Source organism: Eretmochelys imbricata, chromosome 13, assembly GCF_965152235.1.
Source record: "Eretmochelys imbricata isolate rEreImb1 chromosome 13, rEreImb1.hap1, whole genome shotgun sequence".
Lineage (NCBI taxonomy): Eukaryota > Metazoa > Chordata > Testudines > Cheloniidae > Eretmochelys > Eretmochelys imbricata.
In genome coordinates, this window is record NC_135584.1 from 3,521,042 (window position 1) to 3,660,933 (window position 139,892).

Here is a 139,892-nt window from a genome sequence, read left to right on the forward strand (position 1 = left end):
CAACTGTCAGGCCATAACTGCCCCCAGATTTTCTCTGCTGCTCTGATGTTGGGCACAAAATCGGGGGCAATAACACAGGTGCGGGGACCTGTTTGTTGTTTGGCAAGACCACCCCTTGTGTGCAAAGTCACCCTGACGCCCTCTGTGTGTATTAGACACCGGGAGTCAGTTCTCCAAAGGAATGCTGCCCTGCCGGCTCTGGGCCATCACTGCAGGAGGGGACCTCAGCCAGGGGAGGACAAATGGGGAGCAGGCTATTCTTAGCAGCAGCCGCGGGAAGGAGTGCCCCGGAAGAGCGTCACTGCCCCTGAAGCCCTGATAAGCTTTTTCCATAACACCCATGCTGTAACCTGGGCCTCTGTGAGAGTAACCCGTAGCTAGCTGCAGGGTGACGGGAGGGCCGGTGAGGCTGTGTTCCTCCACCCACAGTGCTCTTAGTCAGGGTCCCCCTGAGGGTCTTCTGGCTGGGCCAGAAAGGGCCCAGCTTGATTTCCAGATGCCAGGGCAGTTTTCAAGGCTGGCAGTGAGAGAAACCCGGACAGATTCATTCGTGTGGAGAATTTTATCGCTGTTTAAACTTGGCTTAGCGTGGCCTAGCTGGCCCAGATAAGCGTATCCGCACACAGACCTGCACAGGTTTCTCATCATCACACCTTGAGCAAAACCGGTGCAAGGTCAGCGTGTCGCCAACCCCCAAACTGCAGGGCTGAAGCCACAAAGAAATGCTGCAGGAATTCCCCTGGCCCTGTGCCAATGCGGCTCGCTATGACAGTGTTGTAGCAAAGGTTAAACTGCTGGGGATTAAAAATATCCAAAAGCCACACAGGGGAAAGGGGATACCCTGGCACAATGAGGAAAAGACCTTAACAAAGCAGGACCCCCCGGGATGCAGGGACTCAACCTGTCGCCAGTGGAAGAGAAGGGGAGGTTTTTTTAGGGCTCTCAATCGGTCCTGAGCCCCTAATTGCTCAAATTAAAACTGACACTGAAATTGATACTGCTGGAAGCAGCTGTGCCTGCCACACGGCTACTGCTGCCCCGACACATTCAAATCCAGCTCTGCCAGGCTCAAAGCTTGCTCCTGAATCTCCAGCCCCGCCAGTCCCACAGCGCACAAGGCCTAGAGCACTGCCAGGCAGCGGGTCGATTATGTCACAGCCTCCTGAAACTACATCGGGCGCACGCCCTGCTTCCAGCCACGGGGAGAGGCTAGCTACAGGTCAGTAGCTGAGCCCCCGGCTCGGTTTGTAAACCTCCAGAGAGGCTCAGCTTCTGCAGTGATACACTCAAGGGGATGCGCTGCAGATGCCCACCTGCCCTGCTTGAGGTAAGTGAAAGGGAAACCGTCCAGGTTGCATCATTCCTCTGCAGCCGAAACATTGCAGCCTCTTGCTGCGGCATGAGAGCCAGAAAGTGAACCTGGCTAGAAACCACAGCAACACTTGGCGAGGCAACACCCAGGGAAAGGTTACGTCATACCAGCTGCCTCTGAACAGCTGCTAGGCAACAGTGACCCACCCTGTGGATTACAGCACAACCAAGGAGCGCACGTCTGTGCCGTATCGTGTGTCTCATTGGCCCAGTGTATTGTCAGTCGCCACGGCACTGGGGGCATTTGTTGAGGTGGCGTCATTCCAGCTTGCGATGGGACTGTCTCCTGCTCAGAGCATGCACCAGCGGCTCTCCTGCTCATGCAGGTGCATTGATTTCTGTCAATTAAATAAGTGTTTGAACATTTTTCTGTTTCATAGATTTTAAGAGCAGAAGAGACTATCGTGATGATCTCATTTGATTTCAGGCATAACACAGGCCGAAGAACCTCACCCAGGAGTTTCTCTGTCTTTCATTCTGAGATTCTTGGCAGTGCTAAACGGGGCTACAGGGAAGAGGCTACTTTCATGCATTCGTTACTATCAGCACAGGGCTTTGACAGTGCGGCTGTGCTAGCCAGAGGGCAGGGACTGCCGCAGTTAAGGTTGCAACTGCCTCTTCTGGGTTGATCTTAACGTTCCCCAACTCGCACCTTTTGGACTGAAGTTGCCCGGGTTTGGGGTCCGGTAAAAAACAGAAAGAAAGAAACAGTTGAGCCATTTTGGAGAAGAAGGTTGGGGGTGGGGGGGGAAATGAACTTCTCCTATGACCAAAGAACCCCCCCAAAACATACAAAGTTGTTCTGATAAGTTTACAGCTAAAACTAGTGTGTGTAAGAAGCTAAAACAGGGCTAGGAAATAGCTGCTCTTGAGGAGAAAGGCCTTTGAGAGCTGCGGTGTAACTGAATTTGATTTGACTGAGTGCTGAGGCTTTGAAAAGTGCAGGCTGTTCACACACCAGCCAGTTTGCACAAGGGTTTTCACTAGCCGTGCCTCCACAGAGGGTGACCAGATTGCAAGTGTGAAAAATAGAGGCATGTCTTTTTTCGGGGGGAAGGGGGGGCATAGTTGCCTCTCTGAGACAAAGTCCCTAATATTGGGATGTCTGGTCACTCTACCTCTGCAGCTCACTTAGGCCCTGGCCCGACTCTGCAAAGACATCAAGGGACATGCAGCTTTATGCACTCTGGGTAGCCACGCTGGAGTCGGTGACACTACCAGTCCACAGCATCACCCCCTCCCCATAGAGTCGAATGAGACTTGGTATTTCTCTTAAATCCCAGCGCCTCAGTGAGAGTCCTGGGCGACTCTCAGCTTTCATTTTAGTTTTTAAAAAGTAAGACTGTTCTAGCTCTTGTTTCTGCAGAGAAAAGCTTGAAAAGGCGACCCCTAAAGGCTCAAAAACCAGCAGGCAAAACTCCACAAAAGCCACCGTTCTTCGTTTTAAAAAGCTCATTACTTTAGGGGGCTTGGCCCAGGATTTTTGAGCATTTTGAGCTGGCAGTAACTTGATCCCACAAGATGAGCATTGTACCCATGCAGACCCCAGTAGAAATACTCAGCAGGGTAACAGTAATAATACCCAGCTCTTACCGACCATGATCTTGCAAAGACTTCACAGGACCAGGGCCATACAGAATTTTTAATCCATGGATCTCAAAGCACTTTACAAAGTTGGTCAGTATCATCCTTGCTTCACAGATGGGGAAACTGAGGCACAGAGGGGTGACATGGTTTGTCCAAGGTCATCTGGCAGGCCACTACCAGAGCTGGGACTAGAACCCACCCTGAGTCCTTGACTCTTGCTCCATCCACTAGCCCTCACTGCCTCTCTAGCAGACAGTAATCTATCAGCATTACAATAGCTGTAGTAATAAAGACAATCCCATGCATTTCAGGCTTTTTCCCTTACTGGGCTTTTAAAAAAAATATAGACTCACTTTTTATTTATTGTCCAAACTTAGCAAAAAGTAAACACTCCACGTACATGGAGTGACAAATGCATCTGATGTCAGCATCTCACTAATCAGAGGTTCTGTTTGTAACATAATGAATTTTTTGTATCCATTATATATTCGTTTTAACCAGACAGTGTCCAGGTGACCCCGGCGGCATGGAACAATAACTAAGTGAGAAGAAGAGCAAGAAGTGCCAGGCAGGACACAGATATCTATTTCACGCTAAAGAAAGCAGGTTTTAAAAACCATCCCTACTTTGAAGGAGTCCCTCGGTCAGGTCCTTGCTGCTGCCTGTCACGTTGCGTGTGGGAATCTACGTGCCACATGCCAGAATGCAGCCAGGGCTCCCTCCACAAACCCTGCTGAGAGAAATGGGAACACACACAGTCCCTGCAGGCTGCATCCTGTCGCCAGGACCCGGCCCTGTCTGTTCAGAGAGGCCCAGCCCCGGAAAAAGCCACAACAATGGAGTTCAGACAGCTGGCCATTGTTCATCTCTCTCCTGGCAGCTGAGTGCCCTGACCTACTTTAGCAAGAGTAGAATAAGAGGCCTTGGGCACACTGAGTTTCCCGCTCTCGGCTTCCACCCTCCAGTGAGGACACTGCTTGGGATAACTGGCCAGACTCTGCAGGTGCCTCTTCCTCTCACCTTCTGGGATGGACTCGTACCCCCAAGAGAATTAGGAGGATTGCTTGTTAAGCACTGCCCCTGTGGTCAGCCCTGCACACAGACACAGAGCCCAATCCTGATCGTACTGACGCCAACAGAAAAAATCCTGTTGGCTTCTCCAGCAGCAGGATGGGGCCCACGAACGGTCCACGCCCCAGTGCACTAGCCATGGACGTGACATGCCAGAGGCCCTGGGATGTGCTGGAGGAGTCATCCGACCTGGGCTGTTTGTGGGTGTTGCAGAGAAATAGATGCTCTCCTCCTGCTAGTGCTAGGGCCCTGCACTCTGGAACGGGAACACAGAGCCCCTCACGCCTGGAGGAACAAGCTCTGTGGAGAGGTGGCTGGGTGGGAGCCGGGACTGCTGTCCAACCCACCCGGGGTGCATCAAGCGCCTGGCTTTTCCCACAGCCGAGATGCGGGGGCAGCGTGGAGAGATTGGCAGCTGCTGTCTGAGCCACACAGGGAAGAACAGCAGGGGGGCAGCTTCTGGCCTCCGAGCTCCTTCACTTACCCCCCCGGCCCAGGGCCAAATTCGCTCCATGCATACCTCCCAGTGTTGGGGATACACCAGGATGCGGGGGAGACAACAATCACTGAAGGGAACTGCGTGTATCCCTAGTGCATCAGCCTTTCCTCCCACACCCCAAATCACCCCCACACTCTCCCTTTGAGCACAGCCCCCCGAGGGGAACAGCCACATAGGACACCCGTTCTTTCCTGCTGCGGTGACCTTGCCCCGCTCTGCTCATGACATCAGCTCCCTGTTCAAGCCCCTCATCCGGCACCTGAGCTTCGGGGGTGTAAATGAACCATCCGAGGGCCAATGGGCTGAGAGACATGGCCCGGCCAGCGCTTGCTTAACGTTGCTACACTTGGCCTGTATGGCAACTGTTGCTAAGTAGCACAGGAATGGGGGCTGCGCACCAGAGGGGTCACTTACGAACCCCATAGAAAACAAGGACGCAGATTACTGTATTTTCACAGCCATGATAAATGGAGGCAGAACATGAGTGCAGCACCAAAAGGTCACACACGTGCCATTTAGATAGATTCACCACCCAGTGACTCATGCATTCGTTATATAAAAGGGGGGGCAGGCCAAAGAGGGAGGGAGGGAGGGAAGGGGAAACATAGACTGAAAAGCAGGAGGTGGATTCCTCTGTGGGCTCTGGCACGGACCGAAAACTCATCCCTTACTTCGCACATACACAAGCTGGGCTGGGGACGCACAGCGAGGAGCTATCCAGAACTGGCCATGTGTGGGGCTTGGGGCGCCCATGGGTGCCTCACTGAGGGCAGGATGCCAGGACTTGATGCAATCTACGGGAAAATACCTCAAAACTCCTTTTACTGCTAAAAATGAGCCATAGTTGGTCTCAGAATAACCCCCCAAAAAGCCAGAAACCAGACTCCACCTCTACAGCCAGACGGCCTTCGCTCAGCCCCCACGGACCCGCGCCCGCGGCCTTCGCTCAGCCCGATCTGCGGAACGCAGCGCTGCAGGTGCTGGTTAATAATTAAAGCCAAGAAACCTGCAGCCTGTTTTTTACTATGTGCCTCCAGCCCCCAGCTAGAGTCGCTCCCTCTGCAAGGAGCGCTGAGCAGCAGCCGGCAGCGTTTGCACCCAGGCGCCTGGAGGACAAAGGCACTGCCGTTCTGGGATCCGACAGCAGCACCGGGATGCACCCGGCCGCTGAGCCTGGATAGGAGCCTGGGGAGAAGTTTCAGGGCTACGGCCAATCCGGGCTGGGCAGCCGAGGGGTGCTGGAGCCACGCTGAGGCGTTCGTTGCCGCAGGCTCAGGCTAACCCGGCTCAGAGGAAGATGGAGCTGGCCACCGACGCTTTAGAAAACCCCACTCAATTTCCTCTACCCCCAGCTCAGGTCATGCCCTCGGGGGGGCGGCGACAGGTGTCAGTGACAGGCCAGAGCCTTTCCAGGCGAGGGCAGCAGGGCTCACAGGATCATTATCGCTGTTAGGAGCTGAGAGGCGAGGTGGTGACTCAGATGCTGTTATAAAGTGTGACACCCCCCGAGTTCTGAATCACTGGCACTCTAACTAGTGACAGAACGACAGTCTGACGCAGGGACTCAGGCGTGGGATAATTGGTGGATGGGCAAGGACGCTGGGATTCAGGAAAGCTTGATTCAGTGTGCTCAGCTGTGCCACTGCTTCCTCACATGGCCTTGAGCAAGTCACCCAACTTCTCCACCCCCCAATCTCCGCTGGGCCACGCCCCCGGTTAGCCACCTTCACAAGGCAGCGTGAGATCCACGCTCATAGTGCAGTTAATCAATGGCTCCTGGGGCCAGGTCCCTAAGCACCACCTCCACTCACTGCCCTGGCGAAGTCACAGGGCAATGGAGGACTCCCTGTGTGAGGGATCAAATCTGACTTCTGTCCAAGCGGCTTTATGTTTGCTGCTCTAGATCTCCATTCCCTCTCTCGGGGCAAAGCTCTTTAGAAGTTGTCTGCCCATTTCCCCCTTTGATAGAGCTTGAGAAGGGGTCAACTGCTATTTTCTTTCACCAGAAGAATCTGATAAGCTGAGCTGTTGCTATCTTTGAGGTCCACAAATGATAGCACTCCCGGCCCAGAGCCAGCCAGCTCTCCAGTAACAAACCCAAAGAGCACCCAGGCGGGGGTTTGGGGAAGGGGAAAAGCAGATTTAGCTCAGCTCAGTCAACTCTGCAACATAGGACCATCGCTTTCTGAGTGAAAATAAAGGGCCTTTACACGCACAATTCTATTTAGATGTGAACTACAGAGTGCTGCCATGCACAGCCCCAGCTCACAAGATAGACTTCCTGCTCATTTACACGAGCACCCTCAGGTCTCCCCTTCCTGCTCTGGCAAGCAGATCTTTGGAGGACCTGAACATTAAGGCCCCAGGAGGCTCAGCCTACTCATGCCAATCCTCAGCATCCTCCTTCTCCTCTTGTCCTAGCTCTGGGATGGAGAACAGTGCAGCATAAAGCCTGATGTGGCACCTCTAATTCAGCTCTTCTAAGGATCTTGCCCTGAACTTGCACCGGAGCACGACAGGCATTCTCAGAGAACCTGGGCAGAAAGCAGGAATGGTTTCATATTTAAAGCCAGGAAAAAATGTATTCATTAAATGAAGCATTTTAGGAATTACGACTATTCTGTCCTTTGCTGGATGAGTTACCCTCAAGATGGAAGCTTCTGCTTCTATCAAAAAAATCAACTCTGGATCATGTGCTTTGCCTGCTTTAAGCAATCAGTACGTTACTGAAACAGATAAATATCAGAGGTCTTTGGCAATTTCACGAGGAGCCAGGAGTGTGGCCTGGATCTAGTCACAAGGAGCCTGGAGCTGCGGCTGATCAGATTGCAGAATAGGGTACAGTCTTTTAGATAAGGGCTGGATTTTTTCCAGTAACAACTGAAAAATCCCCAAACCAAAACCAGTTGGTTTGTTTCAAACTAAAACTGAATTTTCAGATTTCCCCCCCAAAGCAAGATAATCAGTGATGTAACTTCATGGTGTGGATGTCCCTAAATCTCCAACTGCCAGAAGCTGGACTTAGATCATAAGAATGGCCATACTGGGTCAGACCAAAGGTCCATCCAGCCCAGTATCCTGTCTACCAACAGTGGCCAATGCCAGATTCCCCAGAGGGAGTGAACCTAACAGGTAATGATCTAGTGATCTCTCTCCTGCCATCCATCACTCAATGATTGCCCTGTTCTGTTCATTCCCTCTGAAGCATCTGGCACTGACCAGTCAGACACAGGATACTGGGCTAAATGGACCATTGGTCTGAGCCAATATGGCCGTTCTTAGGTAAACAAATCTCATTTTGGATCAAAACTACCTGGCCCACACACAGATTTTCCTCCCCAGGGTTTTGTTTATGGGCTGTTTTGTTCTGCATGAGGGTGCTGAAGACTAGACCATCTATAGCTCACTAGCAATCATCTCCCCCTCAACAAATTCAAGACTTAAAATTTCTCTCATGCCTTGGACAAAAAAAAATAAAATAAAATAAAGCCACCACCATGGACCAGGAGCTAAGTGAACTCAGCAATACGTGAACACAAGCACAGCTGTCATACAGAGGCTCGAGAGATGGCTTTTGATTAGGCAAATCTACTTGCAGGGAGAAAAGAGTGCTGCGCAACTTCTGCTACCGAACAGCCACTAAACCCGAGTCCAAGGCGTAACCTTGATCTCCTTCCCACAAACTGGCGTTGGTCTCTCTGATGTCCACAAATGTACCCCCTTATGGTCTCCTCTTATCTACCCCCCTCGCAGAATAAGCCCTCTGGACGGGTACAGCAGTGTCTCTGCTCCCGGCCCCCCACTCACCCTCCACTCTGACTTTCTTCTTTTATTTGGACAAGAAGCAATTTCAATTTCCTGCTGCTCTCACTTGGCGCTTTTAGTAAAAGTGACACAATCTGGCCGGATTCACCGTCCAGCACAGAGAAAAGTAATCAAGGATTAGGAAGAGCGTGCAGGCAAGCAGGACACAGAGGAGGGCGACGAGAAGGGAAAGGGGGGTGAGGGTCAGAGAGAAAGGAAAGAGACATGGCACTTGTTAGAGAGATGACAGAGGCGGGGAACTAGAAGGTCTTTGGGGTGTCAAACATTTTGCCTTTGTGACAATCGAACAGAAACTTCTCCACAGCTGGGGTTGCCAATCTCCTTCCCTACTCAGGACCCAATTCCTAGCATCTGGGCAGAGTCACCAGCAGCTCTCTGCTTTCCCAGCTTCAGGCTGAGCTTGTGGCTGCTTTGGAGAGCATCTGCTGTTCTCACTAATCAGCTAGGAATCAGAAAGGCCTCAGGAGTCCTGTGCTCTCTGCTGAAGGCTGTACTACAACCTTCCCCTCCATGCAGAAACAGGGCTCGCTCCCCATCCCACATCCAGGGGCCCTGAACAGTGTTGAGAACTGGAACGCTAGCCCTGGGCCCAATGCACTGAGCTGCGCTGACACCGAGGGATAAACCATTGCAGCCAGGGCATTAGAACGCTCCCTACCTGGAGCGGGGCTGGTGCTTAGGTGAAGGCAATTCGCCCTGCTAACGCCTGCAAGGTGATACTTTTAATAGCTTTACGGTAATGCAATTATGTGAACTTAGGCAGGCCGCCCTGTCACTGACACGCTCAAGGAGTCTAAGAGCCTGAAGGCAAGTTCTCAGCCTCTCTGAGCCTAAAGGGCCGAGATACCGAAGTCAAATGCCTTGCTCTGGAGAGAGCTGGCACACCTGTACAAGCCTTTGCACTCCTCAGACAACCAAGGTAGTTGTGTGTCCGCACAGATCTGCTGCCTCCTCCCTGCAGCTTCCGTGTCAGCACGCTGTCAGCCAGCCGGGCTAAGTGGCAGAGAGGCGAGCAAAAAACCTCCGACACAGGAGTTGAGAAAAGCCAGCATAAAGCATTTTATTGCAATAATAAAACGGGATACTTTAATGTGGTGGAGGAGGACGTGATGGTGGTGATTTCTCTTACCAAAAATCACTACACAGGGCAGAGGCAGGCGAGTGGGAATGACATCAGTGGAGCAGGAGCTGTGCATCATACGGGAGACTGCTGCAAGCTGTGATGACCAGCATCAAGTTTTGGTAGAGAACACTCAGGTCTAAGTCATAATGTCGGCGACTGGGGTTTGGGTTTTCTCTTGTGGGCTGGTTTCTTTTTGTATCTCCTCCCTCCCCCATAAACAGCACCTTCAATTTAAAGAGTTCAATTCAAGTTCTTGAATTTAGGTAGTTGCGGAGCTTTGATGGCTAAAGATAAAAAGGTCCTTGAAATCCAAGGGAAAATAACCAAGAGATGGAAAAGTCAACAGGTAGCGATGGGGGCAGCTGTAAGGGCAGCCCCAGCCACCCTGGAGTAAGAATACCGCGTTGGAACGGTCCTTCCACAAGGCAGACGGGAAGGGGGAAGCTAGTCGCTCCCAGGGGCCCAGTTTCAGCCAAGGGAACAAATACATTAGCCTAGAACTACTCTGCTTTCCAGAGTCAATCAGCCCTCGATAGCTCCTCGATAGCTATGGCTTTTGGAGCAGCCGCAATTTGTTTTTTTAATACACAATCGATATTTGCATCCAAAAAATTAACAGGTTTCTTTGTTCAAACAATTCCTATCTAAGGTTAACCCATCAGTGTACTTACTGGTAAATGCTTGATCATACACAACTGAATCTACACCCAGAACAAAAATAAGATTAGGAGTTTGACCCCCAAAAAGGTGAGGTTTACGGCGTATAGTTTAAAAGACATAAAACCACAATGCAAGGAGGAGTCAGAAGCAAAGCTGAGTGATCAGACACATTCAATCAGGGTATAGGGTTATACAATGAGTGTAGTGGAATATCAGGAAAAGCTCCATACAGAGTCATGTGCATTTTTCTTGAAGCTGAGATTCTGGATTCCTCCATGTGCCAAACCTGTTGGAGAGAGAAGAGGAGCCAATGCATCAAAGTAGGCTGCAGGGGGAGCCCAACTCTTAGTCCCAAGACCCCTGGAGGGAGCAACTGGGGTATGTGAGGGGACTTGAAGACAAAACCATCACAGCCTGGTTATTACCAGAGCTGGCGCATGCTGATGTATGTTCAGCTTTTGCAACTGCCTCCCACACCTGCAGCACAAAACCTCGGAATACGCCAAGCCACCCAAATCCCTACCCACAAGCCGGCGGAGTCTACTTTCCTTAAACCCTGTTACAGGCAACACCTTCCCCTCCTCCCCACACACTTCCGACTGATGCTACTTCCCCTCCTCGGAGATACGCAGAATCAGCTGTAGAACATGCCGCTCAAGTGGCTTTTCCCACTTGTGTCACCAGGCAGTTCCTGGCCTTCACCTACCCAAAAACAGGGAGTTGAGGAAGGGGCCTCCTGTCATTCCAATTTCATAAGCTCCACATCAAAAATTAGCGTGGCATTTGGGGGGATGATGCCGGGGTGGCCAGTAGAACCGTAGGCGTAATCTGGAGAGATGATCATCTTTGCTCTCTGCCCAACACTCATCTGTGGAAAGAGACAGAACAAAGTCAGATGAATGCAAAACCCCAAACCAGGCGAAGGCACCTCAACAGCGCAAAGCATGTTCTAGCCAGGGCAGCTACCCATGGGGCAGCACCTGATGATAGCACGCGGGCATTCTGCCCACCAGAGGAGACGTCATGCAGTGAACAGACAACAGAACAATGACCACGCTCAGGCTGCTCATGTGCTCAGACCGCTGCCCGTCACGCTGACGAAGTCTCATTGTTTCCTTGTATTCTCCTGTCTGTCTCTGTTATCTTGTCTTATTCTTTGGTTGCAAGCTCTATGGGGCAGAGGCTACCTTTTGTTTGGGGTTTGTACATCACCTAGTGCATGGACCAGCACCTGTTCATGACTACGGCTCCCAGGCACTAGGGTAACACAGATAATTAATAATAATTAGCCCTTGCAATGCAGCCCATAATCCTCCTCAGGTTATTCCTGAAGACAAAGGAGGAGAAGTCACTTGCCTTCGGTGAGTGCTCAGATTCCATCTTGCTCCTACTGATGGATCTAGGAGGTGACTGTGTGGGAACTAATTCCATTTAGACTAGATTACAGATGCACATGGGAATCTCCTCATTCAGAGTTAATGCACCCACGATTCTTGCAAGAAGGGAATACATTAGCTATGGGCATTAACCTTTCTGACCAAGGTACTTCAGCATCATGGCAGATGCTCCATTCTCCGGTTAGTCAAAGACCCATAGCCTCAGATAGCGCAAGTTGGATGCCAGGCTCCACAGTTCTGCAGAGGGTTGGCATAAACCATGGAGGAGATATGCACCTGTACCCAAGTGCCCGACTCAACCAGCATTACAGCCGACAACCGTTCTGCTCTGATCAGGGGCTGGGTTACAGGCATGCTGCGTGGGACATCAACCAAAGACACGGGGACTCGCACATGTGCTGTGTGGACAAAGGCAGCTAATGAAGCCTGCTGTGCCACCCACTCTGAGCTGAGATAGCTCAGTGTTCCACCCACAAGCACTCTGAAAAGCACAGCGGAAAGCCAGAAGTAAGAGAAGAATGAGACTGGGGGAAAACCTCTGACTTGACTTAGATTCCTCCTGTCACCCCTGCCTAGGCACGGACATGTTAGGACAACAGCCACAAAGGCACTCCTGTTTCACCTCCAAGCCACAGATGCCCTGGAAGCCCCACCCCAGCACACATTCCTGCTCATCACATCAGTGGAAGGTACTTGGGTGAGATTTTCCAGAGCACCCAAGCGAGTTAGGCACCCAGCTGCTAGTGAAAATCAATGGGAGTTTGGTGCCTAAATCTCTTTGGTGCTTTAGAAAATACCATCATTCTTCGGGCTACGTGTGCTGGCTCAGCTGGACGGGGAAAGGAGAGCAGTGCAGAGACTGTCAAACGTGGAGGAGATGACAAAAGCACAGACCATTACAGAAAGACAGAAGACTGACAGTGAAATGGATGCAAATCTGAGTTACACACCCTGGAACAGGAGCAAGACCCAAGGCCACGGACCCAGGGAATGCAACAGGAGGCGCAGGAAGTCGGAAGAGCATTTGAAAGAGGAAAGCAAAGGGCACACACTGAATATCGGCTAAACGGCCTATTTTTAGATCCCGGTTAAGGCAATGCACTCAGGAGAGGAAGCAGAATAGGAGATGCCCTTCATAGGAGCTGCGAGAAGGGGAGCTCACAGACTATTTCCTCAAGATACTGGCCCGCTCTGTCTTATGCAGGGACTGCTACACACAAGGTGAAGAGTGAGCCCTGCAGTCAGGATCAATGGGAAGTAAGTATCACGTTCTACTGAAACTGCAGGGTCTCAAAGGGGGCAGGGCAGAGCCCAGGAACCCAAACTGGAATTTGGCCAAGACAATACAGTTTGCATTCTCACGCCTACAGCGGGCCTTGGGCTCCAAGGGACACATTTATTGACTATCTAGCATCTAGGAGCCCTCATCACAGACCAGGACCCCACTGTCCTAGGTGCTGTACAAACAGAACCAACAGATGGCCCCTGCCCCACAGGGCTGACAATCTAAGCATACAATGAGATGCCAGATGGATACAGACATACAGGGGGAGCCCCAAGGAAAACAGTGAGGCACTTTAGATCAGTGTGACAGGCAGTGGTCTGAGCACACCAGCAGCCAGCCACTGTCCAGGTTTTGTAGGCACCATAGCAAAGAAGAGTTTTAAGGAGACATTTGATGGTGGACAATGATTTTGCAGATATTTAAAGGTAGCTCTTCCCAAGCATGAGGGATGGCATGGGAGATGGTAGCCCCACTTTGGGTCTGTCTCATCAGAGAGATAGAGGCCCCCAGCACTGTGCTGGGACATTAGTTCAGTGCAGAATCAGCAAAAGAGATGGCACCTATTGAGTCACTGATACTCTAGTGTCCCACTAAAGGGCTTGGCAGGCCCAACCCCACTGAGCTCATCAGATCCAGGAGGCGGTGAGGCAGAAGGTGACATTTACTCCCACACTTAAAATCCTGGATCGGGGGAAAAGAAGAGAACAGCACATGCTGCAAGCATGAGTCTCTCCCACGTCTCTGATCCTCAGCTGCTCATCTCCAAACAGCCCTCACAACAGACACGGAGGGATACAGCAACACACCTGTGCGACCCCTTCTTCCCAGCCGCGGATCACCTCCTGCTTGCCCATCACAAACTTGAATGGCTTGTTCCTGTCGCGGGAGGAATCAAACTTTTTCCCATCCTCCAGCATACCTGAAAAGAGAAGCAATACATCAAACACGCAGCCTGGGAAAAGACCCCACGCCCCGTCAGACCAATGTGCGGTCTGAACACCCATGTGGAACAGCAGGGTCCTGGCTACCAGACACCGATGCCAAACGTTGCAGTCATGGCATCAGGGAGGGCTCCCAGAAGAGGTCAGTTACTGGCCTCCAGGGGGGTGGCTTTTTAAGTACAGGTGCCACCATGGGATGTACAGCGCAGATTGCAGAGCTCCCAGAGGGAAGACGTCCCCACCAAACACCACTTGCAGCTGGACCCAAGGAATCGAGTGCAACTCCAGATGCTACGTCTTCTCTAGCTGGCAATGCCAGGGGAGAAGCTAAAGTCATGGAGAGAAGAAACGTTCAGATAAAACAGGTGAATTGATCACTCCCTCCTGTGTCAGGAACAGCTTTCTGACATGTCAGGCCACATGCAAGCCTCAGGAACCCAGAAGGAAGATGGGAACAACAATGATAGCGGGGAGAGAGAAGAGCCCTTCCATCTCCTGGGGCTTCTTGATGGGTCATGTCACACATCAGACCACATCATCGTTCTTGCTGGCCTGATTGCACCTTGCTCTTCACAAGGTCAAAATCCCCACTTATTCTGTAGGAGCACAGAGAAATCTCCCCTCTCGCTTATGCCCACAGATCTGCAACCACCAATTGCCATGCCAACCAGGCACGCAAAGCTGAAAGAAACTGTGCAGTGAACGACAGCTTTTCTGGCTCCTGCGCTACTAGCCCCACCCAGACAAGGGGGGAGACGGCAGGGCTTTTAACGAACCAACACTGAACAGCACACCCACGCTGGTCTGCTGCTAGAAGCTGTAACGGAGGCTCTCGCATCAAGGTGTTTCTCCTGGATCCCCAGGCTTGTTTTAGTTTGGATTTGAGTGCCAAAGAACCCACGAGTTGCAGCTAGAATCAGGGACATGTTATGCTAGGTGCAGAATAGGGACATCTTCGACGGGAGCCCTGTACCTAGCCCTTACTACAGTGAGCGCATTGGTACAGTGCATTGCATAAAGCAAGGTTAACATCCTCGGGGCTAAATATAGTTCCTGAACACAAGCAAAGGAGGAATTTCCTCCCTTCTAGCAGTTCCCTCCCTTGCTCCTTGGAGTTTCCGTGACCTTCTTAGGGAAACTTGGGAGCTTTCACTGCCTTATACAAGCAGCAGAGCTTGTCCATTGGCCAAATTTCTTACACAAACAGCCAACCCAGGGATAAGCCCTTTGGGGAATGCACACACGAGAGGAGCCTGGGGAACACAATGTATCAAAAGTGATCTCTGCGCCACCGGGTGTTCTCGTGGAGTCAGCATCGCATTTTATTGGCTTTGTCCTCATCCCACACATTCTTCTAACCCTCCACACGTGGCCGGAGGCAGCCAGATGACAGTCTAGCCAGTTCCAAGGGGAACTGAGCTGGGAACCCACCAACACAAGAAATCCAAGCCATGGGGCTTCCTAGAACAGCCACAGAACTATGGGCTCAAGGTGCACACGATTTCACTAACCCGAAGCAGGGCAATGGAGCGGGTCTGTAAGCAGAACTAAAGGGTCACACTAGCAGTTTGCTACAATGGATACCTGAGGCGCTTTAGCCCAGGGATGGGTCTCCTTCCTACAGAAGCCCTAGATCCGGCTAACAGCAGGTCACTGTGAAATCAACACCCAGAGGCACTAGACTGGAACAGGCTAGTTAGCTACTGCAAACAGGCTGAAGAGCAACCAGGAGTATAATGATTAACTACATTACCCACACTTCTCTTTTCCCCAGTTCTTCAAAAACAAGCATCTGTTTGCCCCAATGGAAGCCGTTTTACTCTTGGAAAAATAAATCTGTTGTCTCGTCCAGCAGGGAACGGTCCAGAGAGATTTCCCCTAATCAGGGCAGACCGTGAGTCACTGCCCACGGGCAAGAGGACAAAATGCACTGTGTGCATGGGGAGAACAACAAGTTACATCTTACTTCAGGATGTGTTATCACAGCAGCCAGAGTGTCTAGGGCCATAACCAAACAGGAAGTGGGTGGGAGGGCCAAGGATATGGGTCTGAGTAGATCCGATTCTAGAGGAGCAATAAAGGGGACAGACACATCCTCGTGCTGGGGGAGCAGTAACCACTGAAGTTCCTCGCATGTGTGAATACACCAGTGAAGGGAGATGCAAGCAGCCCAGGAAATCATCCTAAACAATGCTGACTAGATGAGCTGCTCCTTGATAGATCAATCCATGAATGATTTTTATGTGCAATCGCTCAAATCAGCTGTCACTGACTGGCTGTGTCAAAACAACAATGCGACAGAACGGCTAACACCACACTCACCGGGTGGGATCCCTGCTCGTCAGTCAGCCCTTGCTGCTATCCAACCAGCATTCCTGAGGGGTATAGATACTAAAACCCTCACTGCTCGCCAGCAATGCTCAGCCAGCACAGCCTGCCTTTCCGAGACTAAAGACTCGGCGCCAGCAGATCACATTTGAAAGGCAAAATAATTCCAAAGCCAGGTACACAAAGTGAAATCTGCCCTACAGCCATCCACACGCTTTATAACCCATGTGAGACGGCCAGCACCGCACTGCGTGGTGCAGATTTAACAACAGGCTGGAGCGCATTGCTGTGTGGAGACCATTATTGTAAATCCATTACAGAACATTCCCAGAGTACCTCCCAAAGTGCTGTAATTACCATTGCCTTACAATAGTGAAAAAACCAAAGCACTGAGCGCCCGGCCCCCGTTCTAGCTTGCAGCACCCCAGGATCCGTAATGGCACTCCCCTGTGGAGAGTGTAGGCGAGCCTGCCGATAACGGGGATTGTCTGCGAGTACAGAGAGCCAGCACTGAATGCTGCCAGGCTGAGGAGCTCAGTATCTCGCTGGGTGTCAGAGGAGAACTAACTGCAATAAGCAGAGTTATCACATGGTGCTGTCCATGTTCGGGTCACCCACTAACGCTCCAGCCTACCTCCAGGCAGGCATGTGTTTGCTGGACTTTTGTTCGTTTACAGGAATAAGCTTTCAAATATTGCTAATGTGCCCAATGCCTGGAAAGCAGCTCCATTGCACCAAAGAATTCAACTCTGAGGTCCCTGGCTCAGCGAGTCAGCACCAGCATAGCCCTGCCAAGCCAAACACTGTCCTAGCCCAGGGAACAACAAGCTAGTAGTTACTGCTTGCTTTTATCAGGGACACAATCCCTCTCAGTTCTCAGCCTTCTCCACCTGAGATCGACAAACCAGCCACTGGCTGCTGCGACTCGCCCAAATCCCACAATCCTCTGAGCCACACATTGGGTGCCGCTCCAACGCGGGGAGCAGAAGACTGGTAGTTTTACAGGGTCAGGCTGGACAGTGCTTCACTATCTTCCCCTCTCCCACCACCATGGTGTTCTCTTCCAGGGCTTCCTTCCCTGGAGCAGAACACAATGCTTGACAGGGAGGTGCTGAAACCGACTGACGGAGCGAAGAGGAGAGGGAGGGAACTTTCCCTCTCACTGATTAACACTCCCACCCCCAGGTCCTCTTTCCTCCCCCAATTATCATCATTCTATTAATGATGGGTGTAGTGCAGGGGCCCCTCATGCTATTCATTTCCTTTCCCCTGCAGCCTCATTTTAGCACCCGGCCCTGGTGGCGTGCATTCCTATAGCACGAGGGATGGCACTAAGGTCACTGATTTCCTCTCCCCTACACCTGTGACCTCGGTACAGAGCTGAGCATCACATGGCCTGGGTACGATGTTAGTGCTAGGGAGCAGATCAGCAGACGCTCCCACAAGCCAACTGAAAATTGTAGCCAAGTAAAGGGAGAAACTATTCCCTAACCTTGCCCCCCCCCCCCCCGTACATTCAGGTACAATGCACCACGGCCAGGCCAGCACTCGGAGTCCATGCACCAGTGAACAGCTTCCTGTCCTGCCTGGCCAATGTGTGGGGTGGGGGGGAAACAAAGGCATCCAATTTCCTGCAGAATTTAAACTATGTAAGAGGCCCCAGTCAGGTTCAGGGCATCGCTGTAACAGGCAGTGCCCAGGGAAATGTGGCCCCAGCCCTGAAGAGCTTAACTTTCCAAATATGACCCGATGAAGCATTTTCCTGAGTCTGCAAATGCATGGCTCCAGTGCCTCTGCTCACATTTGTGGCATGGGGCAGAGGGAAATGAACAGGATGCTAGTCAGTTTCACAGACGCTCTTTGGAAGCCTCTGGGCAGCTGTGAAACTGTCAAAAATCAAGTCACTTCCACACTGCAGCTGATTGGGAAAGCTCTAGCAGGTCCTGGAGTTATGCAGAGCGGAGGACCATCCAGAAAGAGAGGGGTAGACTAGCAAAGACAGCTACTCCTTTTCTTCAGATGCTCTGGGACCAGAGACCCTTCCCTTCCAGTGGCTAGAGGCAAAGCATCAAGACACCAACTAATCAGAGGCTAAAATGGAGCCCACAATCAGGAAAGCACCATGGTGGAAACCCCAGCCCCCTCCTTTGCTCACCAGCAGCTGAGATGGCCGGGGTGGGAGAGAGCCAGGCTGCCCACTGGGATGTTGCCTCCCAACCCCAGCGGGCAGAGCTCGGCTTCCTGTGCCTTTTGCGTTTGCTCCTGTAGTGGGTTTTTCTAGCTTTGGACTTGATGTTTCTCATTCGGTCCCTTGAGCAAGAGGATAATGTGCTGCATCTGGCATGTTACTGTTACTGCAAACCATGTTGCTAGCTGAGGTCTACACACCTTTAGAAACAACCACAGACCAAAATCAGCTGCAAGGGAGACAGGAGGATGAGTGTCCCACCCTCCCTTAGCATCGCCTCTCATGCAAGGTTCCCTTCTTCAAGAGCCCCTCCCCCTCAAAAAGAGATGAGCCCTGCAGAATGCCCTGCAATTCAACAGCTTTGGGCTATGTCAGAGAGGAGGGTGTAGTGAGCTCCAAAGGTGAGAGACCCCCACAGAGAACAGACCTGCCGGCAGCTCCAGCCCAGGCACCTCCATGGACCAAGTGTGGCTGCCTGGCCCAGGGCAAGAGGCATTCACTCAGGCTGGCAGTTCCCATGTCGTTAAGGATTTATAGATTAAGGATGTGGAGTCTCATACCAATTCCTCTTTGGAGGCCTGATCTCTGAGATAATGGCACAAATTGCTGACAGCAAAACCAAGCCAACAGGAAGTTTAAGGTTTGCCGACCGGGTTATGTTTGCGGTGCAATGCAAAAGAGAAGGCATTGTACTAGTACTGTGGGGCATCTAATCCAGAAAGCAATCTACCTCCAGCACCAGAGATCCCAGAGCACAGCCCGCTTTGAACAGCACTTGGCTCCGCTTCAAGAACGGCAGACAGCACACACTTGGCAGTTCCCTGCTACGCTTTGCTCAGGAGGCCCAAGATTCAATCTGCAAGTCAGCTACAGCTCCCCTGCACAGCACCCTGCCCTCTTGGTCAGTAGTGCTGGAAGAGGGATGGCCTGAAATCCGCCTGCCCCCTGGATGAACCAGCAGCTTCAGGCCCCTCCACCTCCTAAACGGAAAAGCAGGTAGACGGAGCCCTCAATGGAGAAGAGGCTGCGAGAAATGGCCTGGAAAACAAAGAACCTTCCTGCACTAGCATGGTTTATTGTGGGAGGTATGAACAGAATCATCCTAAAACCCTAAGACAGACACCTCGGCCAGGCCAGCTGCATTTCCTGATGACTGGTAAAGGGGCAGGAAACCTTCCAACTCTAGGTCAGCTAAAATAAATCTGGCTCAGCAGTGACCAACAGAGTAGCCTGTATATAACAGCAGCCATACCTGAGGTCAGAGAGTCCAGCATCCTGCCAGTGACCAATGCCAGATGCTAAAGGAAGGTGTTAAACCCCACAATCGACAGTTATGTAATAACATGCCTATGGGGGAAATCTCTTCCTAACTACAGGCAACAGTCATGCTTTGTATTTATGGCAGCACCTCAGGGACCCAATCATGGATCAGCGACCCACTGTGCCAGGCGCTGCCCCAAACACTTTACAGCCTACATGGACAGATTCTAACCTTCAAACCAATTCAAACGAACTCCTAAGGAGGTCAGTGGGGTGCTATTAATTAAGAGACACTATTTGATTAACCTCCCCTCTAAGTTAACCAGTGCTCATGTTTCTAGACTCTTCCTACAGAACCTTTTCCACATTCACTGCCCTTCCCTTGACCTTTTCTAATTTCTGCCACGTGCTGTAGAGATGGGGATGATCCAAACTGATCGTGGTATTCCAGCGAGGCTACCACCAACTTCCACAACAGCCTGGGGATATTGTCCTCTCCTCAGTGCCGTCCTTTCCTCACACCCGATTGCCTCTTTCTCAGTGCCACTGTGCAGCAAGTGTTTTCACTGAGCTGGCCACAGTGACACCTACATCTCCCTTCCCCCCCGCACTCTTCCTTCCAGTGTCCCACATCCTGCATTTGCCGCCACTGAACTTCACCTTCCAGCCCTCACCCAGCTGACCCTCAGCAAGCAGGAACTTCCTCCGCCTACCACTGCCAGCCAGAAGACTGGAGTGCAGACACCACAATGAGAAGCCCCATGTAAATGCTCCCATCACGTTACCCAATCTCCCACCTACATTAGCTCTTTCTGTGGCTCTTCAATACCCCTCGAGCCTCAACTGAACTAAATAACTGCAGCCTCGGTACGCTTTGCCATCCTACTCTTCCCCCAACTCCAGATCATTAGTAACCAGCCCTAGCATGGATCCTTTGGACTCCTCACAATTAACCTACTTCCCCGTTCAGAAGTGGCTATTCAATCCCACTATTTTCTCTTAACCAGTTTCTAATACATGAGAGAACTTTACCCTCGACTTAGTTTCCTTAATAGCCTTTTGTAACAGACTTTATCAAAGGCTTTTTTGAAAACCCAAATGTGTTCTATCCAGCAGAGCTCCTTAGCCACTGCATTACTAACCCCTCAAAGAATCCTCACAGGTTGGAGAGACAACTTCCCATTACACACACAGTACTGTTGGTCTAGCATGCTTTCCTAGCTTCAAGGTTGGTCTAATTGCCAGGATCACCCTGCCCCATTTTTAAGGACAGGCACAATACTGATTACCCCACAATAGAGTGGCTGATTTTGATCAATTACATATTTGAGTTGGCTCCAAGTCTACTTCCTGGTGGATGGGTGTCTATGGTGAAAGCCAAAATGGGCACTCAGCCAAGAACGTCCTCTTTTGGCTAGAGGTGGTCCCTGCGGAAGAGGGTCAAGGTACCACAGTAGGGAAGCTCAGGGGAACACGGCCGCTCTGGCCCACAAATACAGACTCTGCGGATTAGAGATACCAGGCTACCAGGATGTAAATCTTTCATGAACGCTCAGTTTGACTGATTTTATAAAATGAAACACTTTTGGATGTGCTGGGTCAGCCACCCTGGGGATCAGAGCCCTCTACCACCCCACCCACACATGCAATACACACATTCTATTGCTAAAAAACTGGTAGAGCAACATCCTGAACACATACTTACCAAGCGGCAGCCTAGAGAGACTCCTCCACAGACTGCTGGCAAATGCAATACGTGCTTTTTACCTAAGTTACCGTGTTCGAGAACCAAATGTGTTAAAATGAAACCAAATAGGACAGAGAAACAGGAGCGCTGTGGTTTACCTGCACCCAGCTAAGCTAAGCTGCTTTGCTCTTGCTAATCACATCCATGCAAGAGATCCTGAGCTTCTCTAGCTTTGAAACTTCAACATAATAGGTACATTGATACTATTAAAAGGACCATTCTCAAAGATCCCCATTTAATTATGTTGAAATAATGGCTTCAGAAGTAGATAATATTTGATAAAAAATAACTTTCTAATCAAATGACTCCAAAACTATAACTTAATGAAGCTGAATTAAATAAGACCTGCATTACCATATAGCAATTGTGAGCCATTACAGAAAGCTACATTTAAAGTATGCAGCCATGGGACCAGAAGTTCCTTCATTGAGAAGAGTAGAAGCTGTTTGCACCGCAGACAATTGTGATTTGGGGATTAATCCCATATCTGTGCCTTTAAGATACCTTTTGGGAATAGCATACAATGCACTCCAAATCAGTGCTCTCATTTATGCTGTTCTAGATTCCAGGATGTTACTAAATAGCCAGCGGGACAGGGGAGTTGAGCTGTGCATGCCTGAAACATTTATTTAGGACATAAATCCCCTCTCCAATCTGCACAACAGACCTTGACTCATCCTGCTCTTTGCATGCCCAACTCTCACATGTACTGGGGGGGGGGCGTGGTGTATTAGAGCCCACAGCCACTAGGCAGATTGGAGAGTTTTGCTGGCATGGTCCCAGGGTCTCTCACCACTGAGCTGCCGTTCTCTTAAGGAAGTTGGGGGATGCAACCTAAAAGGAACCACAAAATTCAGAGCAAACCCTCAGCCCCAACACTCACTCACTCACCAGCCCATCTCTAGGGCCAAGAGCCATTAGAATATAAGCGGGGGTGGGAGGTAGCACTGAAGACAGGCTGCTGCTTCGAAAGTAGCCTGAGATCTGTAGCGGGGATGGGATGGGAAGGAAACACTTGACAACTCCCCCTGAATGGATCTGTGGGGAGGAGTTAAGAATCTGTGCTGCCTCAAAGCCAGTAAAGGCTAGCAATAGGGATGGGAGAGGAGATGCTGCTGGGGAGTTCGGAGGGCTGGCACGCAGCAAAGCTGGCCCACCGAGAGCCACTTGACCGCCTGCCAGCCGTCCCTTTGTTCTTGCATTGGCAGAGGAAATGGGGCTGCCAGCAAAGCGGCAACCCCATTTCCTCTCCCCCATCCCTCCCCTAATTAAAAGGTTAGTGGGGAAGGAAGGAGAAGCAGATGGTCTGGTTGTGAGCCATCAGCCCTGCAGGAGCAAGCACAGAGATCTAGCCTCACCGTACCCTGGAACCTTCCCCTCCCCCTATCACCACCATGGGGCTGAGCTGTAAGGGGCAAGGCTCCACAGCTTGGGGGAGGGAGATGGAACCAGGCGTTCCTCACCCCATCCCAACAGTGGCTCTTCTTCAAACAGCGGCAGCCCCAGGAGACTGCTACCTCCCCTCCTTCCTCAGGACAGGAGGAAGAGCAGAGTTTGGAGCATTGGAGACAGGGGAGAACTATCTGGGATTATTTATCTTAAAAGTGACCAAGTTACTGAAGACAGTGCTAATAGGCTAAGCTATAGCAATATGTACCTTAGAAAGACCTTGAAATGACCACTATGAATGGCCATGAGCTGGGAGTCCTACACTTGGTGTGCCAGAACAGAGACAGGCAACCAAGTCATAAAACATCCATCACTCACCAAATGACAGCTGGCATCTCCCACTGCCCCTCTTTACAGCTACAGAGCTGATCCTAGAATTGAGAGCTGCAGGTTGACTGAGCTGGTGTGCCACTTTACATCACAGCCAATCCAGCTTCCAACCAGGAGGGCAAAGATATCTCCAAAGAGGGTAAAATAGGCTATTTGCTTGTCCCAGCAGAGGCACAATGTTACATCATGGAGAGTGTTAAAAGGTAACAGGCAAAGAATGAGGATTGGACAGGAACAAGAACATTCGTCACTACAGGGCGTGCGGATGTGGAGAAAGGTTAGTTGGCTCAGATATTTCTGAGCCAAAGAGCAGCAGGCCCAACCCTTCTATACAGTTTTAATTTTTTTAATTGCTTGTCAGGAAGACTTACAGCTAGGTTTAGTCAAGAATTTATGGGGAGAGAGATAATAACTTGAGCAGAGCACAGAATGAACAGAAAGGATTCTCCAAAACAAAGAACTACCTCTGAAGTCTTGTGCCAACCACTTCAGGGCACTTATATTCTACACTAATACAATTGTGTCTTGGGACCCAGTTAAAACACTGTTCCATGACCTTTCCCTTCTTCTGTGGCTGAATCTTTGGACAGCACCAAGACACTGACCGCATTATAGTCCTGCCTACACTGAAGTTGGAATCCTATTACAATCAGGTTCCTGACACTTGTAATATAGATGGACCCACAGCACACAGCATTTGGACTCCACACCACCATCCCACATGCTTATCCCTTTTCCACCACCAAAGGGAACAGACTTCTGGACTGAGAAGGGTAGAAGGGAAAGAGGATGAGGCAAGTTGCTCGCAAGGCCTCCTGCCAGACCACAGACCCAACCAAACAGCAGAACACCCAGAAATTTCACCAAAGTGCCTCCTATTTGACCTACACCCAAGCATGGAGCGGCTAAATGCGCTTGTCTCTAGAGAACAGACACAGCAAAGAACCAAGTGAGAAGATCCCTAGCAGAATATTGCATGCGAAAGAGCTTTCAAGTTACACAGCCTGCCAGGGACGGCCCGAACACAGGGCTACAAAGCAGATGCTCATTCACGTGCTACAGTGAACAGTTACCCCTTAAACATATATCCCAGTCGGGGGGGCGAGGGTGGACGTCTGCTCTCAGCTCTTGTGGGTTGGTCTCAGCACTTAGGGGGGCACGTACCCAAGGAAAGGCTTCTGTGCCAGGTCTCTTCGTTGCCTCGCATAAGCCAGTTGCGAGAGCTGAGCAACGAACTGCCCCCCCAGCCTATCCACAATAGTGACCTCCATGTCCCTTCCTGCCCCCCTTACTTTGGGGGGGCACAAAGGCCCATCCCATAGCCCCTCCCCCACAAGCCACACACCCTAGTGCCCCCCCCCCCCAGCTCCATCAAATGCTTGGAGCCCCTCCACCCCACAATGCAGAGCTGAGTCCCTACCCCACAGGGCACAGCCTGTACGGCACGACCCCCCACGGGGCACAGCCTATAGATCACCCCCCCCAGAACAGCCCCCCCAGCCTCCCAGGGCACAGCCTACAGGGCACTACCCCCCCCGACCCCCTCCCCCAGGGCACGGCCTATCGGGCACAGCCCCCATCCCACAGGGCACAGACTCCCACAGAAACCCCCCCCAGGGCACAGCCTACAGGGCACGGCCTCCCCCAGACCTGCCCCCCCCCAGACCACAGCCTACAGGGCACGGCCTCCCCCAGACCTGCCCCCCCCAGGGCACAGCCTACAGGGCACAGCCCCCCCCAGGCCCCCCCAGGGCACAGCCCCCCCCCGACCTCCAGCCCCCATCCCACAGGGCACTACCCCCCAGACCCCCCACCGGGGCACAGCCTACGGGGCACAGGCTCCCCCAGACCCCCCACCGGGGCACAGCCTACGGGGCACAGGCTCCCCCAGACCCCCCACCGGGGCACAGCCTACGGGGCACAGGCTCCCCCAGACCCCCCACCGGGGCACAGCCTACGGGGCACAGGCTCCCCCAGACCCCCCACCGGGGCACAGCCTACGGGGCACAGGCTCCCCCAGACCCCCCACCGGGGCACAGCCTACGGGGCACAGGCTCCCCCAGACCCCCCACCGGGGCACAGCCTACGGGGCACAGGCTCCCCCAGACCCCCCACCGGGGCACAACCCCCCACCCCGACCCCCAGCCCCCATGGCACTACCCCCCCGAACCCCCCCGGGAGCACAACCTCCATCCCACAGGGCACAGCCCACAGGGCACTACCCCCCGAACCCCCCCCCGGGCACAGCCTCCATCCCACAGGGCACGGCCCACAGGGCACGGCCCCCGGCCCCCATCCCGGAGGGCACTACCCCCCCGGGGCACAGCCTCCCCCCGGGGCACGGCCCCCGCGGCGGGACTCACCCGTGTAGTGCACCACGCAGGTCTGCCCGCGCTTGGGGAAGGTCCGCCCTGCGGGGAGAGACAGAGAGACCGTGAGCGCCGGGACAGGGCGGGGGGGGATGGGGCGAGGCAGGGGGATCCCCGGTGTTGGGGAGGGGGTGCGGCGGGCGCGGGCGCCCCTCACCGTCTCCGGGGGCGATGGTCTCCACGTGCACACCCATCCCGCTGCCCCAGCCGCCGCCGCCGCCCGATCCCGCAGCCGCCGCGCTCCGCTCAGGAGGAGACCGCGTGCGCATGCGCAGCCCCCTCGGCTCGGCCCGGCCCGCACGCCGCCGCCGCCATAGAGAGCTCGCCGCCTAGAGAGGCCCCGCCCTGCGCGGAGGCGGCGGCCATCTTGCGCGAAGTGCCCCTCCTCCAGCCCCCTGCGCGCGGAGCCGTGACGGGCCGCCGCACGGCGGCCATCTTGGCCCCACAGGGCGCGCCGGGATCGTTGCCATGGGAACCGGGCGCCCCCTGAGCGGAGCCTCTCCCGCGCCGGGCACGTGTCCCAGCGCGCTTCCCCTCCCCTTTCCCCCCCTTCAGGGGAAGAGGAAAGAGATCCTAGGCGAGAAGCCGGGGCGCTGCAGTCACATGACTCCAGGAGCTGGGGCTTGGGAAGCTCGAGGTAGCGCCCCGCGCCCCGATCGCCCCAGGCCGGGCTCGCTACGGAGTGCAGGCGGGTAAGACTGTCCATCGAGCCCCATGAGCTCGCCTCCCAGGGCTGGTCGGGGGCAGCGTCACTAAAGCGCTACAGGGCGCAGCCGCTGCATCAGGGCTGTAGCTCTGTACCTGGAGACGAGCCCTCAGGCTTTGAACGCTGCATTCAAGGGCGCTTTCCCCCCATTACATGAGCAACTGTTTTATCCAAGTTTCAGAGCAGCAGCCCTGTTCGTCTGTATTCGCAAAAAGAACAGGAGGACTTGTGGCACCTTAGAGACTAACCCATTTATTTGAGCAAAAGCTTTCGTGAGCTACAGCTCACTTCATCGGAAGTATTTTCCACTGAATGCATCCAATGAAGTGAGCTGTAGCTCACGAAAGCTCATGCTCAAATAAAGTTGTTAGTCTCTAAGGTGCCACAAGTCCTCCTTTGCTTTTTGTTTTATCCAAAAATCTCTTCGACACCCAGGAGTGGCTTTGCATTGGTGGCTTTGGATTATTTCTATTTAGAAGTCTTATTTCCTCATCTGAAGCGGAGGAATTTGACTTTTGCAAAGTGAGCAGGGATGCTTCATGGACAGGGAAGAGCATTCAAAAAGCAAACGCTGTCAGCAGGTGGCATTAAAATGCAAGACAAGTGGAGATGCATGGCATAATTGATAAGAGGCTGGGACACACGATTTTAATTGCACTTCATTGCTCAAATCTTTTAGAAAAAAAAGATATTCAAACTCCAGCATTCCTGGTTTGCTTTGCTCTTAACTGTAGAAATATTTCATTTCAATTCACACACACCCATTCTATTATTTGCCAGACTGATGTCTCCCCTACTTCCACCAGACTAGTGCCAGCAGAGGGAAGGTGGTAAGCCCAAATCCAAGATGGAACTAGGAAGGAGCGCTCGCATCTCACTGCTGATTATTATCTCTGTCTAAGGGGACAGCAGCGATCTGCTCTGGAAGTCTGTAGTATTCACCTTCCCCACATTGGTAAATGGGAGTGAGGATGCAGGAAGGGAAGACACAGCTCTGTTTATTTATAAGTATTTTCATGACACTCATCACTCAGATATATGAGCACCTTGCACACTTTAGTCATTTTAACTGCCCAGCTTCCCTATAAGGTAGGAAGTGTTACCATCTTTGTTGTCAGATGGTGAAACCATGCCACAGAGAGATCACATAAATAACCTGCAGAATAGCGATGGTCCAGATCTCCTGCTGTTTAATCACAGGAGGATCCTTTCTCCCTCGTGGAGCTGTAGTGGTGCTAACTCTCACAAACCCTTTAGACAGCAATTAAAAATTTACATATATTTTGCCCAGTCAGTTGCCCCTCTCAATGTAGCCCTAAGCCCCCAAGGTAGAAATGATCTATTACACAAGAAGTGATCACTAGTAGTAGGCGAGATTATATCTCATGTAATAGCATCATCAGTAGTGTGTTAATAAGTTCCCTGGTGAAGACTGGTGCCACCAATGTACCACAGAAATATTATCCTTAGAAAAGTAAAATGGCATATGCTCACACCCAGTTTCCACCACAGTGTACTGGCAGAAGTGAAGCTGAAAGCTTATCAATAACTCCAGCCAGTGATTACCCCATGCTGCTTCAGGCGCCTCTTGGAGCTCTCAGCACCACTCTGGCTTCACAGCAGACTGCTCAGTCACTTTTCTCAGGAGCTCTCCATGTCCCATCTACCCTGCTGGGACATAGCAAAGGTGTTTAGTGGCTCCTAGAAGTATCAGAACTGGCTTCTTCCAGTTCAAACAGTGAGCCCCAGGAAAATGGCTTTGCCCAGTTAACCTTCCCCATATACAGTCGAAGCTCTAACAAAGGGCCTCCTGTATTTTCTTGGATCCAGCTGCTCTTCTGGCCAAACACTTTGTCAGCATGTCTGCTGTGCTCTCCAGAGGAACATCTTACCCCTAACTAAAGCTCCTTCCAGCTGAGAGACAAGTCTCTTTATAGCTGTAGCCATTTTCAAGTATGCCCAGTCACCCTCCAGCCCTGCCTTAATCCCTTCCCTGTCAGACTGCATGTGAAGGCGTGTACATTCCACCACAAAGCTATGTTAGAAAATACTGGTTCAAGCTATAAAGCTCAGAAGGAAAATAAAGAGCCAAATTAGGTTCATTGTTCCCCGTTAACTGTTGTGGAAGGCATGGTGGGTTAGTTGGTCACCTCTGATGACCCAGATTCAGATCCCCCTTGAGCTTGGTGTTCTCATCTTACTCCTTACTGAACAGTGGACTGTACACCTGCAATGCCCACAGGATTACCAGGATCTTTTTAACGTAACTTTCTTAACGGGGAAGGGGGCATAGCAAGGGCAGCTTGAGACTGAGAGATGAGCTGGAAGATCTCAGTGGTCAGCCTTGGTGACACCACGGTGCAGTCTGCACTCACCAGGAAACAGAATGAGGTATCAGCTTCTATATCTCAGTTCATGGTGAAACTTTACAACCTGCGAAACAAGCTGATTCTCCTTGAGTGATTCCCCACCGTGCCCCACCACGCTGGCTGATCCGTAGGGAGAGCTGTGAACCAAGGCCTTCTCCTGCTTGCAAAGCAAGAAACGCCAAGGGGAGAAAACATTAATGTTTGCACTGATTTAATACTTTTAAAAATCTGCCTTTGAGTTTATAATTAAAAAAACAGTTGAAAAATACTGACATCAGAAAACACAAATTTACAAATACAAATCCACCTGGAAGGTTGGTGCAGCACACTACACATCCTTCCCAGCCCGGATGGTGTGATATAGCAATTGCAAATGCATCTTAACACAGTTCTTGCCAACCATATGACTTGTAGCTTGAGAACGAATCATGTTTCATTTCTTGGCACACAAAGGCCATCAAAATACATAGACAACAATGTTGAATGGGAAGCAACGGCCCATAGCCCACTAGGTTCAAAACACCCAGACCAGGCCTTCCTGAGTTACATTTCTGGCCCTCCTGACAAAGTAAATGTGATCTGTGTGTAACTGATATAATGTTGCTTTCCTGCCAGGCTATCTGCAGACATCCTGTTATAGCTCTGAGGTGGGATCTTCCCTATTCATCGGAAAGTGTGGTTAACTCTTAAGCCTCATGATGCCACTTTAAGGACCAGATTTTCAAATGAAGTAGGTGCAAAACTGGGGGCTAATTTGCACAAAAACTGCCATTATGTATGCAGATTGGGTAGCTGCAAGCTCAAATGTTTAAAGCAGTGGTTCTTAACCTATTCACCATTGGGGGCCTCATATGCAGCTCTCTGTGTGTTATGGGGCTGCATCCACACACACTATATATATATATAAAAATACTACCTGTATGGCCCTGAGGATGTCACATGGGCCGCAGCTGTGTGCTGATTGGGCCGCCTGTGGGTTGAGAGCCACTGGTTTAAAGAAAAGGCAGAAATAGCACTGGCCTGAAAAATAACAAGCTAATGCGTGGTGCCAAATGCAATTAAATTTTACTTACTGAAAGTTTAGTCACGACAGAAGGGCCAGACCCAAACCTTGATCTTTGTGCAGTGGGAGATCTGTGGTGTGCTGAAGGTTGTACAAGATGCTGAGTTTAGAACTGTTCTAGAAACTATCATTAAAAGTGCAATTCAGCCCTTTCCATTGAGTGAATTTGACACTCCTGTGGATGGCAGGCACAGGGCAGACCTTGTAATAAACCGCTAAGAAAGCAAGATCGCAGGTAGCTTAGTCTATTCCTGCGATCCCTTTCATCTGATTGCTAACTAGCTGAACTGCCTGCTAATGAACCCAAGGCAGGGAACCATGGTTGTTTTTTTAAATAGTGATACTAGAGGTTGTGTGGCGTGCATACTTCTCCTTTTGGGCATGTGCTTCTCTTTTAAATTTCTACACTTGAACTTTGGCATCTTTCCATAGAATAATAGATCCTGTCTTTAAAAATACAGGGGACCAGCCCTCTGGGAAACAAGGTGAACTAGGATCATCCTACTGGCCACTCTCCAGGAACAGCATCATGCCAGCAGGTGATCAAAATATTGTAGTAGATAATGAAGGCAGATAATGTACCATTATCTCTGTGGTAGATAATGAAGGCAGGTGTTTAGCCATTGACAACAGGCAGTGAACCACTTTTCCTTACCCCTTCCAAGCCCCACAGCCTACATCTACCATGTTCCTTCAGCCCTGTCAATAACTGGCAGTAATACTTCAGACCTGGTACCCATGAGGCACAATGCTGCTGTTACAGCGTGTCAGAGCAACTAGCTCAGTGACTCCCCAGCCCATCTCATATCACTACGCTGTATCCAACCCAGAGTTCCAAGTGGCTGAATTCAGCAGTTCTCTTTGGCTTGGCATTCTGGTTGGAGAACAGTGAGTCAGCTGCTCTGCATGGGGGAGGTTGTAATCCCAGGCCTGCTGGGCTACAAGGTAACCACCATCCCTACACTGTCTCCTGGGCCACTCTCTGTGACCTACAACCTGCAGAGGAAATTCCACCTCAGATGACCTAACTGACAGTGGTCTAGCGATCCCTGATTGATTCCAGAGTAGCAGCCGTGTTAGTCTGTATTCGCAAAAAGAAAAGGAGTACTTGTGGCACCTTAGGGACTAACAAATTTATTTGAGCATAAGCTTTATGCTCAAATAAATGTTAGTCTCTAAGGTGCCACAAGTACTCCTTTTCTTTTTGCGATCCCTGGTTGGCTCTTTGACCATAGAGATGCCCATGGGGTATACCAGGAAGTGTCCAGGCAACAACGTGGATTCCTAGCTAGCTACCATACTTCTGAACTCCTGGCACTGACCTTGCTCTGACTCGGATTCTGACTCCTAATCAACCCCTGGAAACCCAACACAGACCCTTATACCTGGTATTGACCCTGGACTGATTTCTGACTCTGGCTAGACCCTCGGCTTGATTCTGGTACTGGCTCTGATCCCTGGCTTCAGTTCTGGGATTCCAAGCTCTTGCCACTAGTCCTGCCTTCTTTTACCTAGGAACCTGACAGAAGTAAATCTTCGAGTTGCAAGGCAGGAACTGATCACCACATGGGGTCAAAAGGACCAATCCTCCCCCATCTCCTCACAGGTACAGTATTACTCAGTCAGGATCATTAAGAAGGTGTTTCACACCTTCCTCTGAAGCAGCCAGCATTGACCATTCCGCTATCAGAGGTAGGATCCTGGATGAGCTGGACCACCTGTCTGTTCTGGTGTGACAATTCCTTTGTTCCTAATGAGATGGGTGGGTTAGTACAGTCTAGGAGACTTCATCTTGCCAGTCTGATGACCTAGAAATATATTATGCATACAATACCCTTCCTAAAAATATTGTATTTTCCCCAAAACTTAGCTCTCAGTACTAATGATCGTGATCTTCCAAAGAGAAACTATCTCCCCCACCCTTTGGTCCTGTTTTGAGAGTCCCAGAGCAGCCAGAAAAGCAAAAGCTAAGCCATGCAGAATGCAGTGCTGTGGGTCCCATCAACTCTGCTGGCCTCCCTGCAGAAGCACTGCAGGGCTGGTCTCGCAGAGCTGTGTCCTTTGAGATGGGGAAAATCGGCAACAACAAGCAGCTGAGCCTTTAAATTACACTGATGTATCCTCATGGACATGTAGCAATACTGGATTCTTTCCAAGTGAATTTCCCGAGATTGGCGCAAGGTTTAGTTTATCCTGGGTTTTCATTCTTTACCCAATGACTGTTAAAAAGAATAGAAATTAATATGAAATCCAACTTAAAATCCACATTAAAAAGAGAGAGGGAGGATGCAATGCTTGGTCCCAGACCCAGTCCCACTGCATCAACATGGAGTGCCCTGGCTACAAATGGGGGTTTATTTCCTGGCAAATTCTCCTTTTCTCCCCAAATATCTAGGCATGGGGACAAAAGGGAGCGGGGGGACAATCACTCTGGCTCAGAGACACATTTCAGGACCCATATCTCCAATTGTTCCTGAGGTAGCACTGCCTGCTAGCAAATGGGGGGCTGTTGTTCTAGTCATCCCCATCTCAATGTACAGGGTGGAGAGAAGACATCTGATGGAGCCATCACTGCTGGCCAGCCATGTTATACCTCCTGAAGCTTCCCAATTCAGCCTTCTTCTGAAGCATTAGGAGGCCCCAAGCTGACGCCCTGCAGCAGACCCCTGGAACTGGTGGAATTGCATTGTATAAAGAACTTTAAAAACCCCAGTGTGCTGAATAAAAGTCTAAGGGCTAGTCGACACTAGAAGCACTACATCGGCACAGCTGCACCACTGTAGTTTGTCTGGTGAAGATGCTCTGTGCTGACAGGAGAGAGCTCTCCCATTGTCATAATAAATCTGCCTCCAGGTGAGGCGGTAGTTCTGTCAGTAGGAGAAGCTCTCCCACTGATATAGTCCTGTCCACACCAGCACTTAGGTCAGTGTAACTAACTGTTCGGGGGGTGGCTTATTCACACCCCATGAGCAACGTAAATTATACTGAAGTAATCGGTAGTGTCGACCTGGCCTTAATAAAGACAGTAATCCCGGCTCCAAGGCAGGAATCTCTACAGGGAGTGGAGACTATAGGGGACTTCCCAGCTCTTCCAGTCCCAGCCTCTCCTAACTAGGAAAAGGTGTAGAAGTATTTGCTGGCTGGTTGCCATTGAGTGTGGATTGAGATCTGAGTTGAATTCCACTGCAAGGTGGCTATAATATACCCATGCTGGGGAATCCCTCCAAGTCATGATGGAGACCTGTGCTAGGTGTATTAGGCAGTTCTAGTGTGGAGGCTTGAACCAAAGAAGACGTAAACGCTCCTCAGAGGGCACTGCACTTACCCAGCTGCCTCCATCTCCACCCTCATCTGTTTTCTCCTCTCCTCGTCGATGGGGTAGAAACAGAATATGGCCATGGCAATGAGCAGCAGGGTTATTGGGACAGGGGCCATGAGTATCCGCAGCGTGAGGATGACAGAGGGGTTGTGTGTGCAGTCACTGGCTCTGTAACCTGCAAAACTGAAGAGAAGCACAATGAAAAAAGCACCAGCTTTCTGCCATGGAAACACTGGCCTTTGTTTCCCCTAGAAACCGGAGCCCCTGGGCAGAGTGCTGGCAATGGAAAAGTTTGCACACACCACAGTCCCAGCAAGTCATGGCAGAGAATTGGAAAGGAGCAAACAGCGACTTCACTCACAGGTTTGCTGAGCAGGAAGTGCTGTAGGGAATGGCACAGGAGAGCTGGCCATGGGGCACTCCCAGCTAGTCTGGTTCCAGCCACCTCCAGCAGGAGGGGCTGTGGGGAATGGTATAGAACACTGACCATTGGGAGCTCCCAGCTGTTCCTGTTCCAGCCTCTCCCACAGGGTAGCCATGAACCCAGTGATAAATAGAAAGTAGAGTTTGAGGCCTACTGTAGGCTCATTGTTGATATCCCCAAGGAGAGTCCTCCTGCAAACTTGTTGAAGAAAACATAGAACGAGTAGAAAAAAGCTTCCAGGTTTAGACAGTTCGGATTCTTCAGCCTGAAATCATCCACTGCGTCCGGTAGCATGGACCTGGGGATAAACAGCCCGGTAAAGGTGCTAGTCAAACCCAACGCTACTGCCTGCCCTGGTTCTCTCCTGTTAGTCATTGCTGGACTTCTGACACTGCAGCCCTCCAGCACTGGTCAAAGCTTTGGACTGTGGTTTGGGGAAAAAACACAGTAGGACCCAGGTTTTCAAGACTGCATGTGCACTTATGTGCCTAAGCTGACCAACTGCTCCACTTGCATGTGCAAATTAGGTGTGCAAATGTATGCACATATTAGCATGAGTCTGGACATTGGGCCTTCGATGCTATTTTGCAGGGGGCAGTACAAGACAGAAGTTAAGTGTTTTGCATAATGAAAGCAGAGCCACATGCTTGCAGCTAACTCGGAGTTTACATTGTTCGCAGACTGATGCAATGCCAGTGCTGTACAATCACTCAGTGACACACAAACCTCCCTGTCTAATGCCACTCACAGTCACGACAAAGGTGCCCATCCCCCTTTGCTCTCTTATTTGGCCACACAGATGAATGCACCCACATCTAGGCCTTTATCAACCATGCTTCCCAACAAACTCTCCTTCCCCCCATTCAGTTTGTTCCTCCTAGTGACCTAGCCCTTTAACAGTCCAGGAATGAGCAGCCCCAGCCGTGGCTTGGAGAACCGCTCCACTCACCAGGGTAACAAGTAGAGGACAGCCAGGCTGCATCCCGCTAATACCACCATGAAGACGAAGACCAGGAAGTTGTGGCTCACTAGGGTGATAACGATGAGGGCAGGGATAATTAACTACAGCAGAGAGAGAGAGAGGGGCTTATGCTCCTTTTCTTCTGCATGCGTGTGGCCCTCACTCCCCAGGACCCCAAGACCATGCTCCCCGCTCTCTCCGCGCAAACCCCTCCTCTGCTCACAAATACCTACCATGGACTAAACCTCACTTCTCCCATCAGAGCTGCCTGCATCATAGAGACATGCAAGTTCAGTAGCAACTCTGCATCATTGCTTGGACATTAGACTATTTCTGATATTTCAGTGCCCCCTCTATGGTCTTAATTCTCAGTGGAAGCTCCTTGAGGCAGAGACTGCATCTCTCCTTCCTGTGTTCTGTGCAGCCCTGAGAGCATGGACGGAGCTCGACAGATGATAACATAATGCTGCATTAATGACTAGAAAACCTGAGTGCCATAGGAACCCCCACAGGAGCAGAACTCAAATACGATTCCAGTGTAGAAAGGAGTGTGGTGCAGTGGTTGAACTGGGAGTCTGGATTCCTGGGTTCTAGCTCTGCCATTCTTACTATGTGACCTTGGGTGAGTCACCTAGATCCAGATTTACAAAAGGATTTAGGTGCCTAAAGATGAAGATAGGCACCCCAGTGGAATTTTACAAAAGCACCTAAGCAGGTTGGCGCCTGACTCCCATGGCTGTCAGTGGGAGTTAGGCACCTGACAGCCATGACTGTCAATGGGAGTTAGGCACATAACCTGCCTAGGTGCTTTTATAAAATCTCATTAGGTGCCTATCTGCATCTTCAGGTACCTGAATCCCTTTGTAAACGTGGCCCCTAGTGGTGAGCACCCACAACGGGAGCCAGGTTTTGAGCAGGGCTCAGCACAGTGGATACAGCCCTAAGGGACTGTCCATGGTGCTGAGCACCCCAGCTCCCACTGACGCTGACCGCAGGTGTGAACACAGACCCTTGGGATGTCATCAGTAAACCCTGACATCACTGCAAAAACTCCCTGGACAGCCCCGCATCCATTCCTTAACCTCCCTGTGCCTTATCTGTCCCCATTGCATGGGCTATCAGGAGGCCAAGTTAATTAACCTGAGGGGTGGAAGGCTCTAGGGCAGTGGTGGGCAACCAGCGGCCAGTGGGCTGCACGTGGCCCAAGGGGGTAATCCGCTGGCGGGCTATGAGACAGTTTGTTTACACTGAACGCCTGCAAGCATGGCCGCCCGCAGCTCCCTGTGGCCGCGGTTCACCATTCCCGGCCTATGGGAGCTGTGGGCGGCCGTACCTGCAGATGGTCGGTGTAAACAAACTGTCTCGCGGCCCACCAGCAGATTGGCCCGCAGGCCGCAGGTTGCCCACCACTGCTCTAGGGGCATGCAAAGCATTAATCAACACTTCTTATTCTCCCTGGGTATTAAGGACACCCAACAAACAGTCATGTGAGACTCCAGGGCAGTATGGGAGAGGGGAAGGGAATTGGCTGCAGATGCTGCAGTCTCTATCCTGGTCACTGCCCAGGCCGTGGCTGATCGGTGTGACACAAAGCAGCCAGGTGGCACTGAGCAGTTGGCACTGCTGAGCGTGCGTGGCAGAGATCGCAGCAGAGCACGCTGCGCATCTACCTCCTGCACGTTCTCTGCCCTCCCTGCGCCTGTCTGATTAGCACAGGGGGCGTTTCAGCCCAGTGACACATCTTCAGCCAGCCCTTGGGGGCGGTGGTGATGCCAGCTGTTAGGGTATAGATATTCAGGCCTGTCGGTAAAGGCCTGTACTCTAAGAATGTAGGTGTATTCTTATCACTTGGCTAGTTCTAGTGCTATAAAAAAAAGAATCAAAATGACTGTCTGCCGGTGTAAGGCCCTTCTCTCACTGCAACCGTCTGAGGCCCTGTGCTTAGGCTAAGACCTTTGGCTAAGCAGCAGAGGCAGCCATCAGCTGGGAAGCGACCGGTCACCTCCTCACATCCCAAACTAGTCACACTGAATGAAGGTGCTATTGGGCTGTTAGGAATACAATCCTGTCCTGATGATGCCTATCGCCTCCACAGAAAGGGAATGTGCCTAGAAGATGTAAAAGGAAACTTAGTCTGATAGCATCCTGTCTGGCAAACACTCACTTATCAATAGCTGGGATGTGAAATCCTCATTTCTGTGTTGTTCTATCACTGTAGTCCCCATTTCCCCACTGTTTGTCTGTATAATCTCTGTCTGGTTCTGTGATTGTTTCTGTCTGCTGTATAATTAACTGCTGGGTGTAAACTAATTAAGATGGTGAGATATAATTGGTTAAATAATCATGTTACAATATGTTAGGATTGGTTAGTTAAATTTCAGTAAAATGATTGGTTACGGTATAGCTAAGCAGAACTCAAGTTTTATTATAGTCTGTAGTCAATCAGGAAGTGAGTGGGTAAGGGAGGAAATGGGAACAGAGAATGGAGGTGGGGAAATTGGAATCATGTTTTGCTAAGGGCAGGAATGGGAAAAGGGCCACAGGTAAGGCTCTGTGGTATGAGAGGTGGGAAGGGGGACACTAAGGAAGGAAACGGGAATCATGCTTGCTGGAAGTTCACCCCAATAAACACTGAATTGTTTGCACCTTTGGACTTCGGGTATTGTTGCTCTCTGTTCATGTGAGGAGGACCAGGGAAGTAAGTGGCTGAAGGAATAAGCCCCCTAACACCAGATGTCAGCGAGCCCTCTGTGGTCTGGAGGTGGCTGCACCGGTGTGTTTGCTGGGAAGTGTCATGTAAGGGTGCTGGGTCAGTTTCCGTTCGTGTCTGCACCGCCTTCCCCACGGGCACGTGTTCCACAGCGGGGGGGAGGGGGGGGCTGCTAAAGAGGAGGGGCTCACAGAGGCGCCAATGCCAGCTCTGTTCAGGGACACTCTCTAGGGAATGGGGCAGGAAACTGCCTATGGATGTGCTCGTCACTACTCCGGTGGGGGCCACCAGCCGCAGGAGTCACCGCAAGGACTGGTGCAGGTATAGCACAGGTGGGGCGGGGCTTTCGGTTACTCGAGTCCCAGCCTCTCCCAGCAGCAGGAGTTGTAGGGAGCAGGGTAGGAGGGCTGACCGGGGGCGGGGGTTCCCAGTCCCAGCCTCTTCCAGAAGGAGGCGGTGCAGGGTGCAGGGCAGAAGTGCTGTAGGAATTTCAGTTTAAATATCTATTTAAAGCCAGAGGAGAACGGAAACTCACTGGTAGGCCCACGAACACAGCTGGTTTTTTCCCAAAATGCACCAGAAACCACTGCCAGAAGGGAATGGAGAGGGAAGCCACGACCTGGGGGAGACAGAGCCACAGGGAGAGACTCAGCAAGGCCTTCCAGGACCCTCGGAGCATTCCCCCGGAGACATCCATGTTATGGCATGGGGGACACGGGCAGCAAAGATACTGAAATCCATCAGACCAGCCTTGGGCACCATTATCCCCTCTCCCTGCGCTGCCCACACTGTGTCAACCTCTGTCATGCTAGGTGAAAGAGCAGGGAGGGGCCCTGGATAGGTGGGGGGGTTGACCCCTCCTGTGAGTACACTCTGGGGGCACCACTGGCCTTGGAGAGGGGGGCTGTGAGGGGAGACCGGTTCCACTGTGTAGACGTACCAGCATGATGAGCACCAAGTGCTGGAACCTCCCAGCCAGCCCAGCAGCGTGTGTGCAGAAAAAGGCAAAGATCCCCTGAGCGATCTGGGAAGGGAACATACAGACGCTCAGCGCTTAGCTCCTGGGCCCGCTGTCCAGCCCCGAAGGAGCCTGCAGTGCAGCAAGCTGGGAGGTCAGATGGGTCTTTGCTGCTCCTCACCATCTGGCTGGAGATGCCTATTCCATCCGCCCCCCAATCTCTCACACACACGCTTCTGACTCCCCATCCATTTTTCCAGGGACCACTGAACCCACCTGTCTAATGCGGCACTCAGCCAGTGAGTCACTAGCTGGCTTCCCATGCCTGCACTTTGTCTCACCGGGCCTCCATCTCCCACCTGCCTCTCGGGGGCTGTTTCATTTTATTTCAATTTTAAAGCCATAAAAGCGCCTGTGAGTTCAGTGCTGGTGAAAAGAGTCTGATCAGCCGCCCTGGAAACACAAATTCTCTCTTTGCTCATGGAGCAGGTACATCATGGGCATCAATGGGGCAAACGCCCCCATACCGCCTGCCAATGTGCCCTGGGTAGACCCCCCCTCACAATAAGGGGGCATTCATTCTCTTTGCCCATTCACTCCTTGGTCTCTCTGCCGAGGCTGCCGGTTAGAGGTAGGTGAGGTGGTTTCTGGGAAACCGACACTCATCCCTGGGGAATCTGACTGAGAACACGGGACTCATGATGATCAAGAGGCCACCTAACACTGTATAGCAGGAACAACTTCCAATCACTGCAGACCTGAGATGGATTTGAACCTGCACCCTAGAGTTAAAGGCTCTGCACAGGATCTCTCCTGGCCTACTCACCCCCTCGGTGGTCTTATCACAACAGTCCCACAGCAGGGGCTGCTGCACCCAGCTGCCACAATCTCACTTTTATTAGCATGGCATGAAGGGGGATTGTATTGGTGGGTACGGATGGGAAAGGTAGAGCCAGGGGCTCGGTCTGGTGGGCTCCTAAACATGGGCTGGGCACAGCCTGGTGGAGAAAGCCCCTGGAGTCTGTGCAGGTCCCTCCTTGCCTCTTCTCCCACCCAGCTTGTGTGTTTCAAGCCGCCGCTCCCCACCATCCCGCTACACCTCGGGGACCTGCTTCTCCTCATTGTTCAGATACTTTTGCCCCAGGACTTTCTGAAAGCCCAGCCACTGCCCACACTGCAGTCACCCCTCTCTCCATGCCAGCCGTGGGTGTGATGGTACCTGGAAGGCCAGGGACATGAAGAGGAAGCCACAGAGCAGTTGGACATAGGGCTGGTGTCCCAGGATTATTCGCAGGCTGTGAAAGAAGGGCAGCTGGGTCTTTCCCAAGGGACTGAGGGGCCCTGCAGGGATGAGAAGGGAAGTGCAGCAGAGTCACCCCCAGCCCTACCCCCCAGGGACGGTGGTGATTACTGTACGCGTTGAAGCCGAGAGCCGCGAACACTATCCCAGGCCGCCTCACGCCTAGCGACTGATGAGGCCTTCGCCATGCTTGGCCCGGCCTCCCAGCCTGACCAGGACTCTGACCGGCCTTGCCCTACCGAGGCCCCATTTTTCCTTCTGCCCTCCCAGCCGAGGGGAGTGGCCTCCTCAGAGCTGACGTGAACTGGATGGTGCAGGAGGCTGGAAAGCAACAGGCCACCAACTCCCACGTCACAGGCTGGCGAAAGTCTTGAGACTGAAGCATGCACCATGTCCCCTGACAGCCCGCCCAGCCAGCAGATTCCCAGCTCCCTCCCCCGCAGGACTTGCACCCATCCCCCAGAGCCACGGCCACAGGGCACCCTCCAAACCATCGCAAGAGGAGCCAGAGAAGTGACCTAACCGGGCTGCTCCTTCACTCCAAGGAAGAGAATCAGGCAGGCCATGCAGTAGAGCGAGCCCAGGACCACGGAGGCGATCACGTACGCCCTGCGCTGGAAGACAAGAGCCGATGCAGCTGTCACAACCTAGGCACTAGTTGCAGGGAGCGCAGATAGTGCTCTCCCACCCAGAGCTCTGCAGAGGGGCAGGGAGCAGACCGCCAGGTGCTTACCGTGTTCTCCAAGGTGTCAGTGAGCCCCGGGGAGGTGCTGTTGTACAGAGTCCCATTGGGCATGCTGCAGCTTTTCATCATGCTGGCGTGGTACCCGCCGACTATCTGCCCCTGGATACCAGAGCCGACCAGCGTGCTGAACACCTCCACCCCCATTCCTGCCAAGAGCCAGGACAAATGGGAGAGGGGTCAGACAGTCTTGTGGCCTGAGCCTCAGAGCAGATCCCCTAGGGAAAGGGAGGCCAGCATGTGCCTTGCAAAGTAATGTATTGGCTTTGTGTGCCTGAAAGGGTGAGACTCCCCTCTGGTGGCTGCTCACAAAGCGGATAAGAGATCTACTATTTCTGCCTGCTCTAAAATTCCCCCCCTTCACTCCAGTGGTAGAGGCCTAAATTTTTGGAACTGAGGGGCCAGAGTCTAGTCCTGGTTCCCCATGGGAGTTGTTTGTCTAATAAATGCTTCTACACAGAGAGTTTTTACAGCAACCAGCCCAAGGCCTGTGTGAGTTCAGTATAACCATACCCCGTGCCGTGTGATATTGCCTGCACTGTGGATGGGCTGATTTAACAAAAGAAGAATTTCTAGGGATGCCACGTGCCCTGAGATTGAGATCCAAGCCGTTAGAGTGTCCCTGGTTAACGCTGCAGCCCAGTTATTGTTTAGCTGCAATAATATGTAGATCCCAAGTATGGGAGTTTTTTTGATATTTTATAATGTATCAGGTCAAATTCACGTCCGGTGTGACCCTATTACAAACCCAGATTCAGAGACAACACCCCCGCTGGCATGGAGTGAGGCACTGGAGAGAACTCACACAGGCCTGGGACTGTGAAGGAAACCCTGCATCCGGGCAGAGACACTTACTGTAGGCGGTGGCCGAGTCCCGGTCTCGCGGATTCCCTCCCAGGAACATGGTCAGGGAGGAATACGGCACATGATAGCACTGGGGAGAAAAACAGCTCAGATACCAAACAACTCAGCCGCTTCTCCTCTGATACTGGGATCCCCTGTCTCTCACCTCCCACCCTCTGGGGGCAGACACCGCCCTCCCCTCCCGGGAACACCTCTGGTGAGGTGAGCCCCTTGGAGGAGCTGCCACTACAGACAGCAGCCGTGAAAACGAAAACTACTGCCCTGTTTCACCACGTCACTATATAACCAACCAGATACCGTGCCCTACAGCGCCCCCTGCTGGGAAAGTCTGGAGCCAGAGCAGCTTCGAGCTCCCCTACAGGTTGCGTTCCTCTTCTAGAGGGGCCACTCCGGCACCCCCAGCATACCAGAGATTCTGGTGCTTGCAGGCAGCGGCAGGCCCCTGGCGTTCCTGGGTGACCCAGCCCCTGCTCGTGTGACCTGGCATGCATGGTGCGTGCGAGGTCACGCCCCACAGAACGTGAACGTGTCACCCCACCCCCGCTGGAATGACCTCGCGCACACACGGCGAGCTTCAGAATGGCATCCCTCATCCGTGACATGGCAAACAAACACACCCGGCCTTGTTTCAGTTCCAGGTAGGGGACGTTTGCATTTAGAAGCAGGAAGGTCCAGCTTAGAATGGGACCCACAGCCTGCCTAGCCTGTTCTCGGCAGCAAGGTGAAGACAGCTCCTAAAACACTTAGCCACAGATGTTGCAGTCCTTACACTCATGCTCGTCTGGAAGAAGCAGTACATGGCCAGGTACCAAAGGAACTTGAGGGAGACCGGCATGGCGTCGGAGGGGGTGGACCAGACCATGCAGTAGAAGACCACCCCGAACGGCGTGGAGCAGACAATCCTGCAGGGGCAAGCGGAGATGATTCGACACAAGCACCGAAGCAAAGTGAGAGTCAGGTTTATTACTGCCTCATGCACTGGCCTCCTTTCCTGCTCGCCATGCCACAGCTCATCCCCTGCAGGATTAGGGTCGCCAGGCGTCTGCTTTTCAACCAGAACGCCCAGTAGAAAAGGGACCCTGGCTGCTCTGGTTGGCACCACCGACCGGGCTGTTAAAAGTCCAGTTGGTGGTGCAGCGGGGCTAAGGCAGGCTCCCTGCCTGCCCTGGCTCTGCAAGGCTCCCAGAAGCAGCCACCTTGTGGCCCCATGGCGCATGGGTGGCCAGGGAGGCTCCGCACACTGCCCCTGCCCCTAGTGCCAGCTCCGCAGTTCCTATTGGTCGCGGTTCTCAGCCAATGGGAGTTGCAGGGGTGGCACCTCCAGACACTAGGGCAGTGCATCAAGCCTCCCTGGCTGCCCATGCACCTAGGGGCCATCTGGGGTCCTCACCCCAACACCCTGCCCCAGCCCGGAGCCTGCACCCCCAGCTGGAGCCCTCCCCGCACCACAACCCCCTGTCCCAGCCCGGTGAAAGTGAGTGAGGGTGGGGGAGAGCAAGCAAGAGATGAAGAGGGGATGGAGCGAGTGGGGACAGGACAGGGGTGTTCGGTTTTGTGCAATTAGAAAGTTGGCACCCCTCTCCAGGATCAGGGTGAGCAGGGGAGGGTAGTTTTGCTCAACGCAAGGAAAAAAACAGATGGGCAGCAGCAGAACTGTGCTGGCCCCAGATCCACTTATCTCAGCCCCTGCTCGAATATTCAAGGCCCTGATCCAGCAGTGGGATCCATGGGGACAGGGTCCAGGGTCTAAATATTAGAGCAGCGATCCGCTACATGTGTATTGTGCTGCTCACTTCATGGGAGAGCTTCTCCCCTGCCCACAGCTTAGCGGATTGTCTGGAGGGCTCCATGTAACACAGGTGAGAGCCACTGGGTATCAACCCTCCAGTCACTTTGAATATTTAGTGAATCTTGCAGGAACTGCAATTGTTACAAGGTGACTGAAAAGGGGGAGAACTAACAAGAATCAAACTGCCCATTGTAAGCGCACAGCCAGAGGCTTTTGGTCCCAGTCCCCAAAGAGGCTGCGCCTGACCTCCAAAGCCAAATCAACGCCCGCTCAGCCTCAGCCCCCAATGCTCACCAGGGGATCAGCTTGCCAAGCTTCCTTCTGGGGCTCTTGCTGACCAGGAAGCCGACAGCGGGGTCTGTAACTGCATCCCAGGCTCGCCCAAGGAAAAGGATCAGAGAGGAATGGAACGGTTCCAACTGGGAGAGACAAACAGTTGGATCAGGCCACAGCATGAAAGTGAACAAAGATCCCAGCCAAAGGCGGAAAGAGTCAGAATGACTCGGCCCTGGAGCAGCCAGCTCTGGGCAGAATTCCAGGCTATCATTCTGGGAACTGGAATGACATGGAAACCTCCCCCCACACACACACCTCCTCCTCCTGCAGCTCTTTGGATCTAAGGCTCCTGATGAAATTGTAGCACTTGACACTGTGGGGCACCATCAAGGTCTTTCCAAGAACACCATCCGGCACTATCAAGGTCTTCTCAAGAATAAGCTGCAAGACCCACTTTCACCTAGACTGCCCCCCACATCCACACTCCTGTACAGAGCCTCTCTGCTTCCGAGCCCCACCATCCAGCGAGAAAGCGGCTGCTCACTTGCACAACGTCCAGTAGGAAGATCTGGAGGAAGAACCCGAGGGCATTTCCTGTCAGCTGGTATGGAGCACCCCCTATGGCGTAACAGAGCTTCCTGCAGAACAACAGTGGTGCCGGCTGCGTCTGGAACCAAGACACAAATGAGCCCCGCTCACTGCAAACTGACACATGCGCCCAAGATGTTAGCGACCCTGCTCTCTGCCTTTGCTCTTCCCATCCCTGGATATCCTCCTAACCCCGCCCAGAGCCGGCCCACAACATTTTGACACCTGAGATGAGGAGCTCAAATGATGCCCCCTCGCTTGGGCCAAAACTTTGAAAGGTCTCATTTCTGCCTTCCTCCTGTTCTACTCCTCTCATGGTCCTGCTCTGCTGCCTACCCCAATAAAGGAGAACTAACCACTTCAAATGCCTTGTTCAAAAATTTTAAGGAACACTTCACTTTCAAACGCCTGAACAGCAAATGTAACATTTCTTGTCTGCATAGTAAACACTGGCATTTGTATCTGTTTGAATAATCAAAGTGGTGCTTTCCGTGGCTTCTTGCTTGCAAAGATTTGAACTGCTTCCTGAAGGTCCACAGTCTGGGCTAGCTCATGCTCTGTTGAGATGGTTGCAAGGCCGCCCAGCCTCTCCTGGGTCATTGTGGAGTGTAGATGTGTTTTTATTAACTTCAGCTTGGAGAAGCTGCGTTCTCCACTGGCAACTGTTACAGGAAGTGTTAGAAGTATGCACAGAGCAACAAAAGCATTTGGAAAGAGGGTGGCCATCTTATTTGTGCACATATATTCCAGAACAGCTTTTGGAATTGATCCTGCTGAAATTTAACTTGAAAGGGCTTTCAGTTCATCACCTAAATCAATCGCATCAATATCGCGCATGTCATCATGTGTCAACACTGTCTCTAGTGCCCTGCATTGCTGGTGTAGGTCTTCTTCAGGTATCGTGAGGAGTTTTGGAATATCCTACAACAACCCAAATATACTGCTGTGTTCCTTGAGCTGCATGAAATGTTCTTCAACTGACTGTATTGCACAATCTAGCACCTGGTTAAAGAATTCAACTTTGAATTGTTGTTTAGGGTCTCTTATGGGATTATCCCGTGCCTCGTAATCAAAATTTCTCCTTCGGTGACTCTTGTGTTCTTGAATGGGTGGGAAAATAGCTTCAGTGTGAAGTTCCTCTGCCAACTTCTGTGCACGCTTCAGAATGTTTTGAAATCCCTCATCTGACCGGTAAGACTGTAGGTATGACTTTGCTTTGTCCAGTTGTTCCATTGCTCCAGATATATCAAGGTCAACACCTTGGAGTCTCTTGCTTACAACATTTATTTCAACAGTATGTCAGGCCACAACACTAAGCCACACAGAAATTTGAAGTTATGTATGTTTCTGGTGATTCCATTTCCCTCTGCCACTGTTCTCCCATGAACAGTTCCTGTCATAGCCCTGTCCTCCATAATGGCAACTATGGCATCATCTATCTTCCCAATTTGGTGTTTGGTAGGCTTTATCGCCTCCACTTGACTTTCCCATCATGTGGCACTCAGTGGTTTCAGTGTCAGAGAGGATGTTCCCAGATGTTGCTTCAAAATTTGCCATCGATGAGTTGATGCAGAGAAAAATCCAGAGATGCTTTGAATTAGATTAAAAAATTCAGCAGCTTCACTGGAAGCTGATGCTGCATCACTGACCACCAAGTTCAATGAATAAGAACTGGATGGGACAAAAAAAACTCGAGATTTTAACTCTCGGATCTGTGTCTGCACTCCTCTGTTCTGTCCTCTCATGTTGGCACCATTATCGTAGCCCTGACCTCTCATGTCAGCTATCACAATTCCCATCTCTTCCAGCTTTTTAAGAAGCACATTTGTCATACCAGCTCCTGTAGTATCATCAATGTCAATAAATTCTAGAAAATGCTCTGACCGTCACCATTGCAGGGACATTTTCACTAGGTTCTGTTGTTGTTACAAAATGCACCATTAAAGTTATTTGTTCCATATGGCTGATGTCAGGCGTGCCGTCCAGAATAACAGAGTAATATCTTACTGACTTCAGATCTGCCACAATCTTCTGTTTAACTTTTATTGCCAGTAACTGTATGATCTCATTTTGAATTGTTTTTCCATGGTAGTGGTGTGTGTACATTTCTTGGGTGGTGACTCTTCTTAGATGATCCTGGAGAACAGCATCAAACTCAGCCATCAGCTCCACAATTTTAAGGAAGTTTCCATTGTTTGGCACGTACAGCTGATCTGAAGTGCCAAGCAGGGCTAAGTTTTGGGTAGCAAGCATTCTCACAATGCAGTGAGCCTTTTCAGAACATTTTGCCAGTAAACAGACGCTGATGCAATCTTCTCTTGATGCTGACCGTCTTATGGTGGCCTTTAAACCTTAGTCTCATCTCAAGCTCTTTCTACCTGTGGAATGCTCTCTGGTGACTTGCTGCCTTCTCGCCAGATTTTTCCAGTCCTTTGTTCCTGTAGAACCCAATGTGGCTGGGACATTAGAGTGGAAGAGTTTGCAACAAAAACAGTATGCAGCATTCTGGGTTTCTGAGTACATAAGCCATGGCCTCTCCATTTTGTCACCATTGAGGATTTCACGCCAGTAATGTGTTGGATGGAAGCTTCTGTTTTCATGGTCTTTGGGGAACATGAAGTTTTTCACTTGCTGTGGCCCATGCAGTACAAGGAAGTCCCTCAGGCTACTGCTCAAGTGGGTCCACAGTCCTGGATCATCTGGACTTAAGGAACTAAACTCAGCAGCAGCTGTTTCTTGCGCCTCCACCACACTCTCCTCTGATCTACACTTTTCTTCAGGACTGTGCATGGCTACATCCATTGGAGATGGAGATACGGATGCTGCAGTAGCTGCCAGGTCACCTGCCCTCTGACTGACTGGAAGATCAGGCATCTCCGCACCACTCACGTCCTCCCTGGGGCCGGAAGGCTCACCCTGAACATTTGTGTCTATGTATCTCAGGAGAGCTCCTTCCTGCTTAGATAGAAAAGCTTCCGTTGCTTGCTTTCTTTTTCTGAGTGCTGCCCCAGACGGGCGTTTTCTTCGTTCACGCATGGCTGCTGTTCTGTGCCAGCTAGAGTGTCTCTCAACACTCAGTTGAAAGGGACAAATAAGCAGGCTGGTAGCAGGGCCTGAGCGAGGGGAGACATCAGTGTCTTAAGGGCCTAACTGGCTCCTACTACTCCAGCTGACAGCCTGTTCTCCTCAAGTGGGTTCAGCGAAGCAGCAGGAAACAGAAAGCTCCTGGAGAGGCTGGGGTTAACAGGCCAGGCTCTTGGGGGTGCTAGAGAGGTACATAAGAGGCTCCTCCTCCTCTCTCTCCCTGCAGCTCCTGCTGCTTTCTGTTATTCCCTCTCCCCTTTTCTCCTGCCTGCCTGTTCTGTCTCTTGTGCCCTCCTCCCTCCAGCCCAGCGCTCCACCCTCTCTGTGCATCTCCAGCAGAGAGAATTCAGATGCACCAGCGGCAGACACCATCTTCTACGCTCTGGGTCCTAGTGCCCCCAGCCCCCGGTCTGGAACCTGAGGCAGCGGCCTCAGTTCGCCTCATGGTAAAGCCAGCCCTGCCAGAGCCTCAGCTTTACCCCAACCATGATCCCTGCCACTGCAACTGCCACTTGGGCCGAGGACTCCACAATCTGAAGCAGGCAGAGGAATTGGTGTCTGTGACGTGAGGCTCTCCTCTTTCTTCCTTCCAGGCCTGAGTATGTGACCCCAGCCCGCCCGCCATGCTCCAGCCTAGCAGGGAGCAAAGAGCCATGTGTGCACCTTGGGCTTGAATCCGTGGCCTGTGCAGCATCTGTGCACGTTCCTGCTAGAGGGACTTTTCTGTATCAGCATTTTAGTGGGCGAGATGCCCAACTCTGCTAGGAGTCTGAGACACTAATGCAACTTCCATTCCTGCTCTTCCCAGCCAGTATATTTTCAGTCCTTGTCCCCTGTGTACCCAGGTGGGACTATTGTTAGGTGGGCTTCTGCCTTGACTGCATGCTGTTGGGATCAGCTGCTTTGGTACTTTGTGGACATGAATCTAGTTACGGACACTAATGGCTTCGTTCTCCTCTCATGTACCCTGGTGTACGTCTGCAAAAACACCAAATTTCCACTGGCTTAACCACGCTCAGAATCTAGCCTGAAAGTGCCAGTGAATCACTGATCTGTTCAGATAACACTCCGTTTTGCTCTTCTTTTTCCACTGAGACTTCACGATAATAACACATAAGTGCGAATTTCACATAGCATCACCGCTGCTGATCCAGGGACAGAATAAAGTCCAGAGTCCACTGGGTTTTATAGATCGGGGACAAGGTGCAGGGGAACATTTTAGGGGACGGGAGACAGGCAGATGAGAGAGTCCATCATTCAGCTAGGTGCAAAGAAATTTATGGATGTGTCTGGCTGGCCAATTTTCAGAGCTTGCAGCAAAGATCTAGTGAAGTGGGATTCCCTTTTGTTGACAGACAGTTTCACTTTCCGGCTACCATGGTTGGCTTGCATGCATTGCAGGGGAATGCCTAGTTGTTTAAATAACAGTTTCCATTGCAGCTCCATTTTTAAAATCCCTCCCCCTCTTTTCAGGGCCCCCAGCAGACTGCAGAGGTGTTGACAGGTCACTCTTCCTTGAGTGTTGCCTTACAACAGGTGCTAACTATTTATGCTAAACCCTCTGCTCCACCTTGCAGTTTGCTGGGAGCACCTTTCCCAGCCCTGCAGAAGGGCTGCTGGGGGCAGGTCAAAAGCGTGTCTCTCACCAACAGAAGTTGAGCCAATAAAAGATATTCACACCCCCCACCACCACCACGTCTCGGGATATCGGAAGGTCCCCACATCTCCGTGCACTCGGGTCATTTGAGTGCCATCAGCAACCGAACATAAACGCCTCCCTTAGTCATAAAAACTACTGAAGCCCTAAAAATACCCCCTGGCTGCCTGCCCCAGCTAGATTGCATCGGTCTGAGAGAGGGGCCGACCCGCAGCCCGCTGTTCTTACCTCGCTGTGTCTCGAACTCGCTCCGGGCCGGTCTCCCGCACTCCCCGGGCTCTCTGGGAGCATGTTCACAAACACGCGGCCTCCCTTCCCGGCGCAGGGAGCAAGGCTCAACCCTACTGCGAGCCGAGCTCCCAGGCGGGGGAAACCAGCCCCGAGAAGCGCACCGGCCCCCAGGGGTGTAACACGACCCAGGGGCTGAGCGGCCTCACCGCCGCGGGCAGAGCCAGATCCGTAGCTGACCAACCAAACCTCGGGGCGGAGCCTAGTGAGGCGCAGGGGGAGACACGTTTGGTTAGGTCCCGAGCTGCCCTGTGCCCGCTTCCTAGGGAGAGAAAGAGGGTTCGCACGGACCCAAGCCAGTCCTGGAGCTGCCCTGAGACGCGGGCGGCTGGGGGTGCTGGAGCTCAGCGGTTCTCAACCTCTGGGGGCTCAGGACTCATTTGTAAAGTCAGGGCCCAGTAAATAGTCTGGGGGCCCTGGGGTGGTCCTGCGCCCGGGGAGGGGGTTGGGTCCTGCCCAGCACTCACCCCACAGGGGTCGCTCCTGCGCAGCGGGGGTGGCTGGACGTGGCTCTCCAGGCCAGGTGAGGCGCTGCTCAGGTTTGCCCCCCGGCCAGACCAAAGTTGCAGGAGTGGAGTCGTGATCTGGCTCCTGGGGTTGCAGCGGCTCACATTTGGCCTGTGGCTGGGCCAATTCTGAGTGGTGCTGGGACCCCAGGGGCTTCAGCTGGAGTGAGGAGGTGAGCTCAGCCCACCCTGGGGGACAGGAAACCCCCCAAGCCCCTTTGAAGCATTCTGGCGCCGCGGGGGTTGAGGTGAGGGATGGTCAGCTGCCCTTTCCGTCTGCTCCAGCTTAGGGTCATTTACAAAATCTTGAGATCCACGAACAACAGTGCAGTGACTGACTCAGTAGTGCATCTTTTCATCACCATTTTACTCAAGTCCTGGATCACCAGCATTACTCATAGGGTACCCTGCCGAAGCAGGTACAGCCCACTCCGTCTCCCACCAGCGTACCGAAGGAAACACGGATCCTTCTACACGCAATCTGCTTTATTGTACCTAGCAGCAGGGAGGGAAAGACTGAATCCCAAACAAAAATCCATGAGGGGCCAGATTTTTCAAACGTATCATTGTGCACCTGCCTGCAACCCATAACCTTCCTTCCCCCACCCCTGCACGAGCTGGAGAGGCGCAGAACAGCCGTTGGAGGTCTGGCCCTCAGTGCTTGTCCCCCGTGACTCTCGTGGGGTTTCTGGGTGCAGCAGGCTGCCTTTTCCGTACACATGATCAACATGGAGTTTGCGCAGATGCTATTAAGCCTGCAGCACAGCGATATCCATCACTGCCTGCCTAATTCCACACTATTCCCTTCAGCAGAGGAAAGCTTTTCCATTACTCCATTTAGGTCCTGCTAAGGCCTTTCATTGTATCCCCACTCATGCCGTATGCAAGACAGCCCCACGTTTCAAGCCCAGACACAGGAGGTTGTATTTGCAACCCGCTCAGGCTTGACGGGCTGTGCCAGGGTGAGCAATTTTAAGAAATGACACCAACCACCTTCTGCCATTACACCTTCATACCCTGGGCTACTGGGAGCTCTCAGGACTGCGGGCAACTAATGATGCCGGCGCTAAGGTCCAGAAGCTGCCCAAACCAGCTCTTGACACACAGAGCGTAAGAACAGCCAGACTGGGTCAGATCAGTGGTCCAGCTAGCCCAGTAGCCTGTCTTCCAACAGGCCAGTGCCACGTGCTTCAGAGGGAATTAATGAGTGATCCATCCCGTTGTCCAATCCCAGCAGCTGGCAGTCAGAGGCGTAGGGACACCCAGAGCATGGGGCTGTCTCTGTGAACATTCAAGGGTGAGGGTTCAAGGGAGAACTTACTGCAGCAAGAGAAAGGCTGCAGCGATCCCGTTTGCCTGGGTTTTGGTCTCAGTTGATTACAGAAACGTTTGGGGACGGGGAGGAAGGAAGCTGCACAACTGCTGCTATCTTTGTCATTGTGTATTCACTCAGATCAGACCAGACCCTCCAGCTTCAGAAGAAGCAGAAAGAAATTACCATGAATCCAGCCAGTGTGTTTCGGCCCTGGAGAGAAGTAGCCCTTGAACAAGTTTCAAGGCAGCTCGTGGCTCAGGAATGTGCTATTGAAGGAGTTCCAAACAGAGCTAATTAAGCAGCTTCTCTCAGGTTGCAGCGAAGTAGAGGGGCTGGTTACTGCGGAGGAATCCTGCCACTCGAAATGGATTGAGCCCAGGAACTGGAATTTCTTTGCAGCGAACCCAGTGACAGCCTTTGGATAAATTACATCTGCCAGCCCCAAGAAGGTAGATTTCTCCCTGCCCCACCAAAGATAGGCAGAAGCAAATATCTTCACAGAGCTGCAGCAGAATCCTTAACGGAGTTTGTGTGATGAATGTGTTAGTGGTCATGGCTGCGGGTGAGGAGAAAGGGGAATGAAATTGCAGGAGTTGTACGTGTCAGGCTCTGGGCAGCTGGTGTCAAGGATTATAGAAAGCACATTCCACCAGCTCCAAGAATGATTTAATGCTTTTCAGTCCCTGTAAATATATCTTTTACATAAATTATTTACTGCCATAAGCTTTGACATATGCATTATTTACCTGAGTGAGAACAAGAATCACAGCTCAACCCTTAGCATAAGCCAGTTAACTTCAGGGTTTTTTTTTCCTTCCTCATGTAAACTGAAGGGCTTAAACCAGTGTAAAAATAACAGTTTGAAATCCCTGCTCCTTCACCCAGAGGTGAAAATACAAAGGCCCAGCTCTTTACAATTGTACATGTGCTATTCCAGGTCTAATTTACATGCATAATTATTGCAACTGCACAAGTACATTCAATTGGACAGCTACCAGGGTGTTTGTATGGTTGCTGCAACGACAAGCAAAACAAACAAACACGTCTGTACCTGCACAGTGCTGAAAATCTGATTCCAGTCAGAAGAAGATGAAAAGCTTTTCAGTCACTCGGATCTCCATTCAGACATACAGAAACCTGTGTCTCGACAGCAGATCTTGAAAAGGGCCCGATCCTGCAGCCTTTACTCATGCAAGAACTCCTATTGACTAACATAGTTTTGCCCAGAATCATCATTTAAGTCCCTCCTTACATGACTTGAGTTGCTTATAAATGTAACCGTTCTGCCAGGCAGAGTTGGTAGGAAGAAGGGCTGGGTTCAGTATCTAGGGGTTCCTCTTAACAATACAAAACAGAACCAGCTTGAGCCCTCACTCAGTAACCTGCGAAAGTGAACCACCCCCCCGGTGCCTCTAAGAAGCAATACTTAATAAAAAGGAAAAAGGACCGGAGCATTCATTGGGAAAACACCACAACCATAACTCTCAAACATCACTAAGAGCAACCACCACCCCAGAGTTCACTGGGCGGTGTCCTTTGCCTCTGTTTCTCACCTTGCGGCCTGAAAGTCCAACAGATGTTCCTTGGACGGGCCACTGCCTTCTCCCTCCACTGCACCGCGCTCACAGTTGCTGTCCTTGGTCAGCGAAGACCCAGAGTTCAGGGGGGGTGAGGCATCAAGCAACACCTCAGCTGGTGCAGCCATTACATCCGGGCTGCCTCTCCCCTGTGACATCACGCTCTGAGGTTCCAGCACTTGCCCCAGCTCTCAGCAATTGCAGCTCGCAGTGATTTCAGCAGGTAGTGGGGAACCGCACAGCTAGTACAGGGCAGCAACGCTGTCCGGCACCAGGTCTCAGGCTCAGCACCCGGCTGTCACTGGTTGGGTCAGTGATCACTAGAGCTGAAAACAGGGACGCTCAGTGGAATCCAGTCAGCTCTGTCTTTACACAGTGGATAGGAGAGGATCAAATGGTACCTAGGCACAGCTCACACCACCATGCAGGAACACTTGGCCCCACCCTCTCCCCCTTTCATTGGGATTTGGCATGCCTGCCCCTTGCTTAGTGAGGATCAGTTTGGGGTGAGCCCCTCAATCGGGCAAGCTAAGTACAATTCTGCTGCCCTTTGCTCATACAATAAGGATAACATTTCATTACCTTTGCACTCAATACTGAAGTGATTTGTAACCTACTACCAGCCAAAATTGATCACTTTGGCAAAGTAGCTCCATCATGCTCTGCATCTAGGTAGAGGAGGAGTGTTCACGCAAATATGGTCTGTTCCTGAAACCTTCTTCCCCCAGCGCATCACTAGACATTAGGGGAGAGCTCATTCAGACCCTGCTTACATAAATGTCAGCCCAGACAGAAGAAGGGAAACCCAGAGTTCTGAACTCTGGTCTTTGCTAGAAAATAAAGGATACATTACTTTGTTTTAAAATTACTTTGTAGTTTAAGATGTTTAAGATTTGGGAGCTTGATTTTTAGGCATTTCACAGGCACCACTAGAAACAAAGCATATACATTTAGGGACAGGAGGGGAGCACTGTATTCCTTCAAATGTGCAACAGGCCTGTGAACATACATGCAGCTGCAGACGTCTATAAACATGCCTGCGCTTGTTTAAAGGGCCCAATCCAAAACCCACTGAAGTTAACAGGACACTTTCCACTGACTTCGGTGGACTTTGGATCAGGCCTTGTGTGTCCTAGTGTGACTTAGTATGTGCACGCACACCCCGAGCTGGTTTTCTACAGCACCTTAACTCCAAAGGTGGTGTGAATTCAACAGCAATTAGGTAAGGGAGGTGAAGCTTGTAAAGTGGCTCTATCTTATAAAAGCCAAAAGGTCACCAGCAATAGACTGAGCTTCAAAAGAGCATCCTGGGAGCAGGCTTTGTTTTTTTAGAGGTTCTATTTAAACATGTAATGCCATACAAGAATAAGGGCAGCAGCATGAAGGCCAGTTTCTAGTTCTTGGACATGGGTGTTATGATCAGTCACTTCCTAATGAGCAGGAGAGTTTCACAATCCGAAACTAAATATGGCTGATTACAGCCAAAGGTAACAATGCTGACCTGCTACTTTAAAATCAAATCCTTAAAAAGAGATTACAGGTCCATCCATGTTAAACAAAACAGAAAATATGCCCACTGAAAGGTAACCTTAGAGCATGTCACACTGGGGCAGTGATCAAGGAGACCCTCACTTGGAAACAACAGAGGTGGCGGCAGCATCCAGCACCGCAAAGGGGAAGCACAAGCTTCCTGAACACAGGGGAGGAGCAGAACCTGCTCAGAGAAGGGGGGAGGGAAGTATGCAGCAGAAGTATGTGAAAAATGTGCAGTTATTAGAAAGGGAGAGGAATAACAATGAACCAGATATGGAGGAGGAGCACAAGAGAAAGTCCTGTGATTTCTCACCTCTTGGAGGAGACTGCCACTGCAGTGAGAATGCTTGTCAGGGGAGTGGGAACACTTCTACAGCTAAGACTGCCAACCACAAACAGAACACTCTGAGTTATTAAACTCTGAGCAGTACTCTCTCTCTCTCTCTCTCTCTCACACACACACACACAGCTGTGTTTACTCCTTACAAATAAAGCTCAGCAGACCTATGAAGGGGTCTCACATAAACATACACAAAAAAACTAGGCAGAAATCAAGAGGTGTAAATTCTAACATGAGAAAGTGAGTTTTTGCCAGAGTGCATTATAAACCATGAGAAATGCAGGCAGAACTCTGCTTGGGAGGAGGGAGAGAGGAAATTGGCTGCTTTAATACTAAATAAATAAAAATCAAGTCTCTCAGGCACTGAAAAGGAAAAGGCATTTTAAAAAGGAAATGAGATAGCAGCATGAGTCTGACTCTCCATTGGTTTTATCAAATGTGGCACAGATTAGCTTCCCACACAGAAACATGGCAGAACATGAACAATCTCAGCCCACTGAATCTACCCAGGAGTGCAGGAAAAAGGCACTTTTGCCCTCAGAAAGCTGACTCTGTTAATGACCGGACCTCCCAGCAGTAGGAGTTGCAGAGGTGAGAATTCCCTCCCTCCCCTGCAGGGAGTAGCTCAGAGTGAAGCATACAAGGCCTGCAACAATAGGTTAAAAAAGGCAACTCGCCATCCCACTTGTGAGAACCGTTGTGCACTCTCCAGCCCAGTTTCACCTTCTACTTTCATCCCCTCTGGTGTATTTTGAACTTTTCTGTCTCCAGCAAGCCTCACTAATTTTCCTTTGTCTATCAAAGAAGACCAGCTTCAATCAGGCAGATGCCACGTACTGGATAGCCAGGCAACTCTACAAGCTCTGCCATGTCAACAGTAGTAGTTCTAGAAGATCTATAGCCAGGCTAACAATATTTTCACTTCTCTGCTCAGGCAAACTCTACATAGCCCCAGTGTGAGATGCTGCAGATATAACCAAAGCTACCACAAGATGAGGACTACACATTAATAGGAAAGCCTGAGAGAAGAAGGGAAGGAGAATTAGCAGAGCAAGGTGACAGGGGAGTGAGTACATTAAACTAGGCTTCACAAATGTGTGTGATAGAGAGTTAAGCCTTGCAAAGCTCCTCGGCTATTAAGAGCTGAAAGCTCGTGGGCAGTTCAAAGACAGAGATGCTTGGCAGCAGTAAAACCCTCTGTTTTGGAGAGGTAATACAGTCTTCATAATGGAAAAGCTGCTCAGGGAACATGGTCTGAAATCAAACCCCCTCTCCCTTCCCCTCCCACCCATCTGCCCCAAATAATGAAACCATCACAGCACATGGGATTTCAAAGGTTCTCGTAGAAACCAGGCTACAAATCTATTTCAGTTGTCCAGGAGAACCAGACTAATCACAACCCCAGTCTGAAGCAATCTAATCTGAATCACGCTGACTTGCTGACATCTATTTAATAACCCTGCATGCATTATGGCACACCCAGCCAGAGACAAAAATGACAGAGAGCCTCCTGCCTCAGTTTTCTTGGAAAACCACCACCAGTTAGAGGGGAAACGGAAGATTTATCTTCCCAGCCTCTTCCTTTACTAAACTCCTCTAGCTCCGCTCAGGAAGCTGCACCCTCTGCAGCACGTGGCTAATTACGTATGCCCTCTCCCCAAAGGGCAAGATGAGGTGAGCCCGCCATTTGGTGGCATTACATCACAAGAAGCCAGGCTCATTTGGGACAGACAATTGTGAGATCCGAGTTCTCCTCTGACAAATCGCTTTGAAACAAATGTCCTGGCATGAGGCAGCTATGGCTGTACTCTGGCTGTGGCGAAAAATCCACCTTCAAGCTCCTTTTAGTGCTGATCACGCAGACGCCTTATCCTGAAATATGGCACATCACCACTTCCGGCATTAAACAATCGGTGCAAAACCCCAACTCCATAACTCAGAGTGGCTCACCGTCAGTGGAACAGCAAATACTGCCAAGATGTTAATGCCAAATTAGCTGAAGATTGTTCTGCACAGAGCAAACCTGCTAGCAACACACCCCCAAAGCGCAAAAGCAGATGCCAGCTGTTCCTCAACAACATGGACAATTTCATGCATCATGTTAGAAAGGGTCAGAAGACATTTTCCTATTTTTTAATGGTCACTTTCACAATAATTTACAATGTTTGCCGTTACGTACATTATGTATCCATTTAATCATGAAAAATGCTAATTCATTCAACCCCCGGTAGAGTAAGTGCTATCCAAATGCCCTTGCTAAGGTCCGCTACTCACTCCTCTGTTGTGCTTGATGCACCTAGCTAAGCGAGTTTCTCATGCTGAGCTTGTGGAACCTGCTGAGCCCTCCCCCGCGTAGGCGTGCCTAGTGTTTGTTCTCTGCTCATTGCAAGTACCAAAACTGGGGAACAGGAAACCGTGAAGCATCAGGGGAGGTAGGGTTACAGTGCTTGAGCTCTACGCTCCAGCATGACTAAGCCTGGAAAATGGGACACATGTTCTAACAACTCACGGGGTCACAATTCAGATACTTGCATCACAGCGAGACTACTGGTCTCAGTGTAGCATCGAATTAGCTGGCGTCACAAAGCTGATGGTTCAGCACAGCTGCAGGCTCTGCACGGGATAAGTCCAGAACACGGAGTCAGACGAGAGATGCACTGGGACATGAGGTGCACTAGGTGGCAAACCTGCATGAGCTACACCTGGCTCAAGCTAATCCCATTAGTCCCTCATTTCTAGGAGCACCGAATTTACTCACGAGATTCTTAATAAAAGAAGAGACCTGAGCCCAAAATGCAAACAATAAAACAGACAAAGGTGTATAGCTAAACTGGTCCTCAACAAATGTGAGAAAGTAAATTTAAGGGTTAATCTCTTCCCCACAGCCTTAAATTACACCCTGGCCATTCCCAGTATCTCAACAATTCATTTTTAAAATTCCTTGCCAAAAACCTCTACTTTCCATTAAGTTAAAGTGTATTCATCTTTATCACTTTTCACTTCCATTCACTTCCACAGCAGATCCAGCATCCTGCCCTCTTGGGGCAGAAACCAAGGAGCAGGCTGTACTTCCCAAAGCCATGAAGCAGCCCAGCACGCAGCAAGGCAAAACTGCAGACAGCCAGTCTTGCTTAGTGGAGAGAGGGGAGAAAACAAGAGACCAGGCTGGGTGCTGTGAGGTAGAGCCCTACACAGGGCTGTTTTTTAATCCCGTTCCCGCTAGTATGGTGGTGGGTCCTGCAGGACCCCAGTCCTCCGCAGGGCTCTCCTGTGAGGAATGTCAGAACTTTGTAGCGGGGGCAGGGGGAAATCAGAACTTGAACTTTACTTCTGAAAAAGGATGAGAAAAGCATTAACCTTACGCCTCTGCATGCAAATCCAAGCTTTAACCCACATACAGTACAAGAGAACCGTGGCTTCCCAAGGATCTATCGGCTAGTGCTGGTGTTACACCAATGTCAGTGTCAGCCTGGCAATCAGATCACCCATTTATGGGATGGTTTTTATTTAACACACTGAAACAAAGGAAGCGTTTTGCATAAGGCCTGGGAGGAGCGAAGAGTAATGGGTTGCTATAAGTCGTTCTTCCCCAGCATGGACGGAAACTACTTCCTTTGAGCTCCCTTTCACCAGACTTCCCTCCCACTCTGCAGTCAGTAACGTGATCCATAAAGCACCTTTGACAACTCCAGTGGGAGAATTTCTGGCACAACAGGCTGCAGCCCCTTTCAAAATGGGTTTGTTTTGTTTATTTATTTTAAAGTCCACTGATCATCACAAAACCATGGGAAATGCAACTAATGAGAAAAAAGTCCAACCAAGATCTAGGAACCCAGAGCTACAGGTAGATGGGACACTGTGCTGCGTGGCACAGGTGCGCATACAGGACGAAACGACACATGCGCGCAGCAGGTAGACGCGTGAAGAGAGATGGGTTCTATTATATTAATCGCTGGACGATGACAGCGTTGAGCAGGTTGGCTTCCTTCAGGGTTTGGTCCTCGTCAGACAGCTCTTTATTCGGGAAGGTGGTCATGAGGACAAAGCTGGTAGCAGCCATCGCTGGCCGGGCATCTACTATGAAGAGCCGGATGTCACGGATGCTGTCCAAGGGGATCAAACACACAATGGTGACCCTGTTATTTCATTTACTGCACAAATGTGTGGGAAACAGACTAACCTTACCCCTCTTCCCGAAGGTGTAAGTGCCTGCAATGTCACAGCATCAACACTACCAGCAAACGGCAATAGCCACATTAAGCAGATTTCACATTTAAGCTACTTTTAAAGATGACTTTTCATTTTCTGTTGCACATCTATACAGACACACAAGTTCCCTGAAATAACACATGAAACTGCTTTCCACCTATTACAAGTGAGGCTAAAGCCTTTGAGCATAAGCTGTGATCACAACTAGATAGTCTTTGTAACTTCCTGCCTTAAACACATGCAGTGATTGGTGGCTATACTAGTAAGTTTTTAATACCTGCAGATCACCATGGTGTCTGGACACGTTGGTGGATCAAGAGATTCCTGCATGTATAGTTTGTAAAATGCTTTGGTATCCCTTCAGGATGAAAGGTGCAATGTAATTTATAAACTGCTGGATGGGCAGGAGAGCAGCATTCCGCATAAGTGAGGCAGATCCCAGATTATCTGATCTCTTAGGGGGCATGATACCATCGTGGATAACAAGGGGGCCTGGAAAAGAGATTTGTCTTCCAGTCTCCCCTGCTTGAGCAGAGATGTGGTTCAATTCTCCTATAAGAACTGGAGAAAAGTACGGGTGACCAGCTGTGTTCTCCAAGAATGGTTGGCTGAGCAGGACTCCAGCACAGAAGTCACATGCTTAAGTCCTACTGAGCAATGGACTCCATGGAATTAATTTTGCTCCTCCCGCTGAACCTGTTTTAAAGGGAACCTCCTCTCTCAAGCTATCTGCAGTGAAGAGAGTGGCTAAGCAAACAAGTTTTCAGAAGAAGTCAACTGAGCTAAGTTCCTTAATTATCTGAAGATGTCCAAAGACCTTGGGATAATTTAGTTGGCACTACAGACAGTTACACTGAGAATACTGAAGTGTTCAAATGAGAGATCACCAGTTCAACAGCTGTCACTGTTAGGAAAACAAATCCTATCCTACTAATATTTAACAATCACCAAACCCCGCAGTAATTCTGCTCCTATTCACCTATACAGAAGGATCCCCAGAGCTCCCTTTAGCTGGCTAGCCAGGATTTTAACATCTGCTCCAGCTGTGTACAGTTCACAGTGTCACTCAGGCCTTCCCAGTTAGTAACCTGTGTTTCCAGTTGCCCTTGTACCTGTGGCTGTGGTTAAATTTCTGGACCAATCGCCCGCCATCAGCGAGCCGGATTTGGATGTTGGTGGTGGGCTCTGACTCATCAATGGTGATAGAAGAACTGGCTTTGGCTTCGTTCTCTGCCTGCTGTGCTGGAGAGCTGGTGCCCATCACCTGGGGGGCAGTGCTAAGAGGAGGAAAACATAGAGGACAGGTTTTATAAACCACCTCTTTCCAGGCCCAGGAATCAGGATTCCCACTTAAAAAGAGGCACAGATGCAAACATATTAGCACTGAGAACAGGAACTCAGGAACCAACTGGTGACACATCAGGGGCCTTCAGACACTTATCTAAACTCCAAACCAACCTCTCAGAGCCAACAGATTATACAACCTCCAATGTCTTCCAATCCAACCCCCACTCAACCTGACTTAGACATTCCCACACTTCCAGACATCTAATCATGGTCCCTACTACCTCCCCATCTCCTCGCTTCGGATTGATCTCTTGACTAACTGCTAATGAGGGTGCATATCACACACAATATTTAGCATTTACAAACATTAAAATGATTAATCACCACCGTACCGCCGCTCTGCAGGGCAGATATGTTATCCTCTTTTTACATATAAGGAAACAAAGGTTAAGTGATTTGACGTAGGCCACAGAATCAGAGGCAGAGCCAGGAATCAAACTCATGTTCCTGGCTCAGAGACACGTGCTCAGACCTCTGCAACACACTTTATATCTGCCATCAATGCCGTTTTGCAATTGATTCACAGGGGTTTGCAATAGGGAACTAACAGCAAGGAGTTAAAGCCAGTCCTTTGTATTTGTTAAAAACACCTGCAACATTAAATGCTTATAAAATGTCAGCTATTCCGTCACCCTAACAAACAGCCAAATCAACTGCTATTTTGTTAAAGAAAGAAACCGTGTGAGCTCAGATGGGCTATGGCAGCAGATACCAAATCAGTATTGCTGTCTTCTCACCTGCCCAGTTTCTGCCCCTCTCCAGTGAAAGCCCTGAAGGCACCTTTGGATTTCACAAAATCCTCGTCACGGTGGTCCTCCATATCCAAGTTCACTTGTCCACCGCGTGCTAACCTGCGGAGCTCGGCTGGGACTTCCCTGGAAGCAAGAAGAATGTGCATTGTAATAAAATCCATAGATAAAGAGCTGAAAACTACCTTCTGTTGTGTCTTGACACACAGGTGGGCTCCTCTTCCGGAGCAGCTTCAAAATGGTGCCCTCCTCTTGCCAATGGCTACAAGAGAGACAGGCATGCAGAAGAGATTACAGAACATGCACCCAGATAATGCTTGCTTCCTATTTATGCTGCCCAGGGAACTGTCACCACAAATGCCAGTCCCATCACAGGCTATTAGAAACCTTCCCTCCTGTCCCCAGGAATCAAAGCATCCTTTAGTCATCATCTCATCAGCTAAGCAGGATTTGAGGAGGACTCACCTTCCCAGGGCATAACACACATGAAAGTTTTCTCGCACTAGTCTGTGTTTAGGATAACCTGCCTTTTGTAATCCTCAGGAGTCTGCATCCCACATATGGAAGAGACTGTTCCCTCACTTCTAATCCTCAAAGTCTCCTATCCCTTCATGGGATGGGGCTGCCTCAACAGCTAAATACCTGATATAAAGGCAACCACTCTATTTTACCCACCCCATTGCTACCACGTTAAGAAACTAATGAAAATGCTTCAGATTAAATGAGCTATTTATACTAAGCTCTGATTCCCAGCACCCTGGATTTCCTACATTTCTATATTTTAGCATACAGGCGCTTCCTTCTCAGACACATCCCATCAGAGGTCCCCCCAAGCCTCATGCTGCATACCCTCTGCGGATAGACTCCAGAAACTGGGCATTGGATGGGTCTTGGTAGCTCCTCAGCTCCCCATTGTCTAGGCTGAATCCACTCTTCCACAGCTTCAGTACGATATGTACCTGCAACCACCCCAAGCAGAAAAGTTAGCTCCTTGCCAGTGTCTTGATAAAACATAGCAACGACTGGCAGTGAAAAGCCTGCCCAGCGGGATAATTTCAGATAGAGGGTTGTGCCCCAGTGGGGACTTCCCTAAGCCAACACAGACAAAAGAAAGAAAAAATGTTGGCTGGCTGCTTGGTGGTGTCATTCCCCAATACAAAGCCACCATCACAGATCACCCTCTTTTTGGCAGGTCTGGATAAAAAGCCAAAGAGTGCATGGGACAGGTAGACTGAGCCACACACCCACCCCAGAGGTGGCCCCTCCAAGCTCACAGTGGAACACACTGGTCAGGTAGAGGAGAGAAGTCTGCACTGCTACTGCGCCTCCTCTGGGGATACAGGGAATTTCATTCTCCAGTGCTTTCTATATGCCACCTTTCAGGAGCATTAATTTCACAGCTAGAGATGTTGAGAAAAGGTCCTTGAGTTTATGAGGAGCTTCCAGGCTTCTAAGTAACACTTCAGCAGAACACTGCCTACAGAACACTTGATTATTCATTAAATCTACAAGTGGAGGAAAGAGCACTCTCCAGTCTAAGAATTTACCAAAGCTAGGCTTACTGCACCTCAGCCTTCTATGTCCATTTCCTTCTCTGGGCTCATCAAGAGGGAAAACAGAGCTTTGTAGCTAAATAAAATAATCCACTAAGGAAGATCTTTGCAAAGTTGAAGGGTGAGAGCTACTCACATCCTGACCAGAATGCTGCCTCCTCTCTCCTGACACATAGGCCGACTCCTCCTCTGGAGCAGCTCCAAGGCGGTACCCTCCCCCGGCAAATGGCTACAAGAGAGAGGCACGCAGAAGAGATTACAGAAGGATATGCACCCAGACAATGCTTGCTTCTCCTTCACGAGAATATTGCCATGAGTAAACATGGGCTTCACTGTACCAGCAATATGGTTATAAGCTATGTAACACATCTCAAAGCTGCAGTGGCCAACTTGTTAGCCAATGAATCATCTGACCCCCTGAATTAGCTTTTCTTGCCATTATGGCACATATGCTAGATCAGCGCTAATGGTGGGGCAGCTGTCCTTACAAGAGAATCCCAGCACTCACCAATATAGAACAGCTGTCACTGAGCTGGTGGAGGTGTTCTCCCTCCACTAAAAACAGATTTAAATAAGGAAAGGAAAGAAGACCCCAGCATTCCTCACTTTTGGTCTGCTGCTCTCGCCGGGGCTCTTAGCTGGCCGATCGACAGCCACCGCTCCATGCTCCTTAGCTCCTTTGAACAGATCCTCCACCAGCTCATTGGGGCTTTTCTTCCTTGGCGGGCCAACGATCTGCTGCCCACTTCTTTCCGAGCCCCCAGCATAGAACCTGAACAGAACAAACAATCATCATCTAGGGACTTGGGGTTAGTTACTTGGACAAATGATTTTCCAGGACGTGGACCTGAGAAGCCCCAAGAGGTTACAGGAGCAGACTGAGTTTCAGGTCCAGGATGTGGCTGCCCACACAAAGAGTTTTTGCTCTTGCACAGTTGATTATTCTCACTTTCTCTTCTATAGTCATACAGTTTACTGGGAAGTGTTCATCTACTCTGGCCAATCACTGTAACTGATGTGAACAGAAAACCATGAAATGAGGTCTCTGCCAGACTCAGCAGCTTCTTCTGTAACAGAGTTTGAAAAGCTGTGTATTAACTAGTGACAATCAAGTAATCTCCTAGCCTTAAAGCTCACAAATTTAACAAATGGGGGGAGGGAAAGAGGGAAAGGAGAGAACCTAGACTAATGGGACTGGTTATCTGCACTCCTGAATTCTACTGCCAGGTACACCACCAAGTTAAGGCACTGAACTGATCTGTGCCTTGATCTACCCATCAGTAAGATTGTTTATATACTTGGCCACCTCACAGTGATGGCTCCATTCAATTTGCTTTGCATGTCACCTATAAACTACTTATAGAATCTGAGACACATAGGGCTGGAAGAGCCCTTGAGAGATCATCCAGTCCAGCACCCTGCGCTGAGGCACAGTCAAATAAACTGAGACCATCTTTGACGGGGTGTTTGTCTAACTCGCTCTTAAAGTCCTGCAATGACAGGGATTCCACAACCTCCCTTGGAAGCCTATTCCAGTGCTTAACTATCCTTATAGTTAGAATTTTTTCCCTAATATCTCACCTAAATCTCCCTTGCTGCAGATTAAGTGGATTACTTCTTGTCCTACCTTCAGTGGACATGGAGAACAACGCATCAGTGTCCTCTTTATGACAGTCCTTAACATATTGGAAAATTTATCAAGTGCCCTTCAATCTTCTTTTCTCAAGACTAAACACGCCCAGTTTTTTAACCTTTCTTCATAGGTCAGGTGTTCGAAACCTTTCATCACTTTTGTTGCTCTCCTTTGGATTCTCTTCAATTTGTCCACATCTTTCCTAAAGTGCAGCGCCCAGAAATGGACACAGTACTCCAGCTGAGGCCTCCCCAGTGCTGTGTATAGGGGGACAATTATCTTGTGTCTTTTTAACATTCCTGTTAGTACACCCCAGAATATTAACCTTTTTAGCAACTGCAGACTCATATTTTTGACTCATTCAATTTCTGATTTACTACAACCCCCAGATTCCTTTTAGCAGCACTACTTCATAGCCAGTTATCTCCCATTTTGTAGTTGTTCATTTGATTTTCTCTAACTAAGTGCAGTATTTTGCACTTGTCTATTAAATTTAATCTTGTTGATCTCAGACCAATTCTCCAGTTTGTCAAGGTCATTTTGAATTCTAATCACGTCCTCCAAAGTGCTAGCAATCCCTTCCCCAGCTTGGTGCCATCTACAAATTTTATAAGCAAGTCATTAATGAAAATACTGACCAATATCAGACCCAGGACTGACCCTGCAGACCCCACTAGATATGCCCTCCCAGTTTGGCAGTGAACCACTGATAACTACCCTTTTGAGTACAGTCTTAACTAGCTGTTTACCCATCTTATAATAATTCAATCTAGACCACATTTCCTAATTTGCTTACCAGAACGTCATGTGGGTGACATATGGGTTTCAGAGTCCAGGCTCCACCCCAAGCCAGAACATATACACTGCTATTTTTAGCTCTACAGCCCAAGCCCTGTGAGCCTGCGTCAGTTGACCTGAACTCTGAGACTTGGTGCAGCAAGTGTTTCTTTACAGTGTAGACATACCCTTACTATTCTTCCTCTCACATCAGGATGGTTTGCTATTGAGCCCCTAATACTGTCTCTTTGAAAAACTGCCATCTTTCCTGAACTCCTTTTGGGACCTTACCTACCAGTTCTGAGTTTGTTACTGTCTGCTTTTTTAAGTCCATTGTTACTTTCACTTTCACTCCTTCCATTCCTGAAAATCATGAAATCTATCATTTCATGATCATTTTCACCCAAATTGCTCTGAACCTTCAGATTTTCAACTAATTCCTCCTTGCTAGCCAGAATCAAATCTAATATGGCTGTCCCACCGATTACTTCCTCTACTTTCTGAAACAAAAAATTGTCCTCTAATACATTCCAAGAACTTATTGGATATTTTGGGTTTTGCTGTATTATTTTTCCACCAAGTGACTGGGTAGTTACAGTCCCCCATTATTACTTGTGTTTTGCATATTTCTGTTATTTGTTCTCAAAATGCCTGATCCACCTCTTCCTCCTGATTTGTTAGTCTACAGTAGACCATGACATCACCCATTTTTTCCCCTCCTTTTATCTTCATCCAGAAACTTTCAACTGGTCTGACTCTCACCTCCTTCTGGACCTCAGAACAAGAGTACATATCGAGGTACAATGCAACACCTTCTCCCTGGCCTATCCTTCCTGAACAAGCCATAACCCCACTATACCACCAAGTCTCTGTGATGCCAATTAAGTCATAATTTAGTTTATGGAATACTTCACGTTCTTCCGGTTTACTCCCCATATTCCTTGCATTTCTGTATACGGACAGCTAAGCTATTGAGCAGCTTCCCCCATTGCTACCCCTCACGTAGCTCCAATGACCCCCGCCCCATATTTAGTCCTCTGTTAACATCACTTTTTTTTGTACCTACCTGTGGGCTTTTATCACCTGCCCCTTTTGAATCTAGTTTAAAGCTCTCCTCGCTAGCTGTCATTATAGCTGTCACTGCAGGAAATTTCCCACTAACATTTCCTAAATGATGCTCAAAAGAAGGGAAAAACCCAGATGAAAAGGGGAACTGCAACTGCATTCCCATACAGCAGCATCACAAACAAAGACATGGGAGTGCTGGGGCTCACTGCTCTAGCAAAAATGCAAACACTCATTTTGCAAGCCCTGGGATTAACTTCTCTCAACAATGGGGAGAAGGACATGCATTCAGAACTGTACTGATCACCACTGAATTTAACATCTCACAACTCTCAAACCAGTACAGAGAATTTCTACAAACAGCGCTAAGCCTGTCCTTGCAGACATCATTTTCATTGACTAGCCTTTCAGAATAAGACTCAGTGAGCATGAAAACCGGAGACTCGTCAGTAGCGATTAAAACACAGATTTAAAGAAGGTTCTGTACAGTTCCATACTCTCCCACAAGATAAAAGACCATGTGGTTTATATATTTAACCGGAGACTGACCGTTGTCCCTCTTCCTCTTCATCATCATCTTCTTGAGCATGAACAAGGTCTCTGAATGATGTCACCCGGTGGTCACTGTAAAAAGATAGCCAAATAAGCACACACATTCCCCAAAGAGATAGATAGATATCAGACATGTAACGTGAACTATAAAGCAGGAAAGTGGCTGTTATGTTGTGCTTCTGTCCTCTACTATGCATCTGGGTTAAACAGCATTTATTTCCACTGAACTTCAGTTCTTGCACTAATTAAACACCCTCTATATACTGATCAAATGGCAGCTCAGAGGGGACAGGTACTATTGCTGTCCTCATTAACCATTCAGCAAAGTCCATCTGCTTTTTCCCTCTTCGGGACTGTTGTCAAAATAAGGAAGACTATCCTAATATCCTACACCGGTGGTTCCCAAACTTGTTCCGCCGCTTATGCAGGGAAAGCCCCTGACAGGCCGGGCTGTTTACCTGCTGTGTCCACAGGTTCGGCCGATCACGGCTCCCAGTGGCCATGGTTCGCTGCTCTAGGCCAATGGGAGCTGCTGGAAGCAGCGCGGGCTGAGGGACGTACTGGCCCCTGCTTCCAGCAGCTCCCATTGGCCTGGAGCAAAGAACTGCGGCCACTGGGAGCCGCGATTGGCCGAACCTGCGGACGCGGCAGGTAAACAAACCAGCCCGGCCCACCAGGGGCTTTCCCTGCACAAGTAGCAGAACAAGTTTGGGAACCACTGCCCAACACTTAGCTCCCTCCCTGACTTCAATTAAAAACAACATACACTCTTAGAATAGTCTAAACATATCTAAGAGATCACTAGAAACAAACAGTTTTGTGCCTTTTGTGTCTTTATGATATATAAAGAAAGATCTGAAAGGTTTCTGTACAAGACAAAAAAAAGGAACCTGGATTGAAGAAAGCTGGAGTAGAAGAATTTCTGCATTTATACAGTGGGTTAATCTGGGTCCCTTCCAACCCTACGGACCTGATTCATCACTCCACTAGACCATCGAGTCACATTGGTGTAAGAATGGTGAATCAGTCTCCAAGTATCTCATCCTCTCCCCATTACATCGACAAATACCAGGTGAGTGTACGCACAATGCTTCATAAGGGGTCACGAACACAACAAACGTAACAAAGCTTCAGTCATTTCCCTGCAGATGTACTGGATTTAGGAACCTTTATTTATCCACAGAATAGTTATGGGATAATCCCCAAAAATGCAAGGTATCTAACGCGGCCCTGTTTACGGAGCCTCTGTTAAAGGTGAACGGAGTTCAGGTTACATGTCTGTTGATCCTCTGTGTTTCTGCGGAGCTACCTACTAGGGAGCTAACTGAAATGGCGATTTTTTGTGATGTGGACACTTACCCACTAGAATCTGCACTTAGACCATCAAATTCATTTTACACAGACAACTACCAATCAGATGAGAACTCTCTGTGCTTCAGATCCCTCATCTGTAAAATGGGGATAATATTTTCCTATTTCACAGGGACAAAATCAGGCCAAATTCATTCAAGCTTGTAAAGTGCCTTGACACCCTCAGATAGGCGGCGTATAGAATTGCAAACTATTCTAGAGAATTATAGTATTCTGTATTACAGAGAATGTTTATATCTGCTGAGTTCTCTTCTGGCCCCAAAGCAAACTAAAATAGAATAATCCATTCTTCTTGAGCAATGAGGTAAAATCATTCTACAAAATTCCTTGCATAAGATGTGCAATCACATCCAAGGTAGGGGAATACAACACTGCTGGGGTTTCACAAAGGCTAATGAAACTTACGAAATAAAGCTGAACAAAATTCATGGATGTCTTCTCTGATAAGGGTCATACAGCAATGTGATGGGCATAGTATAAGTACTTCGATAGGTGGCTTCCACTCCCACATGTATAACTGCTTAATGAGCAGACCCATATAATTTGCAAAGTTTCTCCTCACCTGGGTGCAGTGCCTCTGGACACAGAGCTGGCAGTTGGCTGAGGAAGCGTTACAATATCTTCATCACCCCCGTCCTCATAAAAACTAGCTAGAGCAATCTGAAAGGACAGAATTACAGCAGCTTTTAAGAAGACGACCAATCATCTCGTACATCATTGCTGTCAGAAAGATGTCAGAACTATATCCATTAAAAAGATTAAAATACTGCATTTACTTAGAACTTTTGTCACACCCAATCGCTTAAGCCACATCTACTCTAAGGAATTTTACAAAACAATTTCCACCTTCATGAGTCTTAAGCAGAGATAAGGCTCATCTAGCAGCTTCCAGTTTTTTTACTGCCATGTTAGGGGTTGCCTACACTCAGAAATGTACTGAAACATTTCTTCTGGAATAACTCCTTGTGTGGATACTCTTATTCCAGAATAAGACTGCTTGTTTCTGATTTAGCTTACTCTACTTCTAAAGTGGATTTAGCTAAATCTGAAAAAGGTAGCCTTATTCCAGAATAAGAGTATCTTCATGGGGGTTTATACACAAATAATTATTACAGAATAGCTATTTCAGTACATTTCCAAGCACACACAAGCCCTTAATTAAATGTGCTAGTGTAGACATGGCCAGAGGGTAAGTTTGCAGGGAAAAAGGCAATTGGTCAAATAGGTGATCATGCATTCACTTACAATTTTCAGGTCCTGTTCACACCATGGCTGAATCTGTGCTAGCAATAACTGGTTTTCACCCCTTCTGACCAAGTGGATAACTTTTACAGATCCTTCCACTCTACCTGACTGGCTAAATACAGGAGTCTATATCATACACAATCTTGATTAAGCATATTTCATAGACTTTGAATAGTTTCAGGTATCAGAAGAATTTTCAGTGCTCTTAATATATATAAGGGGAAGGAGGATGATCTTGGGAACTACAGGCCAGTCAGCCTCACCTCAGTCCCTGGAAAAATCATGGAGCAGGTCCTCAAGGAATCAATTCTGAAGCACTTAGAGAGGAAAGTGATCAGGAACAGTCAGCATGGATTCACCAAGGGCAAGTCATGCCTGACTAATCTAATTGCCTTCTATGACAAGATAACTGATTCTGAGGATGAAGGGAAAGCAGTGGACATGTTGTTCCTTGACTTTAGCAAAGCTTTTGACACTGTCTCCCACAGTATTCTTGCCAGCAAGTTAAAGAAGTATGGGCTGGATGAATGGACTATAAGGTGGATAGAAAGCTGGCTAGATTGTCGGGCTCAACGGGTAGTGATCAATGGCTCCATGTCTAGTTGGCAGCCGCTATCAAGCGGAGTGCCCCAAGGGTCGGTCCTGGGGCCGATTTTGTTCAATATCTTCATAAATGATCTGGAGGATGGTGTGGATTGCACCCTCAGCACGTTTGCAGATGACACTAAACTGGGAGGAGAGGTAGATACGCTGGAGGGTAGGGATAGGATACAGAGGGACCTAGACAAATTGGAGGATTGGGCCAAAAGAAATCTGATGAGGTTCAACAAGGACAAGTGCAGAGTCCTGCACTTAGGACGGAAGAATCCCATGAACCGCTACAGACTAGGGACCGAATGGCTAAGCAGCAGTTCTGCAGAAAAGGACCTAGGGGTTACAGTGGATGAGAAGCTGGATATGAGTCAAAAGTGTGCCCTTGTTGCCAAGAAGGCCAATGACATTTTGGGATGTATAAGTAAGGGCATTGCCAGCAGATCGAGGGACGTGATCATTCCCCTCTATTCGACACTGACGAGGCCTCATCTGGAGTACTGTGTCCAGTTTTGGGCCCCACACTACAAGAAGGATGTGGATAAACTGGAAAGCGTCCAGCGGAGGGCAACAAAAATGATTAGGGGGCTGGAACACATGACTTATGAGGAGAGGCTGAGGGAACTGGGGATGTTTAGTCTGCGGAAGAGAAGAATGAGGGGGGATTTGATAGCTGCTTTCAACTACCTGAAGGGCGGTTCCAAAGAGGATGGCTCTAGACTGTTCTCAGTGGTAGCAGATGATACATCAAGGAGTAATGGTCTCAAGTTGCAGTGGGGGAAGTTTAGGTTGGATATTAGGAAAAACTTTTTCACTAGGAGAGTGGTGAAATACTGGAATGTGTTACCTAGGAAGGTCGTGGAATCTCCTTCCTTAGAAGTTTTTAAGGTCAGGCTTGACAAAGCCCTGGCTGGGATGATTTAATTGGGGATCGGTCCTGCTTTGAGCAGGGGGTTGGACTAGATGACCTCCTGAGGTCCCTTCCAACCCTGATATTCTATGATTCTATGACCACACAGCCTGTTTGGGTTAATCACACTTCTATAAAATCTTATGCCTCAAGCTAACAAAACTCAGTGATAAATATTATTTACCTGAATAGGAGATTGCCTCAACTAGTTACACAGATATTTGTAAATTTCAAAATTACAAAATGGAAGTGATTTGTCACCCAGTTCTTGCGCTTGATGACTTAATCTGCCTCTAAAGAGTTTCAGTTCATATTAAAGTATAACAGGTATGGGGGGGGGGGCGGCATTACTGCACAATACTGTGAGTCAAGACTCTTGGCTCCATCGCTGTGTGGACCTGGCTGGACAAGTCACTTCACTACTGTGCCTCCCTTTCCCTATCTGGATAATACTTATGTCAATGGTTCTGTGAGGCCTAATTAATGCTAGTAAGGAGCTCTGAGATTTTTGGATGAAATGATGTGCCAGAGAAATGCGACGGGCAGGGATGCGAAGGGCATGCAACAGGCGCCTGCAGGGGTTTACAGGAGAGCTGGGAACTCACTGCAGCCACATCTTGAGAGAGGCGACCAGCTCCAGGGCGGCTCCTGAGTGACGGAGACCGAGTCTTCCGCAGGCTGGTGGGCGGGGGACGGGTTTGCACAGAGGAGCCAGCGGCCAGTTCAGGGCGTGCAGCGCCTGGGGGAACAGGCCTGGGGGGCCCTTTGCTCGCGCGGGCACCGGCTCTGCCCAGCGAGCCCCGCCCGGCCCGGCCCGGCCCGGCAGGAGGAGCGGCCTGATCCCGGGGAGGCGCCGGGGGGCGCTGGCCGGGGTAGGGAGCAAGGGGAGCGGGGCCGGGCCAGCAGTGAAGGCGGAGAAGTCGGGGCCGCGGGCGGGCGCCGGGGAGGGGAGGCCGGGATGGGGGGAGCGAGCCGGAGGGGGCGGGGAGGTCGGCCCGAGCCGGGCCCGGGGGAGGGGGGAGGCCGGGCCCCCCCATGCCGGGATGACGGTGCGGTTCCGCGGCGGCCCCTCCCCCGGCCCGGCCCGGCGCTACCTGCAGGTCCCAGCCCGCCGACTCCAGGAAGAAGCGGGCTCGCTCCTCCTCGGTCCCGGTCACGGCCACGAACTCCCTCAGCGCCTCCTGCCGATCCGCCATCTTCCCGGTGCAGCGGCCAATCCCCCCCGGCCCGCGCCGGAGGCCGCGCCTGGTTGGCCGGGCGTGCAGCACTCAAAGCCCTCCGTGCGGAAACGCGCGCCGCCCACAGCGCCACCTGCCGGCCCCCAGCGCGACGGGCAGCGGGAGGCTTCCGGCCGGGCGCAGAGGCGGACACACGCTGCCCTCTGCTGGGGGGAGATGGAAACGCAGGGGCCCCTGGGGTCCCCAGTTCAACCACCTGCCCCCGGTTCCCACGTGGGTCCCGTCCCACCAAGGTCCCTGCTGGGTGCTCAGCCCCCTCCTGCATCTGACCCCCAATCACACCCCCAGGAGCTGGGCCAAGGGAAGGAGAGACACGGACCGTTCCAGGGCCAGCCGGCGCCGGGGCTTAGGGCGCCTCTCCTGGGGTGCGTCAGGACCCCGGCTCCGCCGAGCTCGTGGGATGTGGGCTCAGTTCCCAGCCCTGTCACGGCCTCCACGGACAAACCACTTACCCTAAGAGCTTTAAAAACGGCCACTGGTTCTGGGTGCCCAACTTTCAGAACTGGGCCACTGGTTTCTGGGGCCCAGTTTTCAGAAACACTGAACATCTCACCGTCCCCCACTGGGAGCCGCCATGCGAATGGTGGCCTCTCTGGAGAGCAAGCCTCCAGGAGCGTGCCCCAAACCGGAGCCACTCCAAAATCACGGGGCTGCTTTTGAACATTTTGGTCCCGATCTCTCTGAGCCTGAGTTCTCCTTCCACACAATGGGGATAATAACCTCAGCCCACCTCACAGGGTGCCAAAAAGATAGAAGCCCAGACCCTCCAAGAGAGGGGAACTCAGGCATGGGCAACACTCAGTCGTTTGTGAGCTGCTCCGATACCACTGTGGCGGGGCCATAAAAGTACTAGGCAGATTAGACAGACGTGAAGGTTGTCGTTAAAACCATTCCCACAGTGGGGGAAACGCTTCCACCAGCAGAACCCAGACTTGCACACTCTCCCCGGCAGCATGCAACCAGCAGGGTCCCCGGAGATAACGGGCTGTAAGAGCAGGTCACACTGCAGTTCTGCTCTGCAATACGTCCTGTGACAATGGGATCGGTGGGCAGGCAAGTGAAGGACTCACGGCACATCTGGGGGTGAATTCAGGCATCTTCAGAGCAGCTTATCTTAATACAGAAGTAAATGCAAAAACTGTCCTGCCGTCTTAAGCCCCAGAGGCAGGAGGCTTCAGACCGAGGCTCAAAGCAGCAATTCCCTGTTCTCATCTCCCCCATGTCCCAGAGCACAGCCCCATATGGCCACCTCCAGGATCTGACGCTGCTTAAAGCAGAGGCTGGTTATTAACAGCCAGACCAGCACGTTGTTTCATTTTCACCTTATTTGGATTTTTATTTCTCACCAGATTTTTTTCCTCATCCCCCTTCTACCCACATCAGGCTGTGACACCGTTTTGGTTACCCAGGGTGTCTGCGGTGAATTATTAGTACTTTGATAAGTGGGTTCTCCAGTACTGAGGGGAGCTGTGGTACAGATTACACAGCCCCCCATCCCCAACCCTTTCCATACACAGAGCTCCAAACCTTTGGCAGATGCTCTCTGTGGCCAGGGGGATTGTGCTGCAGACAGCTGACATGGCCCTCCAGGCAAGCAAAGAGAGACCCATGAGCAGAGGGGACTCTTCTGTGCATGGACCAAGTGGGTTTCATTCCTCCAACCCCATATTTTCTACCCACAGTTGTTCCATCCTGGCCCATCTTGTGGATGGAGACCAGTCTGCTGCAAATTGAGCCAAACCCTGAGTCCATGAGGTACTGGGCTGGGCGCCTGGTTCTGGGCAGAGGTTGGTCCCTGATCCTAGCTCTGGGTCTCTCAGGTGCAGGCCCCATGGCTGACCCCCTTCTGAGGCAGTGGGACCCCACAGTCTGACTGCCTCAGACCCCAGACCCAGTGCTTCAGCCCTCCCAAGCTCCCAGTGTTTAAACACTCTCCCCTCAAGTCCACATGGCTGTGGGAGCTCTGGTGTCTAGCTAAACCCTTCAGCAGGGCAGGAACACACCTAACACAGGCTTAGCAAAGGAGATTCTCACCCACAGCTGCATGGGGGTCATTTGGGTGTGTGTTTGTTTTGAGCACAAGGAATGAGGAGGGTTGGCCGCCCATAACTCCCACGGGACTTGTCAAAGCAGCAGTCTTGCTAAGGCCCAACATTCAAAACAACCTGAGTCAGACCCCAAAAATCAGGAGACAGCCCCCCTCAAATTATGAGATTAAAAAAAAAGATGAATGGTTTTTGAGCTGTCTTCTGGTTTTTGACCCCACCCCACCCCATGTGTGTGTGTCGCGTTGTGTTGCCAGTTTATAGTGGGGGATACAATTTTGGCCACTGCATCCCGACAACAATTAATTCCATGCCCCAGCCCCCACATCAGCTCTGCACCCCCAGCCCCACCTCAGTTAATATCGTGCCCTCCAACCCTGACCTCTGCCCCAGCCCATCAACTCCGCCCAGCCAGCCACGCAACCCATTCTGCAGCGCCCGGTGCCCCCAGCTCCGCACCAGTTAGTTGAGTGGCCCACAGCACAGCAGGGGTGCTTTATAAGCAGTACAGACAGCAACACACGGATCAGCCATTGCATTAGCTCGTCACTCAGGGGGCGTTAAGGTCGCTGCTGCAGAGAAGGACTGCCAGCTCCCAGGGGCTTTCAGAACTGTGGGCATCAAACCCAGATCTCAAAACACTAGGAAATGCTCAGCCCAAGTCCCCACAACCTACGCCCACAGCAAATGCTTGATTTGGTCCTTGACTGACTACATGGGACAAGTTTGAGAGTAGCAGCCGTGTTAGTCTGTATCTGCAAAAAGGACAGGAGGACTTGTGGCACCTTAGAGACTAACCCATTTATTTGAGCATGAGCTTTCATGATAAATTTGTTAGTCTCTAAGGTGCCACAAGTCCTCCTGTCCTTTTTACATGGGACAATTAGCCCTGACTCCGTGGTAGGTCAGCCCGAGGACTCTGCATGTCCGGGTAAGTGCAGCCCCCTTCGATGTGGTCTATTTGCAAAGGGAAGTGATTACCGAATTACCCGCTGCCCTCTCACAAAGGCAGGAGGCTCCAGCCAGTCTGAAAGTAGCAGGAAAGGCGTAATAAAGCTCTATGGATTGTGAGCTCCCTGCTCGCATCAGCCCAGGGGGCCAGGGAGTCGTGCGCAGTGAGTTCGTTCTTCGGAGGTTGCCCAGAGCCGAGAGGCGGGTGATTAATGGGGTGGGGGGGAGCTTCCATTTATCACACTGTGTTGTGATCCCCACAGTCAGGCCCAATGGCCTCTTCCCGGAGAACGATATCGTTTAAAACCCCGCTCTCCAGGCTGCTCCCGTGATTGGTCAGGGCAGACCCAGCGGTAAGAGCACGTGACTAGCTCTTTCCAGTCAGGTCACCGGGTCACATCTGCAAAACACCCAGCTCCTGCCAGCCCAGGGAGCAAGAGTCTGGGCCTTAGGGTCGAACCCGCAGGACTCAGGGGCGCTGCTGCGGGGCCACACTATGTGTTAAACAGAAGTAAATTGCATTTCACCCCATCTTAAAGGAATAAAATCAATAATTAAATTTCTCAGATTTGAGCTTGCTCCCTGAAGTGAAGGTCAGTGCAGACAGCGCAGAGAGACAGGCGGAGTGGCCAGAAGCCAAGTCAGGAATTCCACGTCAGCTGCTCCATCAGGAGGTGGATGAGCTTGGTGGGTACATCCCATCAGGCCTGGGCTCCCTCTGTCCGACCAGCAGGGCTCACTGCAGGTGCATCCGTGGACCCATTTCCTGGCCTGCGGGGATGGAGGCGCGGACAGAGACGTTGGCAGGTGGCGACGGTGCAAGAAAACCAGGAAACAGCCCTGGGGCTGCAAAAGGAAAGAATCCAACTGATGAAGGAGAGTCAGTCAATGACCCTTCCCTGAGCATTAGCCCAGCCCAGCCAGGAGCCCCCCAGGGCAAAGTGTCACCAGCGCCTCACATCCCTGTGCTGGAGAACGCCCAGACGGTAAATCATCGTTAGTCTGGCAGCGGAGGTGTTAATTCTCCAAGGCCCATTGCTCCAGGGGACCCTGCCAACCCCACCGCAGCCCAGGGCTGGCTGCGTAGCAGGGGAAGAGTGCAGTGGGCCCAGTCCCCCAGCCCCTGCCACTGATACCCCCTGGCTGCTGGGACAAACACAGGGTGGAGGGCCCTGCTGCCACTTCTGCGTCTCCGGAGGATGAGGGGAGGACAGCCCTTCTGCTGGCCCTCAGGGGAAGAGGCCCCTGCTGCCACTCCTGAGCAGGGGAAGGGCCCTGCCACTGCTCCCAGGAAGAGGGTGGGGGGCCCTGTCATTGCTGGGGGGAGAAGGGGAGCCCCCATCTGCCCAGACACCCTCCAGCCTAGCCCAGACCACAGCTCTTGTATGCCCATGTGGCTAAAGCCTGGACTGCATAATCCAGCCCTGCCTGAGCCAGTTACTCTCATCTTCCCAGGAATCACCTTCTCCCAGCAAGTCGTGACCCCAGAGACATCCAGAGCATAACGCTCCCTTCCCCAGGGGGCTTTGTCCCTGGGCTGCCGCATTAATGCCGCTCATGCTAGTTCCTGTGCTCTGCCCAGCGCAAATTACAGAAAAGCGACAGGTACCCTTTGCTCATCGTGGAGAGGAAGGAGACAAGGAGGAAGGCGGCAATCAGCGCCTTCTTCAGGAAGAGCCCGATCCAGAGAGTGGGGCTGGCTAACGGCCCCCTACCTGTGGTAGAAAAGTATCAGATCAGCAAATGGACAGGAGCCCCCTGGGAGTGTCTGTGAAGTGTGTGAGCGTGACCTGCCCAGAGTGTGACCCACCCGGCATCTCCACCGAGGCACAGCACAGACAGAACTGCTGGTTCTTAGCCATCCCGCACATGCTGCCATGCCCCTGCACCAGGCTCAGATCAAGCTGAACCTTCACCTAGCCCAGCAGGGGATGCTGAGACCCTCACGGATCCATGTTTTGCTGGAGAGATTTGCAGAGAGAAATTAACAGTTCATTCCCGTACCTCTCCCCCGTGGGGAAACATGAGAAGGGAGGAAAAATAGCAAAAAGGGTCCCCACCCTGCTCTGCATGGCTTCTCTCTCACACACACATACACAAGCATTTGCTGCTCAGCTAGGTGTGGGGGAGGCAGGAAGGGGGAATCTCCAGAGCAAATCCAGAGCTAGAGCAGAAATTCCCCCTGGTCCTTCCTGTACTGCGGCCCCCTCTGAAGAGGCATAAATCTTCCCCTGGCCCTACTTTAACACCGGCTCAGTGAACTCCCTGGTGAGTGTCTGGGCTGAGCTGGGTTTGTTCCCCTCCCTGGTACCAGCCCCTCGTGGGGAGGGACGTGTGGCTGGGATGGGAACTCACACTCACCGCTCACAGACACGGCCGTGCCCGCGCCGGATCTGATCTCCTCAGCGGTTCCCAACACCTTCTTAAACTTCACACAGCGATAGGTCCCGGCGTCCGCGGGGCGGGTGTCACTGATGCGGATGGTGAAGTCTGTGTCAGAGCCACTCACAGCCCGTGTCACCCGGGGGAATGATCCCGCCTCTGCATAAACGAGCTGCCGGCCCCCGCCCGAGCCCTTGAACCACTTCACGGGTCCTGCTGGAGCGAGGCCGGTCACAGAGCAGGTCAGAGTGAGAGTCTCTCCCGCTGACACCCACACGATGCCCTGGGGCTGCAACAGCCGGAACTTCTGGGCCCCGGCACCTAACACAGACAACAGGCCAGGCGGAGAGAGGAGAGACAGACATTTTATCTGGACAGCCTGAACTGAGTATCAGGGATCAATGCTACTCTGCTGGATTCCTGAGTCTGAGCCCTGTTGTTTGAGAGACTTGTTCTCATGTCCACCTGGAGCTGGGAGCCCCACACAGGTGAGAGAATTACTGAGGGAGATGGAGAGGATGCTACAGCTCATGTTCAGGGGAGACGTCTGTGATGTTACCTCCCCCCCGCCCCAGGATGCCACTTGGAACTGGGGTACCACTGAGCCCACCTGACCCACCAGCCTAGGTGTTAGAAAAATGTGAAGTAAATGGGGTACCGACTAAACAATACTACAACAGCAAAATGAAAAACAGCCATCAATTGTAACGTGTGTAAATAGTAGTAAACCCACCCCATAGTGTGCCAGACAACCCGGACCCAGCCTGCCTGATCCCATTATAACAGGAAGCCTAAATCACTAGCGGCATATAGAGATAGCCCGACTGGTGTGAAGGGCTTCAGAATATGCTTGCTTGTTTAGCCCCAGTAAACCCATAGCATTGCCTGCAGCCTGGACTCTGGGCTGTTATTTTCCGCCGAACTGTGTCTGGGGACTAAGAGGGAGGAGAGAGATGGACCCCTGCCAACTCTGGGCTCTCTTTAATTGTATTGCTGTGACAAGCTGCAGACCCACTCCCAGTCTCACGCTTTCACCAGCACACATAGAGGTGGGAAACACCCAGCTGTTGTAACCTGCAAACAGGCTTTCTGCCTGGCCCCTGCATGGGCATGCTTCAGCTAAGGCCTGATGTTGGCATTCTGTCATCTGAGAGACAGTGGGAATTGCAGCCTAGGGTGTAGATGGTTTGCAATGTCTCATGGGACTGAATAGTCCAATCCGAGATTTGCATGATCTTTGACAGTCGTTGCAAATATCTGTGTCTTGGTTGGAAGCTGCTTGCTTCCTACTGGCTCTTTTCTCTTCAAGCTTTGGGGGGCCAGCTCCTGTCATGGACTTTGATAACCTGATGGAGACGATGGCTCCACTTGCTACGATCACTTACCAAGACTTCCCATTGGTCAGGATCAATTCCAAGTTCTTTCATATCTCGCTTGCATGTCTCTGTCAAGGTTCCTTCCCCACTCTGAACTCTAGGGTACAGATGTGAGGACTTGCATGAAAGACCCCCTAAGCTTATTCTTACTAGCTTAGGTTAAAAACTTCCTCAGGGTACAAACTTTGCCTTGACCTTGAACCCTATGCTGCCACCACCAAGCGTGTTAAACAAAGAACAGGGAAAGAGCCCACTTAGAGATGTCTTCCCCCCAAAATATCCCCCCAAGCCCTATACCCCCTTTCCTGGGGAAGGCTTGATAAAAATCCTCACCAATTTGCATAGGTGAACACAGACCCAAACCCTTGGATCTTAAGAACAATGAAAAAGCAATCAAGTTCTTAAAAGAAGAATTTTAATTAAAGAAAAAGTAAAAGAATCACCTCTGTAAAATCAGGATGGTAAATACCTTACAGGGTAATCAGATTCAAAACATAGAGAATCCCTCTAGGCAAAACCTTAAGTTACAAAAAGACACAAAAACAGGAATATACATTCCATTCAGCACAGCTATTTTACCAGCCATTAGACAAAAGGATATCTAATGCATTTCTAGATAGATTACTTACTAATTTAAGGAGTTCTGAAGAGCATTCCTGATCTGTTCCCAGCAAAAGCATCACACAGACAGACAGACCCTTTGTTTCCCCCCCCCCCCTCCAGCTTTGAAAGTATCTTGTCTCCTCATTGGTCATTTTGGTCAAGTGCCAGCAAGGTTATCTTAGCTTCTTAACCCTTTACAGGTGAAAGGGTTTTGCCTCTGGTCAGGAGGGATTTTATAGTTCTATATACAGAAAGGTGGTTACCCTTCCCTTTATATTTATGACGGTCTTTTTATAGTGAAGCTTGGGATGACCTGTTGTTCTTATTCCCTCTGATAGATCCCCATATAGCATGTCCTTGGGTATGCGTCCGTCTTCCCACCTACTCAGATGGCCCAGCCAGTGCAGTCATCTTTGCTTGAGCAGAGCTGTCACACTTGGTAAATTTGCCCTTTGAAGAACCTCTATGTTGCTGACGTTATCTTGCCATTTGGTGCTGAGTATGCAGCGTAAACAATGTAGGTGGAAAGCTAAGGAGCTACCCAGATACTCAGGTGCACACCCACTTCTAGAGGATAAATCCAAAATTGTATTGTCTTGCGCTGCACAAAAAATTATACAGTGTAAGCTCATGAAATTTGCCCCCTCCCTCAATGTGGAGGAACATATGCACAGCTTTTTACCCCCCAGTTATGAATTCCACAAACTGGTTTTAGAGAAAACAAAAAAAAGTTTATTAACTACAAATGATAGATTTTAAGTGATTATAAGAGATAGCAAACAGATCAAAGCAGATTACCAAGCAAATAAAACACTCAAGCTAATCTTAAAATACTAAAGAAACTGGTTACAAGAAGCAATTTCTCACCCTAAATGTTGTTTTAGACAGATTGCAGAGATTCTTGAAGGCCATCTGTCCTTGCCCACAGCTTAAAACTTCAGATATTTCATTCACAGACTAGTCCACCTACTAGCCTGGGCTCAGCTCTTCTCCCCTCTCCCCCTCAGGCTTTGTTTCTTAGCTGTTTGCAGCAGTCATCTTGGGCAGGGAGCTAGTGAAGAACAAACCATGATTATGACACTCCCCTGCCTTAAATAGGTTTTACATATGGCAGGAATCCTTTGTCTTCCAGTGTGATTCCCACCCCCGGTCAGTGGAAAAATACTCATATTATCATGGAGTCAGTATCAGGTATCAGGTGACTTGATCACATGACCCTGCAGCCATAACTCAGAGTTAGTTTGCTGCATCCCCAAGAAGACTTCTCTGTGAGTGATAAACATCTTCTGAGACCTACTGTTCTCTCTAATGGCTCTTCCTCACAGCCAGCCATCTAGACTGATTGCATTCTGTCTGGTGGGCGTTCCCGAGGTGTAAACACACATAGTCAATATTCCTAACTTCAGATACAGAAATGATACATGTATACAAATAGGATAATCATATTCAGTAAATCAGAACCTTTCCCATGATACCTCACATGACCCATCTCACCGAAAATACATCTTAGATCTGTTATAATCATATCATAAGCATATCTCTATGAAGAATATGGGGCATAGTGTCACAATGTCTCCTAGAAGAGCAGGGCTCGCAGGGCTGAGATGAAGCCAACCCTCCCAGACTCACACACACAGAGTCAGGCTCTTCGTTGGGGATTTGAAATTAAAATAAAGACATCCCTAGCTCACTGTGGAAATACAGGGAGGGATCTTCCTGTGACGAGGGCCTTCCTGGTGTGTCTCCAACACATCTAATCAATGGCGAGACAGCAGGATTGCCAGCCCCAAATATTAAAAAAAAAGATCACAAGTCAGGTCCCCAAAATCACAAGATTGGCTTAAAAATCAGGAGATTAAAATAGATATTGGGTTTTTTAATTTCTTTTCTGGGTTATCAGCCTGTAGGGCACATTCACCTCACATTCTCCAGCTTCTCTCCACAAGGAGGGTGAGAAACTTAGGTTAAAAATAAAATAAAATATTTTTTTTAAAAAATTAAAAATTAAAAACAATAAAAAAATACAAAATAAAAATATAAAAAATAAAATAAAAGCAAAGCTGGGAGGAGTTTGCTGATTCCAGCAGCTGGAACGCTAAGAAACACACCCAATATTTCGAGACTCGCGATAAAATCATAATAGTTGTCAACACTGAGACTTTCTGCCCTTTACCGTTCTAGCCCGACAGGTCAGATTCCCCAGTTACCTGTTAGTGTTCTTTAAGGAGTTAGCAAAGGGTGGCAAAGGGAATTCCTAACCTTTCTGACCATCCCCCCATCAGAAGAGGAATGCTTGGCAGCTCCAGGTTAAGGGATGAAGTGTTTCCCTGGGTTAGGGCACTATTTGGAAGCAAAGAGCAAATGGCCACAGCTCAGCGTGGAAAGAAGGTAAATGCTGGGCACCCAGGGCTCAGGGCTAGGACAGGGGCTGTGCCAGCTGGTTTTCGAAGGGCAGCTGAATAGCCACATGGCATCCTTGCCATTGGTCAGATTAATCAAGGCTATGGAGGAATGTGGTGAGCTGAATGAAGGCACTGTGCCCAACACCAGCCGATCAAACTCAGCACTGATCACTACTTACTCATTGTGTGTCTGCACTGGGGGAGCACGCTGGAGTCCCAGCCACAGACCAGGACCCCATAGCACGAGGTGCTGCATGAACACGGAGCAAAATGATGGTCATTGCGCCGAAGAGCGGACAGGCTAAGGGTCTGTCTACACTGGAGCTGGAGGGTAGGATTTCCAGCCTCAGGAGACATGCCTCCACTAGCTCTGATTGAGCAAGTGCACTAAAAATAGCAGTGTGGCCATGGCTGCAGTGGCAGCAGGATAGGCAAGCTGCCCCAGGACGTACCTAGGGTTCCTACGGCAACACAGCGTTAGTCATCTCGAAACGTAAACCGGAGGAACCGTTTAAACACTCCATGCTGGTGGGTTCCGAGCTAATTTGAAGGGCTAAGAGGAAAACAAACTGTCTGCAGCACTGTGGCTAGCCAAAGGAAGACATTGCTCTCTGTGCAGCAGCAGTCAGGAAAGAGAGAGGAACTCAGACTCCGTTAAGAAGGGATCAGACAATAACTCAGGGAATGCTGTGATGCCACTATGGGAAAAGGAGAAACAGAAAAGATCCATAGAAGGACAACAAACGTTAGGCGAGATGGTTAGTGCCCGTTGCTGGGTATCTTCTACATTTGTGGTTTTCAACCTTTTTTCATTTGCGGACCCCCCCGCCCCCGGGCAAAAAAATTTCGGCTGGAGGTGCAGACCTGCAGATCCTTTGGAAGCCTTAGACATAGTCTGTGGACCTACAGGGGTCCAGAGACCACAGGCGGAAACCTGCTGTTCTACACTCACCAGGGATTTCCAGGAGAAGAATCAGCAGCAGGTATGGAAGAGACAATCCAGACACTTGGGTTGATGTAGCCATTGTGCTGGCAGAGGGAAAACCTTTCAGCCTCGCTGCCTTTGCCAGCTCTGGTTCTCCGTTGTCTGTAGAGCTACCGAGAAGCTTTGGCTCCAGCTCAGACCACCTCCTACCGCAGAAGGAAGTAGATTGCGTTAGTGATGGCTCCAGCCACAAGATTTGTTCAGACTTAACTATTAACATACTTTGCTTCTCACGGCAAAGCGGCTGCTGTCCCATGTTCTTTCGTGAAGCTTCACTTTCTCCAGTCCTTTGCCCTTCTCGATATAATGGTCCAGTGGGGCCAAAACTGCAGAGGTCTCATGACATGAGCCCCTCTCCCAGATCAAAACCTGATCCATCAAATGGGCCTTTTCCAGTCTGGCTCAGACATGGAATTGAAACTGTAAGTTTGGATCTGGAGCTTCCAGCCTGAAACCCCCATTCCCAAGAAAAATAAAATAAAATAAAGCCTTTGGATTCAAAGTAGCCGTTTTGGCCCGTCTCTAATTGTCAGCGTGCACGAACACACGAGACATTATGTTTGAGATCCCACTTTATTTGTGCCCAACCAGCTCCGTCTTGAATGATGTTACCAGTAGGGCAGGTACTGAGAGGGTTAACTATCTGCGTTCTTTTTCTCTTGATTTCCTGTTGTGACTGCCCAGTTCCCTTTGCCTGAGCTCAGACCTAGAGCCCCACAAACCGCTCTTTGCACGCTAGGCCTGCATGGGGATTTGCCTGCCTACAGCCATCACTGGCATAGACAGGCCAAATTGCTCTGGGCACTGACGGAACTTCCCAGCATTGCCCGTCTAATCCCGTAGCTAACCCTGCATGGGGACAGGCTCCGGGAGCCCCCTGCCGCAGGGAGAGGCTTCGGGAGCAGGGAGGCAGCGGGAAACTTCACTGCTGAAAATAGCAAAGTAGACAGGGAGGCAGGGGCACTGACTTTTTACTGTGCTGGGGGGTGCTTGACCCCCATCTCCCGCTCTGCCCCAGACCCCACCCACACTCCATCCCTTCCCCAACGCCCCACCCCATCCCACCCTGCCTCTTCACGCCCTTGCCTGTTCCTGCCCCGCCCCACCTCTTTGTGCCCCATTCTGCCCCCTTCCCCAAGCATGCCCTGCCCTCGCTCCCCCCTCCCCGCCGCCCAGCACCTCCTGCACACTGTGGAACAGCTGATCCACGGCCGGCGGGAGGCGCTGGGGGGAGGGAGAGACACTGATCGGCAGAGCTACCAGCAGGCGGGAGGCGCTGGGGGGAGGGACTGGCGCTGATCTGGGGGGGTGCTGGTGAGTGCTCAACACCCCCCATTTTTTCCCTGTGGGTGCTCCAGCCCTGGAGCACCCATGGAATCGGCACCTATGCAGGGAGGTGCTGGTTGGGTGAGCAGAGAGCCCTGCAAGGTACATATCCGGGTACATACCCACTGGGTGCAGGGATGTCTTTACTGTACTTGCCTAACCAATGTCTCACCATCTACACAGCACTGCATACCCATCAAAGGGGGCGTGCGGTGTGTGAGCTCCGCACACTGTCGAAAGGCGTGTGCCGTGTAGACCTACCATAGAACAGTGCACAGTGAGAGCAACTCCCTCCCTAAGCAGCCGAGCAGCACCTCCCCACGCTGCATGCCCAGCTGGCCTGGTGTAAACCACGATCACAGAAGGGGGCCCTCTGCGCTCCCTGCTCCCCTGTGACACTGCTTAGGGATCAGAGCATACACTTACCCCGGCAGACTCTGCCCAAAGCAGAGAGGCAGGACGTCACCATGAGGAATGCATCACATTCACCTGCTTGAGACCCCCCCCCCCCGTTCTTGAGACCCCCCCTCACGGACTTTCCTCTTATTCCCCACTTCCCGCAGCCAGGCCCAATGGACAGCAGCGTACCCAAAGCTCCCTTAGGAAACCTCTCAAGGCTGCTCCAGGGCTGGGCCAGCTACAGAGGCTGTAGTAACAGCTCAGACAGTTTCTATTCCTGTCAGCTAAAAGGTCACATTTGCAAGGCTCCCTGCTCCTACCGCCCCAGGGGAGCAAGAGTCTGAGCTTTGGGATCAAACCCACATCGTCAGGGAACGTACCCTGGGCCATCGGGTCAAACAGCAACCTGGTATAATTCACATGAAATAATCTGCATTGCACGCTCCATACTTCATGTTTTCCGTTTGCTGGGCCCTGGGGCTGCAGCACCTGGAACTTCTGGCCGCTGGCACCTGTAATGGGGTAGGAGCCCGATCCCAAACCCACTGCCGTCAGTGAGTGTCTTTACTCTGATTTCAGTGGCCTCAAAAGCTAGGGCAGATGAAGCTTCCATCACAGACTGCATCAGGCCAATGGCTCTGACTCCAGGAGGATGCAGTGGGTAATAAAATGGACACAGTAAATAAATCACTAGCTCAATGCAAATTACAGTGACCTCTGGTGACCAGGGACTTTCTTTGTGTGTCACCTACTTCCAATAAATGGAGGGGGACTTTGCTCCTTAGATAACACCCATGTAGCCAGGGCAACTCCCCAGCTCTGTTTAACCTGGCTGCTTTCCTTAGGAACATACCCAGTGCACAGACCACAATCAGGCTCTCAGATATTTCCTGATAAGTCCCCATGTAAGAGCATTTCAAGGCAACAACTGCAGAGTGAGGAGTAAAGGGCTGTCATGGATCAGGTGAAGAGACAGGAAAAGAAAATTAGGAATATATGCTCTGTGCTCTGCATGCTAAGAGAGAAGTAGCGGGAAAACAAGGGATCAGCACTAGGACGGGGATGCTCAGTATAGTTTGGAGTGATCTGGAAGAGGGATTGGAGCAAGGGGGCAATGTGACATTTTTTAGGTTAATCAAGATTCTGGGGTTGGCGGAGCGGGAGATTGAGGGAAATGCCACAAAAAGTAACTAGAACTTCTCAGGACAGTGATCTCGGCAACTTCGCGGGCAGCTCAGTGAAGGTGTCTGGTCGGTGCACACATCTAAAAACCAGTGACTAGAGAATAAAGCTTTAGGAAGAAGCAACAAGACAATTATACATTGCAGTTGTATCACTCAGTAGTTTCTTTCCCCTTGAATTCTGCACTCCCATTAAACGGCCTCATCTAAAATGATGTTCCTCCAGCTGAAATTAAAAAAGGACACAGAGGAGCAACCAAACTAGCAGAGACCTTGGGAAAGGCTTTGGGGAACATTTCATATAGTGAGTGACTTAAAAAGAATGGGACTGTTTCAAAGAGGAAAAGAAAATAAAGAGGTAAAATAGTGAAGAGCAAAAAGACAAGTACTGCTATTTACCCTCTTAGCACAGGAATAATAGTGGGCATCTGATGGAATCTAAAAGGAAATTCTTTTTAGACCAGTAATAATTAACCTGTGGAATTCACTGCTGCAGGATATTAGTGAAGCTAATTACTTATAGAGTTTTTTTTTTTAACAGTTTTTACATTTATTCACACAAGAACAGCCCCTGCACGGACACCAGCTGAGCTAAAGTTACAGGGTTACTAATTCTCATTCTCCAGATCCCAGAGCATCACCTGGGGTCAGGAAGAACTTTCTCCTCATGGCAGAAATGCCACAATTGTTGCATTATGGAGGGTTTGGAAGCATCTGGAATTGTGGACAGCAAGAGAGCAGACTAGCTGGTTTGTGCCAACGTGGGCGATTTATATGTTCTACACGCACCAGTAATTTCCAAGAGAAGCATCAGCACCAGGCACAAAATAAACAATCCAGACACTTGGGTTGATGGTAAAGGGAGACCGTTCTGCACAGTTGCTGTTGTTATCTCTTCACAGAGGTACTGAGAAGCTTGGAGCTCAGAGGCAGTTCCTCTAATGCAGAAGGAAGTGGAGCGTGTTAGCTACGTGTCCTCCTTCCAGATCTGTGCAGACTAAACTGGTTTTCCCCGTTATATATTCGGCGTCTCACAGCAAAGCGGCTGGTGCCCCTTGTTCTCTTGCAAGGCTTCATGCAGTCCATCCCTTCGAGTTCCATGAGATAAAGCATCCGTGCCAACATTGCTGGCCGAAGGATGCAAAGAGGGATGTTTGCACATTGTTGCTTGTCAGGATTCCACCAATTTTTTGGAGTTTTACCATTGACTGTAACGGGAGCAGGGCTGGGCCAATTCTGAGCCCTTTAAAAAATCCCATCGTTGGATTGCAGGCTCTGTGGGGCAAGGGCCATATATTTGCACAGCAGCTGCATCCAGCTGTGCTGGTCCGGACTCAGGCCTCTGAGCAGCATGGCAATACTAATACTCAATGAATATAGTTCTGAATTTACTCTAGAGAGGAAGCTGGGCTCTGAGGTTAATACTGTATTTAATAGGGCAGAGGGCTGGACCCACAGACAAGAATCACTGATTCTTTTCCAGTGGCTCCTCTGCAGGGTACCAGACATGCTAGCCTGCTACAAACACAGACCCAGGTCTGAACCACGTCCCCCAAAAGCTGCAGGCTGTTAAGGAAAAGTTAGCACATGTGACTCCATTTTGGTTAGGGGTCCACCATTGTCTAAAAGCAAGCACATCATGCACCAGGAGGCGTGTTCCTTAGATACTGTATTCTTGTGAAAATCCTCCTCCTTGTCTCCAGCCTGCCTTGACTCCCAGTATCTGTTTTTTTGTCAGTCCCTAACTCCCTATCTCCTGGCCTTTGATGTGAGGCCTCCCATCCTGATAATAAAAGTTACTGATGCATGGCTTTAGGACCATGCTGTGTAATTAACATACTGGTTTAGCACGAGGAATGCACCAAGCAGGGATAGGTGGTACATAAGAAAAGGGTTTGTTTATTGGCTAAGGTTTCCGATGCACGAGGGCAACATGCTTTGCTAAAAAGTATATAACCTTTGTATAATCTGTATTCGGGGTCCCCTCCTGGCTAGCAGGGTTGGGGTTGGGGCATGCAGCTCTGCAGCCCCATACGGGGGTTGGGACTCACAGCCCCGCGCCGGTGTCAGGGTTGGGTGTCATGGTTGCAGCCCAGCACAGGGGTCGAGACTCATAGCTTGCAGCCCCGCTCCTGGCCAGGTTCGGGGTCAGGGCTCGCAGCCCCACATTGGGGTGGGGGTCAGGGCTCGCAGCCACGCGCTGCTGTTGGGGTCAGGGCTCGCAGCCTGGCGCAGGGGTCGGGGCTCATGGCTCGCAGCCCCGCGCCAGGGTCTGGGCTCGCGACCCCCCACACTACTGGGTCGCGATCCCAAGTTTGAGAACCAGTGGGCGAGAAGGAGCAGGGAGCCCAGTCAGGATTCGCAATCAGTAGGCATGAGTGAGCGGTGGGTATGTCCCATCAGGGGCCTGGACTCAATCAGATTGGCCAGCAGGGGTCACTGCAGTTCCACCATATAGGGACTCCTTTCCTGGACTGCGGGGGGGGGACAGAGGCTGCTGACAGAGAAGTTGGCAGGTGGCGACGGTGCGAGAAATCTGGGAAATAGACCAGGGGCTGCAGAAGGAAAGAATCCAACAGGTGAATGAGGAGAGTCAGTCAATGACCCTTGCCTTAGCATTAACCCAGCCCAGGGAGGAGCCCGCCCAGGGACAAACTGCTCTAGTACGCTCCGTGTCAGCCCCATCACGCCCTGAGCTGGGGGCGGGGTGTCGGGGAGCAGTCATCTCACGCTGTATGTTTAACCGAGGGGAGATTTACTCAGGGCTCTGACTCTCCTGAATTTCCAGTGACTGTGACAAGCTGGTACCTGAATTCTCCCCGCCCTAGAAAGGGGAGGGACCCTCCTGGTCAGGGATCAGGACCGGATCAGGAGTATTAGGAAGCCCAGAGGAGAGCGATGCTGAGGAGGATTCAAGCTATAACTGTTGTGTTCCCCGAGGGACGGTGCCACCAGCTTTGGGCTGAGGATCAGGCTGAGCAGGATGGAACTAGCTGGAGGTTTGTCTCTTGGGGGCACAGATACGGGGACCTGGGCGGCAATGCCAGGGGAGGCTGGTTAACAGCAGTCACAGGGCTCTGGAACTAAGGAATCTGGTCCACAGCCACGAATGGGTCGCTGGGACCCTCTGTACAGGCCCGGCGCAGGAGAGAGTCAGGGATCTGGGAATGCCGGGCCCTCGGCTGGAGTGGGACTGTTGTTCTTGGGGGTGAATACCTTGGGGCAGGATTTCCAGCAGCGACATGGCTAGGACAATGCGCCTAACATGAGATAAAAGGGAACTTATCCCCTGTGTGTCCCTGGCCCCTGCAGGGCTCCCCTGACCCGCCTGGCTGTTTGGGGCAGGGATTCCGGAGCTCACCGGGGGCCCTGGACTGTGTCCCCCAGGGAACCTGCCCCAGCGGAACCCGGGAGGCATTTACCAAACGGAGGGAGCGTGTGGAGAGGAAGCGTCATGTGAGCAGGAGAGGAGCAAAGAGGCTTCTATGTGACGGGGGCGCAGACAGTGGTAGAAAGCCTGGCCAGCCCTGCCAGTTCGCCACGGAGCTCACCCTGAGCCAGAAGGACCCACTGGTATGAGGCAGAGCTATTCATTTCCCACTTGTACACAATCCTTGGGGTCTCTGATGCCCGGTTAGAGCAGCAGTTAGTGCCCAGGGAAATGGCCACCTGGTGATGGGCCCCTTTGGGCTCTAGGAACTGCACTGGGGCCCTGAAAAAACCACATGGCCACTAGTGATCTGGCCTGGCATCAGACTGGGAGGGTCTGTGTCCTACGCGCAGCCCCAGAGACATCCAACCCCACGACACTGACTCCCTGTGAGACATTAACGCTTCCTGCTCTGCTCCTGGGCTGCAGCATTACAATCGGTTCCCTCTGGCTCCTTTTTAATGCCCCAGGGTATCTCACAGAAAATCGACATTTACCTGGTTACTCTTTACTTTTCAGGAAGAGGAAGAGGAAGAGGAGGAAGGCAGCAGTCAGCACCTTCTCCAGGAAGAGCCCAATCCAGAGAGTGGAGCTGGAGAACAGGATCTGATCTGCAGAAATGCCTCAGATCAGCCAATGGAGAGAAACCTCCAGCAGTCAAGAGAACTGCTGGTTCCCGGCCATCCCGCCCTGGCTCACGTGCACCTTTACCAGGCTCCGAGGAAACTGGCCTTCCTACCTGTGAACAGCAGTTTGGCAAATGGCCTCTGCAGAGTTTGCCCAGCTCTGCCTGGCAGCTGTATCCACTCGCAGCTGGCTGGCCCCAGGGAGGCCCAGACTCTACAGCGGAGACCTTGAGCTTCGCAGAGCAGGAGAATAAGGACTCAGGAACCACCTGCACTTTTACTTAAAAGCCTCAAATCCCTGAGCAGTGCCGGAGTCCTTGGATCCCCAGCTCTGCGGGAGTCACCGTGTTCGAGCCCCTCTCCAAGGGACATTCACACCCTGCAGGGCTGCAGAGAGCATCTTCCCTCGGCACAGAGTGCAGCCAAAGTGGCATTTCCTGCCCTCAACCTTCCCCTTCCCGCGGCGCCCACGGGCCCCAGGAGAGCAGAGCTGAGCAATAATCCTGGAATAAAAGAGTCGCTGTTACACTGAGGCGCTCCAATGCTGGAGATGGGCTGAAATGACCCCTAGGTTCAGCAGAACAGACCTGGCATTTCCCAGCAGTGCAGGGAGGGTTCAGCTGCACATTTACCTGCACCAGATGAAGAACCATCTTTGCTTGGCTTAGGAGGTGGCTGGGAGATTCTCAGCATCTGGCTGGCACTGACGGGGGGCTGGGAATCGTGCACAACCCGACAGGTGAACATGGACCGATTCCTCTGTTCAGTTGCTTTGACCTCCAGGGAGCTCTGCAGCGTGTACGTCCCATCTGGATTCTCAGCCAGGGGGGAGGATTTTCCAAGATTCATCTCATTTCCATTCTCCAGCCAGGTGAGACTCGCGTCCTTCGGGTAAAACCCCTCCGCGTGGCAGGTGAACGTCACAGACTCGTTCAGTGCGACGGGCGCTGCTGGGTCACCCACTCGCAGCCTGGGTGGAACTGAGAACACAAATATCCTGTGCTCGGCAGCTACAGAAATTCTCCTTTTCCTGCTGAGTTAGAGGGAAATTTCTGGGGCTGGACAGACTGACCTTCCCCCTGAGCCCACATCCCACTTGCCATGTGATATTTTTTCAAGGACAAAGAACTTTGGTTATCTCTAAGTTGGCCCCCTCACAGGAATAAACCCAGGGGAAGGCAAATGTTTTAAAATGAGCAGGCTACAAAAACCCAAGTCTACCCAGTGTCCCCAATTTCCCTCCCCTTCCCCCTAGAAAAACCCCTGACAGACCCAGCTTGGGTACATTAAAATGGAGAGTGGTGTCTTATCAGGCTTTAAACAAAGTCAAACACCTTCTTCCTAACCCTGCCCTCCACTGGGCTGGAGTAGGGGATGTGCCAGCCCAGGGCAAAGAGTTTCAAATTTTAAGGGCACAAGGCAGAGTCCAGATCTGAATCTGGATTTCAGTGACTCCCCTCTTACCTCCCACTACCCAGCCCAAAGGAACCAAAGGCTAAAGGATCCATCTCTGCCCCTCCGCAGTAGCCCCAGCTGGGCTCCTACCTCGCAGGGCATCGCTGAGGTTGTAGGTCCCACGCAGGGGAGCCAGTAAGGTGCTGTGCTCTATCTGACAGGTGAGCTGGGAGCGGGCGTCTCCTGGGGTCAGGCTCACCCCCACAGTGCTGGACATGTTGTAGGAGACGCTCTCGTGTTCGGGGAGAACCCGGGGCTGGGGGGCTGGGAGTTTGGCCCCATTTTTGAGCCAGGTCATAGTGATATTTCTGGGGGAGAATCCTCCTGACGTGCAGGTGAAAGTCACTGGGGGACCCGGCTCCGCCCTGCTGGGGGGGCCGGACACGGACGGGGCTGAGGGGCTGGCTGCAGGGAGAAGCGTTTATCAGTCAGATCCCTGCGACTGAGAGCCAATCTCCCCACCCCATGGGGCCTGCTTCCGCACAGGGACAGCCTGAGATCGGGGGAGCCGCAGCCATTGAGTAAATGCAAAGGCGGGGGTCGAGGGGACAGACTAGGAGAGTCCTTGCTGGGGCTGGGGAAGTGTCATAGGAAAAGAAGAAGAAGATCCCAGTAACTCCCTGGCTGCAGCCGAGCTCTGTGCCCACAGCCAGAGCCCTATGGGGGATGGGGGAAGGGGGGTCGAGTAGATTCCCCCCAGGACTGTGTCTGGCCGCAGGTCGGTTCTGCCAAGGAAGAACAAACTCTGAGCAGCTGCCCCAGCCTGCCTGGTCCTCGCTCCCCGTCTCCCACTGGGGCTGCCCCGGGCACTGGGTGGGGGGGGGGGGAGAAACCCCCTGGTGCTGGGAGCGAGTCCCCCGAGTAGGTGAGTGTGAGGAGTCGCAGCCGGCTCGGCTGGAGGCTGCGAAGGGCGGCAGAGCCCCCCCTCCCCACCCCCCGCCAGCAGCTCCGGCTGCTCTTTCTGGAGGGGCCGAGTGGGAAGAATAAACCCAACACCTGATACCCCCCCATGCACCCAGCCGGCCAGTCACCCCCCCACTGCACACCCGGTGCACCTGGCACTTCGTTTTCGATGGGGGGCAGCGATCCCTGGGGATAGAGGAGAAATTTCTCCCCCTTCCCCCCCCCCATCTCGCTAAAATCCACAGCCCCCCCCCCCCGCCCCCACACAGGTGTAGGTCTCAACCCAGGTCCCACTGTCTCGGTGGGAAGCGCAGCTCCCCGGGGAGGGTCCGGGCGGAGCGAGGTTGGTCCCCGCCCTGGTCCCAGCCCCCGGCGGGCAGGGGCGAGTGGCTGGGACGGGAGCTCGCCCTCACCGCTCACAGTCACGGCCGTGCCCGCGCCGGATCTGATCTCCTCATCGGCTCCCGACCTCTTCTTATCCGCCTCTCCGGCTGCCGACCCCTTCTTAAACTTCACACAGCGATAGGTCCCGGCGTCCGCGGGGCGGGTGTCACTGATGCGGATGGTGAAGTCTGTGTCAGAGCCATTCGCAGCCCGCGTCACCCGGGGGGATGATCCCCTCTCTGCATAAACGAGCTGCCGGCCCCCGCCCGAGTCCTTGAACCACTTCACGCCTCCTGCTGGAGCGACCCCGGTCACAGAGCAGGTCAGAGTGAGAGTCTGTCCCGCGGACACCGACACGGCGTCCTGGGGCTGCAGCAGCCGGAACTCCTCGGCCCCGGCCCCTGGAAGGAGAGAACAGGCCAGGCTGGGGGAGGCTGGTTCACAAGCCCCCGCCCGCAGCAGCAGGGGGCTGAGCCCCAGGCCCGGGCACCGCTCTGTGGATCCTGCCCCCAGCCCTGCCTGGAGCCGGGCCCTGCCCGCGCGGGGGGGCTTTAGCTCCTAGGGGAGCAACTTTGTGTCGCTCCACAGCGACCCCTGCAGGCTGCCCCAGAGCCGCGTTTCCAGAGCTCCGCCCCGGCTCCCGGGGGCAGGCAGGGACCAGGGAGCGGTTCGCTGAGCGTGAGCAGGGGAGCCGGGGCAGGGACCCTCATGGGCACAAGCAGGGACAAGGGCCCTGAGCCCCCGCTGCTGCGCTGCTCCAGCCACAGAGAAGGAGCTTCTGGGTGTGTCACTTACTGCCAATGAACGGAGGGTTATTTTGCCCCTGGATGGGCCCACACAGACATGGCACCCGATGGAATCTGAAAGCAACACGATTTAAAGGGATAAAAAGAAATATTTTTAACCCACATCGAACTAACCTGTGGAATTCACTGCTGCAGGATATTGTTGAATCTAATTGCTCTGTTAGATTTCTACAGAAAGATCAGACGTTTATAAAAATAAGAACAGCCCCTGCAGTGGCATGAGCTGGGATCAAGTTTAGACACTGTTTCCGGTTCTCACACTCCAGAGCATAAGGTGATCACAAGCTGGGGTCAGGAAGGTTTCCTCTGGGATATAAACTACACAAGGGTTTATTCCTCCCTTTAGAGCACCTGGCATTGCCCTCTGCTCAAGCAGCAAGAAAGCAGACAAGCCGGCGTGCACTCGTGTGGGCCGTGTCTGTGTTCTGCACTCACCAAGGATTTCCAGGAGAAGCAGCAGCACCAGCCATGGAAGAGACAATCCAGACACAGGGGTCGACAGAACCATTTTGCTCTCAGAGGGGCGACCTGTCAGCACCACGGCCTTTGCCAGCTCTCCGTTGTCCGAAGAGATACTGAGAAGTTGGAGGTGCAGGATCAGCCCTTCCCCTAATGCAGAAGGAAGTGGGTTGCGTTAGTGACATTTCCTGCTTCCACCTCTGGGCAGACTCAACTGGTTTTTCCCACCATGAATTTTACTTCTCACAGTGAAGCGGCTGGTGACCCGTGTTCTCTCATGAAGCCTCATGTAATCCAGCCCTTTGTGTGCCATGATCTTAAGCAGCCATGCTAACGCTGCTGGGGTATTGAAGGGTGGGGATAGGGGCCCTAGCAGAGTGCGGCTCTTTGGGAAGGGAATTCCCTGACAGCCTTTAAATCTCCCTCCCGAACACCAAAGCAGAGCGTTTACCAACCACTTCACGTTGAGAAACACTGTCCAAAGAGACATCAGAAAGCTGGGCCCGGAGGCCCCTGTTCTGGAGCTTGTCCCTGGCTGTGACTACTACCAGAGAGGCTCCTTCAACACACGCCTCCGTGGGGGGACGGCACATGGTCACTCGCGGCACCTGATCTGTTAATTAGAGATGGGCTGGGTAGGGAGAGGGTGAATCTGAATTAGGTCTAGGCTGGAGTTTGGGTTTGGGAGTTAGTTTGGATCCAGTTTGGATGAGAGGAGAAAGAAGGTTTGGCTAAAAGCACTGGACTCGGCTCCAGGAGATGTTCAATTATCTGTGACCTTGGGGAAGTCACTGAGTCCTTCACGACCTCCGCTCACATCTTGAAATTGCCTTTGTCTGACTTGGCTAGTTCAATGGTCAATTCCTTCGGACGGGGAATTGCCACTTACACTGTGTTTGTACAGCACCTAGCACCAGGGGCCTAGATCTCAGCGCTGTGCTCTAGACTGGAAACATAATCCTGATGATCATTAATAAATCAATGGGGGCAGGTATTAAACCATGTCCCCCTTCAAATATGTGCCTGGGTTAAGATTTGAGCGTCTGTTTTTGTCCCATTTCTAGTCTTAAAGCTCCATCAGCCTCTGCTCCACTGTGTTTTCATTTCTGTGCTTCTGGCGTCCTGTTTGCATAGGTCCTGGTTCTCAGCTGCTTGATCCATTACGTCTGCTATGAAACATTCCAGTGAGCACCAAACAGCGAGGTGACGGGTCTCTGAAGTGTAATCGCAAAGGGCGTGACACAAGAGCTTTGGGTTTTGCAGCCATACTGCTAGTTTAATGATTTTTCAAAAACTGACTCCCCACCCTCCAGCTATGAACATCCAACCCACATCCAGCCCCAGACTCTGCACAGCCTACCTGAGACTTGCCAAGAGAAACAGACCCAATGGGCCAGATCAAAACCTCCTGCCATAAAATCCTGTGCGGGGCCAGGGAATTGCCTCTAAATTCTTCTGTCGAGGGCAGAGGAAAGAGTGGCCTTTGCCCCCCATAGCAGCAGCAGTGGGTCTGGCCCCAGACACTGTGGAGCTCGCTGTATCCACCAGAAGCCAGGTCCATCAGCCAGAAAGCTCTGTACGGCTGCACCAGCTCTGGGGCCCTCCGCAGCTCTCTCCAGCTCCCTGGTGGGGTGACTCCACTGGCCCCCCACTGCCAGGCCTCCCTCTGCCAACAGCGGCCCCTGGCTGCCACAAAAGGGAGGCAGGTTGTGTTGTACGTTGTGGGTCTCTGGAAAATGTCAGCCCACCTGGGCCGTAGGGACAGAGTTGCCATTGGTGCTGCGAGAAGATGCGCATGGGTCGGTGGACTACAATGCCCAACCCAAAGCAGTCCCAGGGCAGCATCTGCTGGCAGTAAACACCTTGGGCCCGGCTTTTCCATGGCTTCAACTTATCTCCAGAAATTGCACAGGCCCATTTATCGCCCACACCCTCTGGACATGGAGTTCCCCCAGTTTGGCACATGAACAAGCTGGGTGGTGCTCAGCTTCCCCTGCTTGTGCCAAGGCCCCTGGTCCCTGCGGACTGTACACTCAGCGCCTGGGAGGCCGACCCAGGAGATCTGACCCTGGGCGTGTCACTTGGTTTTACAAGGACCGATCAGGCTCCAGGCTCTTCTGGATACAGACACAGGTTTCCCAGACAGACTATAACCGTGTAGCCACTTTATAAATAACACATGCAATGACAAATGGTAAGAACAGATGAGTCGCTATATTATCTATTCACTCACAGACACTTCTCTCAGGTGGGGTAAAAGATGCTCCTGTACAGTGTGTGGAGGGGGTCTCTGCCCCCCCAGGCCCGCCTGAGACATGGGACTTTAAAACAGCTACAAATGTTACGGAATTGCTCCGTGACATCTCCCATCTCCCCACCCCAGCTCTGCAGTCAGGGGTGAGTTCAAGCATTGCCAGAAATTATTACACAAATTTCTCCTGCCTCTTCACGGCCAAGCAGAGGCAGGAGGCTCCAGCCGGAGTCCAGAATCACAAAAGGCACAAGCCAACTCTACAGATGGTCTGGGCTCCCTGCTCCCATCACCTCCGTGTCCCAGAGCACAGACCAGCAGGGTCAGCTACAGGATCCAACCTTGCCCAGAGCAGAAGGCGGGTGCTTAACAGGGGAAATGGGGGTGCAGCGAATCACTTCATTTTCACCTTACTTCAGCTTTCATTTACCACCGTGTCTTCTCATCCCTCCCATCTCAGAGTCAGGCCCAGAGGCCTCCTGCAGGAGGATAATAGGGTTTGATCAGGCTGCTCCATCACTGGGCCAGGGCAGATCCACTCGACCAGTTCTCTCCTGCAAGTCATGGCATCACATCTTCAAAACGCCCAGCTCCTGCCAGCCCTGGGAGCAGAACCCACAGGACTCAGGGGGGCTGCTCCAGGGCCACTGGGTCTCACAGACACAGTGTGTGTTCCACCAGAATCATGTGCGTTGTACCCCGTATTTGAGCTCTTCTCCCCAAAGTGAAGGTCAATGCAGACAGCACAGAGAGACAGGGTGAAGGGGGCAGGGAGCCAGGTCAGGAATTCCCTGTCGGCTGCTCCATCAATAGGTGGGTGAGTTTGGCAGGTACAGCTCTTCAGAGGCCTGGGCTCCATTGGCCTGGCCAGCGGGGGTCACTGCAGCTCCATCGAAGAACTCATTTCCCAGACTGCGGGGACGGAGGGAGGCGCAGACGGAGAAGTTGGCAGGCAGCGAAGGGTGCAAGGAAACCAGGAAACAGAAGTGGGGCTGAAAAAGGAAAGAACCAAAGAGATGAAAGAGGAGAGCCAGTCCATGACCTTCCCTGAGCAGTAACCCAGCCCGACAAGGAGCCTCCCCAAGGCACCGGCCACACGTGCCCAGGCAGGAGGGGAAATCATCATCCAGCTGAAGGTTTAAACTGAGAAAAAAAGTCCGTTGCGACTTTGCTTCTGAAATTTCCTGTGATTATGAGAAGCTGGAAATTGAACCCCCCTCCCCTAGGACAGGGGACGACCCCTCCAGGTCCCAGATCAGGGTATGGACGGCAGGAAGCACTGAGAAGACTAAGACCGGGGAGAACTACAGCTGTCCCCCTGGTACCTTCTCGGGAGGGTGCCACGAGCTTTGGGCTGGAACCTGGGCTGGCCCGGACAGGGAAGCCTCGAGTGGAGCGAGCTGGGGTTTGTCTCTGAGATAAGGCAGGGTGGCCTGGGGACCACCACCAGGGAGGGCATGTTACATCAGCTGCAGACTGACCTCACACTTGGGAAGGCAACTCCCATCTTTTCATGTATTTATACCTGCTCCTGTATGTTCCACTCCACGCATCCGATGAAGTGGGTTCTAGCCCACGAAAGCTTATGCCCAAATACAGGGGTTCGTCTCCAAGGTGCCACAAGGACTCCTCGTGGGATCAGCTACATGGCATTGTAACGAAGGAGGAGTCCTGCAGGAGTCCACCCCAGAGACAGCAATAGGGCATGGCCACTTGCATAGACACCACTGAGAAATGAATCAGCCCCTGGTAATGCCAGGGAGGAGTTGACTGGGCAGGGAGAGGGTTAATACGCTGGTGGAAGGTTGCCAGCAGCTACCTGTTTGGGACCTTATGCTTAGCAACAGAAGAAAATCTCCCACCTGGTCTGGGCCCGGCAGGGCTCACCCTGACCCAGCTGGCTGCCTGGGGCAGTGACTCTGGCTGGCCAAGGGCCCTAGAGTACGGCCGCTGAACGCTGCCGCCCATCACTGCTATGTTAGTGGAGTTAGCGAGGCCAAAGCTGGCTCAGAGTGCTTCCCTCGGACTGCAGGGTAGACACACTGGGGTCTGTGGGGACAGCCACGCCAGAGGGGCACCGCGCTCTAACCTGGGTGACGTGGAGAAGCCAAGAAAAAATGAAGCTCCCTTGTCCCTCCACCCAGGCCAGCAGGCCCCGCACCTGGGCACGTGCGGGGTGCGGGGAGGAATTTGTTTCCCAGGTCAACACGAGCTTTGGCCTGGCTGCAGATCCTGTCGACAAGAGTGGCAGCTGGGGCCCAGGGACATGGTTACTTAGCAATATATTGTGGCCATCTAGGAATCATCAGAGAAGCACTAGACTCTGGTCACTACTGTTCTGGGCCAGAATCGAGCTGCTAACCCAGAGGGGCAAGGGGTTGTATCCGATTAGCATCCTGCAGACACCCGGTGTCCCCCAGTGCTGACGTCCCTGCATGGTGTCAACTCTTCCTACTCTGCTCCAGGGATGCAGCCTTGAGTTTTCCCACTCGCTCCATTGCCCTGGCAGCTCTTCCCCAAGGTAAATCCCAGGAAGGAAGTGTTTACTTACTACGTGACCCGCTTCCTCTCAGGAAGAGGAAGAGGAGGAAGGCGGCAGTCAGCACTTTCTCCAGGAAGAGCCCGATCCAGAGGGCGCGGCTGGAAAACAGACAGTGACCTGCAGTAGAAATCTACGTGATCAGCAAGTGGCCAGGAGTCCCCTGGGGAGCTTCTGCTCATGCGTCTGAGGTGTGACTGGGATCTGTCCAGTGGCGTCTCTCCTTTAGACAGACAAGGGGGTTCCTAGAACTGCCCCTTTGCCTGCCTGGGACAAATCTAACCCTCCACCAGGTGCTGCAGGCGGCTCGGAGATCCTCAGCATCTCACTTGCCTGACGGGGGGCTGGGAATTGTGCACAATCCGACAGGTGAACACGGACGGATTCCTCTGCTCAGCTGAGTTCATCTCCAGGGAGCTCTGGAGCGTGTACGTCCCGTCTGGATTCTCAGCCATGGGGGAGTACTCTCCTAACCCGTCTCGTTTCTGTTCTCCAGCCTGCTGAGACTCACGTCCTTCGGATAAAACCCCTCCACACGGCAGGGGAATGTCACAGACTCGTTCACTGCGACGGGCACTGGCGGGTCAGTGCCCACTTGCAGCCTGGGTGGAACTGGCAAACAAATGAAAAACATCATGGAAATCTCGATGTACAGAAATGCTCCTTTTCCTGCTGCTTCCAAGGGATATTTCAAGACTTGAAAAACATCCCTTCCCTGTGGCCCACATCCCACTCCCCACCAACAGGGGAGTTCAATTCTCTCCTTCATTGGAGTATGCCCCCAACAATACCCCCCTCCGTCCTGCATGGCAGAGACGTTTCAGATGATCAGCCCTCCCGGCTCCCTTCTGGGATGAACAGGATCAGGAGGAATCCCAGCCCAAGGGGGAATCTTCCAAAATTAAAAGAGCCTGAGAGTAAGAGATGGACACAAGCCGCTGACTCCAGATCTGAATCTGGATATTAATGCCCCAGGGAGCCTCTCCCCACTTTATCCAGCCCTGCCCCCCAATGCTGGGGTGGAGCAGATGCCTTAGCCTGATTTGGACTCCGTCACTGCTGGAGGTGGGAGGCTCTGGGCACTGCTGAAGTGCTGCTATGAGACTGGTTACTTGGCGAAGGGCCCTTCTCAAACCCAGCCCAAAGGGCGATGGGTCCGTCTCTGCCCTCACACCCCCCAGTAGCGGAGCCCCCGGTGGTCGGCCCCGGCTGGGCTCCTACCTCGCAGGGCATCTCTGAGGTTGTAGGTCCCACACAGAGGAGCCGGTAAGGTGCTGTGCTCTATCTGACAGGTGAGCTGGGAGCGGGCGTCTCCTGGGGTCAGGCTCTGGACACGGTGCTGGACATGTTGTAGGAGACGCTCTTGTGTTCGGGGAGAACCCGGGGCTGGGGGGCTGGGAGTTTGGCCCCCTTTTTGAGCCAGGTCACAGCGATATCTCTGGGGGAGAATCCTCCTGACGTGCAGGTGAAAGTCACTGGGGGACCCAGCTCTGCCCCGCTGTGGGGGCTGGACACGGACGGGGCCGAGGGGCTGGCTGCAGGGAGCAGCGTTTATCAGTCAGATCCCTCTGCGACTGAGAGCCCATCCCCCCGCCCCATGGGGCCCGCTTCCCCACAGGGACAGCCTGAGATCGGGGGAGCCACATCCCCTGCCCCATAGCTCATGCCAAGGCGGGACAGGACAAAACTAGGAGAGTCCTTGCTAGGAATGGGGAAGTCTCATAGCAAAGGAAGAAGAATCCAGTAACTCCATGGCTGCATCCGAGCTCCGTGCCCACAGCCAGAGCCCTATGGGGAATGGGGGGTGGGAGGGGGAGACTCACCCCAGGACTGTGTCTGGCTGCAGGTCAGTTCTGCCAAGGAGGTGCTAACTTTGTGCAGCTGCCCCAGCCTGCCTGGTCCTCGTTCCCTGTCTCCCAGGGGGATGCCCAGGGCACTGGGAGGGGAGGGTAAAACCCCTTGGTGCTGGGAGCAATCCTGGGAGGTGGGTTTAAGAATGAGTCGCAGCCTGTTCGGCTGGAGGCTGCGAAGGGCTGTACAGACCAGCCCACCCCCGCCAGCAGCTACAGCAGCTCCTTCTGGAGGGGGTGCAAGAGAAGAGAGAAGCATCAAGCCCCCCCGACCCCTCCCCCATGCACACACCCTGCTGGTCACACCCCTACAGCACACTACTGACCCCCCCACGCACACACCCTGCTGGTCACACCCCTACAGCACATGCCCGACCCCCCCCATGCACACACCCTGCTGGTCTCACCCCTACAGCACACACCCGTCCCCCCCCCATGCACACACCCTGCTGGTCTCGCCCCTACAGCACACACCCGTCCCCACCATGCACACACCCTGCTGGTCACACCCCTACAGCACACACCCATCCCCCCCATGCACACACCCTGCTGGTCACACCCCTACAGCACACACCCGTCCCCCCCATGCACACACCCTGCTGGTCACACCCCTACAGAACACCCCCGACCCCCCCCATGCACCAGCGAGGAGGGCACTGCTTTGGGTGTCACCTACTTCCCATAAAGGGAGAGACACTTTGCTCCTCAGACAGCCCCACCCAGACATGGCAGCCCCGCTTGGCTGGCCCAGCTCTGTAGCAAAGTGCTGAGTAAATGAGACTCTCACAGACTTGACCATTATAAATTCCCCATGGGACTTTTTCAGGTGCCAACTCTGGGGTGAGAGGTGTCAGGTGAAGAGTAGGGAATGAAAGGGTAGGAACAAATGACCAGTTCTCAGGCTGGAAAGGGGATGGGAACCCAGGGCTCAGTATTAGGCTGGATGATCTTCTGGGTATATATTAAGTATCCACAAGAGCAGTTGTACAGCCAGGTGAAAGCTAGAAAACAAACTGATTGATCAACCTGGGGCGGGGGGATTGTGGGGTCAGGAGGAGCAGTGCATGCTCATGGATTCTGACCCTGTTGTAATTTCTCAGGACAAAGGTCTAGGCAGCTCAGTGAAGACAATTTCTCAATATACATGAGCTGCAGAAAGAATGGAGTAAGACAGAAGAATCTGTGAAAATGGAGCTGGACCATAAGGTCCCAGCGCCGCTCCTGGATCCAAACAGGATCTCTGCACACGCACAGAACCCCTTCCATTGCGATGGGACGGAGGCAGAGAACAGCTTGCCAGGACCAAGCTGATCACCAGCTGGGGTCAGGAAGAAGTTTCCTCTTATGGTATAAAATAATACAAGGGCTTAGATCTTCCACTGACGCATCTGGAACTTATCACTTTTGCAAGGAGCCGGAAAACAGTCTAGACGGTTTGTGCCCACATGGGCAATACATGAGTCTCTTACTGGGGATTTCCAGGAAAAGCAGCAGCACCAGGCATGGCCGAGACAATCCAGACGTCTGGGTCAAGAAAGCCATCATGGTGGCAGTGGGAAGACCCTTCAACACTGCAGCCTTTGCCAGCTCCCCATTGGCTCAAGAGATATTGAGAATTCGGAGTTAAGGATCAGACCATCCCCTGATGCAGAAGGAAGTGTATTGCGTTAGTGACACTTCCTGTTTTGAATGTGTGCAGGCTAAACTGTTTTTTCCTTACTATTAATTTTACTTCTTACAACAAAGCGGCTGGTGACCCGTGTTTTCTCATGAAGCCTCAGATAGTCCAGCCCTCTGACCCCCATGAAATAAAGCACCCATGCTAATGCTGCTGGGGTATTTAAGTGGGGAGAGATGGCCTTGGCAGAGTGCTGCTCTTTGGGAATCCCCAACAAGGAAATCTCCCTCCTCCCCCAAAGAAAAAAACCAAACCAGAGAATTTACCGGCCACGGCATGTTCAGCTACACCCTGAGACCCCTGTTCTGGAGCTATTCTCTGAGCAGGGCTGTTAATCTGATGGGCCCCTTCATTGCTCATCTGAGTGGGTGGAAGTCACTTGGCCACTCACAGCACCTGCACCGTGTTAATGGGCCAAGGAGGTGGGGTTGGATCTGGATTAGGTCTAGGCTGGGGTTGGGGTTGATGGTGGAGATCTTATGAGATCCGTTTTTCTCTGGAGAGCCAAACCTGGGCCATGAAACGGGCCTTTTCCTGTTTTGGATCCAATGCAGAACTCACTGCAGGAGCCAGGAAGGTCTTGTGGTTACGGCACAGGTGAGCTGGGTTCTTTCACCATATCTGCTACGGAGTCACCTCGTGGGACCTGAGGTAAATCACTTACTATCTCTGGGCTTCTGTCTCCAGTGCTGCAGTGGGGAAAGCAGCACCTTCCTTTTCCTGCCCCTTGTCTGTCTCGGCTTCTTAGGCAGCAGGTTCTGTGCGGTAGGGACTGTCCAGTACCAGTGCCTAGCACAATGGGGCCCAGACACTGTTGTGTCCTCTAGCACCCTGTAAAAATGATAACGAAGAAGTAAATGGATGGAGTGATGAACATGAGACCCTTGCCTTGAAGGGGTTTGGATCTGAGATACCACTTCAGGTCCATGCCTAGTGTTAAAACTGTATAAACATTCCCTCCCCATGTTTTAACTCTTCGTGAATTTGGGCACAGCCAGTTCTTTTCCTGAGCGATGGCTCAAGCAGCAGGGCAGGCTCTGAACGTGTTAATTACGCATGTGCCAGTTGTTTCTGTTTCCTGTTGTGACTTCTCATTTTCCTTTGCCAGCTGAGCTGGCTGAGCTCAAACCATTGTTGTTAATCCCACAGGGCTGACTGGTCTCCAACCTACAGCCCTGTAAATGGCTTTCTGCATGTCGGCGTGGCTTCAGCTGCTGAGCTTGTTGCTGGGTGTCTCTTCCATGGACAAGTCAGGTGAGTACAAAGCGGGCAAGCGATGTGGGCTTTGCAATACAATTTGGCTGGGCTAAGGAGCAGAGAAAGAAATCAGCCAGTTAGGGATCTCCGTGCAGGGGGAAGACAGAGACAGATAACTATTTATAATAAAGAGTGTGTGCGTGTGTGTGTGTGTAAAAAAAAGTCCCTGTTTGATGGTTTCCTCTCCCTCCCTTCCCCTTTTGCACGTTACGTGTCTTTTCGGGTTATAAGCTCTTTGGAGCGGGATCGTGTCCATGTGTTTCTACAGTGTTCAGCTGCGCCCGTCTTGACTGGGTCCTCTGAGCACTGGGGTAACAAAAGTGTTTAAAATAACCGCAGAGCATTTACCCACACGGGGAGGCTGGGATGCAGTGTTGCAAGGTGAAAGGTCTTTCCATGTATTTCCCAGTGAATGGGACTCAACTCTGCAAAAACATCACAGTTCTTGGACTCTTTCCCAGGAGCTCCTCTGCAGTTTTCCTCCAGGTACATGCCCACAGCACAGACCAGGCAGCACACGCATGTCCTGCGCACTTTCCTTGCACCCAGCCCTGCACTGCTGTGACCTCCCTCCTGCAGAGCTGGGCTGCATGGAGTCCCGGCAGAGCTGCTCCCATATTGCCTGCTCGGTTTTACAGCAGAGCACCGAGAGATGTCAGTCCTGGAAGAGCTGCTGGAACCCAGCTTCTTAAACAGCAGCAGACCCTGGACAGAAAACTCCTGAAAACCATTGTACTTAGAAACGAGTCCTCCCCGCCTCTTCCCGCATTTGCTGCCTCTCCGGGGGCTTATTCCCTCTCAGCGAGATCTGCAGGGGAACAGGGTCTTGGTCTGAGCAGAGATCTGACCCGTCCGCTTCCCCCTCCCCTCTCCCTTTGCCATCACAGCTCTGATGATCTCCCAGCCCAGCTGCTCCCAGTGGGCAATAACCAGCAATAACGCATGACCTCTTCAAGAGACAAAGTTCCTGCTTTCGTGCGACCACCCCGAGTTTATAAATAAAAAAAGGGGAAGAGAAATGCACAGCCATAACTTGCAGAGTCTCTCTGCGCGGAATGTGGTTTCCAGGTTTGCATGTTCGGCACAAGCAACACGAGGAGCCAGTTTTGCCGCGGCGGAGCAGGTGTCTTCACCAGCATCCAGCCAGGAACATGGCAACGCACGACCTGCCCCAGACTCTGCGCCGAGAGAACCAGACTCAGCCCCTTTGCCCTAACAGCCATGGGATGTGCCCAGGGTGGCTCTCTGAATTCTTTCGATGAGGCAGGGGAAAGGGCAGGCTTTGTTCTGCCCCCAGCAGCACTAACCCCAAACATTGTGGATCTTGAAGGATCCATCGGAGACCGTGGCCACCAGCCTCCAAGCTCAGCGGCTTCATGCCGACCCCAGGGCTTTCTTCAGCCCTCCCCAGCCCCTGGCAGCACAGCTCCCTGGGAACCCCACTGCCAAGGCTGCCTCGGCCCCACAGCTGCTCCCCGGATGCCCATAAGGGCTCGATGCCATGGAGCGAAGCTCCAGAAGACGGTGCATGGGGGCTGCTGGGCAGCGTTGCCACAGGGTTTGGGGGGACATAATCCCATTGGATCTAAGGGCTACCAATCCCAACACAAGCCAGTTCAAGAGCAGAGTCTGGGCCTGTGGGCCAAAGCATCCAGCCAGCCTCAACAAGGCATCTGATAGGGCATGCAAATTGTGCACTCCCCCTACCCACCACCCCCACAAATCTTTGCACATGCAGTCCCGGAGTTGTGCACATGAATTGGGTAATTTGGTGCCCAACCACCCATCTGCCAGGGCAAACGCCCATCTGTACCTGCTGATTTCAGACATGCCAGCGTGGAGGCCCAGGCTGGGAATTTGCCCCGGGGTTGTAACTTGGTTTTTGTTTACAGCACAAGGAACATTAAAGGTTCAGGTGGGAACAACCCCCCATCTTGATTTCCCGGGACTCAGCAAGGTGAGGGGTTTAAGTAGGCTGGAGCAGAGTGCCGGGAGGTAAACGGTTAAACCCAACAGACGTCAGAGTGCCCAGATCTACTGAGGGCTTCCGAAACCATGTCTCCCGTTCCTCGTGGGTGGAGAGGAAAGTCTCACCGACCACGCTGGGAGAACTGTGCAAATAATACACAATATCAGGAATAATAACAACGCATTACCCCTGTCGTTAACTAAAACCCTCCCACTGTCTCTGCGCTGCAGGGGCCGGGGGGGCCGAGGAGTTCCGGCTGCTGCAGCCCCAGGACGCCGTGTCGGTGTCCGCGGGAGAGACTCTCACTCTGACCTGCTCTGTGACCGGGGTCGCTCCAGCAGGAGGCGTGAAGTGGTTCAAGGACTCGGGCGGGGGCCGGCAGCTCGTTTATGCAGACACGGGATCATCCCCCCGGGTGACGCGGGCTGCGAATGGCTCTGACACAGACTTCACCATCCGCATCAGTGACACCCGCCCCGCGGACGCCGGGACCTATCGCTGTGTGAAGTTTAAGAAGGGGTCGGGAGCCGATGGGGAGATCAGATCCGGCGCGGGCACGGCCGTGACTGTGAGCGGTGAGGGCGAGCTCCCGTCCCAGCCACACGCCCCTGCCCCCCGGGGGCTGGGACCAGGGCGGGGAACAAACCCAGCTCAAACTCTTCCTGCCCATTCTGTTAGCTATTCTTGTAGCTGTAACATGCCTTGTGCGGTAGAGAAGACACCGGATTCAGCAGTAACAGAGATAAGGATGAATCTCAGCAAGGCTGCAGGACGCAGGCACCCCCTGCGGTTCTCCAGCTTCCAGACTAACACAGCCCGGGCTGCCCAGTGTCACCACGCAGCGCCCCTGGATCCTGGCCTGGGTTTTTAACGTAGATTCCAAGGCCAGAAGGGACCTTTGTGTCTAGTCTGACTTCCTGTATAGCACAGGCCAGAGAACTGCCCCAAAATAATCCCTAGAGCGGATCTGTTAGAAAAACATCCCAGTCTTGATTTAAAAATGGTCAGTGATGGAGAATCCTCACAACCCTAGGGAACTTTTCCCAGTGGTTAATTACTCTCACTGTTAAAAGAACAGGAGGACTTGTGGCACCTTAGAAACTAACCAATTTATCTGAGCATAAGCTTTCCTGAGCTACAGCTCACTTCCTCCAATGCATTCAGTGGAAAATACTTCCGATGAAGTGAGCTGTAGCTCACGAAAGCTTATGCTCAAATAAATTGGTTAGTCTCTAAGGTGCCACAAGTACTCCTTTTCTTTTTGCCAATACAGACTAACATGGCTGCTACTCTGAAACCTCTCATTGTTAAAAAATGTACGCCTTATTTAGCTTCAACTTCCAGCCATTGGATCATGTTCTACCTTTCTAAACTGAAGAGCCCATTATTAAATATGTGTTCTGCAATGTAGGTACAGTACTTATAGAATATGATCGAGCCATCCCTTAACCTTCTCTTTGTTAAGCTACACAGATTGGACTCCTGTAGTCAATCACTGTAAAACAAGTTTTCTAATCCTTTAAATAATTCTCCTGGCTTTTCTCTGACCCCTCCCCAATTCATCAACATTCTTCCTGTAGTGTGGGCACCAGAACTGGACACAGGATTCCAGCAGCAGCTGCACCAGTGCCAAATACAGAGATAAAATAACCGCTCTACGTCTACTGGAGAGTCCCCTGTTTATGCATCCTAGGATCTCATTAGCCCTTTTGGCCACTGCATCGTGCTGGGAGCTCATGTTCAGCTGATTAGCCACCATGACCCCCACATCTTTTCCAGAGTCCCTGCTTCCCAGGTTTGAGTCCCCAGTTGTGTGAATGTGGCTTCGTTCTTTGCTCCTAGATGTATATATTTGCATTTAGCCATGTTAAAAAACATTGTTTATTTGTGCATAGCTTACCAAGCAATCCATATCGCTCTGTATCAGTGGCCCGGCCTCTTCATTATTTACCATTCCCCAATTTTTCTGTCATCTGTTCACTTTATCAGTGGTGATTTTATTTTTTCTTTCAGGTCATTAATAAAAATGTTTAATAGTGTAGGGCCAAGAACTGATCCCTGGAGGATCCCTCTAGAAACACACTCTTTCAATGATGACTTCTGGTTTACAGTTACATTTTGAGACCTATCAGTTAGCCATCTTTTAATCCACTTAATGTGTGCCATGTTAATTTTATATTTTTCTAGTTTTTCAATCAAAATATCCTGCATCAAATGCCTTACAGAAGTTCAAGTATATTACCACTATTACCTTTACCAAACTTGTAATCTCATCAAAAAAAGATACTAAGTTAATTTAACAGGATTTATTTTCCATAAACCCACATTTATTGGCATTAATTATATTACTCTCCTTTAATTCTTTATTAATCAAGTCCCATATCAGCTGCTCCATCATCTTGCCAGGCATCGATGTCAGACAACAGGCCTATAATTACCTAGATCATCCTGGGGACCTTTTTTAAATATTGCACAACATTAGCTTCCTTCCAGTCTTCTGGAACTTCCTGGGTGTTCCAAGATTTATTGAAAATCAACATTATTGGTACAGTGAGCTGCTCAGCCAGCTCTTTTAAAACACTTGAATCCAAGTTATCCAGACCTGCTGATTTAAAAGTATCTGACTTTAGTAGCTACTGTTTAACATCCTCCAGAGACACTAGTGGAATGCAAAGAGTGTTGTCATATGACATGACTACATGATATGTTTTTTCCCCAGTATAGAACAGAAATATTTATTGAACACTTCCGCCTTTTCTCCATTATTACTGATAATTCTACCATTTTCAAGTAATGGATTAGTTCCATTGTTAGGATTCTTTTTGTTCCTAATATATTTTAAAAACTCCTTATTGCCTTAACTCTGCTGGTCATAGATTTTGCCTTGTATCCCTTTGCTTCCCTTATCAATTTTCTAAAATTCCTAGCTTCTGATTTATATTCATTAGTATCAACTTTCCTTTTCTTCCAATTGTTTTATTTATATAGATATAGATAAATAATAGCTGCCTTCACTGCCTCTTTAAACTAGGTAGGTTTTTTAACCAACATGGCCTTCTTCATCAATTGTGGCTTTTGGGGCATCTAGTCGAGTGTTCTTAAACAATTCCTAATTATTCACTTTTTTCTGATTAAATTCTTCCTCCCACATGATTTGGCTCATAATTATTTTCAGCTTTTTGAAACTGGCCCTTAGAAAGCAACATTTATATATCTATATCACTTGTCTGGACTTTGTTCTGTTTGCACATCATAAATATGATCAAATCATGACGGCTTGTACCTAAGATACCATTGTTTTTTAGTTCTGTGTTCAGTTCCTCTTTATCTATCATGACAAGGTGTAATATAGAATTCCCCTGTGTTGGATGCAACACTTTTTGTGTTAGGAAATTGTCATCTATAATGTTTAGAAATTCCAAGGATGTTTTAATACTGGCAGTATGAGACCCCTAGCATATGTCACTCAAATTGAAGTGCCCCATCCTGTTCCCTAGTATAATTTGGGGGTCTGTAGCAGACTCCAATTAATACCCCATCTGGTGCTTTACCTGTTAGGACATTGATCCATAAGCATTCAAAATCATTTTCTTCTAAGTTATCAGTGAAACAGGTAATGCCATCTTTGATATAGAGTGTCACACCCTCTCCCCTTGTGCCCATTCTGTCTTTCCTAAAGAGGTTTCAGAGTAGCTACACTGACCATTTCCATCTCAGCTGATTGGTTCCCTGGATTCAAATTCAAACCCTCGGCCGTTACAGGAGCAGGGCCTGGATCCAGTCCCAAAGAGACACAGTCACCCCCCAACAGGGTCTCACAGCTGATATCCTGGAGAACCCCAACGACCAGCCAGCCCAACCCCTCCTGGGCAACCTCATGATCCCAAGCTTCCCAGGGATCACCATATCGATGCCAAACTTAGTGTGGACACCCAATCAGCATCGCCCACTGCAGCCCAGAACTCCTGAGCTCAAGCAATCCGCCGGCCTCATACATTCCTAAAGAGGTTGTAACTGTTGATTTTAACATTCCAATAGTGTGCATCCTCCCACCAGGTGTCAGTAACACCACCTAGATCAAATGCATGCTCATAAAGGAGCCATTCCCATTCCTTTTTGGTACCCAGGCTCCTAGGGAGTCCTGGAAGGTGACTGTGGACCGTGCTACAGAAGCATGGCAGACAAACTCACCAGTCAGTTATTTATGCACTGCAGAATGGTCTCTGCCAACCCCTGAATTGCAGCTTGTGCCTCTAGGTTTTATTTTCCCAGATCGCCACCAGGTTGCTGTGTCTGCTGCTGCCGGGACAGTCTGTGTCCTCCTTGTCGTTTTAGTCCTTGTCTCCACTTACTTCTTTGTGAGAAAGAAGAGAGGTGAGTGCAGCATTTCAACCAGCCTGTTCCATTTACTCCAGGGCTATTTGCTGGTCCTAGCATGACTAACTGACCTCGTTGTTTCTTTCCTCTGCCCATCTAGGCAGGAGCCCCTCCACAGCCAGGTCTGTATAAAGCTGGTGTTAATTCAACAACTCTTAGTCAAACTAACTCAGTCTCACCTGTTCTCTCTCTGTCTGACCCAACAGCCTCCTGGCTTAATTCCCTCAAAGCATGTTGTGCTGTAAAAGATCTTTTTATCCATAACACTTTGCTGTGTCTGCTTATTGTGACTGGAATTCTACCTAAAGCCGGACTCTAGTAGTTTGTATCTGCTGGGACTAGGTGTTTCTCTGGCACCTGTTACCTTGGTATTTAAGAGCCCAGCAAAGCAATATAAAAAGCAAGCGCACAGAATATCCGCCTCCAAAATCACCCCTGAATACAAAGCCGATTTCATGTCTGGCCAAGAACCCCAGCCAAACTTCCAGGGCCAGATTCTGTCCCTGGGATGGACTCAGCTCCTTTTCTTCTACACAGTTCAGTTCTTGGGGGGGCAAAATCCTCTTATCTGTGTCTAATTAGGATTCTCTTTCCCACAGGTCTCAGACTCCCTTTCCGGATACCACGAGGACTCAGAGCCAGGTATGACATGATGCTGATACAAAGGGAGAGTGGCCCTCTTGGGCACGTCCACAGTTCAAGCTAGGCGTGTGGTTCCCAGCTTGAGGAGACGTAACCTGCACTGGCTCGGATCAAGCTTGGGTGCTAACACCAGAGTGTAGCTGCTGCAGTGGGAGCAGTGGGAGAGGCTAGCTCCCTGGGTACACACTTGTCTAAGACCTAGGCATGGTCTCAGGGTGGCCATGCCCGTGGCTTCACTCTTGCATGAGTGTGTCTCCTCGACCCGGGAATCGCACCCGCAGCTTTAAGTGGAGACTTACCCCCAGCTGCATTGGGCCTCCTCACTGCTTCCTAGGATCAGGCCCGCAGGGTTTTGGCCTGATGCATAGGGGCTGGGGGGGTTTGGTCCTGTTCCCAGGATGTCTGAGGCTGCACAAAACCCAATGCAGCAGCCCCAGCAGGGGCGCAGGGGCCCGGCTGCTCCCCTTTTGACCTCCCAAATGGGTTCACTGAGCGGCCCAAGAGGCCATCTGGGCTGTCACTTTCCAGCTTGCACCACCTCCCAGCAGTACGCAGAGGCACTGGCCAGGGTCTCCTCTCACTGGTGGAAGGCGGGAGTAATTCCACTGAGGCCAACACAGCGACACCAGTGTAACCGGGGGAGAGTCAGGCTCATCGCCCCATCGTCGCTGTTAGAAACACCGGGGTCACAGAGTTCCAGGCCAGAAGGGGCCACCAGATCGTCCAGCCCAACCTCCCGTATGGCACAGGCCACCAACCCCCAGCACCCGCACGCTGACCCAGCAGCCCCCTGGAGACAGGCAGAGGATAGAAGGGACCACGGTAATTCCCATGGAAAGAGAAGTCAGTAACATGGGGCCAGGCTCTGTGCTGTGCACAGCGGGAGCAACTGCGGCAAGGGGGCTGTTCTGCATGCACCCTGTCACACCCTCCCCCTCCCCTGGGATGTCCCAAAAGTGGGGGCTGTGAGGGGAGAGAGCGTAGGGCCACATGACAGCAGCCTTACGCGCTATGCCTAGCTGGGGGACATGCCCACCGGGGGCCTCTCTGGCCCTGTCTACACTGCAATCAGGTGTCACTGCGGCACGTCGACAAACCCGAGCTAGCTCGCTAACAGTAGCAGTGTGGCCATGGTGGCACGGATGGCAGCATGCCGCCCTGGGGACCCGGGTACATGCTCAGGTGGCAAGCCCAGCCCACCCTCACGACACAGCCATCTTGACAAGCTGTTTGGATGAGAGCTAGCTCAGGATGCCTACACGTGCTGCAATCACAGCTCCGACCGCTGCGCAGACGTACCCACGGCCATCCTGACGACTCCCAGACGTTACCAGTAATGGGGCTGCAGCGGGGAGCAGCACCAGGCCCAGGAAGGGGTCACGTTGATTTTCCTGGCTTGCATTGGAATCAGAGTTTAACCCCTTCCTGCCCCTGCTGTTGCTCAGACACAGGGAGATTTTCCAGCCTGTGGCTACTTCCCCCGTGGCACACTGCAGCTTGGGTGGTGTTTCAGCCGCTGGGCTCAGGGTCCTGTTGGGGTTTCTCTAGAGCCTCCGCGTTCTTTTTTTAAACCCTAGCGTCTGAGTGTGTGACTCACTGGCAGCCCAGCTGGCATTAACCCCTTCGGTGCCAGGCGTGGACTGTACCCAGAGAATTCGGGAGCCTGCACGCCGTGTGGGGATGTTTTATTGAACGGTGCAGCATCCAGCACAAACCAGGGCACACAAGGACCGCTCTGGTGGCTGTATGTGCTGCGAGCAGAGAGGGGCTGAAGAAATAAACTGCTTGGAGGGCAGGGGGAGGAAACTGGTCAGTTTGGGCTGACAGTAACTTTGCAATCTCTCCGCTTTTCCTCCTCTCTGCTCTTTGGGTGCAAAGCTGCACAACAGCGGGCCAGGGAGTAATTAAGAGGGATAAGAAGAGGGCAGTTTGTTCTTATAAACACAGGGATGCCATACCGTGCACGTGCTCATGCATAACTCAGGGCGTACATAGCGCTGGCTGCTGTACCCAGGAACCAATTCATGAACCCTTTCTTTTTAGCCCAGTGATGACAAAGACCCAGACGTGCTCTACGCTGACCTGCAGCACTCGGCCAGGCTCCAGCAGCCCAAGCAGAGCGCCCCAGAAGAACATTCTGAATACGCTGCCATTAAGGTAACCCCGGCCATTGCCACGTAGAGGGAGAAGGCAGCGTGGCTCTGGGCAGCCTCGGAGAAAGACTTAAAGAGCTGCTGTCGGAGAAGGAAGCTGCAGCTCTCTGCCGGGCACAGCGAGAAAGGAGAAGTGAGGGCAGGTTCTAAAATTCTGTCATCCGAGTCACACAAGGTCTTCCCCGTGGGGGGCCCGGAACTGACACAGCGTCTCTTGTTCCCCCTGGCACTTTGTTTCGATTTCGCTGTCAGCGTGGGTGTGACTCCGAATCGGGGGAACTCATGACCTGGAAAGTCAGCAGCCACCTGGCATGTTCCTGTTTTCACAAACAATTAAAGATTTCAATTATATTCTCTCTAAACAGAGCCAACGGCGATTTGCCCTGTGAAATCATAGAATCATAGAATCACAGAATCATAGAATATCAGGGTTGGAAGGGACCCCTGAAGGTCACCTAGTCCAACCCCCTGCTCGAAGCAGGACCAATTCCCAGTTAAATCATCCCAGCCAGGGCTTTGTCAAGCCTGACCTTAAAAACTTCTAAGGAAGGAGATTCTACCACCTCCCTAGGTAACGCATTCCAGTGTTTCACCACCCTCTTAGTGAAAAAGTTTTTCCTAATATCCAATCTAAACCTCCCCCACTGCAACTTGAGACCATTACTCCTCGTTCTGTCATCTGCTACCATTGAGAACAGTCTAGAGCCATCCTCTTTGGAACCCCCTTTCAGGTAGTTGAAAGCAGCTATCAAATCCCCCCTCATTCTTCTCTTCTGCAGGCTAAACAATCCCAGCTCCCTCAGCCTCTCCTCATAAGTCATGTGTTCTAGACCCCTAATCATTTTTGTTGCCCTTCGCTGGACTCTCTCCAATTTATCCACATCCTTCTTGTAGTGTGGGGCCCAAAACTGGACACAGTACTCCAGATGAGGCCTCACCAATGTCGAATAGAGGGGAACGATCACGTCCCTCGATCTGCTGGCTATGCCCCTACTTATACATCCCAAAATGCCATTGGCCTTCTTGGCAACAAGGGCACACTGCTGACTCATATCCAGCTTCTCGTCCACTGTCACCCCTAGGTCCTTTTCCGCAGAACTGCTGCCTAGTCATTCGGTCCCTAGTCTGTAGTGGTGCAATCTGAGCCGCGGCCTTTGAACGGATGGTATCGGAGGCCAGCACAAGAACTGCGCCTGTGATTTCTGAGGTTCCTCTTAGGAGGAAGTCTTCTAAGGGTGGGACACACACATAGGGCTGACTTCTCTTTTTCCCAGGGGTCCTCCACCCCCAGGCCCCGCCCCCACGCCGCCCCTTCCTGCCCAACATCCGTGGGGGCTCCTGGCTGCAGTCCAAAATGACAAACCAAACAATCCTGCAGCCCACAAAACAGCCCGGGCTCGCCCCGCGCAAGGCAAATCGCCCTTGGGAAGGGAGGCTGGGTTTCTAACCCCTCGGGCGTCTGGGGGGACCCTGGGCTCTCGGGGAAGCAAAGCAAACTGGAGATGGCCCCTCTACCTCTCCAGAGGATCCAGCAGCAGAAGCTCTTCAGCAGCTTTCCTGACCCACAGCTCCTTCTCAGAGGGGTTTGGGAGCTCCAGCCCTGCTTTCCTCCGAGTGCCAGCCTGCACCGGGCTTGGATCCCCCCTTTTGAGGGGCTGCCCCTCTCCAGGCTTGACAAGCCACAGCGGTGGCTGGTGTGGGCCCAGAGGAGCTCTTTAACCCCATCCTGGCAGGGGAGGGGGCCGGGAGAACCCATCCTACCACAGGGCAACTTGGTCACCGTCTGTACGTACCTACAAGGGGAACTCATCGATAAGCAAGGGCACTTCAATCTAGCAGATAAAAGTATAACACAACCCAACGGCTCGAAGTGGAAGCTAGACAAATTCAGACTAATACATTTTAACAGGGACGTTTTAACATTTTAACCACTGGGACAATTTACCAAGGGCCGTGGTGGATTCTCCGTCACTGGCAATTTTAAAATCAAGACCGGATGGGTTTTTTTCTAACAGATCTGCTCTGATTCAAGCAGGAATTAATGCAGGGAAGTCCTGTGGCCTGTGTTACACAGGTCAGACTAGATGACCACAATCAAACCTTCTAGCCTTATGACCTAGGAATCATAGGCCTGGTCTACACCTAAAAATTTGATTGACCCAGCCCCATCACTCAGGGCTGTGAAAAATGTCGCGCCTTGTGTGACGTAGTTAGGTCACCCTAAGCCCCACTGTAGACGCAGCTTCATCTTCTGTCGGCCTAGCTCCCCCCCTCGGCAAGGTGGATTATATACATCGATGGAAAGACCCCTCCCATCACGGTAGGGAGCGTCTACACTACGGTGCTGTAGACACTGCCCTACCGAGAGGCTAGACAGCCAGCATGACTAAAGGAACTCTGCACCAGGGGACGGCCCTTTTGAAGATGATGAAGGGGGCTGCTAAATTGTGCAGGACCTTCCATTTCAGGGGATCAGCCCCCCAGTTTGAAGGTTTCCTGGCACCTGTGGGAGCCCGCGGTGTTTTCGGCACTTTGGAGAGGAGGGTTGAAATAGTCACTGAAGGGAAATGATTCCATAATGAAGGGCTGGATGGGGTTGTGCTGGTGCAGCCCCTAGCGAGGGATGGCATGAAGCTGCACTGCCCGGCCAGGAGCAGTGGGAGGCATTCTGCCTCATGGGGCCAGATCCTGAGCTGGTATAAATCAGGGTAGCTCCACTGGCTGCAGTGAAGGCCCAGAGCAGTTTGCAGATGCTCAGCGGCTGCGTCCCAGCTGCCTTCTTTGCAGGGTGCAGCGAAGTCCCGCATGCCCAGACAGCTCCGTTGGTTCATGCACAGATGGGGCAGAGTCTTGGCATTATCTGCACCAGGGGAACAAGGAGGGAGTAACCCCTGCACACGCCAGGGCTGTAATTTTCCCTACACTTACATAAGCCAGGGAAGGGGGTGGGGATAAACGTCCTTCCGCCGCCCACCCCCTCCACGCCCCCATCTAAGGGCTAGGCACCATCTGGCCCTGCATGATTCATTTTCATAGCGAACAGCAGATTTGGATGAAGGATACGATTTGAAACAGACACAGATTCATTAGGCCTGATGCTCTTCTCACTTACCCCAGGGAAACCCTCACCCCCTTGGCTTCAGTGGAATCGCTCCTGATTCACCTCGGCGTAGATGACATGAGCGTCAGGCCCTGTGAGCTAGGACTGCGGGTGGTGCTAGATTGTGTTCTCATCACAGAAGGGAATGGATATGATTCCAGTGTACCCTCGAGCGGCCTGCTCTGCTCATTAGTGTCAGGAGTAAGAATGGCCTGAGAGTTTCTCTGTATGCAAATGAGGGGCAGGAAATGATAGGGGGAGTTTACATGCATAGTGTCTGAACAGGTATCCAAAGAGGATCACCCGGCACCAAACAAGCATCTTCTGTAGCACAGAGATTAGACTAGTAATAAATGCGGATCTGAACCCTACAGCACCTCTGCACAAGACAGAGCTGAGCTCCTTTTTCTTTCTGGCTGTGTATAAACGAGGCAGAATCCGGCGCAGTGCTCAGGGAACATGCCAGCGGCATTTGTAACCCTCGGTGCGTCTGAATTTTGTATCCATTTCCAGAAAGATTGTTTAAAACAAATACTAAAATCGCAAGCCCCAGCCGGCATCCAGGGTTTGCAGATGACTGCTTTGAGAGCACATAGACGGAGCGAGGACTCGAGATGAGTAGATCGTGTTAAGCCAGGTTCTTTCCTTGGCCTCACTCACAGACCGCCCCTTTCCATTCAATACTCGGAAACGCTAATGCCCTTTCACAGCCCAGCAAAAAGACTATCAAATTCAGCCTCCTACTGGTTCCTGTCTAATAAGGGGCAAAATAAACTCTCCATCCCCAATAGCAAATAGAGACTTAATTAATATAAGAGCTCCCTCTGGTGGTTAACAGGGAAAGTGCTTTCCGTACCCTGGCTGTCTGCCTCTTTTTATGGCGCTTTTGCTACTTAATTGTATTAGAACTGTCCTCGTGTAACTTGGCCTCTCAAGCTGCCTTTCCAGCCTGTAGCTCTTAATCACGTCCAAAGCCTTCTGGAGCATTCAGCTTGTGTAATATCATGCGTTTAATAAAGCGTCTTCCTCCCAGAGAATCCCAACGCGCTTTGCAAACAGCAGGCCAAATCCCGAGCGGTGCGGGGCCTTTGCAGCTCCCAGGAATGTCGACGGTAGTTTTGAGAGCTCAGCACCCCTCCAGATTGGGCCTGCTGTCAATGAGCATCATGTAAGGGAGCATCTGCTTAGCAGCGCACTGTGCATCGCCCCCCAGCAGCATGGGACATTCATACGCTACGGGGTCAGGCTCTCAGAGGCTACAGGGATCGCGCAGGAAGGAGAGACATAAGGGGAGGAGGTTGTTGCTTTACCTTGCAAAAGTAAATTTCCTGATTCACAACTTCATCTGACTTTTTTTAAGGCAACCGAACATATTGATTAGCCTCTCCCTTGTTCACCATCCAACCCCCTGGGAACAAGCTGATGGCTTTGCACTGCCCCCAGCTCCTGGAGCCATGCAGATAGGAGGGGCAAGTGCTCATGGTGTCTGTAACACTACAGCCGTCCGCACAACGCATATACACTCTGCGTGGGGCTGGGAGCTGGCCATGCCCCCAAGGTGGCACAGTCTAGCCCCTGGAGCCTTGGTGCTAATTCATTGCTGATGATCTTAGCAAAGGTACCCAGGTTTCCATGGCTCCCACAGGGCCTCACGCACCACCCTGAGTGCCCTACTGCCCCCCATACTAGCTACCAAAACTCCCAACTTCCCCCTGACAGCTCCTACAATGCAGGAAGGCCCCATCAATACAACCACCTGTAGCACTTAGAACATCCAGGTTTAGTGTCAAATAAATTGAATTGAATCACTGACACTCTGTATTCGGGGGAACACCCTGCACCCCATGTTCATCCTTATAATATGATTGTGTGGTATCCAATGCAAAGTTTGTCATGTCCGGTGTCTTTGGAAGGCTCTGAGCATTGTTGTTATAGTAATGTTATAGGTTGTAATTTCATGTATATAGTTATGAGGCTGAAAATGTGTCCTCATCGCGTAAAACAAGCCCAGGCAAAACTCTCCAGGAGCAGAGGGGCAGTTCACACCTCATCAGGGCATGAATGGGACAAACTCAGCCCAGCCTCACAGGAACAAAGCACTCTGGCCTAGGCAGCAACAAAGGATCTGTTGGACTCTCGAGTGAGTCACCCTCCTTCCCTTTGTCAGTTTGGGACTACGATGAGGTAATGCTCACCTGACCCTGAAGGGTGGGGGCTAAGCCAAGAGGAAAGAAAGAACATGATAAAAGGGAGAGACGTTTTCCATGCTCTTCCTCTCTCTTCCACCTCCATCTACAAGTGATGGAAGTCCTGATCAAAGGGGAGAGCCTGGCTGAAGGGCAACCAGCCAGCCTGTGGTGAGAAGCATCTAAGTTTGTAAGGACACTGAAAGTGTTGAAATCAGCTTAGAATGTGTTTTGCTTTTATTTCATTTGACCAAATCTGACTTGTTGTGCTTTGACTTATAATCACTTAAAATCTATCTTTATAGTTAATACATTTGTTTGTTTATTCTACCTGAAGCAGTGTGTTTGGTTTGAAGCATGTCAGAGACTCCCTTGGGATAACAAGCCTGGTACATATCAATTTCTTTGTTAAACTGATGAACTCATATAAGCTTGCAGCTTCCAGCGGGCATAATTGGACACTGCAAGATGGAGGCTCCTCGGGTTGTGTCTGGGACCAGAGATATTGATTAGTGTCATTCAGTTGCACAATCCAAGCAGCGGTTGGCCGAAAGTGCTCACTCACGTCGCTGGGAGCAGCTTACATGCCAGAGGCCGTGTGTGAACAGCCCGGGAGTGGCGGTTCTCACAGCAGAGCAGGGTAAAGCTGGTTCCCAGAGTCGAGGATCGGAGTGACCTTACAGATAATATCAGGGGAACGTCACAATCACTTGTAAATTGACAGCTATATAATGGAGTCAGATTCAATACAACCTTTACCCTAAGCAATAGTGCAATGGCTGGGCCGGGACATTGTGATCATTGGGCCTACAAATTTACCCTAATTGCCAGCTCAGCTATAAAAAGTGAGTGAAAGGTCACAAAAACATCACTATAATGGTAACCTATGATAGCAAATGTTGATGGGAAAAGGCACAAAAGCAAGACAGACAGACTGACCTAGTCCAAGCAAAGAGACCGTTGGATATAACTCAAGGACATTGTTAAGATCATGCCTGGTGAGCAAGAAAAGTGTGGGAATGGAAATCTGTGAACCAAAATTGTTGTGGCAAAAACTAGGCCTAATCTGTGGCCAAAATAACGAGAGGACGGGCTGTTCTGCCCATCACTCCCCTTCGGGGGTCCTTGAACCAAGAGGCTTTTTTTTTGGGGGGTGGATGGATTGGTACATTGGCTGACTGAAAGACACAAGAAGGGGAAGGAGCGAGCTTCACCCTAATGGCTGACACCCCCATCATCTCCTGGGAGACCAGACCCTTCGTCATCCTAATCCTAAAGACATCCTGACCAGACCGGGCCAGAGAGAGGGACCCAGATGACACCACCACTTCCACCAGCTCCAGGCAAACAGCACCTGGGATGTAAAACTTTGTCATACCCACCCCGTGTGTCCTTTTCCTTCCTCACCTTATTTCTTCTCTTTCCTACTGCTATTGATGGACCCCCAGTGGAAGTACAGGACTCTCATGCTGGCCCCTCCCCTTTCCCAATTTTTTTAACCTACCTGCATCTCTACGCTCCCCTGGCTCTGAACACACCTGCCCTTGGCAGTTTTACCTAGCACCTTCCAAAGACAATAACCTCCGCTGTTTAAAGACACACAATCCCTGTTGGTGGCAGATGTTACTGTATGAGGCTGACTTGACTTTCACCGGGTCCTGCTGCATCGGTGTCTGGATGCACAACTCTCCTCTGGGTCAGGCCCTGCCTCAGTTGGGAGCTGGGTCCTTTCCTTACTTTCCTGCATCCATCCTTCAGGAGCACAGCTCAGCCGCACAGTGTTTTCCTGAGATCCGGTTGTTCTTTGACCAGGAGAAGTCCTGCAGGAAGCTCCCAGGCTTTACGTGGCAGCAGGTCACTGGAGTTCCTTGTCTGGCTAGCCCAGCTTTGTTCTTTTGCATTGTATTTTTTTCATACCAATTCCCGTATTGATTCTTGGAAAATTCACTCTTTTAAAAAAAGTAATAAATCAGGGGGCACCGTGTTGTGCTGGCGAGCTTCTTGCTTCGGTGTCATTTCATTCACGTGGTTTAGTTTCCCCAGATGAAGACCCTTAATACAGTTATATTGAAAGGCTCCTCTTAGAAAATAACGAGAGCTCTGTTGACGACAGCCCTAAAAGCCCCTTTGCTGGTTATCTTGCTCTGCCCAGGTTATAGCTCACTGCTCTGGACAGGTTCCTCTGCACAGTGGAATCAATGCTCTTCTCCGACCCACACCGCAGCCCACACTGTACTGTCTCTGCCCCTCCCTGTGTCACCGGGCATTGCTTTGAATTTCTCTCCCTTTACAGAGCCTGCCTTACTCCCTGGCTGTCAGAGCGTTTGGTGTGTCCTACGCAGTGCACTGGATCGGTGAGCTCCAGTATGTGTTAGGCCTCAGAACTCACGGCACTTTGAAATGCCCCCTGGAATTCAAAGGGAGATGAAGCTAATTCGTGTATCAGAAGGACATTTTCTACCTTTTTTCTTTAGCTTTTATTACTGGCCCCTTAAGGGAATATTTTCCAGATGTTGAAAATCTCAGTGTTGGGCATCTCCTCTGGAGCTGGGGATCCCAACAGCTTGGAAATTGGGACCTCCCCTTCCCCCCCTCCCACAACTTGCTGCTGTCGATGCATTCAGGATATTGCAGGTTTGAATTTGATTCCAGTCTGCTGGTGCTTGTCTGTTCTGCAGACGAATACAGCATGCATCCGATGAAGCGAGCTGTAGCTCACGAAAGCTCATGCTCAAATAAATTGGTTAGTCTCTAAGCTGCCACAAGTTCTCCTGTTCTTTTTGCGGAGACAGACTAACATGGCTGCTACTCTGAAAACATCAGTACAGTTGTTCCCCTAGCGGCAGCCATATGCACATCTGGGAGGTCAGGAGGAAAATCCTGATTAAAAAGGGTGTCTCTTCCCTGTTATAAAATGGGGTGAAGGAAGGGAGCGAGCCATCTGATGCCTGTGCAACACCCAATCTGACACACCCGCTGCAGCACCCCAATGCAATCTGATACCTGTGCAGCAGGCAGACACGCACAATCTGACACACAACATCCAGACACACACACGCACTCCAGTACTCTGCAGGCACCTCTCCAGCTATAATTCGACAGAGATCACTTAAAAGTCCAACCGCACATGCTTTGTACAGAGCTGAAAACCCTTTGTGCCAAGCACTACGCTCTATAATCTTGGAGGTTTCTGGTTGATGCCAGCTTCCAGATTCCTTTCTCTGAAACGAGGAAGTGAAAGGAGACAGCAAGAGACACGTATCCATACAACAGGCTTAATCATGGCTCCCGGTGACCCGTCGAGCGCGTTTCTATTAAAAGCAACGGTTATTAGGCAGTGAGGAGGAGAGGCCATTTGTGAAATCTGTTTGCATGACCACAAAGTCGTTTTGATAGTCAAGTGCCTGGGAAGGAAACACGGAGGGTGCTGGGGCTTTCAGGCTGAACGACAATGACAAGCTTTGTATTCAAGATCCCAGCACAACACCTCCTTGGTGCGGAGGGTGGGGGTATTAAAGGAGTTCATAAAGTCAAGCTGCATGGAGAGGCAGTGTGGGGCGCACAGCAGCTCTCGGGCGTGTGTAACTCACTGTGAAATGAAGCACTGGGGGGAAAAAGAATCTGAGCTGCAGTAGGTCAGTGCAGGGACTGTCTCTGGTAACTGGTAAAGCAGGTTTTTACCTGTTCTAATGAGGGAGAGAAGAAATTCAACAGAGGCTGCACACGTAATATTTCAGAGGCATCGGCAAAGGCTCCCCACTGATGATCATTAGTGGCAGCTGAGGGATCAGGCGCTGAGGGTGAAGTCGCTTAAAAACGCATGCTTGGCCCTTCGCAGGACACTAGTTCACAACATCCCTGAACTCTGGCTCTTTGTTCAAAGTCTGACTCCAAATCAGGGTCTCCATTTTGCAGAAGGCCCCTGATCTTTATAATGGGCCCAAAAGAAACCTTTACATCCAAAACATCCTGAACTTCGGAGTCATTGAAAGCCAGCTCGAGATCTGAACTCTTCTGGTACTAACCCTTTCACATCTATCGCTCCTTTCAACAGAGGATCTCAAAGCACGTTGCAAACAAACTAATTACGTCTCACAACATCCTCAGGGGTTTGTTACGTTTTACCCCATTGGACTGATACAGAAGCCAAGACAAAAGAAGTGAAGTGACTCAGGGCTTCTTGTCCACACTACAGGGTTGACAGTGGCCTAGCTATAGCACCATAGCGAGGCTGCTGTAGCCCCATAGTGTAGATGAAGACTACTGTGACTGATGGGGTTTTCCGTCACTGCAGGAACTCCATCTTCCCAAGCAGCAGTAGCGAGGTTGACAGAAGCATTCTTCCATTGACCTAGCCACGTCTATAGCAGAGGTTAGGTCAGCATAGTCAGGCTGCTTAGCAGTGTGTAACTTCTCACACCTCTGCACGCCATAGCTCTGTGGATCTAAATTTTACCTGTAAACCAGACTTCCTTTTGTAGCCCTGGACACAGAAATGGCAGATCTGGGAATAGAACCCAGGAGTGCTACACCTATGTCTCACATTCTAACCACTACTAGGCTTGGTCTAAAATTAAAAGTGATGTCGGTGAAGCTACGTCGGTCCAGGGTCTGGGAAAAAAGAAGACATGCCTGGCTGACAGCTGTGCCGACAAACCCCCACAAAGTAGATTCAGCCACGTCGATGGAAGAGGGCATCTGGCGACAGAGCTAACGTCATTCAGGGAGGTGGTGTTCCTACCCCAACAGAAGAACTCCCTCTGTTGGCTGTGTCTACACTAGGGAGCAGAGCTGTGCTGACGTAGGCTTCATAGGGTAGACGTTCCCCTGGACAACACTCCTTCATTTCGCTCATTTAAAAAACCTGTTCCTTGAACAGGAAACCGATAACATCTGTAGGGTCCTTTCCCTTAGAGGAGGGGCTCAACACATACTTTGTGCAAACAATTTAGAAAAGGATCTCGAAGAGGAGAAATCATATTGAGACCAAAAACAACTTGGAAGAACAGTAGGAGAACACTTCAATCTCCCTGGACACTCAACAACAGACTTAAAAGTGGCTTCAACAAAAAAACTTCGAAAACAGACTCCAACGAGAAACTGCAGAACTGGAATTCATTTGCAAACTGGACACCATCAAATTAGGCCCGAATAAAGACTGGGAGTGGATGGGTCACTACAAAAAGTAATTTCCCCTCTGCTAATACCTACCCCCTTCTTGTCAACTGTTGAGAATAGGCCACTTCCTCCTTAACTGAATTGGCTCATTAGCACTGACCCCCCATTTGGTAAGGCTACTCCCATCTTTTCATGTGCTGTAATATATATACCTGCCTATTGTATTTTTCACTCCATGCATCTGATGAAGTGGGGTTTAGCCCACAAAAGCTTATGCCCAAATAAATTTGTTAGTCTCTAAGGTGCCACAAGGACTCCTCCTTGTTTTTGCTGATACAGACTAACACGGCTACCACTCTGAAACCTGTCACCATACTGAGACCGAAACCAGAGAGAGAGAGTGTCATAAATATAAAGGGAAGGGTAAACCCCTTTGAAATCCCTCCTGGCCAGGGGAAAGCTCCTCTCACCTGTAAAGGGTTAAGAAGCTAAAGGTAACCTCGCTGGCACCTGACCAAAATGACCAATGAGGAGACAAGATACTTTCAAAAGCTGGGAGGAGGGAGAGAAACAAAGGGTCTGTGTGTCTGTCTATATGCTGGTTTTTGCCGGGGATAGACCAGGAATGGAGTCTTAGAACTTTTAGTAAGTAATCTAGCTAGGTATGTGTTAGATTATGATTTCTTTAAATGGCTGAGAAAAGAATTGTGCTGAATAGAATAACTATTTCTGTCTGTGTATCTTTTTTGTAACTTAAGGTTTTGCCTAGAGGGGTTCTCTATGTTTTTGAATCTAATTACCCTGTAAGATATCTACCATCCTGATTTTACAGGGGGGATTTCTTTATTTCTATTTACTTCTATTTTTATTAAAAGTCTTCTTGTAAGAAAACTGAATGCTTTTTCATTGTTCTCAGATCCAAGGGTTTGGGTCTGTGGTCACCTATGCAAATTGGTGAGGCTTTTTATCCAACATTTCCCAGGAAAGGGTGGGGTGCAAGTGTTGGGAGGATTGTTCATTGTTCTTAAGATCCAAAGGTCTGGGTCTGTAGTCACCTAGGCAAATTGGTGAGGCTTTTTACCAAACCTTGTCCAGGAAGTGGGGTGCAAGGTTTTTGGAAGTATTTTGGGGGGAAAGACGCGTCCAAACAGCACTTCCCCAGTAACCAGTATTAGTTTGGTGGTGGTAGCGGCCAATCCAAGGACAACGGGTAGAATATTTTGTACCTTGGGGAAGTTTTGACCTAAGCTGGTAAAGATAAGCTTAGGAGGTTTTTCATGCAGGTCCCCACATCTGTACGCTAGAGTTCAGAGTGGGGGAGGAACCTTGACAGAGAGAGAGAGGGTACAGGGGATAAGGGGAAATGAAACCAGGCTCAATGTTTTGCAGGGCTTTTGCATTCCTGGCTGGGCCAGGAAAGGGAAACTCCAGTTTGATGTAAACAAACACTAAGCAGCAGGAGAGGAGGCCGCCCTGAGTGGTGCACCTGGGAACTGAACAGTTCTGCGGCTTATTGACTAGGAGAGGGATTTGATGGTTATTGTGGGAAAATCCTTTAAGCCAACCGCCTAGTGTGTGGCTGGCAGTGAAAACACAAAACAAGCTCCTGGCATGTATCAGCGCAAGGTAAGAATACAAATCAAGGGTGGTATATTGTTACTTTGCAAGGCACCGGTTAGTCCTGTGGCTACTTCAAGCTGGGGGAGGGTCTGTGGTGGGGAGAGCACCTCCCATTCCTTACGGGTCTCATTAGCCTGCCTGGGCTGAGCAGGCTGGAAAGAATCAGGCAACATAGAACAAGTCAGTAAAGAGAGAGACTCTGCAGTGCTCAGGGTTGTCCTGGAGGGAGGCAATGAAGGCCCATTGCGGGGAGAGGGACTAGCTCTTCTCTGCCAGGCCAAGATGAGTCCAGGGTTTATCTAGCAGGAAAAGGCTAGGGAGGTTTTCAGCAGTGGCCACTGATTTCAGGTACCGCAGTTTGTGGTGCCCAGCGTGAGACACTTCCGACCCCCTTGCCTGCAGAGAGGCTGACCTCCCACTGTTCCAGCTGGAGCCAGTCAGAGCTGGGAGAGCTCAGATCCCCTGAGGACTGTCTCACTTTGGGCACCAAGAAACGGAGGTTCTGAAACTGTGGCTACCGGGCTGCAGTGGGAGCCCTGGGCCCTCAGCACCACAGACAGCCAGGGCCTGGGAGTCCCGAGCTGGGCCCTGAAAGCAGCCAAAATTAGAGGTGACAGTGAGTCCATGGAGAGCTGGTGAGGTGCACAACTCAAACTGCAGAGGTATTTAAGTCCCCGGGGCAAACAGTGGAGACCCTAGGACATTCAGGGGACGAATGGGAACCTGCCTGGACTATCTCACGAAGGGAATAGCAAAGACGCAGAATGAGCTGCTGGGTCTGACGAAATATAAATGAGCTCATGAGCGAGAGAGACCTGATTATGGAGAGCCGGGACTGACAGAGCTGGGATGTGGGGCAGACTGGCTGGACCTAGGTGACAGTTCTTGGTCAGCATTTCTTTGTGTGGTGGAGCTGATAGCTTCATTTTCCTTTCACTGTCCAGGCAGGCAGCTAAAATACCTGGAGAGTGATCACCATGGTTTTGCCCAGGTTTTGCTCATTAGTATGGACTTATTTTGCATGAAGGAGAGCAGCAAAGAAAGAACAGCTCTGTCCCCGTGGCAGAGAGCCCGGCGAGTGCCAATCGGCTCTCTCCAATGTGGCAGCACCCTCAGCAAACAGGCAAGATCCCTCTGTACATTTACAGTTACAGGATTCTGAGGAATCATGTGCACAATTACGTACAGTAGCTGCCAGATAACACAGTGATGGGCAGAGTAGGAGAACCTGAATAGAGTAAAACAGAGTAGGCCTACAGGGCATCATGTATACAGTGCTGTTTATCAGAAATGGGTTAGGAAGATGGCAGCTGGTTCCAGATCAGATCTAAGGTAGGGTTCTGGTCCAAAGCCCAGCCACAGAGCAGGGCTGAGTTTGACAGTGATGCAACTTCACAAACTGGCTTTTTTTAATCCCAACCATCTTGAGCGACATCCAGAAATCAGACCCCATCTGGATTTGCATCTGGCCCCAAAGCACTATATCTGGGACACCGTTCTTTGGGTCTAAGCACAGGTGTAATGCAGTCCCGGGAGCAGCGAGGACTGGGGCTCTGTTGAACTCACTGTGTTACAATGGCAGGGATAACGAGGACATAGTAGTCATTGATCTAGGACTGCAAAGCGGGCCTCCGAATTGCAGAGGCCCTGACCTGCGTGCTGAGAGAGAAGTTTCTCATTCAGGTGACGGCCTGTAACAGGGCTTTTCCATCGCCATGATTTGTGACCTGGAGAAATAGGCTGGTGGAAGCCTGTGTACTCCAGTTCTTTATTCATCCCAACACAATAGAGGAGCCAGGAAAGAAAAGAAAAGCCCAGACAGGCTTTGGAAGGAGGCTGTTCTCATAGTTATGCAACAGTAAGACTCTGTGCAAAGCCCTGAAGTCCGGAGAGGGAAGGAAAATAGAAATAGCCCTGGAAGTGAGAAGTGGCCAGGCCCCAGATACTCCGGGGGGTTGGGCAGAGTCTGCTTCCAGGCCCTCCGCTGCTTTCCTGACAAAGACAAGCTAAGGATCAATCAACTGGCCTTGGACAAAGAGAAACCAGTTAGTCTCTAGATGCTATAAATTGGACTTCCTGGCAGAAAACGGGGACCAACTGGTCAGAAGCAAACAGAACAGCTCCTGCTGCTGCGAACAAACCCCTTTTTGTATTCTGGTACAAAAGATGGTACGTCCTGACAAGATGGGACCCTGTGCCTTTCAAAACCAGCACGGAAAGCTCGGGCTGGTTTCTTGCCAGACAGATAAATGCTGTGATTGAAGACCAGCCCTGCCCGGGTGACACTAATTCCATGCAATGCACCCAGCTGAACCCAGGAGACAAACGGGAGGTGGGAAACAGCTTCTGAGGTACCCAAGGAAAGGCAGTTGGCTACCCAAGCTAGTTACAAAAGTGCCAGGTTATTATCTGTGCCTAGCACAGATGAAAGCCACCAAGGAAAGAACACAGCTTGCAAACAGCCAAGGGAAGCACACCCAGCTGAAAGAAAGCTTGCAATAATGCCAAGTAATTAGTCAGAGAACATGATTCAGAAAAGAGGACAATCCAGGGGATGAGAGCAGATCAGGGAATGATTTAATTAATAAGGGGAGGAAGTGCGGTCTCAATTAGTGCACAGCAGCAGGCGTCAGGGCGGCTGGGTTTCATTCCCAGCGATGCCACTGAATCTGTGTGTGACCTTGGGCAGGTCACGTAAATGCTCTGTGCCTTAGTTTTCCCATCTATGAAATGGGGATAATACAACCTGCCTGCCTCGCAGAGCTGATGTGAGGCTAGATGAATGAATGCTTGTAAAGCACTTTGGCCCAGATCCTCAAAGGTACTGAGGCTCCGAGCCTCCATAGATATGTTAATATGGAGAGGGTTAAGGGGTTAAGGATGGATCTGCAAAGTTTTGGCACCTCTAACACTGTTACAAAGAGTATCGCGCCGTCCAGCCTGGCAAAGATCAGAGGAAAGCGAGTGAGAATCCCACCATATGGAACCAGTTACCCCAGGGAGGGACACCGCTGAAGTCACCATAGCAATTAAGAAAACTCCAGATGTTAGGGAATCATAGAATATCAGAGTTGGAAGGGACCTCTGGAGGTCATCTAGTCCAACCCCCTGCCCAGAGCAGGACCAATCCCAACTAAATCATCCCAGCCAGGGCTTTGTCAAGCCTGACCTTAAAAACTTCTAAGGAAGGGGATTCCACCACCTCCCTAGGTAACGCATTCCAGTGTTTCACCACCCTCTTAGTGAAAACGTTTTTCCTAATATCCAACCTAAATCTCCCCCACTGCAACTTGAGACCATTACTCCTTGTCCTGTCATCTGCTATCACTGAGAATAGTCTAGATCCATCCTCTCTGGACCCACCTTTCAGGTAGTTAAAAGCAGCTATCAAATCACCCCTCATTCTTCTCTTCCGTAGACTAAACAATCCCAGTTCCCTCAGCCTCTCCTCATAAGTCATGTGTTCCAGACCCCTAATCATTTTTGTTGCCCTTCGCTGGACTCTCTCCAATTTCTCCACATCCTTCTTGTAGTGTGGGGCCCAAAACTGGACACAGTACTCCAGATGAGGCCTCACCAATGTCGAATAGAGGGGAACGATCACGTCCCTTGATCTGCTGGAAATGCCCCTACTTATACATCCCAAAATGCCATTGGCCTTCTTGGCAACAAAGGCACACTGTTGACTCATATCCAGCTTCTCATCCACTGTCACCCCTAGGTCCTTCTCTGCAGAACTGCTGCCAAGCCATTCGGTCCCTAGTCTATAGCGGTGCATTGGATTCTTCCATCCTAAGTGCAGGACTCTGCCCTTGTCCTTGTTGAACCTCATCAGATTTCTTTTGGCCCAATCCTCCAATTTGTCTAGGGCCCTCTGTATCCTATCCCTACCCTCCAGCGTATCTACCTCTCCTCCCAGTTTAGTGTCATCCGCAAACTTGCTGAGGGTGCAATCCACACCATCCTCCAGATCATTTATGAAGATATGGAACAAAACCGGCCCCAGGACCGACCCTTGGGGCACTCCGCTAGATACCGGCTGCCAACTAGACATGGAGCCATTGATCACTACCCGTTGAGCCCGACAATCTAGCCAACTTCCCTAGAGACCTGGAAAACAGACTCGGGTTGGTAAAAATTAGCAAAGAAGAGATGGCCGGGAGAAATAGCTTGTGCTGGAGCCCTGGGTGAGCTCCAAGAACAGCATCGCTCAGCTGCCGGGATTGATTCCTCCTGCCCCGTGACATGATGTGTTTGGGGTTCACAGCACTGCACAGACAGGAGAGTCTCTGGCTCGGATGGATGAACAGACGGCGTCACTGGACTGCTCCAGGGAAAGGCAGCTCAGAGGGAGGCAGTTTCATGTCTCAGGAGCTCTTTGAAATCTTGCGGGCTGCAGTTAATGCTGGTACCTTACAGCACATTGATGTGTATCCCCCCCCAGAGAATGTCCTGGACTATTTTCATTCAGCTGTACAGAGGTGTCCCCCTGCCCCCCGCCCCTTTCCTTTGTTCTGCATCTCAGAGACTCTCCTTCGGGCTGAGAGGGGCCTTTTGGAGCCCACCAAGGCTGCTCCGATTTGCCCCAGGCCAATACACCGTTGCCACCACATGGCCAGGGGTGCTGCTTCTGCAGCCGTCCAGGGCCAGGTGACACAGAAGGCCAAACAGGCCCAAGACACAGAAACAACACCCCTGCCCACTTCACACCTGCAGCTTCCTTTGAGTCTGCCAGCTGGGAGGGCCAAGACACTGGAACAAGTAGGTTTGCCCATTCAGTGTGTGTGCAGCCTGCAGATGAGACTCCTGCTGAGGCTTCAACCAGGACTCCTGTGGTCCCTAGGCAGCCGTGCAGCTCGGTGAACTAAAACAGAAGTTCCCTCTGACCTCCACCACAGGAGCCGAGCTGAGCTTGTCTCAGCTGGGAGGCTGCTCCTTGCATGTACCTCCCCACTTCTCTGTTCTCACTCCCAGGCCGGCCCAGCTTTGGTCTCCTCGTCCAGTGCTGACGGAGCATCCCCTTTCGTCTCCTGTACTGGATCTTTCTCTCTCAGCAAAGCGGCTCCCGTGAAAGGCGCCGTCTGAATAAAAATTGTGTTATCCTGCATCTGAGAACCATGGTCGGGCTCGAGACACCAGCCGCTCGCAGAGCACTGGAGAGGAACGGCCAGAGCATCATCTGAGCCCAGGCCCATCAGCTGTCACCCCAGTGCACTGCCAGCCTCACCGCAGACCAAGGACAAGCTGCAAAGGTACACTACCGTCACCAGCCCCAGGGCTGTGTGAAAGCTCCGAGGAAACCACTGCCAATGCCAACCCTTACCCTAACCCTAACCATGGGGTCACGCCGGCCTCCACTGACGTCAATGGCAAAGTTCCCACCTTCTTTAACGGGAGCAGGATGGATTCTGACCCAGTGCTGGGGGGCGGGATTCAGTGCAGTCTAATCTCTCACCATGACAGGGCTCTTGTCTGAATTACCGTGCTCAGCTACTATGGTGGTGGGGACTAGATAGATACTGAGGACTTAGCCCTGGTAGACTAGTATTTAGATGACATTGCAGGAGATAATCACTAGCTCGAGAGCTGAATAAGCCCAGCTGGCCGCCTACAGTAGCTGAATGGCGCTGCCTCTCTCCTTTCGCAGAAAGATGGCACCAGCTGGGCGAGCCGCTCTCCAAACGCACAGGAATGTCTCCAAAGCCCCCTGCGGCCTCTGCTGCAGGACAGTCTTCTGCATTTGATGCCACTGCTGCATCGCTTTGTGCCCACACCACCTAGTTGCAGGCCGGATCTGTAGGCTGCGAGAGTTGAGTTTCTTTCCCCCCTATAATCCGCCCCACTAAAGAGAGCAAATATACCTTAGTCTCCCTTTTATTTGCTTGGGAAGCACATGTGAAGGCAGAAAGCAAGTTCACACCAGCAGGCAGAAAACGGACTCGGCTGATCAAATATGCAGGTTACAATGGAAATACTTTCTCCTTATTGCTACCCCAGGCAGCCAGGAACAGCCAAGGCGCATGGAGCCCCATCCTGCCTTTGCTGTGTTCTGCTGTAGAGGTCAACAGGGTTCGGGGCTAGCCGCGCTGTACCCAGGGTCCCTGACATGTCTGTGTTTGCAGGGTGGGAACAGGTTGCTTTGCTCAGCTGGCTCTGTCACACATGGGTGACCTGACCCTGCTCAAAGCCCAGCGTCGACGGAAAGGAGTCCATCCACAGCCTGCCCCAGGAAAGCCAGCACAGCCTGGAAACAAGGGCTTGTGCTGGCCTCCGCTCCAGGAGACAAGTCTGGGAACACTGCTTGGCTTTTATACTTTGGCTCAAGCATTTGCGCCAGATCCTTGTCCCTGGGAAGGCTGCTCCACACTTTCTTTTGGAGGAAAGCAGCATTGGAGCTGGTGTAGCTGGTTCTGGGAGCATTCTGACTTACAGGAATCCCTAGGGGGCATAGGGGCTGCTGTGCTGGCCAAGGGAGCGTGTGTTGGAAAGGAAGTGTGGCACCAGTGCTTGCAAGGCTCTAACTATATCTGGATGCAGAACAGCCCCTTGGGGACCACTGCAGCCAGGCTCAGTTTAGAGCAGCCCCCAGGCTGCTCTATCCTGTGTCAGGAGCACAACTGGCCCAGGCTGACTCCAGGATCAGGTGGGGAGAACAGAAAGGTAGCTTTGGACCCCTGGATCAGTCGCAGGCTATCTCACACCAATGCAGAAAGGTTTTTGCATGTCTGTGTGCCACGCGGGCTGTCACTTTCTCCTCCTCACAGAAGTATTTCCAGAGTGTGGGGCGTACAGAGCCTTCCTGGGACTGAACTATTCCAAACCACAGGCCAAATTCACTCTTACAGCATAAAGGGCAGACATTTCAACAGCACTCTGCATGCTGCCAGGTCAGCAGCGCTGCTGACCTTTGATATTTGCGGACAGGCTGTGTGCGCACATTCAGCTGGGAGGGTTGTGTTCCCAGACCTGTACTTCTCGCTTTTCTTTAAGAGGAGCATAAAGAGCTTGTGAAAGGTTTTAGCCTCCAACGCCAGGAGTCTGAGCTGTTCCATGCAAGCACTGAACAGGCAGAGGAGAGGACCGCACCAGTGTAAGCTCCCCCATGCTGCCCTGCTGCCACGGACCCAAAGAGGCCCACCAACCCACACTGATCATAGTGCCAGGCACAGCACGGCCGGCAACGGTTCGTTATTCGTGGTGTAATAGAGAGATGATGCCCAGTTAGGAACCCTCGTCCATGCTCCATTCGCAAACCTTGCATCAAGCATGCATAACCCTGGCACTTTTGCTGCTCTGGATCCTGGGGGGGAGAAAGGGCAGTTCAGTCCACACGGGCCATTCAATCCTTGGCCTCTCCTCTGAGCCTGCCAGCGAGGAGCCAGTTGTGAGGGTGCTTATTTTGTAAAGTGGGTACATCCAGGAGGAAGTGGACTGAGGCCCCCCAAAGGCCTTACGCACGCCGCCAGCCAGCTGTCACATGGTGACCCATGGTCCTTATAGAATATTGGAATCATACTTTGCCTCCTCTGAGATACTCAGATCATCTATTGTACAATGCCACCGTCTTGCAAAAATGGACGTAACTTTTGAACCCCTTTGCACCCTGTGGCACGACTCATACACGCACAGTTCTATTTTCATTCCCCTGCTTTCGAAAGTAGCAAGAGGTACATGCCGCCACGTGCGTGTTTCCATGGGGTGGAAAATGAAGCTGTGTCTAAAAGGCCATTAGTCTTCTTCCTCAGGAATGTGTTTTTCTCAGCAAGCTCAGGGGAGGCAGTCGAAACTCAAAGGACAAACCAGCAATGAATCTCGGATGTTTACTTATTAAGACAGCATTTCCATGATGAAGAATGAGCTAAGTGAAAGTAAAAGGGTCACACATTTTATGGTGTTATTGATCTCTTCCATATGCCAGTTATTAAATCTCCTTTTGTGGCTTATTGTAGGTTTTTTATGATAAAGGATAAACAGGTTTGAGATTTGGGGTTGTCATAGGAACTGTTTCGGTACCGTGCTCTTGCCTCTGATACACATTTCTCTCCTCCCCCTTCCCCCCGGTTAGTGATTTAGTGCAAGGATTCAATTCTCCCCAGCACAACGCAGACATTTTTCCAACTGCATAGGCACGGCCTCCATGAGTGAAAACACATGTTAGCGAGAGGATCTTAATTAAGTTGGCCAGTCAGTTTGACACAGTAATTGTGGTGCCCTTGGTTAAAACGTCTGACTAAATTTCCCTCATCAAACAAAGAGAAGCCAGTGAAACAGCTCCCCCGCACAAGCCCCTTCCCCTTTTAAAGCTGGCATCTCCGCTTTGTTAATCTGTGTGCAATGAACTGGCCTTGACAGAGCAAGATGTCCAAGAATTAGAAAATAGGGAGGTGTATAGAGCCCTGCCTAAGATGAATATAATTGTCTGTATCTGTACAGTTGGCCAGGTGAGCGTTAATGCTAATACTAGCAGCTAAGGTCAGATGCAGTGGATGGAGTTCGCGCCTACAGAGAGGGTGAATCTCCCCCCAGGTGAACAGGGGACGTGCAGGCATTCTCTGTCCGTCAACACACCACAATCGTAGCCTGCAGCAGTCCAAATACGCCTGCCCCACAACTTCCCTGGCACAGAGGTTGCCCGCCCTGATAGATCGCATGGTGAGGTGTGCTGCTGTGGATACACATCCCTTAAGGAGTGGAAGGAGGACGGCCAACTCATTTCTCATTTGTGTCTCCACAGACAGCTGTGAAAGCAGGTTTCTAGGACACACACACATCCACCCCCACCCAGAGAGTCTATCCTTTCTGTTGGCTGCAAGATGGAAGCAGGAAAGAAAAAGGAAGCTGAAAAGAACAAACTACATCAAACCCCCGAAGTTCACCAGATCTGCTGCTGGCAGATCTATATTGATCACCTGTGCTCTCTGCTTCACAGCTGATCTGTGGAACTGGCTGTCCTCTGCCACACAACAGGGAGGCTAAAGCCACGTCCATCAGCCACGCTGGACGTCCTTCCAAATCTGGTGGCTCTGTATTGCGCACAGGGCACAGGTTTCCTCCCTGAATGTAACATCTAATTATAGCTCCTTGCTCCCTCTCAGCCAGATTTTGCCACTCTTATGCAGGCTGAGTAGTAACTGACTCCATGAATAACGCCACTGGATTTCAGTAGGATTCCTCGAGCATCAGGTCCTAGTCCACACAGTAAGGGGGAAAGAATCTAATCCTATTGAAACCTGACCCAGCTCCTGTTGACCCCAAACAGAGAGGCTCCCATTGAGTTAGATTGGGCCTTAGACATCTGGTGATGTTTGGACACAGGACGGTGAATTACAGCCCCCTGGCCTGGAGTTTGTTCTATTTGCTAAGGAAGCAAAATATAATAATTAACGGTGCAGGCCAGGCAGATCAGGAGCTGCTGTTCTCCCTGTCTCACAGCACCAGGCCAAGGGGATGTTCAATGACAGTGAATGGTGGAAAGTTAAGTGCTGACGAAAGGAAATACTTTTTCACAAAATGCTCAGTTACCCTGTGGAACTCACTGCCACAAGATGCCATTGATACCAAGAGCTTAGCAAGAGTCAAAAAAGGCTTTGATGGTGATGTGGGTCATGGGAATAGCCAGAGCTAGATTAGTAAATGCTAAATATCTATTGGAAGGGAGAAAAACCTCACTGCGTCTAAGCCAATCTCGAACAATTCGGGATCAGGATGCGGGGCAGAAATAACCCACATCTGCCTATTGTGCAGTTCTTGTATCTCCCTCTGAGGCACCTGGTTCTGGCCAGTGTCTACTGAGCTAGATAGACCCGGGGGCTGATCCAGGCTGGCACCTATTTGCAGTTACTCCTGCTTAGGGTCACATTCTGCCCCTGTCAATGTTAGAGGCTTCTCTCGACCTGCTGATGCAACTAGTCCTGGGGACTTCTGCTTTTTGGTTTCTGGAGCTTTGCATGTGATCGAGTTTCCTGCAAGAGGAGTGAGAACCTTTCATTACAACCCCCCAAACTGCTCGAAACCTGCCTGCTGCAATTACAGACTCAGGACTCAACCCAGAAGTACAGCAGGGGAAGGCAGTGTTGAGGTTTTTGTTCAAAAATGACATGAAACTCGCCAGTCCCAGCTGCACCTGGCTTTGAGTCTGGTCTCCAAAACAAGAGAGAAACCAGAGTGTGTGAAACCACATGAACCAAAACAAAAAATAAACTCAGCTGAACCCCCGTCACCAAATCTCAGTGCCACAGCCTCACCCCATCAGCAGCAGTGTGTGCAGGAGCAGTGTACAACCCCAGCCCTGCCAGGGAGACCCCGACTCGGGAAGCACTCGGTCAGGTTCCAGTTAGCTGTGCCTAACAAGAACTTCACAGTGTCCCAGACTCTTTGTCTAGGAAGCTCAGCCCTTAAAGACACAGTCTCCAATACACAGGCTAATGCCCTAACTTCCTCTCCTGAGGGTGTCTTTCAAATAAAAGAGAACTATTGTTTGTTAGCGGGGGGGGGGGGTCTAAACCAAACTCTCCTGTAATTTGGAGAAGATTATATCTGTCTTTATATGATCTCATATTCTTTATGACATGCCTCACTTCCAGTGCCTGTTGGAAACAGGACTTAAGAACTGCCTATGAAAGATATCCCTAGAACTGGCTGGCTGGCATATGTGCCTCAGGACTTGTGAGTTTATTTCTCGGTGTACTGTATCTTTAAAAAAAAGAAAAGGAGTACTTGTGGCACCTTAGAGACTAACCAATTTATTTGAGCATGAGCTTTCGTGAGCTACAGCAAGTCTGCTGCAGTTTCCACGGTATGCATCTGATGAAGTGAGCTGTAGCTCACGAAAGCTCATGCTCAAATAAATTGGTTAGTCTCTAAGGTGCCACAAGTACTCCTTTTCTTTTTGCCAATACAGACTAACACGGCTGTTACTCTGAAACCTGTATCTTTAAATTGATTTGGTGTTTGCCAGCCTGTAGGGGCAGCCATCATTTTGCGAAGTGGCCTTGATGCAGCATGTTACAGAAGGGATGCACACCCACTGGGCTCTTCCACAAAGACTGTCCTTTGGTTTTCTCTTGTTTCCTTCATTTGAAGGAAAGCCATTCAGAAAAAGCGTATGCCGTTGCTCTTTGTGCATGGGAAGCCATCACCGTGTGGCAATCCCAACCACTATTCATGCCGTGCATATGGAGCCTCCTTAAAACTTTCCTCTGCTTGGCTGCATGCCTCAGGAAGTTGGCAGCAGCATCTAGCAGGCAGTCACAACTACACTCTAATGGGAAGTGCAAAAGAAAGGAAAAAATATTTAGAGAACTAGAGAATGAAGCAACAGAAACTGCTGGAAGAAGCCAAGAGGAGTGCTGAAAGCAATTTCAGAGCACAAACGAGTGAAGCAAATCTGCTTTTGCTAAGCTCTGAGTGTACACAGATGCACTTGGCACCAACAGAAGGCAGTATGCAAAATCGAAATGTCTCCTGGATGCCACGTGGATGCTGTATTATAGTGGAGTATCCAAGCGCACTCAGGAGTGGGGAGAAAGAATGTAGCAGGAAACATGCAAAGAGAGGGACTGAAAACTTTTCCCTTCTAGGTGCCTGGCTCAAATTCACACCACTCTGACAACCAGGGACCCAAAGCCAGGCCTGTTCAGGAACCCATAGGAAAGGCGTTTGTGGGCTTAACCCAGTCCAGTGCCCAGGGGATGAGTGCCAGCACCCCCGGTCCCAGGGTAGGCGTGGCTCCCTGGCTAGTGCTCTCGTTAACCAACCAAGAATTGAGCTCCTGGATCAGGAACCGTCTTTTTGTTCTATGTTTATACAGGGCCTAGCACAGTGGGGTCCTGGCCCAGGACTGGCGCCCTTGGCACCGACTGGCGCCCTTGGCACCGCGGAAACACAAATAAATAACAGTAGCAATGATGCACCTCAGGCCGGAAGCAGGTACGCGAGGCTTGCCCTGCTGCTGCCCTGGCTTTACCTTCTCTGGGGATAAACTGCAAACTTCAGCCTCCCGAGCTCTCAACCCAGCTCCTTCCACAATCACGGCATCCACTTCCAACACTCAGATTGCACCCCCCAGACATACATTACAGCCCAGCGTTACCTGGGAGGCGGGGGAATAAACAACTTGCTCTTTTAAAATAATTGCTTCTGACAGATCCATTTCTACCACGAGGTTCAAGCTTAATTTTATAATGGTATCGGTAACTATAGCAACGTGTAAAAATAACGTACCCCAGAGCAAAGCAAAGTCTCGGTAAACATTTCTCATTTTCGTGAGCAAAAAAGTGAGAAACATGGATGAGTCTGGCCCGCCCACTCTGGCAGCAAAACATACAAAAAAAATAATCACCACCCCCTTCTTGCAGGGCGAAGGTGAGCAGAACAGAACACGGCATCTTACAGCACGTTCCACACCCGGCGCTTCGCTTCCTAACAAAATCACTTCGCTCACTTGTGCATCTCCTGTCTTGTCCTCCCGCCCAGGAGTGCAGTACCGGTTCCTACAACAGGGCAGACAGAAATCGGGCATTGCACTGAACAGGGCCCGGACGAGAGGCTGTTCCTGAGAGGTGCTTAGCATGCAGTGGCTCTAATCTGAAAAGTGACTCTGTGAAAATGGCATTGTGGGATTCCCACATTTATACAGTCTTACAGACTGGCTGGGCCAAGTTTACAAGGGGGTTTGTGCTATCTGCCAGCCCTGCGGACTCAGCCTAGGATCTGACCGCCAAGCTGGCTTCTCTTCTCCTTTTTGGGCATTGTCAGCAGTCATTAAGGTTCTTGGCTCTGTAGGTCAAAGTATAGCCAAGGCTACACCTGTGCAACTTTAGTGACTTTACTGGGTTTGCACAAACGTCTCTGATGGGCCTTCTAATTGGAACTTAGCAAACCACCCTGTGGGCTATGAACAAGGAGCAATAAATCCCACTAACTCTCTCTGAGTCTCTGTGGAGTGAGACACAATGGGAATTTATTTTTGTCACTGCAGTCAGAAGATCAGAGTCTAGATATGTCCAGGGAGCAGACATGAGGAGTAGAAAGCTGCTATGCTCAGAGAAGAGAACCGCGCTGTAAGAGGAGAGATGTCAGGACGAAGAGAAGCAATTAGCCTGGTGATGAAAAGGGCAAGTAACTAAAAGAACATGGAGGACAGACTGTTCAAGAAGGAAATTCCATCTCAAGTCCAGGAAATCTGTGAGAAACTCATCCTGAGTAAAGCGTAACTGACCAAAGTATAGATCCTCTGATTGAAAGAGTGAAGTTTTTGATGTAAGGACTTAATAATAGCTTCTTGGCTCAGATAGCCAGAGCACATTCAGCTCTTTGTCCCTCACTGTGGCAATGCCCAGGGCAGACTGAGAAAGAAACTGATGGGGCAAATTCTACTTTTCCTATCAGTCCCAAGGGGAAATCCCCTGCTTAGCGATAAGGAAACATTTCCTTCTGATCAGAATAACTCTGCATGTGCACATGGGCGCATGAGGAAGCTAATATGTAAAGTAGATTTCATGAATGTGTTATTAGTTCATTGCCTAAAGAACATGATCCAGAACACAGGAATTGCCATTCTGGACCTCAGCCAGGGTTCTTCTAGTCCAGTATCCTGTTTCTGATGATGGCCAGTAGCAGCTGCTTCAGAATAAGCTATAAAATGCAAGCTAAAACGTTTCTACAGCACCTAACACAATGGGGTCCTAATCCATGACTATGACTCTCGGCACTGGGATAATACGAATAATACAAATAATGATAATAAAAATCTAAGCCATATCACTTATGCTGTCAACTGCTCATGGAGGAAACAATTAGTGCTTGGCTTGTGGTGGTTTATACATTTTGATCATGCCTAATAGAATGGCAGATATTTTTATTACTTATAAATGGTTACGCGTTTTTTGAACCCCACCAAGCTCTTTGTGTCCATAATATACTGTGGCCGTGAGTTCCACAGATGAATTAAGCACAGTGCTTTTTTTGAAAAATACCCTCTCACTTCTTATTAAAAGATCACAGCAGATTGTTACTGAGAAGTGTGAAAAAGAGCTGGATAACAAAGGAAAAAAGACTTGGGTGACAGGGAAGGAAGAGAATGGACTTGCTTTAGGTAATAACGGGCTAACACACAGGGAATGGGAACTGTGCACTCTGTATCTCGGCGGAATACCCTGCACCCCCGTGTTCATCCTTATAACATGATTGTGTGGTATCCAATGCAAAGTTTGTCATGTTGAGTGTTTTTGGAAGGCTCATGATGCAGTGAGCATTGTTGTTATAGTAATGTTATAGGTTGTAATTTCATGTATATAGTTATGAGGCTGAAAATGTGTCCTCATCGCGTAAAACAAGCCCAGGCAAAACTCTCCAGAAGCAGAGGGGCAGTTCACACCTCGTCAGGGCATGAATGGGACAAACCCAGCCCAGCCTCACAGGAACAAAGGACTCTGGCCTAGGCAGCAACAAAGGATCTGTTAGACTCTCGAGTGAGTCACCCCCCTTCCCTTGGTCAGTTTGGGACTACGATGAGGTAATGCTCACCTGACCCTGTAGGGGGAGGGCAAAGTCAATAGGGAAGAAAGAACATGACAAAAGGGAGAGACATTTGCCATGCTCTTCCTCTCTCTTCCACCCCCATCTACAAACACCACCACCAAGCAACTGAAGGGGAGAGCCTGACTGAAGAGCAACCAGCCAGCCTGTGGTGAGAAGCATCTAAGTTTGTCAGGGCACTGAAAGTGTTGAAATCAGCTTAGAATGTGTTTTGCATTTATTTCATTTGACCAAATCTGACTTGTTGTGCTTTGACTTATAATCACTTAAAATCCATCTTTTGTAGTTAATACATTTGTTTGTTTGTTCTACCTGAAGCAGTGCGTTTGGTTTGAAGCATATCAGAGACTCCCCTTGGGATAACAAGCCTGGTACATATCAATTTCTTTGTTAAATTGACAAACCCATATAAGCTTGCAGCGTCCAGCGGGCATAAGTTGACACTGCAAGACGGAGGTTCCTAGGGTTGTGTCTGGGACCGGAGATATTGGCTAGTGTCATTCGGTTGCACTATCCAAGCAGCGGCTAGCCAAAAGTGCTCACTCACGTCTCTGGGAGCAGTTTACGTGCCAGAGGCTGTGTGTGAACAGCCTGGGAGTGGGGGTTCTCACAGAAGAGCAGGGTCAGGCTGGCTCCCAGAGTTGAGGATCGGAGGGTTTGTCTCGGGTTGTGAATTGCGACACTGGCATGTTAAATCATTTCCCAGTCAGATAGTTCCCCAGTGGCCAAGTGTTTTGAAAGGTCTGGTGTTCAGGTTAGAATTCATGCAGTGACTAATTAAAGGAGTTAACTGCTTATGCTTGGTGATGGTCACTCACATTAAGATGATGATGATTTCATTTGTTAATCCTCTAGGCTATAGAGAGTTCACATGTAGCTAATTGGGCAGATATTTATGCACAGGGTTAGTAGCTGTGGTGATCGCTGTAGCATTTTATTGGCAAGACTCAAATGATTGAATTTCTTTTCCTCTCACATTACTGACCTTCTCTTTTGCCGCAGGGGCTGTCGTTCTCCTGTCTCTTTGGAGAGCATGGCCACACTAAGGCTGTCACTAATCACATTTTGCATTTATATGGGGCTTTTTATCCCAGGGTCCCTCACTCTTGGGAAAGGACTGGTTAGCCGTCGTTTAAAATTCCCCACCGAATCATATTTCGCTGAACTTCTCCAGTTTGGTGTCGCTCAACACACACTTCAATAACCCCGATACAAGTCCTGAGTTTTCTTCCGCAAGTCTGATCTCAGTGGGGAACCAACATCTGCAACAGGCACCTCCCTAAACCAGGGTTAGTTACGGAACTGCATGGTGGGGAAGAACGTTGATGGTTGAACGAGATGAGAATGTGCAGAACTTCTATTCGCTAGGCCGGCATGCGGTGTTTCTTTAATCTTTCCATTCGTTTTTGATGCATATAAATACAAACAAATGTGTCTGGCCAAATAATAGACCAGATGCAGACGCCAACAGGTAAGGTGCTGTTTATCTACACACAGGAGGCAGGGACGTGTCAGTCATTTAGGAATCATGGTGGGTGAAGGAAAGGCTCATTCCCCATTAAAATAGCGGGTGTATATAGACAACCCCCCATAGCGCAGCTTAGGGAGGACCCCTCCTCCTCCATGACTAGATCTTTGTCTCCACATCTCTGCACACCTGCAGGGCAGTGACTATAATTTCAGATGCCCCTCTGCCCGGCCGATGTCTCTGGGGGTCGAGGGTCTGTGCTCCACAGTGCTCAGACACAGGGTCAGCACTGAACCAAGAGCTGAACCCTGTAGCTGGGGGGCCAGATGTAAGAGCATGTTGCCGGTTCAGGACCCTTGTTGCAGCTGCCAGGTGTACAGAATGGGCCCTCTCT

At 51.0% G+C, this 139,892-nt stretch overlaps 6 protein-coding genes and 1 pseudogene across 9 annotated transcripts; 1 reads left to right on the forward strand and 6 right to left on the reverse strand.

The window, feature by feature from the left end:
* Positions 1-9,388: 9,388 nt before the first annotated feature.
* On the reverse strand, positions 9,389-25,710 carry FKBP1A (FKBP prolyl isomerase 1A). The gene is made up of 5 exons (XM_077832128.1): positions 25,588-25,710; positions 25,425-25,472; positions 13,625-13,737; positions 10,843-11,004; positions 9,389-10,422 (listed from the first exon to the last, which is right to left on the reverse strand). The coding sequence occupies exons 1-4, from the start codon at positions 25,697-25,699 to the stop codon at positions 10,876-10,878; spliced, it is 402 nt and encodes a 133-aa protein (XP_077688254.1). The 5' UTR covers positions 25,700-25,710; the 3' UTR covers positions 9,389-10,422; positions 10,843-10,875.
* A 5,033-nt stretch (positions 25,711-30,743) lies between these two features.
* Positions 30,744-48,655, reverse strand: LOC144273463 (sodium-dependent lysophosphatidylcholine symporter 1-like). Of its 2 annotated transcripts, XM_077832052.1 has the most exons (14): positions 48,469-48,655; positions 43,456-43,578; positions 42,930-43,054; positions 41,616-41,748; positions 40,838-40,916; positions 39,974-40,131; positions 39,764-39,854; positions 39,160-39,281; positions 37,923-38,006; positions 37,518-37,601; positions 34,261-34,373; positions 33,466-33,609; positions 32,894-33,070; positions 30,744-31,787 (listed from the first exon to the last, which is right to left on the reverse strand). In XM_077832052.1, the coding sequence occupies exons 1-14, from the start codon at positions 48,529-48,531 to the stop codon at positions 31,757-31,759; spliced, it is 1,527 nt and encodes a 508-aa protein (XP_077688178.1). In that variant the 5' UTR covers positions 48,532-48,655; the 3' UTR covers positions 30,744-31,756. The 2 variants fall into 2 exon arrangements, with proteins under 2 accessions (XP_077688178.1, XP_077688179.1); XM_077832053.1 differs by lacking the exons at positions 43,456-43,578; positions 48,469-48,655 and adding an exon at positions 43,227-43,302.
* Positions 48,656-57,280: 8,625 nt separating this feature from the next.
* NSFL1C (NSFL1 cofactor) lies at positions 57,281-71,051 on the reverse strand. Its single transcript, XM_077832114.1, has 9 exons — positions 70,896-71,051; positions 67,618-67,715; positions 65,682-65,756; positions 62,264-62,429; positions 61,794-61,886; positions 60,954-61,063; positions 60,093-60,230; positions 59,121-59,285; positions 57,281-57,902 (listed from the first exon to the last, which is right to left on the reverse strand). Exons 1-9 carry the CDS (start codon positions 70,995-70,997, stop codon positions 57,740-57,742), a joined length of 1,110 nt encoding a protein of 369 aa, XP_077688240.1. The 5' UTR covers positions 70,998-71,051; the 3' UTR covers positions 57,281-57,739.
* Positions 71,052-74,736: 3,685 nt separating this feature from the next.
* Positions 74,737-81,823, reverse strand: LOC144273779 (signal-regulatory protein beta-1-like). The gene is made up of 4 exons (XM_077832479.1): positions 81,751-81,823; positions 76,397-76,738; positions 75,645-75,750; positions 74,737-74,881 (listed from the first exon to the last, which is right to left on the reverse strand). The coding sequence occupies exons 1-4, from the start codon at positions 81,821-81,823 to the stop codon at positions 74,737-74,739; spliced, it is 666 nt and encodes a 221-aa protein (XP_077688605.1).
* Positions 81,824-85,281: 3,458 nt separating this feature from the next.
* On the reverse strand, positions 85,282-92,847 carry LOC144273687 (signal-regulatory protein beta-1-like). The gene is made up of 7 exons (XM_077832376.1): positions 92,729-92,847; positions 91,603-91,888; positions 91,517-91,572; positions 90,291-90,605; positions 89,378-89,725; positions 88,617-88,730; positions 85,282-87,244 (listed from the first exon to the last, which is right to left on the reverse strand). The coding sequence occupies exons 1-6, from the start codon at positions 92,799-92,801 to the stop codon at positions 88,621-88,623; spliced, it is 1,188 nt and encodes a 395-aa protein (XP_077688502.1). The 5' UTR covers positions 92,802-92,847; the 3' UTR covers positions 85,282-87,244; positions 88,617-88,620.
* A 2,177-nt stretch (positions 92,848-95,024) lies between these two features.
* On the reverse strand, positions 95,025-100,937 carry LOC144273780 (signal-regulatory protein beta-1-like; annotated as a pseudogene). The gene is made up of 5 exons (XR_013347798.1): positions 100,862-100,937; positions 98,764-99,077; positions 97,833-98,154; positions 97,555-97,728; positions 95,025-95,995 (listed from the first exon to the last, which is right to left on the reverse strand). The product of XR_013347798.1 is annotated as a signal-regulatory protein beta-1-like (transcript).
* Positions 100,938-102,023: 1,086 nt separating this feature from the next.
* On the forward strand, positions 102,024-111,832 carry LOC144273583 (signal-regulatory protein beta-1-like). 2 transcript variants are annotated; one of them, XM_077832234.1, is made up of 6 exons: positions 102,024-102,324; positions 104,527-104,871; positions 108,554-108,670; positions 108,774-108,795; positions 109,273-109,315; positions 111,359-111,832. In XM_077832234.1, exons 1-6 carry the CDS (start codon positions 102,252-102,254, stop codon positions 111,494-111,496), a joined length of 738 nt encoding a protein of 245 aa, XP_077688360.1. In that variant the 5' UTR covers positions 102,024-102,251; the 3' UTR covers positions 111,497-111,832. The 2 variants fall into 2 exon arrangements, with proteins under 2 accessions (XP_077688360.1, XP_077688361.1); XM_077832235.1 differs by having other exon boundaries at positions 108,569-108,670.
* The last annotated feature ends 28,060 nt before the right edge of the window (positions 111,833-139,892 follow it).

What these genes read in the sequence shown, in the direction of transcription:
- FKBP1A (XM_077832128.1), bottom strand. Translation starts at nt 25,699, where the DNA reads ATGCGCACGCGGTCTCCTCCTGAGCGGAGCGCGGCGGCTGCGGGATCG. An exon ending in GACCATCGCCCCCGGAGACG is followed by an intron (nt 25,473 to 25,587) that starts GTGAGGGGCGCC and finishes CTCTCCCCGCAG; the next exon opens with GGCGGACCTTCCCCAAGCGC. An exon ending in GGGAAGAAGGGGTCGCACAG is followed by an intron (nt 11,005 to 13,624) that starts GTGTGTTGCTGT and finishes CTCTTTCCACAG; the next exon opens with ATGAGTGTTGGGCAGAGAGC.
- LOC144273463 (XM_077832052.1), bottom strand. Translation starts at nt 48,531, where the DNA reads ATGCTCCCAGAGAGCCCGGGGAGTGCGGGAGACCGGCCCGGAGCGAGT. An exon ending in CTTGGCAAGCTGATCCCCTG is followed by an intron (nt 41,749 to 42,929) that starts GTGAGCATTGGG and finishes TTGCCCCTGCAG; the next exon opens with GATTGTCTGCTCCACGCCGT. An exon ending in TCATGTCCCTGGCCTTCCAG is followed by an intron (nt 38,007 to 39,159) that starts GTACCATCACAC and finishes TTCCCTTCCCAG; the next exon opens with ATCGCTCAGGGGATCTTTGC.
- NSFL1C (XM_077832114.1), bottom strand. Translation starts at nt 70,997, where the DNA reads ATGGCGGATCGGCAGGAGGCGCTGAGGGAGTTCGTGGCCGTGACCGGG. An exon ending in GCGAGAGCAGCAGACCAAAA is followed by an intron (nt 61,887 to 62,263) that starts GTGAGGAATGCT and finishes TCTCTCTTGTAG; the next exon opens with CCATTTGCCGGGGGAGGGTA. An exon ending in AAATTTAACCACAGCCACAG is followed by an intron (nt 57,903 to 59,120) that starts GTACAAGGGCAA and finishes CCCCTTGGACAG; the next exon opens with CATCCGTGACATCCGGCTCT.
- LOC144273779 (XM_077832479.1), bottom strand. Translation starts at nt 81,823, where the DNA reads ATGGCTACATCAACCCAAGTGTCTGGATTGTCTCTTCCATACCTGCTG. An exon ending in CACGGCCGTGTCTGTGAGCG is followed by an intron (nt 75,751 to 76,396) that starts GTGAGTGTGAGT and finishes TTTCTACCACAG; the next exon opens with GTAGGGGGCCGTTAGCCAGC. An exon ending in CTCTCCACGATGAGCAAAGG is followed by an intron (nt 74,882 to 75,644) that starts GTACCTGTCGCT and finishes TTCCTTTTGCAG; the next exon opens with CCCCAGGGCTGTTTCCTGGT.
- LOC144273687 (XM_077832376.1), bottom strand. Translation starts at nt 92,801, where the DNA reads ATGGTTCTGTCGACCCCTGTGTCTGGATTGTCTCTTCCATGGCTGGTG. An exon ending in TGTGTGAAGTTTAAGAAGGG is followed by an intron (nt 91,573 to 91,602) that starts GTCGGCAGCCGG and finishes GGATAAGAAGAG; the next exon opens with GTCGGGAGCCGATGAGGAGA. An exon ending in CACGGCCGTGACTGTGAGCG is followed by an intron (nt 90,606 to 91,516) that starts GTGAGGGCGAGC and finishes TTCTCCCTGCAG; the next exon opens with CCAGCCCCTCAGCCCCGTCC.
- LOC144273583 (XM_077832234.1), top strand. Translation starts at nt 102,252, where the DNA reads ATGGCTTTCTGCATGTCGGCGTGGCTTCAGCTGCTGAGCTTGTTGCTG. An exon ending in AGGAGCCCCTCCACAGCCAG is followed by an intron (nt 108,796 to 109,272) that starts GTCTGTATAAAG and finishes TCTTTCCCACAG; the next exon opens with GTCTCAGACTCCCTTTCCGG. An exon ending in CCACGAGGACTCAGAGCCAG is followed by an intron (nt 109,316 to 111,358) that starts GTATGACATGAT and finishes CTTTCTTTTTAG; the next exon opens with CCCAGTGATGACAAAGACCC.